Below are 141832 nucleotides of genomic sequence, written 5' to 3' on the forward strand. Positions count from 1 at the left end.
AAAAAAAAAAAAGGAACATCTTGGCTGTGGTAGGTCAGTGGTAAAAGCTGCGGTCTTGTGTCTACAGGTTCAAACCCTGAGAGGATCTTGAAAAGTAAATCGTTTATATTTTTTAGTATTACTTCACAGAACTTAACTTTGTCCATCTGGGGTATTATTGTGGCACTATTACTTAAAATCAAAATGATAAATCCAGTTCAGAAAGTCGTGTACCTGCCTGTTTAAATTTACCCAGTTTAAATTACTCCTGTTTCTGGTGAAGGTGGATGTGGGAGGCCGTTTCTCTGATTAAATTATTAGTTTAATTATTAGACCAGACTGTTTTGACAAAATGTAACCTCGACCTGTGGGAGGAAGAGTAAAGGCAACAACTTTGTGCACAAAAAAAGCAATTAAATAAATATTAAGCAACATATAGCCTGTCTTTTTTTTTTTTTTTTTAACAGAACATGTGATCTTGGTAAAAAGACTGATTTAGAGTTTTACAACACTAAGGCCAAGTTCACTCTGCAGGTAATAATGCTCAGTTATTTGCTCAGATCTTTTATTTTTTGGCGTGGTTGTTCACATTATCATTAAAATGCGACCTCCATCAGACTCTATTGTGAACTGTTAGTTCTGAGGCGACCCGCATGCACAGAAGCAAATGTGAGGTCACAGAGCATGCTGTGTTTAAGGAAGTGAATACTGATGCTAGGCATGTTAGCAATGTGTGATCCTGAAGTTGTTGAGCAACCAGAACCGGTTAAATTATCATCCGACAGGATTGTTTGGTCCAGTGTTGACATTTGATTTTGCCTCTTGATGGTCAAGGCAGCGTTGTATTTTTGGAATGGGAGTGACGCACTGAATGGAGAAACAAACTCAAGTATCGGTCCATCACATCATCCAGGACATGACAAAAGAACAACGAAGAAGCAACTGGTCGTTTGTTCTGTAGCTGAAGACATGCAAGATTCAGACTGCACGAGGTTGGTATGCTTGTTTTTAATACTTGGATCAATCTGCTTACCCCTACCTCACTGACATACAAGTCGAATGAAATGAGACATGACCGTTCAGACTGCAGTCGCTTTAAAAAGCATTAGATCTGTATCAGTGCCACATAGGATAAAGATCTGGGTTGGATTTTTTTTTATTTTTTTATTTGTCACGTTCAGACTGTCATTACAAAACATGATATAGGTTGCATAAAAAATGGATTTGGGCCACATTTGCCAGTAGTGTGAACTTAATTTTCTGCCCACATTATCACGATGGGTGTAGTTTAATAGCAACACACAAAAATAAGAACCTAAAATGGACAATCAAAGGCACCAATACCTAGGCCTGTCGCGATAAACAAGAAATCAATTAATCGCATGATAAATGAAAATTATCGACTTCGTTTAAATTTTTTGACTTTATCGTTTCTTCGTCGCTCTCTTTCTACTGAAGACACTGGATGACAAAAGGCTCAGCTCCAGTGATCTTCACTGACCCCTCCCTTTCTCTTTAAAATTCATTTTAACATCCGAAATCGCGTTTTTGGATCTTAAAAGCAGCGACGCTGAGAAGCTACGCTACTGCCATCCGGTGGTCAGAAAAAGGTACTACATGCAAAACAAATTAACCAACGTTTCTTCTTAAATTTGACAAATTTTCAAACATTATTATCGTTTATCGCAATAATTTCTGAGACAATTAATCGCCCAGCAAAATTTGTTATCGTGACAGGCCTACCAATACCACTTCACTGCAAACCAAATTAAAATATACCAGCAAACATTCATTACAGGTTTTTTTTTTTTTTTATTGTGCCAAAAAACAAACTTCTGTACAAACATCACCTAAATGTGGTATTGGTCTCCTTCCTGGTGCAGTAAATAAACGAGAAAAGAAGCCATCTGACCTCAGAACAGAGAGCAGGATTTGGGGGGTCTGAAGGGATTATCACTGGAGGGGACCCCCATCAGCAGAGGGTCCTTAGAGGCGTTTTGGACACAGAAGTTTCTGAGCTCAGCAGCGGCCTGGGACACCTGCAGAGACAAACATATGGCGGCCTGTCAGGGAACATGAGGAGCATAAACACAACGTTTGTCTTCCTGCTGGAAACTCTGGCTCCTATAACGTTTGCATAACATTTGCAAGCAACGGAACAACACGGAAGTGGTTGTATCTTTGCTGCTTTTCCCATGAATACATTTCGGATAACTAAACAAACGAGTGTGACGTTAAGAAAACGTTTTCTCCACCTCGAAGCAGTGACTCCTTCTAAAAACAGACGGAGCAGAAACTCCTGCGTAACTTTACATGACGCTTTGATGGATCTACGTCAGACAAAGTCCACTTTATGTCATTTCAACAGTCCGCTTCCGCCATTCAGCGGCGATCTTCCGTGTTTTTGTGTCAGATCGGGGCTCGTACCTTGATCCTCCGGATACTGGCCTCTAACCGGAGCTGCTTCACGGCCCTTTGAGCGATGATAAGGTTGCTGCTTGCGTTGTTGTTGGACATGGCGACGGCAGTCGAGGTTTAAAACGGTAAATGTCGTTTTAAATAAACTTCCACAACCTCAGCGGAAATGACTCCGAACTGCTCCGAAACTCCGTGCTAAACTGGGAAACTACGTTTGCACATGTCCCCGCCCACTTTACCCCCACGCGCTGCAATATATTGGCTTCTGGGTCCGTCAATCAAAGAAGAACGTTGAAGCCACGCCCCCTAAAAGCACAAGCCATTATTATGAGTTTCCTAGAGAGCAAAGGAGGTCAAAACTTGACCTTTAGTGGTGGCACACAACCACTTCATTTACCTTACACCAGTATAGCTCTTTACTGCATTTACTATTCATGCAATATTCTGTGGGAAATACCATACAAATCAACCAGACAGTCCTGAAAATAAAACTTTCAAATACCCTGTTGCGTCATATTTTATTGGTAATAAACCGAGGTTATTGCTGTTCCTATGTAAACAAGTGTTAAAAGGCCTTAAAGTTAATTGGCAATGACTATATTCACAAGCTGTTACTCTCAAATTAAATATTGCGAAATTCTGTCACTCTCTTGAACCATTTCTGCAATATATATCAAACGGTGCAGTTTGGACAACTTTACTCTGGTAGTTTTCAAGGTATATTTTTCATTAATTCATTCAACTTTTAGACTTCTTGTTTGAAAACAACATCGCTTTGGTTTTATCAGCAGCATTTAGCACCAGTTTGTGATGGAACAAATCTGACTGGATGATGTTGAACACAGACTGTAAGAGCTGAAAAACCTTAGCAGCTGTTTTAGCTCGACAATAAACAACTGTGTCATCGGCATAGAAATGTAAGGATGCATCAGGAATGATCTGACCTACATTACTTATGAAGATTGGGAAGAGGGTGTGTCCTAAGACTGAGCCTTGTGGTACACCATTGTTGACAGTTAAATAGCTGGAAGAAGTACCATTACGTTGAACACATTGCCTCCAATCTGACAGGTAATTAGAAGAACAACCGATAGGGTTAGGGATATTGAATGCAATTCTAGAATGCGGATTCACACTCAGTGTAAACAACACAGCTAAATCTGCTGAAAACCATGTGTGAGCTTGAGTCAGATGATTGACATTAGGCTGGTCATAGTCTGTGTAGGTGAACAAAAATGGCAGGACTGGACAAGCATAGAATCAAAGAAAAGATGTTTAGACAAATGTAGGAATGAATCTGCTGCTAAATACTAAAGAAAAGAGACATAATGATTTAGTCTACTCTCATGGATAAATATATGGGATGTATTAGGGCGGTGGAGTACCATAAAGTAAGGGCTCCACAGAGTACGAAACGTCTGCTATACAGTACAGGTATGTTTACCTATTTTTATTAACTTTAGCTGTTACTGTAGGTAAACAAACTCACATGGGAGTTAACTGGTCACAAATGTGTAATTTAAGAGCACATTACATTAGTTTGATATTTCTTGTTCAGTCTTCATGGCATTGCAATGAGTATTTTTAACCAAATCTATCAAGAAAACTGTTTTTCCATTGTCCCAACTCACAGTTCACTTCCACTCTGCAGTGGTTTTCAATATAACTTGAAAGCTGCCTTGATGTGGGTAGAATCGTCAAAGCACAGCCGCCTGAAACGTCTGTGATGCTATTTTTTAATCATGGCAAACACAACACAGCAGTAGGCAAATAAGTGAAATAAAGTCACAAAACACCATCTTTTGCCATGTTTCCATAGATGCCTTGACTGAATTGAGGCCACCTCCCATTCGCATGTCGGAGCCCATAAATCAAGTCCATTTGTTCTAGCTCCCTTTGCATTCTGTCGTCAGTCAACATGCTCGGAAATGTCTGCATGTCCTCATAAAATTACAGTGTTGGTTTATGTGTTGCCATTTTAATGGATTCAAAGCTGCTGAACCCATCACTAATTAAAAGTTCCCGAGTTCTTACAAAATCCTACATAGCTGCTGGTGTTTTTCATTCTATTTTTAATTTGAATCAATCACCCAGACTAATTTCTATCTCCACAAATATGTTTGGGTTTTTCCACTATAAAACAATGACTCAGAAAAGATAGTTTGTTTTATGCACAAGTTTGAGAATTCTTGATAAAAATTCTTGTGCAAACTTTAAACCTCTCAAACAATCAGTTTACTTGCACACTTGATCTTGTGTTATTTAGGAGGTCTAGAAGGCCCAGAAGTGGAAACTTGAAGAATGCGCCTATTTTTATAGCAGACCATAACCATGTGACACAGTTATCAGATCAAGAGATGGAAAAACAGGCAAGCCTTCAGCTGATCACACTATCAGCTAGGAACTAATCACTAATCCTCTGGAAGAGACTGGTCATGAGAGTGTGCAGCATCAGAGGTCAGCCCCAGATCAACCTGCTCCTGCTGGCCATGAAGCTGGACTGCCAGGCCCAGACCCCAAGATGGGCCCACTGTATCCCTACGGGGGTCAACTGTACATGTTATCAGATCCTCCCTTACACAGCTGTGACCAGCCTGGAAGGAGTGAAGCTATATGTTTTGGTAACCAGTTTCGGCTAATGTGAGAAGGCATATACTGAAGATAAGTTGGACCATAGAGACTGATGGGAAGTGAATCAACGTGCTTTTGTGTGTGCTTTAAGTGTACTTTTTTCTTTATTCCATAACCAGAGAAAGGTGTCCCTATATATATATATATATACATGTCACTCTATCTCTGTGGCATTGTTTTGATAAGCTTCTGCCATGTTACAAGATCTATTTCCATCCACTGTTGCAATATTTTAATTTTTCACCAAGATCTTGCACTGATGACTAGGCACTGGGCATGATGGGTGCATCACTTCACCTGCCTCTCTTCTTACCTTGATGCGCCCATCACTCTGGAACAGGGTAAATCTGTACTCATCAGACCACATGACCTTCTTCCATTGCTCCAGAGTCCAATCTTCATGCTCCCTAGCAAACTGAAGCCTTTGTTTCCGGTTAGCCTCACTGATTACAGCTGTTCAGTCCCAATCCCTTGAGTTCCATTCACACTGTGTGTGTGGAAATACTCTTGCTTTCACTATTAAACATAGCCCTGAGTGCTACTGTTGTTTTTCTTCAATTTGATTTTACCAAACGTTTAAGTGGTCACCGATCACGATCATTCAGGATTTTTTTCTGTCACATTTCTTCCTTGAAGACGATGGGTCCACTATCCTTCCAGTTTTTAACAATGCGTTGGACAGTTCTTAACCCAATTTTGGTAGTTTCTGCAATCTCCTTAGATGTTTTCTCTGCTTGATGTTTACCAGTGATTTGACCCTTCTCAAACAGACTGCCATCTTTTCCATGACCACGCGATGTGCCTTTCGACACGGTTGTTTAAGAAATGAAAAGCAACCATTGCACCAGCTGGGGTTAAATAACTTGCTTCCAGCCCATGCAGTAATTATTCTATAGGAGGCTCGTACCTCTTTGCTTAGTTAAGCCCAAGTGGCAACTTTTTTTTTGGCCAGGCAGTGTGTGTATATATCACCATTTTCATATAGATACCTTTAACATTGATATCTAAAAAAGTTAAGTTTGGTCCTCTGGATATTCAAAAAAACAAAACAAAGCAAAACAAAAAAGATGTAGAAAGAAACGTTTCGTCTTTCATCCGAAAGACTTCTTCAGTTTGAGGTGCTGTATTCAGCTCAGTCTTATAAATAGCACCTTCTCATAGTGGATCAACCAGTTTGCTGCTGACAGCTGAATACAGCACCTCAGACTGAATAAGTCTTTCGGATGAAAGAAGAAACGTTTCTACATTTTTTTTTTTGTTTGTTTTGCTTTGTTTTGTTTTTTTGAATGTGCAGAGGACCAGACTTAACTTTTTTAGATTTTTCTACCTGGATTATTGAGCATGCATCAAGATATTTAACACTGATAGTTACCTTGCTGGAATGAGCATAGACAGAGAACAAGGATTTTAACTGAAATAAGTTCCATCCATCCATCCATCCATCCATCCATCCATACATTATCATCCTCTTGTTCCAAAGTCGGGTCGCGGGGGCAGCAGCTTGAGCATTGATGCCCAAACATCTCTTTCCACAGCCATCTCTTCCAGCTCTTCTGGGAGGACTCCAAGGCATTCCCAGGCCAACCAAGAGTCAAAGTTTCTCCAGCGTGTCCCCCCCCCCGCCCTGCCCCCCGAGGTCTTCTCCCAGTTGGACATACCCAAAGCACCTACCAAGGGAGGTGCCCAGGGGGCATCCATACCTGATGCCTAAATCACCTCAACTGGCTCCTCTCAATATGGAGGAGCAGCGGTTCCATTCCGAGTTTCTCCCAGATAACTGAACTTCTCATCCTATCTCTAACAAAGAGTCCAGAAACCTTGGAGAGGAAACTCATTTCAACCACCTGTATCCACAATCTCATTCTCTCTGTCACTACCCAGATCTTGTGAACATAGGTGAAGGTAGGAACGTAGACCGACCAGTAAACAGAGAGCTTTGCCTTACAGCTCAGCTCCCTCTTCACCACAACTGATGGGTACAGAGTCCGTAATACTGCAGATGCTGCACCAATCTGTCTGTCAAACTTACGCTCCATTCTTCCTTCACTCATGAGCAAAACCCCAATATACTTGAACTCCTCCTCTTGAGGCACTCGCCCTCGACCTGGAGAGAGCAATCCACCCTTATCCTGTTGAGGATCATGGCCTCAGAATTGGAGGTGATGATTCTTATCCCAGCCACTTCACACTCAGCTGCAAATTGCTCCAATGACAGCTGAAGATCATGGCACAACGATGCCAACAGGACCACATCATCTGCAAAGAGCAGAGATGGAATCCTGAGACCACCAAACCGGAATCCCTCCACCCCCTGGCTGCACCAAGAAATTCTGTCTATAAAAGTTATGAACAGAATCAGTGACAACAAGCAGCACTGGCGGAGTCCAACTCCTACCCTGAAGGGGTCCAACTTACTACTGGCAATGGGGACCAAACTCTCGCACTGCTTGTACAAACATCCTGCAACAACGGGCCCCCAATCCCATACTTACAGAGTACCTCCCACAGTGTACCCTCAGGAACACATTCAAATGCATTTTCCAAGTCCACAAAACACAGACTGTATATGAAAACTCCCATGACCCCTTGAGGACCCCAATGAGGGTAAATAGTTGGTCCAGTGTTCTACGGCCAGGACAGAACCCACATTGTTCCTCCTGGGTCTGAGGTTCAACCAAATATCGGACTCACTTCTCCAGTAACTCTGAATAGACCTTTTCAGGGAGGCTAAGGAGAGTGATGCTCCTGTAATTAGAGCACACCCTCTGGTCCCCCTTTTTGAAAAGGGGAACCACCACCCTAGTCTGCCAATCCAGTGGCACTGCCCCCGATGTCCGCACCATGTTGGAAAGGCGTTTCAACCAAGCCCCACAACATCCAGAACATTAAGGAAATCAGGGCAAATCTCATCCACCCCCGGAGCCTTGCCACTGCAGAGTTTTATAACTAACTAGGCAACCTCAGCCAGAGTTATGGACAGACCAACCTCGAAGTCCCCCCAACTCCACTTCCTCCATGGAAGATGTGCCAGTGGGATTGAGAATGTCCAAAAAATATTCTTTCCACCTCCCAAAAACATCTCTGTTGAGGTCAACAGCACTCCACCTTCACTGAACACAGTGTTAGCAAAGAGCTGCTTGCCCCTCTTCAGCCGCCTGATGGTTTGCCATATTCTCCTAGGAGCTGACAGAGTCGTTATCTAGGGCCTCACTGAACTCCTCCCACAACCGAGCTTTTGCCTCAGCAACAGCCAAGGTTGCTGACAGCTTGGCCCTCTGGTACTCAACTGCCTCTGGAGTCCCACCAGCCAACATGGACAGATAGGACTCTTTCTTCAGATTGACAGCCTCCTTAAACCGGGGTGTCCACCACGAGAAGCACAGACAACCTTGCAGCCACAGCTCAAAGCAGCCACTTCCAACAATTGAATCTTAAAACATGGCCCACTCAGACTCGACATCCCCTACCTCAGCTGGGATGCAGTTAAAGCTCTCCCGGAGGTGTGAATTGAAGATCTTTCTGATGGGTTATTCTACCAGGTGTTCCCAGCAAACACTCAGTACACGTTTAGGTCTACCGGGTCTGTTTGGCATCTTCCCCCTCGAACTGATCCAACTCACTAACAGGTAATCACTTGACATCAGCTCCTCTTTTCACTGAGGGTCCTAAACAAACGGCCCCACACAGATGACATGACTACAAAAGTCAATCACTACACAGTCTTAACTTTCCCCACCAGGTCACATTGCATGTCCCAAGAGCCAGTTTTAGTAAGCCAGGTTCAGACTGCTAAGGTCCACACCTATAGCCATCGCCCATGGATTCGTGCACCCTCCAGCAGGTGGTGGGCTAACAGGAAGGCAAACCTATGTTGTGCATTCAGGCAGAGTCTGAGCCGGTCACTAGGCACTTGCTGATAAGCCCCACCCCCAGGTCTGACTACAGGGTAGGACTCCTAACCCACATCAAGACAAAAGGACACCGAATTCCTTAGTATTCATACAAGTCTTCTGGAAAAGGAGACCCGTCATTTGCAGTGACAATTACAACTGGCTCAACCAGGAAAATTTCTATTGGGACCATCCAAAATATTCTCTAAGGCATCCCCACATCAAATGACCAGAGTTCCATGCCACCCACCACTGGAACTAAGGAAAATACCATAGCAGCTGAGCAAGGACATTGTTCAGTTACAATCATGTTGCAAGTTAGTCGTCAGGTATTGAATCTAAGGTTCCTTGTTTGACAGATTTTTTGGAAAAGGGTGTCCACCACATCTATAAAACAGCCTTGCTTGTAAAAATTTGTGTTCCACCTATAACCCGTCTTTACAATTAACACAAGGAGAATATTTGGTCATTTTACACAGTAGTTTAGTTTTATTAAAAACCAGTCACGTTGTGGGCTTCGTCGCCTGCAGTCACGTTGTGGGCTTCGTCGCCTGCAGTCACGTTGTGGGCTTCGTCGCCTGCAGTCACCTCCACTTCATTGGTTTCCAGGTACACTAAAAGCATTTTACAGAGTTTCAGTTTTGTCTAGAATTTTACACTCATCTTTAGACCCTGATCATTTAAGAGTTTTTTTTCTCCAGCACCTTAGCCAATTTTCTTTTCTTTACCTTCTTTAGCATGTTGCTTCAGCCTGGCATCCTTTGACTGGAAAAATGCTATGACATTTTTTAGGGCAATATCATTCGGGGACAGATCTGAAGAAAAAAAACAAAAAAACAAAAAAAAAAAACACCTTTAGAAACACTCCTTTTATGAACATTTATCTACCCCCACCACCTTCTTACCATCTTCCATCTTTTGTTCCTCATGATCTGCCCTGTCATTTGGCACATCAATTGGTAAACATGAACCTGTGAACACAGGTAAAATTTTAGTTAATGTCAAAAATTCACCAACTCCAAAAAAGGACGGCATTTTAGTCAAACCCTACAGCTGTGTTGAAAGCACAGACACTTCTTAGTTTACAATTATCAAAGTGGCCTGATTCTCAATCAAGATGAAATTCTCTAAAAATTTGGGATTCTGCTAGTTAAGAGTCCTGTTGCCTTTGATTAATCAGCATCACCATTATTGAGGATCTTGCTTAAGATTTCCTGTAAGAGCCACCTACACAAGACCTCAAGCAAGTTTTTTGGTTCTCAGACAGGCAGAGATAAAGAGCAAGTTAGAAGCTGAAATTAAAGCTGCTGCTGCTGCTGCTGCTCATCCACATTTTCATACACAGCTCCCATTCACAACAAATTCATCAACTTTAAAATAACAAAAATAAAACATAACATTGCACAAACCTTTTCTGAGCCACACAGCCACCAAACAAATAATCAGACCACGAACAACCCCCATGATTCCTGTCTCTGACTGAAGGTGCAACCAACATCTGAGCTTTAAATCCCTCAAGCTGCAGGATTCACAGCTGTGTGTAATCTGTGGTGATTGGTTCACTCCAAAAAATGTTAAGTCAATGCATAGTACAACTCAAGGTATTATTCTGTTGGTAAATAAAGTATTTCATATATGGCCAGAGAGTGAATTTTTTAGTGCAAGTAGTGAAGATTGTAACTAAGGGCAGCTGAAACAAATAAAATTTGATTTTGACAATTTGTTGAAAGTCTCAAACACTTTCATCAAAAACAGCTACTGATCTACTGATTCAAATTAAAGAGACTTAAATTTTAGATGTGGTTATATATATATATACATATATATATATATAGAAGAATCATTTTTGAATCATGTTATATTTATTTTTTATACTTATTGTGTGTCTATGTCAAGTTTCTTGTCTGGCAATAAAGCTGACTCACCTCACTGTAACCAAATCTCCGTCAATCTCCATAAAGTTGACGGATCCTTTGGCATACCTAAGAATTAAATTTGGTTCCATCCGTATTAAAGGACGATACGAGTTGCATATTAATTGTAGAACTTTGGGATTTCTATATCTAAAAGACTTTGTAAAAAATATGATAAAATAAATAAATCTGAATCGTGTGAGTGAATTATTGTAAAGTTTATAACCCAGTTCAGCATATCACCTTTTATCTTTAGTATGAGGATGTTGCTATTAAAATGCAAGTTTCTTTCATAAAAAAAATTAATGTAAGTTGTTTTTACAGCATATTGTGGTAGAAGATGTATTTGTGTTCCTGTGGCAAGGTCTGTATTGTTGGAAAAAAAACAAAAAACTTTTTGTGAATTTTCAGAAGAACTTTTGATCACAGGTATCTTTATGCAAAATGTTCTCAACTGCAGGGAAGTCCAGATTATTATTATTATTTTTTTTGTATCTGGTTTTTAATGTTATTTTTCATTTTCATTGTCATGGTAAACTTTTAAAATCTGCTTTTTGTCTTTAATGAATGGTTTTATTAAGCTAATCCAGTGATTTTCACAACAATTTTTTTTTTGCCATGAAGTCGAAGTGAAAACTTTAACTCCTAAATTTTGAAACAAGTAAACATTCTGATATAAATAAAACACACATGCATTTAAGATAAATATGTTTTTTATTCAGTAGAAATCCCTTTGTACACATATAGCAATGCCCACATCATTTTTTTTTTACTATTTATATTTACTATATATTTTACTTGGAAGAAGCACTTTACCAATATAAAAACAAGAAACAAGTTTCAAGCGAATAAATAACAAAACTAGATGTATTAAAAGTTATCATTTGTTGAAGTTTAATGTTCATTTACATGATCATCTTAGCAAAAATCTGATTTGGTCCTTACAATAACAGCGAGTAATCTTTTACAACACATGTAAAAAAATAAAAAACACCCTAATGTACATTAAAGTAAACTTCTTTTGGTGTTGTGCAACAGGAATGTATTGTAAAATGTTATGTGCAAGTTGCTGTTTTAAAATCAGACAGAAAGACTTGTTTCCTGTCAGTAAAAGTGGCCACTTAAGGTCAAAGTCCTAAAAATCCAAGTGAAAACACACCACGGATCAGCTTCAGACATCTCCTCACAGATGGTGGTGCCGCAGTTTGTACTTTATTCACTGAGAAGAATTACTGTCTCCATCTGCAGGGCCTCTTCCACACTGTCTGTAAACATGAAGCCCTGCAGATCAGCTGCAAGAAGAACCTTCAGGACGGAGGACTGAACAGCAAGGGAGACAGAGAAACAAATACAAGTTAACATGAACTCCATTAGTACAACAAGCTGTAAAGACTGGGATGTACCTGCAATCCTGCAAACGTTAAACTGACTTTCCGCAGTTTGAACTGCTTCAGCAGGTCCCTCAGCTCATTGATCACCGTGTAATCTATGATGCTCATATGATGGCAGTCGAGTACCACTGACCGTGGAGGAAACACTGAGAGAGATGAACGGGTGAGTAACTGACGGAGGGAAAGAAACCTCACCAATCAAAGAACTCCTTACCCTGCAGGGCCTGAGTGTGAACGATGTGACTGAGATACTCCACTGCAGGAAAACTGAGGCCACTGCTCAGCTCCATCACCACCACACCATGATCAGTCACCTGCACACAGCAGCAACACGTTAACACAAAAAGCTGCAGACACAATACGCTACACACTCGTGGCAGGGAGGAGTTACTGCTGCTTCTGATGTCAGCTTCGATTCAAGACAAATAAAAATGTTTGAGGAACCAAACTCTGTATCAAGTTTAACTAAATATTAAAGACAAAAATTATATGATAATTCCTACTTGTTGTAATTTGGTATCTGTGCAGAGTTGTTTAAGAGATTATCTGATTGTGATTTAGGTGGCAACCTACATCACCCCTTGCAATCTGTCAGCACTGAGGATGTGTTTTGGATGACTCTCAGCTAATTCCACACCATATTTTAGTTCAATATTTGAAAAACTGACTGATTTATAGTTACATTTCTAGTAGCTAAAGTCAGTCGGCTGTGGCGGCCATCTTAAATTTCGTTGACAACAAAAATTAATCAGTTGTAGACGTATATCCAATAATTGCTTTCTGAGAGTTTTTATTAAAGTCTGACCACTGAATTGTGACATATTTTGCTAACAGACAGAGAGGGTTGACTTCAACAGTTAAAGCCAACACTTTGCATATGTGTTGTTGATGATTTTCAGCAACTACCACACCAAATGTGAGCTCAGTGTCTGTAAAACCGACCGAGTTGTCGTCATTTTTGTGTCGACTAAGGTCAGTTAGCTGTGGCAGCCATCTTGAATTGGGCTGGCTTCACCGTTTTACGATATGTTGCTAACAGACATGCAAGCAAACACACCAGACAGTGGGGCACAAACCCTACTGCAGATATGGACAGCCTTATATAATGACTGTAGTACCTTTATTTTGGGTCTGGCCATGCTGTACAGCAGCAAGACTCCAGAAATGGCCACACCTGCCATGATGCCGTACTGCACCTCCCAGAAACTCAGCAGGAACGTCACACCGAAAGGCAGAAGGTCCAGCTCTGCGGAAGACACGTCCAAATTCCATTAAACTAACAAACACATGCGAGACACGTTTAAACAATGGACTACACGGATACAGATACTTACTATGTATCCTCCAGATCTTTGCCACGACTCGGTAATCCACCATTGGAGCTACGGCACAGACGATGACGGCTGCGAGGGAAGCCTTGGGGATGTAGTAAAACGCTGGCATGAGGAATGCTAAGGACAGCAACACAATCACACCTGCAGCGATGCAGAAAGAAGATAAACTATGACCAAATTCAGAAACTCAGATAAAATAAGAAAACTAAACCATGCATGAGATGGTTTAGAATTTAAATAATATTACTGTAAATGAAAGCATGCTGTTTAACTTAGTAAAGAAAGTTATCTGTGATAATTTGTTTGAAACCAGAGGAATATTTTTACCTCTTTCTGTTAAAAGTAAAAAGTCTTGTTTAATGGCTTTATGTGGTAAAATAAAGTTCCTTGTTATGAGTTCATTTCAGTGATAACACTTTATTTCCTGCAGAATGATCAGATGAACAAAGAGCATAGTTCTTTCATTGTAAAGAAAAGTTCTTTACATCAATAAAAGTCCTGTTGGGTGGCACTGAATTTTGGGTTTTGAGTCCTAAAACTAGAAAAATACTTCAAGAGTGGTTCCCACACCTCGTAGAAGTTACCATTAGAGTCAATAATGACCTAACGTTTTTTCTAAGACTTAAACAGGCCATGAGAACATGACACTGTTAAAGCAGCGACGTCATTCAGGCATAAAAAGGTTTCTGAACCAAAGGATGAACCAGTTTTACATCCGAATGGTCCCCAATTCATAAACGTTCAGGTGTCGTTCATCTGCTGTAAACAGCTTTTCAGGCTGAACACTTTTATTTTAGTTTTCAGCTTGTTCACTTTCACCATGAATGATCCTCACACCGCATAATGGGTTGTCACGGTCAGAGACAAAGACTGGACTGAAAAAAGCAACAAACAGCCAAATACAAACTGTAAAACATCTGGAGAACCACTGTTCCAGATCACTTCAAAATGGTTTCAGGAAAGTCTATCTCGATGAACGATGAAGTAAAAAGATGAAAACTCACTGGTGACAATTCCACCAGCCGGAGTGCAAACCCCTGTCTGAGAGTTCACAGCTGTCCTGTTGTCAAGAAAAAAAGGCCATAATATTAATATTTCACTCCCCGTTTGATCTTTTAATAAAATTAAACAGACAAACCTTCCAAAACTACCGGTGACGGGGTACGCCGACACAAAGGAGCCCATGATGTTCGTCACGCCGATGGCCAGCAGCTCCTGGTTAGCGTCAATCCTATAGTTGTTCTGACTGGCTGAGCAAAAGAAGAAGTTCAAATCAGCCGTTAGTCAGAAGACGTCCATTCAGTTTGTCCATGAGAATATTTTATGAAACATGTTGCAAAAGCTGTTTGATCAAATATCTGCTAAAAAAAAAAATCAAAGTTCCTGCTCAGTAATCCAGGTAAAAAAAAAAATCCATCAAAGTTCAGTCAGGTCCTCTGGAAGGTTTCTTTGTGTTGAAACTTTTCGTCCTTCATCCAAAGGACTTCATCAGTCACAACAAACTCAGTCCCACACGCAGCACACTCCCATAGTGGACCAACCAGTTTAATGGTGATAAGGGGAGAAACCATCTTATCACCATCAAACTGGTTGGCCCATCATGTGAGTGTGCTGCTTGTGGGACTGAGTTTGTTGTGGCCTCTCCGACTGATGAAGTCGTTTGGATGAAGGACGAAACCTTTCAACACAAAGAAACCGGCAGCACGACGGCTCAGTGGTTAGCACTGTTGCCTCACAACAAGAAGGTCCTGGGTTCAATCCCCGGTTGGACCTGGGGTCTTCTTGTGTGGAGTTTGCATGTTCTTCTCGTGCATGCGTGGGTTTTCTCCAGGTACTCGTTTCCTCCCACAGACCAAAAACATGCATGTTAAGATGCCTTCAGGCCCAGGCCTCCCTTGCAAAAGAGACCTGTGACCTCAATGGGATTTGCCTGGTTAAATAAAGGTTAATAATAAATAAATAAATAAAACCTTCCAGAGGACCAGACTTAACTTTGTTGGATCTGCTCAAAAAGTAGTGATTATCTGACAGAAGACTGTTGTCAGTAGAGTTATGTGGATCGTATAAGATTAAACAACTTACCAAAAGCTTTGGCAATAGCGATGCTCTCCAGCAGACCCATGAGAGGAATCACAGCCAGTCCTCCTCCAAAGCCCTGATGAAATAAAAAGAGAAGAAGAAGACCGGTCAGCTGCACCTCCAGGACAAAGTCAGAGAAGTGGATGTTGCTGATCCGTTCTTCCGTCTGCTTCTTACCTTTACAATCTCGCCAAAGGAGATGACGGTTCCATTAGATGTTGTGTCTGAGGTGGGCGGGGGGCTGAACGGTGGGAGTCCCTGGGAAGTGTGCCCGGTGATTGTGAACACATGATAACCGTAAGCATCCCAGGAATACGCAACAAGCGACGCAGCGATGACCACCAAAGCATTACGCACTGAGCAGAACGAACAGGAAATGGAGTAAACGTCAACAACAACACGTGATGCGTTTTATGCTGTTTCTACGAGATGAGTACTGACTGGTCGCAACGGCCCACACTAGTTTCGTGGCAAAGCCTGAGCAGGTGGAGGCATCGGCAGAGGCCAGGTGGGACTTCATAAGCATCAACATGATCAACAGGGCGAGACAAAGCAGACCCAGGACCACATCGCCCACTCTGGCTTCAGGGATCTTGTAGAAAGTGTAATAAACCTCCAGGAAGAACTGCTGAGGAACACCACGGATCCCCAGAATATTCTACGGACACAAAAAGTGACAACAGAAACTCAACAGGTAAATGAGGAGCCTAAAAAGTTAAACAACATTTAAAGTTACTGAGTTTGAAAAAATAAAAAAAACTACTTGGCAGGATTGACCTACAGCTGACCGTAATCCATCAGGAAACTAATCCGGCGTTATCGGGCAAGAGTAAAATCTCTTTAACAAAACTTTTAAAATGTGAGTTTACTGCTAAATGTGAAAGAAGAAAGGTTGAATAAGACGACTGTAAAGAATAAATATCAGGGATCAAGCAGGGTGGTGGAGCGCCATGAAGACATAAACAGCTTTTGTGAAACTCCCAACAAAGTTCAGTCAGGTCCTCTGGATGGTTGCTTTATTTGTTGAAACATTTCGTTCTTCATCCAAAGGACTTCATCAGTCCGAGGAGCCACAACAAACTAAGTCCCACAAGCAGCACACTCACATAGTGAGCCAACCAGTTTGATGGTGACAAGATGGTTTCTGGAGTCCACCTTCTCCCCCGTCAACTCCTCTGAGGCAGCCATGGCCAAACTGGTTCAAAACAGCAAAATTCATGCTCAATAATCCATCCATCCATTATCTTTTACCTGTTTCTTCCATTTTGGGTCACGGGGGTCACCGGTGCCCATGTCCAGCAATCACTGTGCGAGGGACAGGATACACCCTGGACAGGTCTCCAGTCCATCACATGGACACATAAAGACAAACAACCATTCACTCTCTCACTCACACCTAGGGACAATTTAGAGTTACCAATCAGCCTAACATGCATGTTTTGGTCTGCGGGAGGAAACCGGAGTACCTGGAGAAAACCCACGCATGCACGGAGAGAACATGCAAACTCCATTCAGAAAGACCCCCAGACCGGGATTTGAACCAGGGACCTGCTCACTGAGAGGCAGCAGCTCTACCAGTTGCACCACCGTGCTGCCTGCTCAATAATCTAGGTAGAAAATCCAACAAAGTTCAGTCAGGTCCTCTAGATGGTTTCTATTTTTGTTTTGTCTTTCATCCAAAGGACTTCATCAGTAGTACAGCTTTTGTGAACTTCTGCTAAACCGACAGGTTTATCATTTAACTTTTTACAACTCTAGACTAACATCAAAAGACTTTACTCAACAAATCTGAGCCAGCAGATCAAAACTTCTTGTTTACATTTGGCTCTTCCAGCGTTCCCAGTTTTTCATGAAAAAAATGTCCCCCGAGTTTTCCCTGATTCTTCCCTGAGTAATTTCTGAAAATCCAGGAGATATTTCAGCCACACAAAACACTCAGAACTTAGCGTTTTGGGTTGATTGCATAAGGCAATCATTCCTATTAATTATTTAATCATGTTGTATAAAATCAGAAAATAAAATGTCATCATAGCCACTCAGTAAGGATACTGTACACTGTAGAAGCAGAACACGGACTCAATGATAACAGAATACTGGCATTAATACATGAAGACGTCAAAATCTCATAAAGATCTTCTTTTAATTAGCAGATCAGTGTTTAAATTCCCTGAATTTTCCTTGTCTGGAAAATGTGAAAGCCACTTCTCAGGTTTTCTGTGATTTCCAGTTGCTGGGAAACTGTCTCCCATGTATGTTTCCACAGGTTAAAAACATGTAGTAGTTGGCATCCAGTCACAAACTCTGCTTGCATTTTTGTATTTATTTTATTTTAAGGACTTTTAGTCTTCATGTTTTTGCAGTGAATACCTTTAAGTCCTATTTATAAAGTTTTATTATTCTGGTTATTTTTTTTTCTTTCAGTTTCTGTGCTTGGCACCAACACACAGGCCTCAGGTCCTTCATCAGAAAGTTTCTCGCTTAAATGTGATCAGATGCAGACCAGGAATAGAAAACCGTTTGGCTCACACGTCTCACTTTGAGACTTCTGTATCATTCAGTTCAGCGCATGTGCAAAACATGAAATGATGCAACCTATATACTTTTTCACACTTTACAATGAAGAGAAGATCGCTGAGTCTGCTCATGTGTGGAGCATGTTACAGAGAGCTGAGGCACAGAGGCACAGCCCAAGCTTCATCCACCAACTATGGATTTTAGCAGATAAAATGTGTATGATTCAGGGCAACAATTTTTCATTAGTTTTTGTCTCCACATGATTGAATGTGACGACCTGACCAATTCAAACAGAGAGCGAGCCTCACGTCAGCAAACACTTCACAAGAAAACACATGGTGAGAAACGAGGCGTTTGCTTAGTAAAGAGTCTGCAGCTTTCTGAGTGGAGTTAGACATGCTGCTGTAAAAAAATAAAGCTACAGCTGTGAAGTACTTATAATCAACTCCAGTCTAAGCCATCGACATGTAAGGAGATACTGGACCAAAGGTTAAGTCTCACCTAATCCCCACACACAATCCTGGTGAACTTAAAACTTGAACGGAGACCAGACTGTATATATATGTCCCCTCTCTGTCTTCATCTTCAGGGTTCTTGTACGGTGTTCAGTATTTTCCTACATGTCGATGGGCTAAGTCTTATGAAATCTCGTTGAAGCAGCATAATGAAGGCTAAAATAGCTCTAGTGATTGCCAACGAAACAACAGGCACAATACCAAAACACTCATCATCATCAGTGAGTCAAATAAGATATTAGACCAATTTGACATATTATTGTAACTGTTGTGTGTTTGTGTTTAACCTCACTTTGACCTGGCCAAAGCCAATGGTTACTGCAGCAGCACAAGTGAAACCTTTTATTACAGGGTAAGAGATGAAGTCCAGCAGGAATCCTGCAGAAAACAAGCAGAGAAATCCCAAATTTTGTTAAGATTTACACATAACAGTTTCTGTAAAGTCAGTTTAAAAGAATGAATTATGTAACATTAACAGTTCTTACTCTTAAATTATACAGAAGTGATGCGAAACTATTCAATCAGGTGTGCTTAGTTTTATTTTGTAAACCTGCTTCTCGAGATTTGATTAATTTCGGAAAAGAAATCTCCAACACTGGATTATTTTGTCTTTTAGCAGCAGTTTTCTCACCTAATCTGAGTAACGCCATCACAGCCTGGATGAGTCCACAGAGGAGGCTGAGCAGGACGGCTCGGTGGGGCTGCCCCCCCACCACAGAGAAACACAAGAGGGACATGATGGCCGTTGGACCCAGGGTCACATCCTTAGATGTACCCAGGAAGGTGTAAATGAACCCCCCCATAAAGGCAGAATAGAGGCCGAACTGTGGATAAAAATATTTAAACAAAGCTGTGAAGAATTATGATTTTTCTTTTTTTTTTTTTTTATTCACTGTATAACAACTAGCTTTTATTTTTATCCACGTTGTTGTATTTTATGGAGCTAAAATCTCCTAAACTTTAGGAGAAGTTGATGTGAGTTGTTTTTTTTATTTCAGTGGGGTTTACGTTTTCAAAAACACTCGTCCAAATGTCCTAAAACTCAGATACAACTCAGATATAAACTTAATTTAAAATATTAGAAAAATTGTAAAACACAAGTGAAAACATATTTTTTAATTGCACCGACACTGTAAACTTAAACTCATGTAAAGTATAAAAAGCTTAAGGGGTTAATGATATGTTAATAAATACAAAGTAACACAATATTCTACGTAACAAATATAATAACAGATCTAACAGAAAGCATGATTATAATGTAATAAATATTTGCAATTAACAAGTTATAAAAGCTGTAAAAAAAGTTTGTGTTGGGCCTGACCTGCACAGGAAGGCCTGCTACTTCAGCATAAGCCAGCGCCTGTGGGACAGTGGTCAGCCCCACAGTGAGGCCTGCCAGGAGGTCCATCTTCAGGTACTTCAGCTTGTATTTAGGCAACCAGGAGAGGATGGGCAGCCAGGCCTGCAGGGTGCTGAAGGAGCAGCAGCCCCGCGACGACTCCATTCTGTCAAGAGGCTGATCCATCATGCAATCCTCTGGAGAGGAAGAATGGCACAAATACATTTTAGACACAATGCTGAATTCACATGGATTTTATTCTGCATGGAGGAGCAAAACTGCAAAATATAAAGACACAAACTTACACAAAGTGATGAAGCTGGCTTCTGTTCATTAAACAGCTCTGAGGACCTGCTGAGATGACCAGAAATGATGATCAGAAAAAAATGTGAGCGTGAGTGAACTCTTTTGTTTTAAGGTTTTCAGAGCATAAAAATAAAATAAACAACTTTCTGTCTGCAGCCTGCTCAGACTGTGTGCATCAGGATTGTTAGGTGTATTACAGATGATAGTCATATGATGTGACAGGTTGGTGATTTACACACCTGTACCTGAGATCTTTGTCTACAGGTAACTATAAACAAAACCGCACGTTTTATAATAATACAAATTCATTAATGTTACAGGAAACAAAAACACATCATTTAATCGTCTGTCTGCATGTCCTATGATAAACTATATCTAGTCATCTCAATGGCAAACTGGAAAAAAAAAGAATAACAACACCAAAAAGAATTAAATATGGAACAAAATAATTAGAATAGAGTTCATTCTTCGAGCCTCTTCTTGCACATTGTTTATTGTCTTACTTGTGTTTGTTCAGATCCGCTTCTTTCAATTCATTTCTGTGACAAAACACTTCCCAGAGCTTATGACATCTCTGTTTTTGGTACGAAGACTTTCTGTTTTTTGCCGTCACGTGACCAGAGTCATGTGACAACCGACAGGGAGCTTCTATATTTTCAGGAGAAAAAAAACAAACAATTCCGTCTTTGTTTTCAGGAAGCAAACAGCAATACATACATTAATGAATTAATCAATTAAGTGAACAACACCTTCATTTATGCATTCATTCTATTTTAGCTCGTTGTTATGTGAGTGGCTCCACATAATTTAAACGCCGAAAGAAAGCTGAAAAGGTGGCGCGCCGGGTAGGCGGAGTTTGCGCTTGTTGTCTTACGTCAGCCGGATGCCCCGCCCAGATATGAATAACTTTAGTCAGACTTGAACATAAACCGGTGTACATACAGTGAGCTGAACTTTACCCTGCAGGTGGCTTTGTGTTTGGTTGTTTTTCTTTGTTGCACATTAGTGACCCGTTCTGGCAAAATGAATCAGCTGCCGTGCTAAAACCGTGAAAACACTGATGTTTGCTGTAATTGCGATTTTCAAGTCATTTCAATTCAGTTTAATTCAATTCAATTCACTTAATTTATCCCAAAGGGGCATTTAAAAAAAAAAATGCAGCATTTAATTATTATTATTTTACTTTCTCATTTTGCATAATAATCTAGCAATCACTAAATGAGCATATTATTTTCCTACTTTTAATTTGAAGTTTTCTGACAGGTATGTTTTCAGAAATAATCTTTAGTCTTATAACCCTTAGTTTCTATGAAAATGACCACTTTTCTCTATCAGCTGCTGTGCCACTGGTAAATCAAATGTATATCATAACTTATTATTTTATATATCTAAACAGATTAAATATGTATTTTATGTTAATTTCTTTATGTGGTCTCTGTTGGCCTTGTGAGAATTGTTTCGAAGCAGCCAAAGAGAGAAAAAAATGGACTTCACTGTTGTCTTGAGAGCCTGAGCAACAATTAGTCTTCTAAAGAGAGAGAAGCAATCAGGGCAGATGAACTACAGCTGTGATTCTTGCAGGTTTTTAAACCTCAGATGTTGCTCCAGTCTTTAGCTGGTGACTGGAACTTGGAACAATGAAAGGTGTTTGTGTCGTGGTTGTTTGTGCGGTGGCTGTGTGGCTCAACAAAGGTGTGGATGTTACTTGACTTTTTGAGACTTTGTAAATTCTTGAGTTGATTTAGAGCTCCATTATTACAAAAAAAACGTAAAAAAAAAAAGAAACTTCTGAACAACTGAAAATGTGTTGTCTGTAGGGTCATGTTTACCTGTTGACGAGCCAAGTGACAACACTGCCTTTAATCAAGTGAAGATGCGGAGCCGTAAGTTTGTTTGCTTTATATTTTAAAGCTGATACTTGGCATTAAAATGTGGGTGTGGTTTTTATTTTATTTTTCCTTTTCAGTTTTTCCTCAAAAGGAGTTTTCTCTAAGGAACTCTGCTGCATTTATCCAGTCAATGGACTCCTTGTTGAAGGAACACAGTGAAGAAGGTGAGCACGTGCCCGAAGTCTTAACATTTATATAAGCATTTCATAATCCACTAAAGTTGCATTTTAAAAGTATCGGCATAATTTGAGTTTTTAAAACTGAGTCTCTTTTTTTTGTCTAGTTCATTTGGAATCTGAAGAGCCATTCTGGGGGCTCCAACCTGACATGAATTCAACTTTACTCCAGACTGGATGTTGGTTCTTTATCGTTTGTGCTGAGAACCTGAATGGAACCAGCAACACCAACATGACTATCACGTTTGGAATGAAACCTTGATTCTAAAATTGTTCCAAGTCGTGTGTTTTTTTTTTTTTTTTTTTTTTTTTTTCTTTCTCTCAGATGTACAACAAGACTGATTTGAAATAAACCTGTTTAAAAGTCCAGTTCTATTGACTAATCTTTAGACAAGGTAATTTAAGCATCATTGTATGTAAAACCAGAACGTTCCTGGAGAAACTTTGATGGGGACTGCCACACTAATTACCCCCCCCCCCCCCCCCCGCACAACCTGTCTTGCACAAAGGCTGCAGATGTACACACACTCGTATAAAGGTGATATGAAACAAACTGACACTGATACATTTTGACAATGTATAGCAATAATTAAACTTTTTTTTATATAAATGTGTCCCTGAATCACGAGGACTCCTTTTCAAGAGACCGGTTTTAGATGCAAAGTTCCGACGATTCACAATATTTAAAATCGGTTATAAATTTAGAAAAGGTTTATGTAGCAACTAATCTCTTACTAATAAAAGCTATGTGTGTGTGTGTGTGTGTATAAACTGGCTTATTTAAAAGTGTAAAATGACAAGTGCACTACAAAATAAAGTTTTAGCTGCAGCAATTCAAAAATACTTAATCCCAGAAGGAAATTAAATGTAACTCATCCTGGTTGCATGAATTCTAGATGCTGTGGGCAGGAAGGATCTCTTGTAGCTGTCTCTTACAGTGGATATGAAGAAGCCTCTGAAGATGCTGAGGGTTGTCTAATAATTTTATGAAGAATCCTTCATAGCTCTTTTTTAAGCTACTTTTCAGCTGTTTTCTTGAAATTCTTAAGCAAGAAGCATTCACACTGCATTTTTGCAGAAAATGCAAATTCTCTGTTTAACACCTTCGATTTCTCTTGGTGCAGTAGTATCAAACTTTTAATTTTGTTGATCGGAGCATGTAAGCGCCGCCGTCCAGCAGAGGCCTAGAGCATTTAGTCCCGAGGAGTCGTCGTGGTGTCCAGTTCCAATGCTCAACATTTGTTGAAGTGGTGGACTGTTTTTGCCCTCTCCCCTGAACATTTGTTTAAAAGAAATATTTAAAAATATACTGCATCAAATTAGTGTGATCTTTTATAATTTGATCACAGCATCCCTCAATATCAATTGAAATTATTGCATTATGTTCAGCTTGTGGGCAGACCCCTTCAGACATTTCAGCAAAAATGTGAGGCAGGCAGATGTTGACACCCTGTTTTGATCTTAGTTCTTTTGATTCTGCTGTGATTTATTTTAGAAAAGAGCCCCATAAGTATTGAAAAGGTCACCTTAGCTGAACTGAGTGGAAAGTGTAAGTGGTGGAAGGCACATCGCTTGAAATAACCATAACTTTCAAAACGCATTGTCCACAACCTTCTCAATGGACCAAATTTCAAAATTAGTGCTGGATGGTGCTGCAAGATGTTTTGAGATAAAACATCCTAATTAATCTAAAAAACGAACCCCAAAAACCTTAAAGCCTCGAACAAAAGAAGCACTTCCCAAGTTTCACATTGTAACTTCTGTTCTCCAGTCACAGTCATGTGACAACTCGAAGGCGGGGCTTAAATATGTTTCCGGAAGTTTCGACCTCTGATTTCCCACAATGCTGCTGAGTATTTTATAAAGTTTTCCTGGTTTCTTTTAACTTCTGAAGCAACATAGGAGCAATATTAAGATTCATAATGCTTGCTCAGCTGATTCTTCTTTCAGTTTGTTTCATCGGCGAGTCAAAGAGAAATGTTCTTCTGATAATTGGTGAGTAAGAGGAAAATTAATACACTCGGCTGTTATTTAAATGTACATTAACGCCTCTGTATTCAATAGTCTTCAAATCCCACTTTTAAAAATACATGTATAAATGTATTTCATTTATGCCACTTGTGTTTCTAACAATCCATAACTATCGGTGAGTTTTTACTAACAGGTTTCTGAAAAGCTCCCACTCTTCAGTTATGTTGCTTCCAAGGAGCAAAGACTTGCAATGATTTCAGTGGTCTTTCTTGATAATCATCCATTCAAACATCTTGATAATAATATCATAAATAATAGTTTCTAGGGTTTGAAAGATATTTTCATATTTTTTATGTTGGTTTGTTTTTAACTAATTTTCAGTCCAGTTTTTGTCCCTGATCATGGCATTGTATTGTAAAACGTTTACTTTAAACGGGAGCTGGAAAGTTGGGTAGAAATAAAATATCAGGTCTTAAACTTGTAGCTGAAAAATATTTGATAATTCTGAAACAGGAAAATACCATCAGAAGCCTGAACCAGGACATGATGCATAATTCTTCAGCTGATTTTACACTACATGCCAACTTTTCAGCTAGTTCTTTAAAATAATTTTATTTAGTACTAAAATACTATTTATGGTCTGTTAAAATGTGTGTGTGTCATAGATTCAGCTATAAAAATAGAATGAATGGATTGTGTTTGTAACAGATTGCTTGTTACAAAGAGTCTAAAAATGAACAGTAAAGTTGTTTTTTGTAGAGTTTTGTGTCGACACAACTTGTTCTGTTTAGGAGCATTTTTATGCCTGATTGGATCTTAAGTCAAAATTAAGTGATTCAATCAACAAAAAACATTACTCTGAAAAATGGCCAGGGACTGAATTGCAAATGTGAGAAAAAAGGAGCAACAACAAACAAACATAAAACTCAGAAAACCTGTAGAACTATTAATCAAGACCACTTTAAAATAAATCACAATAAATTCTGGCTCTTTGTAAACAAAATATAAAATAAAAAAGAGGAATGACTGCAGTTCTGTATATCATAAATGCGTACTTACACGTTGTATTTCACAATTCGGAGACAAACGCTCCAACAGTGTGAACTAACCGGTCTGTGAGGAGCGAGTTACATTTCTGTTGTGATGAACGTCGTCTCAGGGCCGAGCTTTAAGCTTTTCTTTGTTGTGTTTGTTTGCAAAAGTAGAACCGAGTTTTTGTCATTTTAATTTTCCAGCTGATGACGCAGGTTTTGAAACCGAAGTTTATAACAACTCAGTGGTCCGCACCCCCCACCTGCGCTCTCTGGCTCAGCGCAGCGTTGTGTTCAGCAATGCCTTCACATCTGTCAGCAGCTGCTCCCCGAGTCGCTCCGCCGTCCTCACCGGCCTGCCGCAGGTAAGACTCTCACTAACAATAACTTTTGTTTAGATGGAAAGGAGTTCAGGTGTGTTTGTTCCACGTTTCCAGCATCAAAACGGCATGTATGGACTTCATCAGGGGGTTCACAACTTTAACTCGTTTGATGGAGTTCAAAGTTTACCGCTGCTTCTCAGCCAGGCTAATGTACACACAGGTAACAAAGGGCATTTTTATCTCGAGCTTTGTGTTGTGTTCTCTTTATTTACGTTTTTCTGTCTGAATTTTACAGGTATAATCGGGAAGAAGCACGTCGGTCCAGGATCTGTTTACCCTTTTGACTTTGCCTACACAGAGGAAAATAACTCTGTCCTCCAAGTGGGGAGGAATATCACTCGGATCAAACTCCTGGTTCGTAAGTTTTTCCAGACTCATAAGGAGGAAGTTGGTAAACAGAGGCAACATGAAGAGAAAAAAGGCAACAATGAAGAAGCTGAAGAGGATGAAAGGCCATTTTTTCTTTATGTGGCCTTCCACGACACGCATCGATGTGGACATTCGCAGCCCCAGTATGGAGCTTTCTGTGAGAAGTTTGGGAACGGAGAAACTGGAATGGGTAGGATTCCTGACTGGACACCAGTATATTACACACCAGATCAAGTAAAGGTGGGTGATGAAGGATTCTGAAGATTGTAATGTAAAATCCAGTCTCTGACACGCGTTCCTCTTCAGGTTCCTCCTTTTGTTCCTGACACTCCTGTATCACGAGCTGACCTGGCCGCACAGTACACCACAGTGAGCAGGCTGGATCAGGGTGTGTAAAAGATCCTGCACATAAACAAACAAACAAGAAACAGACGAATAAAGAAGATAAACTATAATGGTGCAATCTTCTCCGCAGGTATCGGACTAGTCCTTCAGGAGCTCAGAGACGCCGGTTATGAGAATGATACTTTGATCATCTACAGCTCAGATAACGGCATCCCCTTCCCGAATGGCAGAACCAACTTGTACGACTCTGGAACAGCCGAGCCCATGTTGGTTTCATCTCCAGAACACAGGGAGAGGTGGGGAGACACCAGCCGGGCCTACGTCAGCCTGCTGGGTAAGAAAAACACGATGGAGACATACTGAATAGGACGCAGTTGTTAAAATGTTAATAAAAACATAAAGCATCATTCCAAAACAGTATTTTATTTAATTATAAGCAAAACAAACAGACAGTACATCAGTCTATATTCTCTCCTTTCTGTTATTCAAGTGAGATGAATGGAAGAAAAAACTATGTACTCTATTTCTCTATTTTTTTTAATTATGCCAGCAACATATGAGGACCTGAGTTTGGCATCACAGAGCTCAAGTCATTTTATTTATCTGATGCTCTTAAACTGCCACAAGGGGGAGACTGAACAACAATTTAACATCAGCATGGTTAAATAACAAATTCCTACATAAAATATAGGAATCTCAAACACTCCTAATACATTTTGACTTAAGGTATTTACACCATGATAAATAATCCCATTTCGGGATTAGGGGATTAAATTATATGTGATGTAAAAAAAACCAACCTTTCATTAGTGACCAAAACTGCTGTGATTACACTTTGCCTTCATTTTTTTTAATATGCAGTGTTCTTGATGTATTTAAATGTAAAGTTTTACCTCTTAATTCAAAAACACTTCATTCTTCGGTGGCGGCTGTGGCTCAGTGCTTAGAGCAGTCGTCTTCCTACAAGACAGTCGGAGGTTTGATTCCACCAGTATGCAGCCACATGTACCCCTGTGTAAGACACTGAACCCCTCATTACATCCGCTGTGTGTCCCCCTGAATGTGATCTACAGCTCGATTAGTCTCTACAGAATCAGATTGGTTTTGTAGAGATGTAGTAGAGTGCTGTATGAATGTGTGTGTGGAGGGATGAATGAACGAGGGCACAGATTGTGTTGAAAAGCGTTTTAGGTCTGGTCCTATATCAGTACAGTCCATTTGCCATTTTTACCATCTTCTGAAATATCAAAAGTAAAAACAAGTACGTCAAGATAAAGCATTATAGAGTGTGACCAAAAGATGTCCCTCGGTTTAAAATAACAGAAACATCAGTCAAAGTGTGTGTACAGTGATCAAGTTAATATTGCCATAAATTAAATTACTTAAAATTTGATTTAAAGTCTCTGCCTTTCTTTCTGTGAATTCACTTTTTTCCTTGTTTCTGTTCCTGCAGACATCACTCCTACCATCCTGGACTGGTTTTCTATTCCCTATCCATCTTACAGCCTCCCCGGCAGTCCCACCATGCAGGTCCACCTTACAGGTCGCTCCCTACTCCCAGCTCTGATCACTGAGCCCAGCAGCTGGCACACGGTCTTCTCCAGCCAGTCGCTGCACGAGGTCAGGTCACCACCACCGCTCACAGATGAAGACAAACCTCTGGGCTCTGACGGCTGCGCTCTGTTCCTTTCAGGTAACCATGTACTACCCAACTCGCTCCGTCCACCGGGGGGCGTATCACCTTCTCCAAAACCTGCACTACAGGATGCCGTTCCCCATCGACCAGGATCTGTACGTGTCGCCCACCTTTCAGGATCTGCTGAACCGCACGAGGCTGCAGCAGCCGACACACTGGTTCAAAACCCTGGATCAGTATTATTACAGAGAGCGCTGGGAGCTGTTTGACACCAGGTCTGTGAGAGCTGCACACGCTGAGCACAAACTCACATCGAAATGCAAGCTGAAACAACTTTTGGTAATAAAATGAACAAAACTATTCCCCCACTAAAAAAAAAACCCTTAAACAGACATGTTTTTTAAGAAAAGGTAATCTGAACTTTAAAAGACATGACTTTTATTTTGAGTTTTGCAAGACTTCTCTACAAGTCATAAATATCAGTTTTGTCAGGTGAATTTTATAAACCAGTAAACTAACAGGTTTAATAGATTTGCACATTTTGTTACTTTTATTTAAGAAGACAGTGACTCGTCTTAAGTTAAATAAGGTAGGAGTTCTGGAGGTTAGGACAGTGGTTCTCAAACTAGTACAAGTACCACTGGTGGTACTCAGAAACCTTCTAGTGGTATAACCCTTAGAAGACGTGCCTCTCTTGTATGAACTGAACTGGATTTACGATTGAATTATTAAATGTGCTTGTGGCTTCATACAGGCAGCGCCAGTGATATCTGCTAGACACTAAAGATGGAAATCTGATTCAAGTTATGTCAAATTAATATTTACCTGTTATGGAGGGGGGAAGAGCCTTTACTGCAGTGCATGCAGGTGGCTGTTCTCAGCCGCCAAGGCATGGAATGTCACGTTAAACCACACTGTCTGACCAGCGTTGGCCTGTTTACAGAGCCTGGTGTTTTCTCAGTTGGTATTTGTTACATGAAGCTGGAGAATCACTGATCTCGTCCCTCATCTGTAGACTCATGGTTCATGGTCAGGTCCGGCTGAATTTCCCATCCCATATCTCCCCACTGAATGTCTCCACAATCTCCTCAACCAAACAATAACTGAGTTCAGATAAGAGGATTCTGTGTTTTCTCTTGGATTTTGTCTTTTTTAATTTTTATTTATTTTTTGTTGGTCATCTCAGGTGAGTGAGAGAATCATTTTTCATCATTTAGATGATTAACTTGTGCTTCAAAATATTATGACAGATAAATTAATATTGTAAATGATGGCTAATTGTAGCTTTATTTGCTTGACAGTGACTGAACATATACCTAATGAGATTTGTCTTTCCTCTATTTTAAACTATAACAATTATAATTATTATTCCAAAGGGTTAAAACTGATGGCAAATGTTCTTTTCAAACTATCAGTAAACCGAGAAGTTTATCTGTATTGAAATAAATACATTTATCCTATAATTTTGTGTTATGTGAAGAACATTTTAGGAGCACCAACAGTGCTCCAACAGACACTGTAACAGTGTAAGAGTTTAATTCTGTGCTTTATTTGGTGGAAAAAATACAAACAAGACATTTTTGCGAAAAGATAAAATGAGAAAATATGTAATAAAAATTTGCAAAACGGTATTTACAAGCAAAAATGTTATAAATGATAACTAAAATTTCAAATAAGCAAAACAGTAGTTAAAAGCTGAAATTATTAAATTCATAGCTTTCATCCATCAATCCGTCAGTCAGTATATCAATCAATCAACCCGTCAATCAATCGATCAGTCAATCAGTCAGTTAATCTATCAATCAATCATTTTCTGCTTGTTCTGAAGTCGGGTCGTGGGGGCAGCAGCTTGAGCAGGGACATCTCTTTCCACAGCCACCTCTTCCAGCTCTTCTGGGAGGACTCCAAGGTGTTCCCAGGCCAAATGAGAGATATAGTCCCGCCAGCGTGTCCTGGGTCTTCCCCGGGGTCTCCTCCCAGTTGGACATGCCCAAAGTACCTCCCTAGGGAGGCGCCCAGGGAACATCCTTACCAGATGCCTGACCCACCTCAACTGGCTCCTCTCAATGTAGAGGAGCAGCGGTTCTACTCCGAGTCTCTCCCAGAAAACTGAACTTCTCACCCTATCTCTAAGGGAGATTCCAGCTACCCTGCAGAGGAAACTCATTTTGACCGCCTGGATCCACGATCTCATTCTTTCGGTCACTATTCAGCGTTTGTGACCATAGGTGAGGGTAGGAAAGTCAACTGACCCGTAAACAGAGCTTTGCCTTACAGCTTGGCTCTCTCTTCACCACAACGGACCAGCACAGAGACCACAATGCTACACCAATTTGTCTTGTCAATCTCACGCTCCATTCTTCCCTCACTTGTGAACAAAACTACGAGGTACTTGAACTCCTCCACTTGAGGCAGAACCTCACTCTCGACCTAAAGAGAGCAATCCACACTTTTCTGGTTGAGGACCTTGGCCTCAGATTTGGAGGTGCTGATTCTCATGCCAACCGCTTCACACTCGGCTGCGAACCTCTCCAGTGAGAGGTGGAGATCACGGCGTGATGACGCCAACAGGATCACATCATCTGCAAACAGCAGTTACGGAATCCTGAGGCCACCGAACTATAATCCCTCCACCCCCTGGCTGCACTGAGAAGTTCTGTCCATAAAAGTTATGAACAGAATCTGTGACAATGGGCAGCCCTAACTCCCACCCCACAGGGGTCCGACTTAATGCCAGCAACGCAAACCAAACTCTCGCACCTAACAGCCCATAGCAATTGGCCTCCAATCCCCTACTTGTAGAGCACCTCCCACAGTGTACCCCGAGGAACACGGTCCACCGCCTTCTCCAAGTCCACAAAGCACATGTAGACTGGATGGGCAAACTCCCATGACCCCTGAAGGACTCTAGTCAGGATAAAGAGGCAGTGTTCCATGGCCAGGATGGAACCCGCATTGTTCCTCCTGGATCTGAGGTTTGACCAGTGATTGGACTCGCTTCTCCAGTACCCCTGAATAGACTTAACCAGGGAGGATAAGGAGGGTGATGCCCCTATAATTGGAACACAACCCTACTGTCCCTCTTTTTGAAGACGGGAACCACCACCCCCAGTTTGCTAATCCAGTGGCACTGCCCCCGATGTCTATGTGATGTTGCAAAGACGTGTCAACCAAGACAGCCCCACAACATCCAGAGCCTTGAGGAACTCAGGACTGATCTCATCCATCCCCTGAGCCCGGTCGTCGTGGAGTTTTTTAACTACCTCAGCGACCTCGGCTCCGGTTATGGACAGACCAACCCCAACCCCTCCATGAATCACCGCCTTATTGCGTTGGAGGAGTTTAAGCTCCTGAATGATCCATTTGAGCTATGCTGTTGGAGGCAGCATATCTGCCTGGGAGACCTGGTAGGGTCTCCCAAGGCAGATTGGTCCTTGGTGACAGGCCAGACAAAAAACAACTCCAAAGATTCATACAGACAACATCAAGGAGCTCAGTGTCCCTTGCCCATACATGGGTTACTGGGGCCTCACCCTGGAGCCAGGCCTGGGGGTGGGGCTTGTCAGTGAGTGCCTGATGACAAAGTCTCTACCTATGGGGCCCAGTCGATCTCAACCCGAATGAGCAACATAGAGGGGGAGCAACACAGGAGGGGGCATACGTTTTGAGTACGAAGTATCATGGGTTGTAGCCGAAGGCGGGGGGCTTCCAAAGCTGTCTCTAAAATCATAGCAGATAAAATTAGAAAAGAGAAAAAAAACAGTAGCTATAAGCTAAACATAGCAAAACACTAGCTAAAAGTTGCAAAACTGTCACTAACATCAAGAATGATTAAATTAGTAAGCCTAAGCTAAAATGAGAAACTGTAGTTAAAAGCAAAATTTGCAATACTGTAGCTAAACATTAAAGTTACCAAAACTGTAGCAACAAGGTAACATTAAGAAATATGTAGGAAAACCATCCATCCGTTATCTTTTAACCGCTTCTTCCATTTTGGGTCACGGGGGTTGCCGGTGCCCATGTCCAGCAATCACTGTGCGAGGGGCGGGGGACACCCTGGACGGGTCTCAAGTCCATCACAGGGACACATAGAGACAAACAACCATTCACTCTCTCACTCACACCTAGAGACAATTTAGAGTTACCAATCAGCCTAACATGCATGTTTTTGGTTTGTGGGAGGAAACTGGAGTACCTGGAGAAAACCCACGCGTGCACGGAGAGAACATGCAAACTCCACCCAGAAAGGCCCCCAGACCGGGATTTGAGCCAGGGACCTGCTCGCTGAGAGGCAGCAGCTCTATCAGTTGCACCACCGTGCTGCCCGTAGGAAAACCAATAAAAACTAAATGTAGCTAAAAAAGTAGAGCAAGTATGCTGAGGTGGATTTCAAAGAATGGTTTTAAAGGACTCAGATGTCGTATTTTTATGTGGAATTTTTTTGTAAATATTGTAAATTAAATATAAAAAAAAACAAGAGTTACAAATATGAAAAGTCATATTCTCTATTGAGCTGACAGTTTGAAATATAAATATATAAAAAAGCACAAAGTATGTACACTACAAAAATGAACTGAAGAAACTAAACCAGGAAAAAGTAAATGCTGACTCAGCAAAATGAAATTGTATGGAACGATCATTTCCTTTAACTGTAAAGTCTATAAATGTCAAGTGCTGGTGAATAAAATTATATTATTTATTTGTGCATTTTTAAAGTTTGTATTTTTGAAGTTGTCTGACAAAATTAACTTTACTGAGACCTCGTGGAGAAAGTAAAAATATTTTACTCTTTGTGAGCAAATTTAGGACTTTGCTTTCTGTTAAAAATATCTAATGATGCTTTAATTTGAACAAACGCAGAGCTGACCCACTGGAAACCAGGAACCTGGTCTCAGATCCGGTCTACAGCTCCATCCTGGAGAACCTGAAGCAGCTTTTGCAGAAGTGGCAGTGGGACACTGGAGATCCCTGGGTCTGTGGACCAGACTATGTCTTGGAGGACAAACTGGAGCCACGCTGCAGACCTCTCTTCAACGGACTCTGATGGTACTTTCACTCATCTTGGAAGTACAGGAAATGAAATTTTATATGTATTTTTGTAAATATGTGTTGCTTTTAATGATGTGAAATAAACTATTTGAGTTTCCTTGTTTCAGTGCATCCTTTGTTACTGTAGACCCATCATTCAAGTCAGTTATTTCTGAATCCGTTTTACACTTTTAAGGACGACTTTCCATCATCATGACCCCCTCATGAAGCTGCATCATGGAAAGCCAACATGATGACACACCACTGAACAGTTTTTATTGTTCAGCTGAACAGATGAAGACTGATCAGCTAATTACACACAGGCAGAGGAGTTCATGATGCTTAGCCTCTGCGGACCAATAATCAATCTTCAAAAGGGTTTTCTTTGGTTTGTTTTAACTCAACACAGAAAGAAAACCCTTTTAAAACATTTTCTGCCTAAAGTGAACAATTTGAATCCACTGTAACGTTTTGTGAGGATCATTTCATTGTTCATTAGATGAGAACTTGTAATGTGTATACTTTGATTCACACTTTTTAAATGTGCTTATTTGACTGCTCTCCAAGAGTCACAGAAGATCTGACCTTCTTATAGCTCCCCCCCCCCCCCCCCCCACACACACACACACTTCCATCACACACACACACCTTCTCACTGGCTCCAGACTATCCATAACAAATCAATCAGGACTTTCACCTCCACCCCACATATTCTATAGACAGATCATCATCCGCCTACCTCAGCTCTGATTTGATGAAAGTCTTGTGTCACGATATCTCTCACCAGCCAGCCTTTATAAGAGCAAGAAAGTTTTCCAAGTCAAACGAAACCAAAAGACTCAGACCTGAGGAGCTGCGTTTCCTTCCCGTGCGTAAAAAAAAAGAAGTGCCAAGCCGATCCCAAACATGGAGAGGTCTGTGAGGTTCGCCGTGGTGTGTGTCGGAGTGTCTCTACTCATGTCCTGTCAGTCAGTCGAAGCCTGGTACAAGCAGTCCACCGGGCCCAGTTACTACTCGGTGGGTCGCGCCTCCGGTCTGCTGTCCGGGATCAGGAGGTCTCCGTACGTCCGGAGCGCAGAGACGGTGACCGACAGCGGGGAGGTGGCAGGTAACACCGTGATCCCAGAGACTAACAGACAAATCTCCATCCTTAAAAACATGGTAAGTACAGATCAGGTACGAACCGTTTTTATTCAAAGGAATTTATTTATTTATAGTAGCTAATGATAAGCGCGAAAAAAAAATGCGTAAAATCATGTTCCACTCCGCACCAGACTGTTCTGTCCACACTAATATACGAATATATGTAGACTTCTATGTTTGACAGACTTTATTCAAGAAAATACACAGTTCTTGTTTGATTTTGTGCTTTGCATGCAAAAATAAAACTGAAAAGACTCGTGCGTAAAAGCGCAAAACTTATTTTAGATAACGGCCAAAGCGCAAAGAAAAAAACTATTTCCAAAGGTAAAAATAAAGATTTGAATTATTGATCCATCACTACTGGGAGAAATCTTTTTTTCCCCACACATAATTTGTTTCAAAAATTTCCAGTAGCAGAAACTAATATTTGATCCCGGTCTCCTGCAGGCCATCTGCCTGAAGGACATCTCTCCGAACCTGAAGAGCTGCGAGCTGCTGCAGGACGGATCCGGAACCTTCCAGTGTCAGGCTGACGTCTTCCTCACCCTGGACTCCCTGGACTGCCTGTCCGCGTGAAGACCATCCTCCAAAACCGCAGAGAGCTTTTCTGAAACGACGAGAAATGAAACCAAACAAAAGAAGTCATGGAAGAGGAGGTTGGGAGGAAAACCTGCTGCAGATCCTGAATGTTTTCTCTTTATTAAAACAAATAAATGTTCCCTTTTGTTTTGGTTGAGTGGAGTTACAAAAGAAAAGTAGATTAAAAAATGTTAGTTGATTCTGTCTCCAGGAGCTGTGTCATCCTTTCTGTTCATTTATCTGTCACCAACATTGTATTTAATGTCCAGAAGGCTCTCTGTTGTCCAGATTTTCTGAAAATTATTTAATTTATTAAACTGAACAAACAACGTGTAAGGTGGGTGGTCTTGTGAATTTTCTACCTTCAGTCGTTTAAAACATACATAAATCAGTGGACACAACATGTTAAAAGCTGTTTTCACATTTATTATACTGCAGGTTCAGTGCACTTATACAACTTCGAACAGTGTGATAATTTACAAATAGAGGAACAGTCTGAAAGCAGGTGAAATTTTCACAAATTAAGTATTTAAATCACAACGCTTCATTCTAAGGCACTTGGGGGCATCTTTCCCTCGTTTACCAGCATCTCACTTCAAACTGCATCAGTCATTTCCATAACATAATTATTATGACCCTTCAAAACAAAGATAATGCTACAAATCAGACAGGAGGCAGCAGTCTGACATTCATGTGGAACAATGACCCTCGCAGGTAAAAGGAGGGAAATGAAAGCTGAGTCAAGGCTCCTCAGGGAAGTTTCTAGTGTAAGCGTCTGTAAATGAGTTTCTCAGCATCACTGCAGACAGATTAAAACTCCTGCTGTGAGAGGGATGTGAAGCAGAACAAATAGGTGTTTCACCAGCGATAACCGCCTCATTAGACGGATGTGATGCTCAGCAGAGACACAGGGGTGGAAAACAACGGTACACATGAGTGACTTCTGCTGGGAGGCTTTTAAACAGTAAACCTCCTCCTCTCTGCACACACAGATAAAATCCTGTTGAGTTTGGTTGTACAGAGAATAAAATATTTTAACACATTCTTGGCAAAGATTCAAAGGCTCAAGATCAAGAGAAACATCTTCCAAGAGTTTTTGTCTTCATTTTTTTCAAATATGAACACAGATCAGGGACAAATAGAGTTTTATGTTCCGTTTATCAAAATGTTTTAAGTTTCAGTCATAAGATAAAAACATGATTTAACATCCAAAGAGGTCCTGGCTGGCGGCTACAGGAGCGACACGGCTTCCAGGTTTTCTTTAATTATTGTGTCCATAACCACCTGGAAGACGACCTGGATGTTGGACGTGTCCGTTGCCGTGGTGAAGTGGTGATAGATGAGCTTGCTGGGCGTTTTGTTGAACGAGACGAAGGTGGCGGCGATGAAGCGGGCGGCAGAATCCACATCGCAGTCCGCTCCTGAAGAAACAGAGACGCAGGGCTGACGAGAGCTTGGCCAATCGCATGCTTCATGAGCTCCAAGTTGATGTTATGATTTGCATTTTTTGTGTTTATAATAAAATTAAAACACACAGAAATATAAAATAAAATGGGGCCAATCAACTGCAGCAACCAGAAAAGCAACACCTCGTTTTAAAATGAGGTCAATGTAAGTCAAATGATTCAAATTCAAATAAAGGATTTTCAGTAAATTACAAGAATCAACACTAAATTATTTAATCTTATTAGTAATTTAAACGTATTAGTAATGTAACAGAGAAAATACAGGCCTGGCATCCTTTAAATGCATATCGCCCGCTGCACTTCATGTCAGATTACACCAAGATCATTCTGGTGAGAAATGACAGAGTTATCCTTATTTTCCTCTAAATTTGAAAATAATGACGTGTAATCTCATACATCAGCAGAAGTGATGATCAGAGTCCATGTTGAGGATGACTCTCAGCTACTACACCAAGCTGTAGCTGATATTTGTAAAACAGACTGAATTATAGACATTTTTGTCTTAATTTTATTATTTATTAACATTTATTTAACCAGGCAAATCCCACTGAGATCATAGATCTCTTTTGCAAGAGAGGACTGGGCCTGAAGCCTAACATGCATGTTTTTGGTCTGTGGGTGGAAAGTGGAGTACCTGGAGAAAACCCACGCATGCACAGAGAGAACATGCAAACTCCACACAAAGACCCCAGGTCCAATCGGGGATTGAAACCAGGACCTTCTTACAGTGAGGCAACAATGCTAACCACTGATCCATCATGCTGCCAACATCTTTGCTAACAACAGCGGGCTGTGGCGGCCATCTTAAATTGGGTTGATAATCAGTTGTAGATCCAGATAACTGAGATAGTTTTATCCATCTGTTCACTGGTTCATGAGACGTTTTGCTCGCCATTAAAAATGTGGCACGGTCAAAACATATTTAAATAAAATAATAATGATCAAAAGTAAAATTCTTCTCCAAGATGGAGTGGTGTAAGGGTAAGAACCTGTCAGCATCAATGCCTCTGGGCGACAACAAGCCCAGAAGAAATGGACCAGCCACGTTTTTCCTACAACAGAGTCTTAAACAGAACGTCTCAACGGGCTCAGCTGCAAATATGAACAACACAAAGCTCTACTGAACTCATCACCATAGCTGCTGTCCGGGTTAAACGGACACTGACCCCAATCCCACGTCTGTTAGCATTTTATTGACATTTGCATGAGAGCAGAGGTGACGGCCCCCGTTGAGCCCACAAAGAGGTGAAATCCAGAGCAGCTGGAGTAATAAAGCTCAGAACCAGCAGCACATGGAGAGCTTCTGATCAGCCCGAGATGTACGCTTCCAACCTGCAGTCAGGTTTGTGTCTTTAAAGAAGATTTCAAAGGTTCGTTTCATTTTTTTTAGCTTTTACGGACGTTTAAAATGCCGTCGCGTTTTTAAGCAACGTTTCATGTTTTTGGTTCCACGATCGACGCTCACCGAGTCGTACCTTTGAACTGTGGCAGAAACAAGCGCAGGTGCCGGCCCGTGTGTAAAATCTTGTCTTGAAAAAGATCTATCTTGTTCATGAATAAAATCTGAAACGACAGGAAAACAAAACACAAAATTAAAACCATCTGATCAGAAAAGTAGGGAAATAATGACTTAGTTTATGACATCTGTAGCTTTGAAATAACTCATAAATTTAATGTTACTTGAAGGGAAAAAAAAATCAATAGTTGTATTGATGAATACATCAGGGGACGATTTACACACATCAGCTTCACATGTAGTTCAGAGCTCCACGAGCTCAGACACCTGTCACAAATCTGTCTTTCTGTGGTGCCTTTTTTTTAACTCATCTTCTGTTCAGCTTCCACCTCAGTCTCAGGTAATACAGCCTTACTGAGAAATTAAAACTACGACTACGAGAACAAAAACGGACCCGGATAGTAACGAGGGAGGGACAGAGCGGATCCAGAGCAACACCTTGGTGTGTAATTACCACTGCCCAGCCACAGAGCAGAGCTAATTGAGGTGGAGGTTACACATTTTCCTCCCACATGAAAAAAAGAAAGGTATCATTAAACACTTTTGTTTAACGAGCCTGTTAGACGTGTTAATGTGCAGGCCCACACACAACCCTGCACATAAAGACGTCACACGCAGGCTTTTTAATTATCTTTTGTGGTTTTATGCTTTAAGTTTTTATGGTTATAAAAACCAAAACGCTTCAACAAAATAAACCGAATCTGTGAAACTGTAACAGTGACTAAACACCGTTAAAGTTTAATTCATAAACTCTACATTTGTTTTAATTTGGAAGAAGTCGTGTTCTCCTTTTCTCCGCAGGTTAAATCGCATTTATCCTGAACGGCGTTCGCTGTCGAAGGTTACAGGAAAACACAGACGAGTTCACAGCAGCCGACACGACAACCTGCAGAGACGAGTGTCTTAAGCTTCAGTTAGAAGCAAATCAAACAAACTCATTACACGGTAATTTTAATGTGATCGTTTAGCAGAAACAGGATTGGAAAATAAAGAGAGCGGAAAACGTCACCACGCTGAAGGTTAACGTCTTCACAACCTGCTGTTTCACTGAAAGTGACAGGTGAGGATGTGATTTGTGTGGAAACAGAATTTATCAAATACATCACAGGCTTCATTTCTCCCATTTGTGCCTCAGAGAGCAAATTTCTAACTTCTTTTCAACTAATCCTGGTTTACTGCCCATCTGAACTTCAGAAAAGTGTTTTGATCTCATTGTTTTATAAAAATTATAGCTTTAATCTGAACAAATGCATTAAATGCCCCAATAACACAAAAAAATGGTTAAAGTAGTGTTAAACCTGAGCCCTTTGTATTTTCACAGTGAGTGGACTGTGGTCAAAAATCAGCTTTTTATTTTTCCATTTAATTTCTAGAAATGTTTTTCCATTTTAACACAATCCCACAGTGGCTGTAGTAACTATGCCAGGCCTGTAGGGGGAACAGTGACACAAAAACAATTAAAACAGGAAACATACATATAAAGCTCAAACACCGGGTGCAAAATGTAAATAACTACAAAAAACAAACAAACAAAACAAAAAAAAGAGGGCATCCCTGAGTCAATGGAGATAAGAGAAGTTAAACACTATTTTCTAAAAATTGCATTTTGGCTGTCCACATAAAAATGCTACAGTGGCAAATACTGTAGTTTGTTCAGGAACCCGTTTTCAAACATTACAATTTTTGAGCTTTCAAAATGTCATTTTCATGTAGGTGCAGGCCTGAAACAATGAAATCTGTTGCACATTCACAAAAGACATATCCACAAGTCCCTAAAAAATAAAATCAATGTCAGTTTATTTATCAAACACATTTAAAATCCACCAAAGTTGGACCAAAGGGCTGAACAATAACTCCAACAAAACAAAATAATAAAAACACTGAATTTCAGAGAAAGATAATGTTAACAATAATTCTATTAAAAAAATTCAAAAGGCAAAGAGATAAAATGCTACACTAACAAGGTTACATTTAAGAAATAATCTCTTGCTTTACGAGGTTTTGAAAACTGGGCTGTTGATTTGTTTCTTCAAATTTGTACCAAAACCCAATTTTGGAGACTAACAGGGTAAAAAAAGGTGAAAGTTTTGAACATCGAGCCTTCTTCACACACCACAGGCTCAAACACAGCAGCCCGAAAGAATCAGGGAGTGGAGAAGATGATGATAAAAACCTCCACATTTAATTTTTCCATTTCTAACTCATCAAAACTGATTTACATTCTGCCTAACAGATGTCCCACTGCCTGCCAAGTGTTGATGTAATCAGTTGAATTAAATTCATTGATTTATTAGTTTCAATGCATCTGTGTCCTGCACCAAGTGAATGGGCTGCTGAAGAGCCTCTGCCACTCACATGAAACTTTTAGTTTGCAACAATGCTAAGCTTTATTTGAAAAGGTAACAGCACGAATGAGTCTTATAAGATCCAGGTAGAGATTTGCACTTTGTAGGCAAACATAAACACAATTTAGCAGTTAACAGGTATCTCCTTTTAAAAAAGCATGACAAAAACATTAGAACATCTCTTTCAGGATGACGCCCTTGTGACTTTGAAGACTTTTTTCCTGAGAGATGACATCTTAAATCTACAAGACCCGTTCAATTCTTAGTTTTACTTTGTGTGTATGTCCTCCAGAGGTTGAGTGATGAATTTCTCACCATGGACGTGCTGCGGAAGAAGACGTTATTGCAGATGGAGGAGAAAAGTCTCATGCTCTCCTGGAGACGATTCTGCAGGGACAAATGAAAAAGCCACTGAAGACAGAGAACAGAAACTTTTTCACTTTACACCTCTGCTGTTGACACCTGAAAACATTTAGGCTCCAACACTGTTGTATTGAGTGCAAACCGTTAAAAAATGGTTTTACTATAAAAAAATGGTTTTACTATAAAAAAATCTAAATCCCCTTGGTGTAACATTTGTAAAGAGGTGATTCAGTGCGACTCGTACCACGGAGGGGTCTTCCACCAGCGTCATGTCGTACCCGCTCAGCGACACCACAAACAGAACCGCTCGGACGTCTTCGAAACAACTGATCCACTTCCTCCGCTCGGTCCTCTGACCTCCAACGTCGTACATCCTAAAACAAGAGGACCGCGCACGGCACATTATTCACCCGGCGACAAACTATCATACAGCTATTTGTAGCAAAAGCTCGGACAAGCAGAAGCCTTGTACAGTAGTCCCTCGCTACTTCACGGTTTGTTTTTCGCGTACTCGCTCTCACGGTTTTTCAAAGTAAGATTGGACATGACACATAATTCGCTGATTGATGGATGAGCCGCACGATCGGCATGAAATTTTTATTTAAAATGAATTATTTAAAATTATTTAGCACCTGCTGCACCTGTGTGCAGCCCAGAGTTGCAGGAGAAGCTTCCTCCTGCAGCGTGTCATATCTAGGCTCTGCAGTGGAGAAGTGGGCGTGGCCTAGAGCAGTGGAGGCAGAGAGCAGTGGAGGCAGAGAGCAGAGGAGGCAGAGAGCAGAGGAGGCAGAGAGCTGAGATCTGAGATCATGACATTCTGTGCACTTTTGGTGTTTAGAGTTTAGAAGAATTGTTTAGAATATTGTACGAGTATATATATATATATATATATATATATATATATATATATATATATATATATATATACAGTACATATACATGTACACACAGGTTTGTTTTGCTATCTTTATGGGGCCTTTGCATTGACTTCCATTCATTTTTCATTCATTTCTATAGCCTAACCATGACCTTTATCCATAACCTAACCATTACCAGTACGTACCTAACCCTAAACCTAACACATCCTCAATTCACACCTTAGTCCTAAACCTAGCCCCTATCCCACCAACGGGACTTCTTCTTATGGGGCCCGGGCTTTGGGCCCCATAAGGAGCAGTTGGTCCTCACAATGCAGTATAAGTTGGAAAAATGGGCCTCACAAAGCAGCATAAACAAGGACACACACACACGCACACACACACACTAAAATGAACTACTTACTACTTGTATTGACATCATCCAGTCAGATTTGTTCCACCTCAAACTTGTCCTAAACACAGACGAAACCAAAGGGATTTTTTTCAAACAGGAAGTCGGTCCCAGCAGTTCTTCCTCTGATTTTATCCTCAAATGGTGTCCCTATTGAGTTTGTCAATCCCTATAAATATTTGGATATCTTGGTCGACTCGCATCTCTCTTTTAAGCTTCACGTGGAAAATTTAGTAAGGAAACTGAAAGTTAAACTGGGTTTCTTTTTCAGAAATAGATCTTGTTTAACTCTGAATGCTAGGAAACGCCTTGTAACTGCGACTTTTTTATTAACTGAAAGGGACAAATATTCATTGTTCATCAGGAGCTCAGGGCTGTGTTTATGTGAAATAACATCTCGCCGTTACAGATGAGTGCTGCATCAGTCTGCAGCTGCCAGGAGAAATGGAGTCCTGATCAAGAACAGATTGGTTTGTGTTTGAAAAGATCAGATACTTCTGAAGACGTGTGGTTTCCACACGTGAATAGGAGTGCGCCTCCACCCACCACCCTTTTCAATTTCGATCAAGACGATCACATTTTCAACAGGACGATCACGACTCGGCGGCAGAGAGCGCGTAAAGGTCACCGTTCTTCAGAGGGATGGGACAGAAGCGCGACAGCAGACCGTCCCTCTTCAGCCATTTTCAGAAGCCAGATGTGTCATCACCCGCCTTCCTGTCGAGTTAATGTTACTTTAACTGAGAGGGGAAATACACCGGTGGAAAAACAGACGTGCAGCCGGGGAACGGCACAGTCACAAATGTCAGATTTACAACGGAAATTTTCCACAGAGACTGAAGCCGCGGGAAAGGCTGGAGTTCATTACACAAACCCAGCGACAACTCGGTCACAGCGGAGCCCTAAAACACAAAAGTCATAAGTGTGTCCCTGCTGTGAGTCCACACACGCTGAGCTCACGGGTTTCTGTCGTCTCTACATTAGACAAAGACAACATCAAGGTCTGGAATGAGCAGAAACCTGTCGGAAGAAAATATTCTTAAAGCCTAAAATCTACACAAGTAGCACATGTCAAGAGCTCAGAGTGTATGTGGAGGGTGACTCTCAGCTACTACCTGCAAACTTTAGCTCATTATCTGTAAGTCTGACTGCGTTAAGCCACCTTTGTCGCTGCAAAGGTTGATTAGCTGGGGCGGCCATCTTGAATTGAGCTGTAGATGTACTGTGAAGGAAATAATTATTTGATTCCTTGATGATTTTGTAAGGGGCAGCACGGTGGCGCAACTGAGCTGCTGCCTCTCAGTGAGAAGGTTGCTGGTTCAAATCCCGGTCGGGGGGCCTTTCTGGGTGGAGTTTGCATGTTCTCTCTGTGCATGCGTGGGTTTTCTCCAGGTACTCTGATTTGCTCCAAATGACCAAAAACATGCATGTTAGACTGATCAGTAACTCTAAATTGTCCCTAGATGTGAGTAAGAGAGTGAATGGTTGTTTGTCTCGTTTGTCTCTATGTGTCCCTGTGATGGACTGGAGACCTGTCCAGGGTGTACCCCGCCCCTCGCACAGTGATTGCTGGACATGGACCCCGGCGACCCTCATGACCCAAAATGGAAGAAGCGGGTAAAAGATAATGGATGGATGGATGATTTTGTAAGTTTGCCCACTGACAAAGACATGAGCAGTCTATCATTTTAAGGGGATTTTAATTTTAACAGTGAGAGATAGAATATCAAAAATAAAATCCAGAAAATCACATTGTATAAATTATATACATTTATTTGCATTTTGCAGAGAGAAATAAGTATTTGATTCCATATCAACCATTAAGAGTTCTGGCTCCTTCAGACCAGTTAGATGCTCCTAATCAACTCGTTACCTGTATTAAAGACAGCTGTCTTAGATTGTCACCTGTATAAAAGACTCCTCCACAGACTCAATTATTCAGTCAGACTCTAACCTCTACAACATGGGCAAGACCAAAGAGCTGTCTAAGGATGTCAGGGACAAGATCATAGATCTGCTCAAGGCTGGAATGGACTCCAAACCCGTAAGTAAGATGCTGGGTGAGAAGTAGACAACTGTTGGTGCAATAGTAAGAAAATGGAAGAAATACAAAATGACTGTCAGTCGACATCGATCTGGGGCTCCATGCAAAATCTCACCTCGTGGGGTATCCTTGATCATGAGGAAGGTGAGAGATCAGCCTAGAACTACACGGGGGGGACTTGCTAATGATCTCAAGGCAGCTGGGACCACAGTCACCAAGAAAACCATTGGTAACGCATTACGCCGTAATGGATTAAAATCCTGCAGTGCTGGCAAGGTCCCCTTGCTCAAGAAGGCACGTCTGAAGTTTGCCATTGAACACCTGGATGATTCTGAGAGTGATTGGGAGATGGTGCTGTGGTCAGATGAGACAAAAATTGAGCTCTTTGACCCAAAGAACACCGTACCCACTGTCAAGCATGGAGGTGGAAACATTATTTTAGGGGTGTTTCTCTGTTAAGAGCACAGGACTACTTCACCACATCAATGGGAGAATGGATGGAGCCATGCACCGTAAAATCCTGAGTGACAACCTCCTTCCCTCTGCCAGGACATTGAAAATGGGTTGTGGTGGGGTCTTCTAGCACGACGATGACCCTAAACATACAGTCAAGGCAACAAAGGAAGCACATTAAGGTCATGGAGTGGCCTAGCCAGTCTCCAGACCTTAATCCAATTGAAAACCTGGAGGGAGCTGAAGCTCCGAGTTGCAAAGCGACACCCTCAAAATCTTAATGATTTAGAGATGATCTGCAAAGAGAAGTGGACCAAAATTCCTCCTGACATGTGTGCAAACATCATCAGCTACAAAAAAACGTCTGACTGCTTTGCTTGCCAACAAGGGTGTTGCCATCAAGTATTAAGTCTTGCTTGCCAGAGGGATCAAATACTTACTTCTCTCTGCAAAATGCAAATAAATGTATATAATTTTATACAATGTGATTTTCTGGATTTTATTTTTGATATTCTATCTCTCACTGTTAAAATTAACCTCCCCTTAAAATTATAGACTGCTCATGTCTTTGTCAGTGGGCAAACTTGCAAAATCAGCAAGGGATTAAATAATTATTTCCTTTACTGTACATCCATTGATCACTTCCTGGGAGAAAATCTGTCCAATGGTTGAGGAGATAATTTGCTAACAGACAGTGTTAAGAGTCAACACAAAAATGTCTCAATGCGTAGCACTCAGGGTTTCTTTTGGGAATGACTCCCAGCTACTACCACACCAAATTTTAGCTTTGTGTCTATGTGATCTAAGGATTGGGAGCGGTGGCGTAGAGGTTAGAGAAGGTGGGCCTGTGATCAAAGATCGCTGGTTCAACTCTTGGGACAGTCAACAGCAAAATGTGGGTGGGATTGGTGAAGCACCCACACCTGTCTCCACCCTCATTTGCCCCACTCTGGGCCCTTGAGCAAGGCTCTTAACCCCCAACATCTGCTCCCCCAGGTGCCATAGAAAGCAGCTCTCTGCTCCACACAGAGGGCTGTGGTAGCTCGGTGGTCTGTGGTTGTGTCAGGAAGGGCATCTGGTGTAAAAATAATAATTGCCAAGTCTTTGTTCACCATAGTGACCCCTGAAGGGAGCAGCTGAAAGAAGAACATTTTTTATGTGATCTAAAGAGGAACTGTGGCGTAGAGGCTAGCAAAGGTGAGCCTGTGACTGGTAGGTTGCCAGTTCGAACACCCAGACTGACGACAATAAATGTGGGTTAAAGGCTTAAAGGCTGCATCTTGAGTGAAAGCTATAACATTCAATTTTTTTTTTCACATTTGTTATTTTTATTAAAAAACTTAAACAAGAAAAATGTGGGTGTCATTTACCCCACAATGCTTTTTGTGCTGTTAGCTGTAGCAGCCATCTTGAATTAAAATCAAGACATATATCAGTGGCAGATTTACTTTAAACAACAATGTTATTGCCCGTCTTGGCCTTTTGGCAGCAGCTTGTAAATAAATCAGTGAATCTCTCTTGGATCTAGCAGATGACATCATTTCATGTAATACTAGCAGATGACATCATTTCATCAAATAAGGAACTAGAATGTGCAACAACTCCTCCACCAGAAGGCTGAAACTCGTTTCTCAGTCGACCCAATCCAAACTCCACTTTGCATTTTTGGCCACATCCATCAGCATGTGCATGCAGAGTATCTGATTGACCTCTGACCTCTGTGTAAAACCCATTTTTAGTCTTTTCCTTGCATCGTTAACAATGAGAGCTCTGATAATTACAATCACAACCGTGCAGGTGGGGCAGGTGCAGAAAAGAAGACGAGTCGTTGATCGAAGCAGAACATTCAAATTTAGAACTGACCCGGAAGGAACGAGTCGACCAGATGAGTTAAAACTCGACCGAGTCAAGGCTTCATCTTGAGTGAAAGCTGTAAAGCTGTCGTTTTCCACGTTTTGTTTATTCTCATTCAAAAGCATTAAATGTCTGCCAGAACCAGCTAAATCATCTCAATTAACGATCATTAATCATTAATGTGCACGACTCGGTCCATTTCACAGACACTGAGCTAACATCTGGTGTGGTAGTAGCTGAGAGTCATCAACAGCACAACAGCTCTGAGTGCTAACAGATAGCTCAAGAGCTTTCTTTTAAATTTTACCATCAACTATTTGGAGTCAGTCTTGTTTGTCTGTTAGCAAAATATCTCAGAAACTATTAGATTTCAATGAAACTCAGAAAGTAATAATTGGATGTACGTCTACTGATTTACTATTTGCATTCAATCCAATTCAAGATGGCCGTCACAGCTAATCAACATTAGCCAACACATAAATGGCTATAGCTCTATCAGTTTAACAGATTTTGAGCTGAAATTTGAGGTGGTAGTAGCTGAGAGTCATTCTCAACACATACTCTGAGCATAACATTTTGTGATATTGCTTAAACCATTTTTAATCTCAAGCTTCACCAAAACATCTACAACGCCATCATTTCTCAGCATAGTTAAAACTCTGGTATGAAAGGTGGCAGGAGATTTGCATTATTTACAGAACGTTAGGTCGTTATCGCTCCATGGTGGCGAGGACAGGATAAACTCCTCCCCTCGCCCACGGTAATCTTGATCAGGATAAATTAGGATTATAAACCTGCGCTGGATTCCCAGCAGCATCAGCTTCAGCATTCAGACCACTCTCATTTACGACCTTCATATAGGCTTTCAAGAAATGCCAATTTAAAATTCACAGTAATGAACCCATTGACCCCGCACCCCTGATTCATTTTACTCACTAATTCTGGGTCAAATTGTTTGCACTTTCTGAATTTAACCCAGTTATAATTTGAGCTGCACAGCTGTGACGGTTCTTGAACATTTTCATCATTTCTCATCATTTAAACATCAATAGTTCTCATTTATCTACCAAAATAATAAAAACTTTACTGCAGGGTGACTCAGGCTACATTTTTTTTACATTTAAAACATAAAAAGGCTTAAATACAGAGAAAATATTAATAAAACCTTTAGGACATGCTATTAGATTAAAATAAACAAACTGCTGAAAATATTAAATAATTTATTATTCTTTAAAAATGTAAAGGAACAAAAACCACTAATCTCCTGCATGCAATTAATCCTGAAATAAGCTCTCGTCTTTTATTAATCAGGCTTTCATCAGAAAAAAAAATTTGCCTCCTATTGTTTCATCAAACCTCTTTAGACGTTACGCTCTCCTCCGAGCCGTTTCCTGAGCAACAACAAAACTCTGCATACATTAAAATTAAAACAATTCATTTTTCTGTTCTTAATAAAACCTGAAGTATTTTAAACTGATGTGAAGGTTTGAACCATCTGACTGCAGAAATGGTCCATCCATCTGACCCGCAGGAGCGGATTTATCTCTAAACATTATTTTGCACATGAAGTCCAAGGAATGCATATCGCCCGCTGCCGTTCATGGCTGAGTTTTCAATAAAATCACGCTGCGCTGAAAACGAATGAGGTTTTGGTTAATCCTTGTAAATGACAGTAAAGAAGATCTCGTGTGACTGCGAGGTCTTGCAGGATCACTCTCGGCTACTACTGCGTTCATTTTAGCTCAATATCTGTAGAACTGACGGAGCTAGTTTCCTGTTTGCTGTGGAGACAATGTTGAACTGGGTTGCCTCCAAAAGTTAAAGAGTTTTAGATAAATATCTGATGATTACTCTGAGCTTTAATAAAATCCATCCAGTGGTTCATGAGATATTTTGCTAACAGACAGGCCAAACAGACAGAAACTTGATCATGTTTTGCCTTCAGCAGCAGGTGAAAATTAAGGAACTAATGTCCAATTTTTTTTCACCCCCAAAACTTGACTTTTTTTTTTTTTTACGATTTGGAAAAATTAAAATAAGATTAAATGGGAACACTTGTTATTTGGGAATATTCCGAATGAAAGATTCCTCGTTTGAAGCCGATTTATGAACGTGTAGGTCTCGCCATCATCAGCTTCACAGTTCAGAGACACTCAGGTGGACTAAACCAGAAGAGCAGGAAGCAGATGTTTACTCCGACGAGAAACCAAAATAAAACAAACAAATAAATAAATTGAAACCATTTCATTTAAGGCTCGATATCTTCAGCGTTTACTAAATGAAACCAGAACCGAGGATGAAATTCTGAATTCTGCAGACACAGTTAAAATCTAACTAACCATAAAACTCAAATATGTTTACTCAAAATGACCAACTAATATTTATCACGTCTAAATGAAAAAACAAAAGCTTCACTTTCCTCATTGTCAAACACAAACCAGCTCTCCAAATCTCTTTTTGTGCTAAACTTGATTAGAATGACATTAATTTATGTTAAGCTCCTCATCAAGCCCAAGGCCTAATCTTTTCAAGACGAACACACAAACCTGGAATGCTCAAACTCTCAGACTAATTATGTAAACAGATTATTTATCTTCAAGGATCCTGACAGAGGAGAGGTGTGAGAGAGCGATTTGTCCTGAGACGCCGTCGCCCGATGACGTCCACAAATATTTCAAATCGTCAGTTTGTATCCGAGTGACATCACGGCAAGCCTGCAAGAAATATCTGCACAGGCTGATCTAAAATAAAACTGTTTTGATCTTTATAAGGATAGGTTTGTCAGATCAGACCAGATGTGTGTCCGGAGACGTAAAATAAGCTTTTAGATGTCACAAATAAACATGGCCATGGTTGGCTGCCCGACTGGATTCAACATTTTAACTCCACATCAGACTGGGAAGAGAGACTGGTTCATTTTGTGTCCGGATGAGAGAAGAAAAGTTAATCAAAAGCTCTGGGACGTAAACTCATCTTCCTCAGTATGACGACAAATACATCCACACCGTGGTAATAAAAACACGCTGAATCACTAAAACCAAAACAATATTATTTATGTAAGAACATTATAGAACTAGCGTACCTTGAATTAAAGCACGTTGCCCACCACCTTTAACACCAGAGTTTTGAACTGAGATCATCTTTTATTAATTAGTAATGGACAGAGACCTTCCTGTTAAACCTTGTAAACGATAAAATGTGTTATTTAATGTGAACTCTCACACCATGTGTTAGCTCTCAGAGTATGTGCTGAGGACGACTCTCGGCTACTACCACACCACATTTGACCTCAATAGCTGTAAAACTGACCAAGTTACAGCCATTTCAGAGCTTGCTAAAGCCAAATAGCTGTGGCAGCCATTTTGAATTGGACGGACTCCAAACGTTAAACAGTTGTAAACATACACAAAGTGGTTGTCCACACAAATGTGGCTGTTTGGAATCACCAGTGAGACATACCAGCAGAACTATGAAGGCAGACATGGAAATTTAAACAGAAGCTGCCTGACCCAAAACAATCGTATCTGAATTTGGCGTCCCCACTCGGCCTTGAATTGACCGACTGTCTTAACTTCTCCTGGTTGTCGATGTGAACGAGAAGCTCCGCTCCTGAGCACATCTGTGGATCTGTGTCAGAGCTGAGCTGGCTGATAGACACTGCATCATCTTTATCAGGACTATGGAACTTTCTGGCAGGGTCCACGAACAACTCACTGCCCTCGTCTGCTTCCTCATGCATAAATTATGAGGTCATCAGTATGTTGCTGCTTCATGTGCTGAGGTCATCTTTTGCAACTTTCACACAGTGTCCCATCTAGGACACCGTGCAAGATTAAAAAAAAAATTTTTTTTTACACCTCCGCTCCCCCTCGTGTTTCTTTTTCCTTATATGAAAGAAATGCAGTGCCTCTCGAGGACGACGGCCTCAGTCACCGCCGTCTCCCCATGCCTGTTAGGTTTCTCTCAGACGGGCTGTACTGAAATGTAATTTTGTTGTGTTTCGGTGCAATGACAAAGCTGATTCTGTTTATTGAAAATTTCATCCAAATCCATCGGATGGTTAAAGAGATATTTTGCTAATAGAGAGACAGAGTTGACTCAGTTAACTCAATTCAGTCTTTGTATGTTCTCTGCCATAATAGCACCGTTATATTTACTTTATTTATTTTTTTAAACAGAACATTTTTACACATTTCCCTCCAGAGCTCAGTATTTCCTTGACATTACTGACAGAATAAACAAATCAGTGCCTGCAGTTGTTGAACCGCTACCTAACCCGAAGCACACATTTTCTTTTTATTTCCACACTGGGCACTTTCTGGGCTCCATACCCAGAAGTTTATTGGTATCACGGTGACCCTTTGAGGCTTTAGGAAGTGAGTGAAGCCTGTAAAAGTGATGAAGGTGGAGTTATGAGACAGCAGCTCACTCATGAATACGATCATCCTCCATGAACCTCTGCTGCCCTCCTGATAAAACCAAAATGGACACCTTCAGAAATATTGGCATATTGAACGAAGCCGCCCATCTCAGGTTAATCACATGGCTGTAGACGGCGATAAGTGAGCATCAGATGGCGTTAGGAAAGCTGAGATAGAAAGGAGCTGAATAGATCTGTGGTTCTTCTGTGAAGGAGCGGAGGCCACGAGGAGTCTACCTGAAAACAAGGCGGTTGACTTTAAACTGGGTCTCTATCACGCCGGTCGTCCTCAGTCGCACTCGCAACACGTCTGTCTCCGTGGGCACGTACTCCGGAGAAGTGATGCGGCTCATGCTCTCAAAGAAACTGGGAGAGGAAGAGGAGAGAAGGTTCAGAACAAAAAAGGTGGAAGAAACAGGAAAAAAACCCTGCGGTCAAGATTCAGATTTTTCAAAAAGGCCGGTGTGTGAGCTCGCTGTGTTTGTCGTGGTTGTGTCGACTGCCAGCTTGTGGGTTGGGAGCGCAGAGATTGAGCGGGAGCTCCTCGGGGGGGATGAGCGGGGAGCGCAGCAGTTCATCACGATGAATTTTAACGCCACTGTTTCATTTAATGAACAAACTGAGGCTAAGCTTCCAAACACTGATGAGCTTTGAACACAGGAGGCGTGATGGAGCGTATGAGTGCACACACTCATAGACGTGATCTTTAAAACACACACACTCTGTGACATTCTCAGCTCGTCACCCTGAATCAGTTTCCTGGACACAGACACACGACCTGCTGCTTTAGAAAATAAAAATGAAAAAGAATCTTGAAGCACAGAAAAAAAGCATTTTCCTGAAAAGCATTTAACATTTTTAGACATTTTTATTTTCCAAAAGTAAAATTTTTTTAATGTAAAGTGGTCTTGATCACAAGACCTTTGGGGTTTCTGAAGATCTTTTAAAAAGGTTTTCTTCGGACGCTTTATTTAAAAAATTGTTTACTCATTTTCAGCCCAGTTCTTGTACAGAACCCGCTCCTGACAACATTTCAGCCGAGTGAGCATAAAAAACAGGAAAGTAGACAACAGAAGGCGTCAGACCTAAAAACTATCTACAGCTGATGACCAGAATCTAAAAACCATGTCTTGAAGAAACTAGAAATTAAAGACTGATCATCCTTCAGCTGATCATCGGCTGTGTGCCAAATTTTCAGCTGATAGCTCATTGGGAATCGCCAAGTTGAGACTAAAATACTATTTTATGTGTAGAACTGGTTTATTTTTGGTATTTCTTAATAGAAACAGGTGAATAAATATGAACACATGCTGCTTCAATGACAGGCTGCTGGAAGTTAATTTCATTAATTTATTTAGTTTTTGCTAAATTTAGTTTTTAGAGTTGAAACGACTCTGGTTCGTCTTGAGTTTAGGAGCCGTTTTATGTCCAAATAAATCACTGTTTTAAATTAAGTGCTTTAACAAACCCCATAAAATAAACATTAAGAAATTCCTCTGAATATAGTAAAGTTCTGGACAGAAAACGAGCAAAAAATAAGCCAAAGTTTAAATAAAAGCTTTAAAAAAAACCTCCAGAAAGCTCAAAGAACATTTGGTCAAGACCACTTTAATAGATAAAAACGACTGGCTCATGACTGAATGAATGAATGAATGAATGAAACGAGGGATGAGTCCTGTAAATCTGTTCAGTCCCTTCCCAGTTCACATGTTAACTAAATCCCAACATCAACAACCAGATTTAACAGCAGAGGAGCTGATGAAGGTGGTCCTCACAGGTATGGTAACACTCTGCAGCGTGTAAAGTGACGATGACGAGCGGTGCTTCTCAGTGGGAACCACGGGACCTGTCGGTGTGGATAACACCAGAACCAGAGCCTCTCACTGGAGGCCAGGATGAGAAGAGACGGCCTCCTGGAGCTTCTGAGCTTTTTCTTCCTCCACCATAAACAGACACACACCCTTCCCTCCATACTCCTGTCAGATCTTCATCATCCTCACATCGTTGTTTTCACTGTGGTGCCACAAAAATGTACATTCTTTCTAAACCAAATATTCCAAAGTCCCAATAGTTCTTTGCGCACACACAAATTCATTAACCCGTCTGTGTTTAACGCATTTGTGTATTTACAGGAGATGTTCTGTGTCCTTGCCTCTTCCCTCTCTGCTCTCCAGACGTTGACTCCAAGTGACAGCGAGCACACGGCTGAGAACCTGCCGCTAACTGCTGCTAATTAGACCCCGCGCCCCCTCTGCTCAGCGTGAATACTCACTACAGCGCCGAGTCGTTGAGCTCGTACTCAAAGCCCCGGGCGGCCGCGGCCCTCACTCCCTGGTCGGCCCAGAGACAGGACAAGGCGTGGCTCAAGAAGGGAAACAATACCTGATCTTCATCAAAACACCGCCCGCATGACAGCACTGAATGGGCGTGGACCTGAGAGACGAAGACAAGAGGACACAGATGAGGATAGACGAACAGGAAGGCGCACGGATGGGACTCGGTAATCACTAAAGACGCACAAACGGATGGAGAAACGCATCAACAAAGACGTGAAAACGCTCAAACGATCACACCCTTGGTGACATTTAATAGAGGAAATACGTTTCTGTCTTCATCTCGCAGCAGGAAGTGCACGGTGGGTGGAGAGCTCTCGGAACTGAAGCAACAAAGTTCAAATCAAATTAAACCTCACCATCTGCCCACCCACCCATCACCAACTTTCTGCTCATCATCCAGCAGACTCGGTGTTGAGATGCTGCCCCCTAGTGGTGATCAGGGTGATGAGCAAGCTGCGATAACCTGCTGAGCTGGAGCTGAGTGAGGAGAACATGGAAACAGTTTGAACCATACCTTGTTCTTGCTGTTAGCCAGGTTGATGCGGAGGACGCCCATTCCATGCAGGACGAACTTCATGGAGGTCAGCAGGTTATCCAACACCGCAGGCTGACAGAGATCAGGGTTCAAAGGTCAATGAATGACAGTCAGTATTCTCATGATTCACTTTGTTAAAACTGTTCGTTTCAGCTCATTTTTACTGAATGCATGAAACGTCTAGGAAAGAGCTACTAGCTGAATCAAATCGAGTGTTTCTGAGTTTCATTTGGTTTTTGTTAGAAAATTAATTTCTAATAAAAACAATTTGATTCGTTGTTTTTTTTGTATTTTTTTGTAACTTTTTTAACTTTCTAAAAGCCATTCTCTGGACGAGTGTTGCAAATTGTTACTGCAATGATTGAATTAGACGACCGCTTTTATCGCCCACCACCACAGACAAAAGGGGGATAATGAAGCTGCGTCTGCGTTTGTCTGTAGTTTTAGCAAAATCACTCATTATTATTTTTTTCATTTAGCCTTTATTTATACAGGTAGTCTCATTGAGCCACGATAACTCATTTTCAAGAGAGACCTGTTTAGGGAGCAGATGGGGGTTAAGGGCCTTGCTCATGGGCCCAGAGTGGGGCGAATGAGTGTGGGGGCAGGTGTGGGTGCTTCACCTACCCCACCCACATTTTTGATCTTGTCGGTGCCGGGGCTTGAACCGGCGATCTTCCGATCACAGGCCCACCTTCTCTAGCCTCTGCGCCACCACTCCCCCATTTACTTGTGGACAGCATTTAATGAATGATCATTAAGTGTAACGCTACAACCAACTCATGAACTTTGGTAGTAAACAGAATTCAAGATGGCTGCCACAGCTTAGCTTTAACTAAAGTGGCCACAATTTAATCAAATTTACAGACATTGTGCCACATTTGGTTCAGTTGTAGCAAACAGACCTCTCTGCCTTGTACTAGCAGGCAATACGCATCAAATAAGGAATGCTAGGCCCTAAACTAAAAACATTGTTTTAGTTTTATCCATGCATATGTTTATTCATTAATTATAATTAAATATATAGGACAGGGGCAGGTCCTTGGTTCAAACCCCGGTCCAGGGGTCTTCTGGGTGGAGTTTGCATGTTCTCTCCGTGCATGCGTGGGTTTTCTCCGGGTGCTCCGGTTTCCTCCCACAGACCAAAAACATGCATGTTAGGCTGATTGGTAACTCTAAATTGTCCCTAGGTGTGAGTGAGAGAGTGAATGGTTGTTTGTCTCGTTTGTCTCTATGTGTCCCTGTGATGGACTTGCGACCCGTCCAGGGTGTACCCCGCCCCTCGCACAGTGATTGCTGGACATGGGCACCAGCGACCCCCGTGACCCAAAATGGAATAAATGGGTAAAGATAATGGATGGATGGATGGATATAGGACAGGGGTGTGCAATCTTTGCGATAAAGAGAGACATTTTTGCCACTTTACTTCCTAATTATGATGTCCGGAGCTGCTAAACCTGCTACAACTGTGTGCCGTCAACTGGTGGCTCATGGACCACAAGTTTGTTGGACATGGCTTTTCTGGCCAGTGAGAGTGATGATATAAAATGAAAAATGTCTAACTTGTTAACATCTGTCTGTACAGCACTTTGGTTGGCCTCGTCGCTGTTTTAAGTGCTCTATAAATAAAATGGTATGGTAAAATTTACTGATGTTTTTTTTTTTTACATTTTAATACCAAAAAAAAAAAAAAAACAAAGACCAGATTCATGTAAATAAAGAAAAAATATAATTTTTCAAATAACAATTAAAACTGAACTCTGCAGGCTGATGTGAGTTTTCTTAATTGCTGAAGAATTAAGGATCCTAAGCACAAAGTTAACAACAGTATAAAATTAGGCCAATTTGTTGGATATCCAGTTACATTTTTAAAGAAAAATAAAGACTTTAATTTACTTTGACTTTTTTGTGTGTTTTATCAAAGTTACTAACCATATTCCTTCTCAGCAGCTTGTCTTAAAGATATTCCAAAACATTCTGGTAGTTTTGAGAGAAAGATCACGCTAAGCGACTGGAAGTCAACGTAAAGTGGCTAACAAACTGCTAGCACGATGCAGTCCACATGTTTTACGCCTTGTATTTGAACCATCCTTCACATATTTGAAAATGACAGGAAATCTGCTAAAACTAGCCAACTAAATATTTAATTCACAATTTTAATATTTAGTTTACAAACTAAATACTTAACTTGCAAGTTAAATATTTAGTGAACAAAATATTTAGGTGTAAATTAAGCATGTAATTTCTAAGCTAAACATTTAATTCCTAAACTAAATATTTAATTTGCTAACTAAATATTTAGCTCAAACCTAAATATTTATTTTCCAAGCTAAACATTTAATTTCCAAAATAATTTTTTTTAATTTGCCAACTATATATTTAACTTGCAAGTTAAATATTTAGTTTATCTTGCCAACTAAATATTTAGCTTACAAGTTAAGTAGTTTGTAAACTAAATATTTAGTTAGGAACTATGACATTTATAAATGTACAAATGACATTGTGAAAATATGACTGATAAAAAAAAAAAAAGTTTTTTTCTTATGAAAGGCTAAATAAACCAAAATATTGATGTTCAATTTTGACTGTGTAACTTTACAAACGGCACCCACATTAAACAATTGTCTTTGCGTCTTCATTTGGATGTTGGCACTTGTAAATTTGCAAATAGCCTCCACATAACTGTAACAAGTCAGTTGAGTTTTGCAGCGTTTAGGATGAATGAGCATGCAAGCCTTTTGTTCATTCTCTGAAGAGACTAAAAAGATCAGGATGCCCCAGGTCAATCAAATAAACTTGAATTATGACCTCAGTGTGACCCTCACTAAGCTGCTTTCACTGATTTCAGCAGTGCTCAACTGTTCCTCATAATCTCACCATTTTTTCAGCAGCCTGAGGCCCACAGGTGTCACTGTGCTCATCTCAATCCATTATTATCTATACGTCACCTGTCTGAGGAAGTCTGGAGGAAAATCACCCTCAGTTTTGAACTATGTGCATGTGTGTCAGTGAACATGGAAGTTATTTCCACAGAAATCCAGAGAATGCGTTACACATTTCCAGCTTCCACTTCCTGCTGGCTGCTGCAGGTTTAAAGTATTGTGGGAACGTTGTGCGTCAGCAGAGATGCTCAGCGTCTCATTACAACAGGGTGATCTGTAAATCCACCCAAATCCTCTGAGCTATTGTTCTGGTCCAGAGAGCCGCTGGGATCGGCTCCCTGAACGCAGAACACTAGCAGCCATTAGCAGTTATCTTCTGTCTGATCGATTGCAAAGAAAACGCAGAAGAATGTGGCTGAACAGGCAGCGAAATACTTAATCATTAACCACAGACTGTGCAACACAGAATGAATCACTGAAAACCCAAATGTGTTTGAGAAATCATTAAATCCCACAAATGTATTCTTCTTTTTTTCATATTTATGACAACCACTTGAATCACCAGATGAGCCAGACTAAGTGGAACTAGCACTCTTTGTTAAGGTGGCAGAATCAGTTGGCACTCCGTGTACAAGTTGTGAATGACTCTCAGCTACTGCCACACTAAATTTCAGTTCAAAATCTTACATATCAAAATTACTTACAGGCGTTAGGCCTGTGACGATAACAAATATTGCTTGGCGATTAATTGTCTCAGAAATGATTGCGATAAACGATAATGTTGTTTGAAAATTGACAATAATTAGTAATTATTGTCAAATTTAAGAAGAAATGTTGGTTAATTTGTTTTGGTTGTAGTACCTTTTTTTGACCATCGGATGGCAGTATAAGACTGTTTGAACCGAAGGATGGATAGCGAGGGAGCGAGCAGCGTGTCTCTTTAAGAAAAATGGGAGGGAGGCCCCTTGACGTGACATGGGCTGTCGCTCCTTCCTTTTTTTCTGTTCTCAAAATGGCGAACGCTCGGTGTGGTTTGAGCTCTTTATCGTAACATTTTTCACACAAAGCTTTTATTTACAATAACAATAATAAAGTAAATCAGTAAACAAGTTCTCAGCTTCTTTTTGCAGAGAAAAACAACTTTTTACACGAAGGCACAAGTTTCAACCGTGAATTTTGGAGCTTCGACAAGACGGAGGTTTTTTCTCCCAAGGTCGGCCTGTTATCTTAGCTCGTAGCTTAGCTGCTTTTAACGATCCAAAAATGTGATTTTATACGATTAAAATGGATTTTAAAGAGAAAGGGAGAGGTCATTGAAGAGCACCGGAGTTGAGTCTTTTGTCATCCAGTGTCTTCAGAGAGATACCAAGAAACGATAAATGAAAATGAGGTTGATAAATTTTCATTTATCATGCGATTAATTGATTTATTATTTATCGCGACAGGCCTAACGGGTATTTTTGTGCTTGCTAAGGTTGACTTAATTGTTGTGGTCTGCTTTACTCAGGTTGAACTCAAAACTCAGTAGAAACACACCCAGCATGTACTTTCTGAGAGTTTTATTAAAATCTGTCCAAGGGTTCATTAAATATTTTGCCAACAGACAAACAGGGTTGAGTTCTTCCGTTATTGCCAAAGATTTAAAACATATTTCTAATACAATCAGTTAGTGTTCAGAGTAGGAGGTGTGGATGACTCTCAGCTACTACCACACCAGATTTTAACTCTTTTAAAAATGAACAATTAATAGCCATTTTATATATTTGCTAAGTTTGATGAGCTATAGCGGACTTGTTAGATCAAGTCAACTCCAAATTTAATCATTTGTAGATGTACATCAAATGGTTACTCTCTGAAAGTTTTATTAACATTTGTGCTCTTATTCACAAGATATTTTGCTAACAGAAAGACACACGAACACAGGTAAAAATAGCACGATTGCTCATCTTTCATGGCAGCTGGTAAAATGAAACTATTAACTTACACAGACACAAAGACCAAAGTTTTGGTTTCTGGAAGAACAGTCTATAATACAGAACACCATGGCCTCAGGCTGCAAATACAAGGAGGAGATCAAGAAGAACCTCATTTACCATCAACCCCCTCACCATGCTGATTTTTTTCACTCAACCTTTATTGAGACAGGTTAATCCCATTGAGCCTCAGGGACTCATTTTCAAGAGAGACCTGAAAAATACCAATGAGACACCACTACTACTACTAATTTTATAAAGCACTTTAAAGACAACCACAGCAGAAACAAAGTGCTTCTGGTGTAAAATCAAAGAACATTTAAAGCACAAAATAAAGAATAAAAACTGTTCAAACAACAACTACACAATAAAATCTACAAAAACTATAAAAGAGAATGAAAATAAAGTTCAAGTCAATTTTATTGTCATTCTCATCACATGTGGCACATGAGGTGGAACAAAATTATGTACACAGGGTCCCAATTACACCCAAAAATCATAAAAATATTAAGTGTAAAAAAGAAACAGTAAGGATCTAAAATATGCACCAAGATAAACGCTAAAAGATCTAAGATATACACTAAACACTAATAATGTAAAACAATATGGCGTAACAACAGCAGCCCGAACATGAGTCTGTGGTGAGCAGACTGGTATGAATGAATCAATAAATACAGCAGCATGAGATAATCAGCAGCATGAGATCAGCAGCACAGATAAGTCATAAACAAGAGCAAGTCAAAGCCAAGGAATACACCGGTGTTTTCAGAAGGATTTTTAAAGTGAACAGTGACGGAGCTCTTCTGATTTCAAACAGAAGCTGGGTCCATGGTCTTGGAGCAGCAACACAGAACGTTCTGCTCCCTCAGAGCCTCCGTTTGGACCTCGGCACTTCCAGGGGCAGCTGTTCATCTGACCTGAGGCTCCGAGCAGGAGAGCACGGGTGAAGAAGCTCAGAGAGGAAGAATGGGCAAGACCATTTAAACTCACGAGCACGTGGAACAACGCGAGTTCGGTGAAGCTGCAAGATGTTTTCTATAAGGCTAACTGAGATCAACAAACACAGAAAGGTCAAATAAAGAGCTGGAAGCTTGTGCAGCCGTGTGTGTGCGTCTCTGGTTGTGTGGAGAAGAAGGCGTGTTCGTGTTTGCTGTGGGAGGACTGGGACGGTCCGGGAAGGGAGAGGCAGACCTGTGGGTTAGTGCTGTTCTTCCATTTAATAATAAGGGCGTCGGCAGCGAACAAAGGCACAACTAACTGACAGCAGAGAGGACAAAAGAGACATGTTACTGGAATTCAAACTGTGCTGCTGTGTGTGTGCAGGCTCGCACATGAGAAATATCCGCTCAACAAAAGAAAATATCTTTAAAAGATACAATAAGATATTAAATCTATTCTGCATGAATAAAGCTGCAGAGTCCCAGGTGCGTTTCTGACAGAAAACCACAGAACTCTCATCCTAAACAGCCAAAAGGAAAACACGTATACAAAATAACTCATTAATTTATAAAGGAAGTTTAATAAAATCAGAACTTATTTCCTGCAGAATTTCCTTCCGTTTCATTTCAAGTTACAAAATGCAATATTAAAAAAAAAGATTATTCTTAATAATTGCTGAATTATGTTTTTATTTCATTAGAATGAATAAATGAAATATCCTTCCACATCAAAGGATATTATAAAAAAAGAAATGGGATTGGTGTCTGTTGCTACCAGCCTGTCAGAGTTTGGTTCTCATTGCCGGCAGTATGTCGGACCCCCTTGGATGAATAAATATCCTTTCATCATCTCTCGTTTACTCAAATAAGCCGCTCTGAGGACACGAGAAGATTTTTAACCGGTCTTTACTTGCAAGGGCAGATCGGTCATGAAAAGTCTTTCACAGATGCTTCGAGCCTTGTCAGTGAGCGAGTATCTGCACCGGACAGTGAGGCAGGAAGTGTTTTTTAGAGTGCTTATCAGACAGTCACTGGTGACCTCGGTCTGCCAGCTGTATATGCAAACTCCAATCAGCTCCTCCCTGAGCAGACAAACACTCTGACGTCACATGGTTCAACATTAATTTAACATTGGTTAGTGTAAACATCCATAACCTTTACCTAAATCCCCTTGACAGCCTTCATGGTGGGAGTTGGACTCTGCCAGGGCCGCCCGTTGTCACTGTTCTTCTGATTCTTTTATGGACAGAAGTTCTTGGTGCAGCCAGTGGGCAGAAGTAGTTAGGTTCGGTGGTCTCAGGATTCCGTCTCTGCTCTTTGCAGATGATGTGGTCCTGTTGGCGTCATCGTGCCGTGATCTCCAACTCTCACTGGAGCGGTTGGGATAAAGATCAGCACCTCCAAATCTGAGGCCATGGTCCTCAGTCGGAAAAGGGTGGACCGCTCTCTCCGGGTTGGGAGTGAAGTTCTGCCTCAAGTGGAGGAGTTCAGGTATCTTGGGGTTTTGTTCACGAGATAGGGTGGGAAGTTCATTTATCCAAGAGATACTCAGGATGGAGTTGCTGCTCCTCCATATTGATAGGAACCAGTTCAGGTACCTGTTAAGGAATGGATGCCCCCTTGATGTCTCCCTAGGAAGGTTTTCCAGGCATGTCCAACTGGGAGGAGCTCCCGGGGGAAAACCCAGAACACACTGGAGAGACCATGTCTCTCAGCAGACCCGGGAACATCTTCCATCCAGAAGAGGTGGAAGCGGTGACTGAGGAAACAGACGTCGGGGCCTCCCTGCTCAAGCTGATGGATGGAGTGGTGAATGTTTTGCTGTTGATATTGTACTTGAAGAAGTTCGATGGTAAACATTTAAATACTAAAGCATCATACCCATTACTTGTGCAAGCAACAGCAACCAGTCAGTAAATCGTCATTAAAGATGCAAAAAATGAACAGAACTCTACAGTACGCAGAAACAGGAAACCAGAATAAATGCTGGTTTAACTTTTCACTGATGGAAAAAAAAAAAACTGAACATTGACATGAGGTCAAAAGGTAATTATTATTTCAACAGCCAACCAAAACAGTTGTGGACAGAGTTTCAGTCTTCAACTTGACCAGTAATGAAGAAGTCAGTACTTGTTGGACCAACAATTAACTGTAAAAGTGAATGTTAGAAACACTGAATTCTGCTTTGAAAACAAAAATGGACAACTTTCCCAACTGATAAGAGCTGGACTCTTTATCTTTTGTTATTTAGAGTGTGTTGAATTTGCAGCAGGGGAAGGAAACAAAAGACCGAGCGGTTTGTAGAAAGGATCAGAGCGTTATCGCACACAGCAGCAGATGGAGGCGTGTGAGGGAGCATGGAAACATTGAGACGTTATAAAGGAATGCGTTCAGATACTTCTGAAGGTTGTCTGTACAAACAGCTGGGACGTCCATGTGTCGCACAGCATCAGCGTGTTCCAATAATCCTGACCAATGAGCCACAGCTAAAGGTTTTAAAGACATTAACACACGTCTGAGAAATACTTTTCCACTCAGTGTACACACCGAAATATCATTTGTGTAACAGTTCTATAGTTGTTAAACTCATTACAGATTAAATTCAACATCCTTAAGAGATATTTCAGTCATTTTGAGATGGGAATATTCAACTAGTTGTAGATTTTTCAGTTGCCTCACTTTGGAGAAATGGAGTTTAAATCTGATATTTTCAAGCGTAAATAGCATCAACAGTTGGAACTATTGTAGCAAAGGAATTTCAAAATATTTCTGTCAAAACCAACATGTAATGCTAATTACGGCTATGTCAAAAGTTAAATAATAGTGGGAATAGAAGAAGGTGCTATTTATAAGACAGAGTTTGTTGTGGCTCCTCGGATTTTGGATGAAAGACGAAATGTTTCAACACAAAGAAACCGTCCAGAAGACCTGACTTAACTTTGTTAGATTAAATAATAGTAATTTTATTAAAATGCTGTGAAAAAAAATTGAAGTTGGAGTCGTTTTAAGATGGCAGTGATCCCCTTTAAGAATAGAGACAAGCTAACGACGGCTAATTCAAGCTGACGCACTTTAAAAGTGAATTCTGCCATTTTTTAAAACTCCAATCTTGAAAACGTCAGTGATTTAAGCAAAAACTATTATTTAAACTTTTTCATAGCCATCAACTTGGCATTCATGGTTGTTTCAGCAGAAAAACAATGTTTTTTTTTTACTGGAGAGCCTCTTGGCTGCACAGGAAGTGCTACAGCCAGTGCCACGGTAAGTGCTTGTAAATAATTAAAGAATTTCATATAAACCTATGTATTGTAAAATTCATGACAAAGTGAGTGTTTATAAAATTAATCTTTTCATGATCCACTGAAAAATGTTTGAAAACTGGAGTTATTTTTGGATACTTTGACTCTGTTGGCAGCTAATAATGGCTAGTCTGAGACAACCCATCTTTAAAGCCAAATTTTCTATTTTTAGTTTATCTTTAATCTTCAAATGTTACAATAACTAACAGTACTCTAGAAACCTTTACATTACCATTAATTTCATATTACACGGTTTCTTTTAGCAGAAATACTACAAAGTTCTTCCCAAAGAGCCCCAAGGCTGCACCAAAAGTGCAGCTAACGCCGTAAGTAGCGCTCGCAACTTCTTTAAAATGACTTAGAAATAAAAATCACCGTCATGTAAAGGTTTCTAGAATAGAATTAAAGCTCACTTCTCAAAATGAGGCTTTTCAAAACGCCATCTGTAACTTGATATTAATATTTTAGAACTTTTCTGCAGATCCAACTTCAAAAAAGGCTGAAATATATTACCAATCATACCCATCTGCTCTCAGCAGACTCATGTTCAGGCTGCTGTTTAATACACTGTATTATATTACAATACTGTTGTTTAGCATACATCTTAGAGCCTTGTATACTGTTTCTTTGTTTATACTTCATATTTTTGCTATTTTGGGTGTAACTGGGACGCTGTGTACACAATTTTGTTCCACCTCATGTACCACATGTGATGTGAATGACAAAGAAACTTGAATCGCTTCAGGTTTTGAGGCAATTTCAAAACGTTTATTGTTCATTTTATCCAATTTTTATTTTATTTGGTTTTAGGCAAGATAAATATTAAAGTAAGTGTTTTCTGAAGCATGATGAAAAAGCACCATTGTCCTTTTTTAAAATCAGAGCAGCAGCATTCAAAAGTACTCAGAAGAGAAGATGAAACAAAGCAAAAGAAGATGTGGGAGTGAATTAGACTTTGAATAAAATATAAAAAGTGAAACGTCAGTGTTTGTTGAATCATTCCGACAACAAGGAATTTGGCTTTTATTCACTCCGTCTCTCACGGAGAGAAGGAAAAACCGAAGGGAACCAAACCAACACAGCAACAGCAGCAATCTGGGCATGAGCACAAATCTCAATTCTCAAATCAAAAACTTTTATTTTGAATTCATCTTTGGGACATCATACAGTGAAGAACCTCCCCTACTGCTTCTGGAACCACTGATGCCTCCTGCCATGAAGGCAAGCGATGAAGTTTTCCACAGTGTCCATTACCAAAATACCCAATGAACTACTGGACCAGTTTTAATTTAATTAGACTGGACAAACAGCTGATTAAACTTTGGAGTCAATCTCATCCAAGATATCCATCACAGTTAGCCGACTTAAAAAAATGTTTCTATATAAAACTCAGTTAAATTTACTGATATGAACCTAACATTTGATGTGGCAGTAGCTGAGAGTAATCCCCAACACATATGATGACCACTAACAGATTTTGCAAGATTATTTTAATAGTATTTGGAGTGAACTTTGTCTGTCTGTCTGTTAGCAAAATATCACCTGAACCAATGGTTGGATTTCACTGAAACTTCCAGGAAACAATCACTGGATGCACTTTTACAACTGATTAACATTTGGAGCATATCCCATTCAAGATGGCCGCCACAGCCAACTAATCTGCTTGTTTCTCACCTTGAAGCTGCTTAACTCTTGCTTGGTGAAGCCATTGCTGTGGATAATTTTCATCTGTTTGACCAAAGTGCTTTTCCCACTTTCTGCTGCACCTGTAGGAATGGACGTCATCGTTATCCCACCTGGTCAGGTTTGATCAAGATGTTCCAGGAATGATTCATGATCAGGATGAAAAGTTATTTCAAGGGAAGAGTCTCACCTAACAGGAGGATTTTAACCACATTCATCTCCTGCTTTGCGCATTCGTACAGGTCTCTGTCTATCTTGGAGCTGCGTATTCTGGCCTTCTTCTCCTCCTCTGTGTCTTCGGTTCCGAGGCACAGTCCCATCCCGAGCACTCATCTCCTCCCAGAACCCGCTCACACAGGAAAACAAACCCAAAACCCAGGACCAGTCCACAGAAAAGCGTCCTCAAACACGGACTTCAGGTCACCTGGTCGTCGTTCGTCAAACGCTGCAGCCAAACGGACTTTACGCATCGCTCCCGGAGCTGTCTCCGCCTCTCTGTCAGGAAAAAATCCTGACCTCAAGGCTCGTTTCCCTCCGAAAAACAGCTCAGTTAATCCCGAATCTGCTGCCTCCCTCTGCAGCCCAGATGGAAACCTTTTTTAACTTCCCTGGGAAGTGACGTGCTGCTGTCCGCTCCGCGCGCTTCACCTGAACCAGCTGCGCGTTTTAAAGGTGAATTATCACCACCAGCTTCAGACAACCTGAACAATAATAATAATCATAACGCACAGCTCTTAGAAATTAATGTTTTCCACATTAGGACAAAACTTCTTAAAGAAACTTTGAAAGGTGTCGGCTGCTGCTCATTGCAAGCGACATCTGGCATAAAATAAAGATAATCCTGATTATTAATGCTGCAGTTTGAAAGAGTTTATCTCCGGTTGTTTTCCACATGTACTGACATTCAGCTCTGAAATGCAGGTACGCACTCCATGTAAACAAAGCACTTTTATCTGCATGTGTTTCTCACCAAACCTCAGTGCAAACATGTTCTACACGAATTACTGGTGTGAGAAAGAAATTGTGCAGATTTTGTCTCTTCATGAACGTTTAACCATCTTGACGTCGCGACAGTCTCTTTAATCTAAACTAAGAAAAGAACGATGACATTTTAATGTCGAAATGTAAAAAGATCAAAAGAAACGTTAATAGTTGCTGTCTGTGGCTCACGGTCGCCGTGGTAACAACACAAATGTGTCTGTCGCTCCCTGATTGCAAAGTTTTTAAGAGACAGACAGAAACGGACTGAAAAGTAAGCCTCAAACAAACAGTCGCTGTGTGAAAACTGCAAGTTGGATTTTACAAATTCTTGAATCGTGAGCGTCAGAAGAGTCATAAATGTGATTTTTTTTTTTATGTTTCTACATTATTTTATGTAGGAGATATGATAGCTTTGTAGAGAACTTTGTTATACTAAAACACATTTAAACTTTGCGTGTGCACTCTGCATGGGGGATTTAAAAGAAAACCACAAATGAGACACGCAGGATAAAAAACAGACAAAGATTACTTATGGTTTAATGTATCATTTGTGTACCAAGGAGAGGGAATGAAAAAGGTGAGCAATTTTTCAAACAGTTAAGAAGTTAGAGTGACACTATCAACTGTCAGCTGAACAGTGTGCAGAAAAACTGTTAAAATCAGAAAATTTAAACTGTGAATGTATAAAATTTACAAGACATCAAAATGCCCGTTCAGATTTCTAAAGTTCGACTTTCTATGAGCTGTTTAAGCTCTGACTGATGTTTCAGCTGTGAAGAGCTGCAGAGCTCCATGTCAGCGTTTTATTTTTAGTTTTCTGCTAATTATGATTTATTGGCACTTTCCCCAACCGAGCCTCATGTTTAGTTGTATAATTTTATTGTTGCACCAAAAAACACAGAAGATTTTCTAACAGAATGCGGGTGCTATATTTAGGCAATATAAAGCCACCTCTAACAGCAAGAACTGGATCTGTCAACTTCTCAGTGTCCCTCATCGCTGTAGAGGAATGTTGGCTCGCTCTTTTTAACCGCTTCTCTTCGGTTCATTGACAGTCGTGGGTTACGTGTTTAAGCTCAGTTGTTTTTGAAGCTTTGACAGGTTTGAGATCTGAACTTAGATTGACCAAACGGAAACATCTTGATTTGCCTTTTCAGCTGTCCCGTCATAAATCCTGCACCGTAATCAGGTTTATTGTCCTTGTAAACGGCCCAGCTGGGGACACGTTTCAGCTGTTGGACAAATGGCCTCACGTTATTTCAAAGCATGAGGTCCTTGTGGATCACAGAAGAGCTCGTGCTCAGCTGAAGGACTGCTGCTGTCTGGGTCCTGTGGCTAGAAAACAAGCCTGGATCATCATTCCTCCACTGCCGTGCTCAACAGTTGGTGTGATGTAATTATGCTGGTCTTGTCGTTCCAAAGGACATTGTTCCAGAAGTTCTGAGGTGCCAGTCTTTCTGCTGGAAACCACCAGGAACTAGTCGTACTTTTTCATAGTTTTCCTTGTGATTCAGCCGAGAACGTTAACGTTTTACATGCTAAGTGAGGTCTGCACTCCGATCTTAGATATTTTTATTCTGGGTTTTAATGAGACGACACTCCCTCCTGAGAAGATAAACTGCCTTGAATGTTTTCAATGTGTTTATAACTTTTCTCATTGCAGAAATATGTTTTTATGGAAATTGTCTCAAAACTCTGCCCAGATTGATTGGAGAGGCAAAACCAGATTCTCTGAGATCAATATGTTTTTGTTTCTTTCTTGGTAATGTATTAAGGGTGACACTGTGGTGCTGCTGGTAGAGCTATCGCCTATCAGCACAAAGGTTGCCAGCTCAAATCCCGGCTGGGGGCCACTCTAGATGGTTTGCATGTTCTCTCTGTGCATGTGTGGGTTTTCTCCAGATACTCCGGTTTCCTCCCACAGACAAAAACATACATGTTAGATGGATTGGTGACTAGAAATTGTCCCTTGATGTGAGTGAGAGAGTGAATGGTTGTTTGTCTCTATCCCTGTGATGGACGGTGGAAGTGGTCTCCAGCTACAAGTACTTGGGTGTACACATGAATTGTACACATGAATGACAACCACAGCTGGAGCAACAACACCACCGGCCTGATCAAGAAAGCTCATCAGAGACTCTACTTCATCAGGCGGCTGAGACGAGCTGGTCTGGGAAGCTCAGTCCTCACCTCCTTCTACAGGTGTGCAGTGGAGAGCATCCTGTGCTCCAGCATCAACGTGTGGCATGGAGGCTGCACAGCTGCAGAAAGAAAAGCTTTGAAGAGAGTGGTGAAGGCTGCACAGAAGACTGTTGGAGTCAGTCTCCCCACCATCACAGACATTTACACCTCTAGATGCAGGAAGAGGGCCACCTGCATCATGAAGGACCACACTCACCCAGCACACACACTTTTTGCCCCACTCCCCTCAGGAAGGAGGTTGAGGATCATTAAATGTAGAACCACTAGACTGAGGAATAGCTTATACCCTGAGGCTGTTAGACTCATGAATCTCTAACCAGAGTAATCACTGTGAAAAATCACATCATGTTGCTGCTGATCTGTTTCATGTTGCTGCTGATCTGTTTCATGTTGCTGCTGATCTGTTTCATGTTGCTGTGTTCATTCGTACTCATCCGCTCACACAGACTCATGTTCATGCTGCTGTTCGGCATACTGTTTTTATGCTAGTGCTTAGTGTATATTTAGTTGATGTTTTTCTTAGTTCATATCTTAGACCATATTATTGTTTTTCTTTTACATTTTATTGTTGGATGTAACTGGGACCCTGTGTACATAATTTCGTTCCACCACATGTACCACATGTGATGCGAATGACAACTAAAGAACCTTGAATCCTTGAACATGTGACCTGTCCAGGGTGTTCCCTGCCTCTCACACAGCTCCAGGATCTGCCACAGATCCAATCATTTAGACACGACAGTTTTCTAATTTTTTTAATTTGTGCACAAATTAAGTAATTAATCAAAATGTGGTTTAGATGTAGATTTTTAGTTGCAGCTTTAGAGGTTCAACTAAAAAAAGCTTTAACGGTTCAGGAATTTCAGCTGATTTCCTCTCTTGGCTTTAGTTGTTTCTGAGCGGCTGTGGCCTAATTTTTCTGCCTCGGTGAACCGTAACTATGTGCTGATCAAACAGCTGAACCTGCAGGAAAACACAACCGTTTCAACAGACCACCGTTTAATTCATAAAGTGGAATATACTCACAGATATAGTTATGGAAATGCTGAGAATATTCTCCACATCTATAAACTTTATGTAAATTTTCAGTCCACCACTTTATCTTCATTTAACCTTACAAATGTTAAACGTAAAACAAGAAAACAACAATTAGACGTCGGAGTTTGACAGATTAATGTCCTTGGATTGTCTTGAGAAACAGAGTTTAAGAACCGGAGACACATTTGTTTCTTGTTGAACAAATTTCTTGGAAAATAAACTGAATAAAGAAGGATTTAATTTTTTCACACAGACTGTTTCCTCTGAGGCTGAAACAGTTTACAGCCCTTAAATTAATTTATAGCTTCAGGAACGAGGCACTATGTTCTTTAAAACACACACACATACATACACACACGCACACACACGGTGCAAACTGGTAGCTAAACTCCACTGATTTCTTAACAAATGATTTAACAACATTATGTTTTTCTTTAGAGGAAGGGAAAAACTGACATCAAGAAATGAAATGTGTTTAAAAAACAAGTACATTCAACTTTACTGATGACAAGTTTTAAGACTGATCTTTAAAAATTGTTTAAAATCGAACACGCTAACCGACACAGATAGTAACACTTTGTCAATAAGTTATGAAAAGTTAAAAAATTAACCTCTACATGTAGTGTGAGACTAAAACAACACAAAGATCAGTATGGAGCTCTCGGTGAGGGACAAACCTCGTAGATAAAACAAGGTCTGAAGCCGGTTTGAACCCACTGGACGGGTCCAGATGTGGCTGAGGACAATGTGGACTCTCCGTCTGGCTCTGCAGGGTCCTTGTTTTTAAAGCTGGGTGTACCTGAAGGAGTAAAACAGACTTAAAACGATCAGAGTTCATGAGTGGACAGGCTGAGCTGCAGCTTCATCCTGCTGCTCCTTCTCTCTCCTCTTCATCGCTTCGATCGCCGCCATCTCCTTGGCCTCTTTTTTCTGGTTCCTGGCTTCGAACTGCAGCCTGGGAACAAAATAAAGATGTGAATAAACACAAACATGATCAGTACACAGAGTTTAAGACGGATCAAACCCTCGCCTGTTTGCAATGATCCTCTGGACGATGTCGTCAGTGGTGAGATTATTTCCACTGTCTACACTCCTAAAGATCCCCCTCTTCTTAGGTTCCTGAGGGAAAAACACCACTTGTTACAAACAACTGAATCGGTCGGCTCCTGTATGAACCATGAAGTTTAACACTAACATTAAAGATTTAAAAGGCAGGAGGAGGAAGTCGCTAAAATATGACCCCACAGTGCCACCTGGAGATCAGACCTGGTAATGACGTCAGTCTAAGGTGAAGCAAATAATTTATTCCTCTAAAATATAAAAGCAGCAGGTATTTCATCGTATGCTCATTCTCAGATTGGTTAGTAACAGGAATGGGGATTTTTTTTTAGCAAAAGTACCCCTCAAATATGATCATGAATTATTTGATTTGCTTTGAATACTCAGCTGTCCCATCTGATCGTGCTCCCTCAGTCCTCTCCTCCCCGTCCACCTACTGGCTACCGCTCCAAACATAAGACCAGTTTGTGGCTCCTCACAGCGTTTTTCATCATTTACTCACACAGGGCTAATTAATACAGCACAACCAGAGTCAGCACAAACTGTTTAAAAGCAGAGAAAGCAGTCTTAATAAAAGCCAATCTCAGCTTCTGGTTTATGATTCAAGACCGTTGCCCTTTTCATGTTTTTGCTTAATAAATAATTGTGTCCACACGGCTGAGACTTGAATTAAACGTTTCTCACTCAAAGTCCTGCAGCTGAAAAAACCCTCAAATGAAAGGGCTGGTTACAGAGACATGTGCTGCTCTAATTCTTCTTTATATTCCTTTGTTTCCATCAGTCCAATGGATCACCGTAGAGTGGTGACGCACGCATCCTGACGGTAAAGCTGAGCTCACCTGTGACCATAGTTTCCACTTCATAATCCTTTCAAAATAAACTACGATGGCAGAAAGATGCTGGGACGTTCAAAGCTGTTTTTGTTTTCTGTTTTACAGAAGGTGTTGCACAGTAGTCCCTCCCTACTTCACGTTTTTTTTCGCGGACTCGCTCTTTTGCGGCTTTTCAAAGTAGGAGTGGACATGACACGCAGTTGGCTGATTGATGGATGAGCCACAAGAGCGGCATGGATTGTTTATTTAAAATGTTACAGTATTAAAATGTAAATTGTTTATTTACATATAAGGAGAGAGATGGGGAGTGAAACTTGAACTTGGACTGCTGTATCCCTACTTCGTGGTTTTTCACTTATCGTGAGGGCGTGGTTCCTAAACCCCGTGATAAACGAGGGACTGCTGTATTGTAAAAAGCTCCCTGACTGGAAAAGTACTGTTCGGAAACATATTGGTGTGTTGGTGTAAATAAAATAAAATAAGACTGTTGTGACTCACAGCATAGGGGTCTGACCCATCCTTGTCTGGAAATACTTCCGTCTTGCCGTGGCACACCAAATCCACCTGAACAGGAAAACATAGCTGGTTAAAACCACCATCCCTCAAGTAGAAAAACACCAGTTTGTTATTATTCCACAGATGTTCTGATTGCTTAAATTTGACTTTCAAGCTTGTCATCTTTGCTAACCTTCATTCGTCAGTTATGTATAACTTAACGCATTGGTTAGCAGGTGAATGCTAAAAACAGCAAACAGCACTGCAGGACACTCTCCTAATTTATCTGAGAAATCAAGAATGTAACCAGAAATAAACCTACGGTATATTCATGTCAAATTTTGTTTTACTAAAATGTTTTTTTTCCTCTTTGTTCACTGGGACTGCATCACAGTTTTACACTTAAACATTTCAAAAGCATCATCTGGAAGTCACACTTCATATAAATGCTTATGTTCTTTAAAGTTTATATTGTAAACAAATGCCAGTCACTTCAGGAGTTGCATGAGTAGGATTTATGTTGTTAGGTTAAAGGAAGAAAATGTTTGTCATCGAGGCTTTCTTAGAAATAGGTAGGTCTTATGTTGTAGTCACTTCCTTCCTTGTTCCTAAAGCTACAGCTGAAACCCTGCTCGTAAAAATACGTACTTGTAAAAGATGTGATAAATAGTCAGCTACAAAAAGGTTTAAAGTCACAAACATCTGTCATTATAAAATAACAATCTAAAGAAGGTTAACAAACTGATTGTTTCAGTATATTTTTAAAGTTCAGGTAATAATGGCTCTTGTCACGACTCCAGTGAATGCTAAAGCTGAAGCATTTCTAACTAAACTACGAGTGACTTAAAACAAATTGAAGGAAACTCACTTTAAAATGATCCAGCAGGTCTTTGCCCACTGCGTATGGTGCACCAATCACCACCTCTGACACATACTACAGACACAGAGCAATAAAAATAAAATCAATTTGAAAGTGCGAAACCTTTAACAACATTCTCCCCCAGACAGATTCCTGCGTTTCTGACAGAGTTGAACCACAAAGCTTAGTTCCTAACGTGTTAGTTTTTAGCTTCAGTACCTCGTCATCAGGCGCTGAAAGCATCACTTTCCAGGCTTTACAGTAAGTCTGCATAACAGTCTCACTAACACACAACACAGATGAGCAACAAAGATTTATTGTTCTTGGCCGACAGCAAGAATGAAGAGCGCAGAGCCAAGCTGCGCCTGCAGCGGGCAGACGCGCGTCCCCCTCTGTGCTGAACGGTCAACAATAAACAATGTGTGAGCTCACCCGACAGGCAAGAACACTCAGAGTTCTCTCATGGATGTTCATGATTGGGTAGTTCTTCCCTTTGTAGCGATTCACTTCCTGAAAACAGTAAAAAAACAATAAAATTGTGAGCGCGTTTACAGCTCTTTTGATTAGACGTTAAGCTCTAACTGCTGAGTGAATGTGATAGAAAACAACAAAATGACAATCCTTGACTCTGAACAGTCAAAGCAACAAGTTCTCCTAATAGTAATGTAAGGCCAAGCTAGCTCCTTTCACAGCAGGAAGAGCTGAATCTGCTCTTTTGGTTGGATGAGATTAACTGGTAATTGGGTGTACCTGGTCAAAGTGCAGACCCACGATGACGTAAGCCCTCTCTGCTTGTTTATAAACCATTTCCAAGAAGTCAACATGACCAATGTCTGCAGAAAATTTGTAGTCAAGGCAGCAAAAACAAAAACATAACAATCAGCGTTTTTTTTAACTCGGGCTTCCTCGCAGGTAAAAAAAGGATGCGGAAAAGATCAAACGCTCCGGCCACATAGATGATGGTGTCTCCGGGCTGCGGCTCCTTTCCTGAGGCGAACTGAATGATCTTCTGAGATGTTTGCAGGAACTGAGAAACTCCCGTCCAAGGACTGTGAACTGTGGCACCCTTAGAGACAAAACACCAAACTGAACAACGATCTGTAAGTGTTCATAGGAAGGACGCAGCATAAACATTATTATTACCTTTCCAAAGTTGTCTGTGTGCTGCTGGTAATCAGTGTTATCCTGCAAAAACAACAACAACAAAAACATGAACAGCAAGAAAAAACAACAACACAATAAAGACAGGAATGTAAACTCACCAAGTTGCTGTGATGGGCTTTGGTCATGAGCAACATGCGTCCCACCAGGTCAGTGGTCGAGACACCCTGCGTGCGTTTACACTCCCGGTAACGACCCGCCCGCTTCACCTCTGCATATGTGTCTTTGCCATCTACCGTCAGCGTGATGTCATCTGGTAAACATAAATAATATCAACCACATATGATCAAAAGCATAACGACAAAATAAGCAGAACTCCTGGACAATAACAAAGTCGTGAAAGGTGATTCAAAAATCAGAGTGAAAGCGGCTCACCTCCATGCACGCAGAAATCACAGCTGTATTTGTCCAGAGTCTCCAGCGTCGTCACATACGGAGCTCCTTCTACGATCTCATCCACCCACTTGATTGCACGCACCATCTTGTACCGTTCTTCCTGAGTAAAGACTGGGGGGCCCTTGTGTTTGGAAATCTCCGCTTTGAAAAGAGATTTGGACGTTAGTTGTTTATTACCAACATGTCAAGCTGAAGAAACTTTCACTAAAACTTTATAAGAAAGTTTCACAAAATGATTCTTATTTTGCTGTCATGTGACATGGAGGACCCTAAATGATTTAAAAAAAAAATCTGTTAAGTAGGGGTTGAATAGACTAGTCGACTAGTCAATTTATGTCATATTTCACATTGACTAGTCGCCCCCCCCCCCCCCCTGCTGTTCCCAACTCTTTTCCACCCAATCCACGTGGTGGATTAAATAAAATAAAACTAAAAACAGCAGCATTTTTGCAGCTTGATAATAGTTTTGCTTTTCCTTTGACTTATTTGCTGTATGATAAATGGTAGGAGCATAAATATATGCCCAACATTCTGTTGTTCTTTTTTGTTGTTGTAAATAATAGACTTTTTTGTCTAAATTTTTATTTGTTTTTGTAAATATGATATAGCGTCGAGTTCCTATGACGTCATCGACTAGTCGAAGGCGACTCGACTTTTATCGTGTTAAATTCGACTTTTTAAAATATGTAGTCGTTTAACCCTTAGTGTTAAAGAGACGCAGTAAAGTAGCTGCAGTTCGTCCTATGGAGAGTTACTGCAGCTTCATGTAGCTGAAACTTGTTGCAGTAAAGCTTTGTTGTTTCACGCCTTTTTATCTTTAAAAAAAAATTTTTTACTGGACCTTGAAAAATATTTCTGTCAGTAATAAACACGATGCAAATGAAGTTAGTGTTTTTACTGTTTTCAATGTAAAGTTAGCATCTGTTAACTGTTGGTCAGCAGCCTGTGAATAATAAGTTGTCTATGTTATTGTGTACTCTTTATTAGGCACACAAATATACAGATCTATAATTATGTATGTGAACTAAGCAATAGTCATTTAAGTTTTAAGCTTAATGCATTTTGTTTTATAATCATATCACAAATATACGGTGACTTTTGATTTCCATCCATTGTTTATTCCAAAATTGTTTTGTTTTTTTTTGGTATGTAGCTGCTGTAACCAAGGCATACAACCTTAACAAACTTTAACAAAGTGTAAATAAACAACTACTCGGCTGTGCAATAACAGAAGTGTGAATTCAGTCACCTTTGCATCACACGTCAACCTTACCGTCTGTATGCACGCCCACAATCAGGTAATCTCCCAGAGCTTTGGCCTGTCGCAGTTGGTTGGAGTGACCGTAGTGCACCATGTCGTAGCTGTGTGGAGAAAACAATTAAAAAACAATAGCTGCTGTCAGTGTCTGACAACACTACTCGGGTCAAAAGAGCTGAAAAATTCACAACAATGCAGAATAAATCTGAAACTGGTGCCCCACAGCCACATGGTGGATCGTGGTCGAGATCTAAACCCAGAAGAAATCCTATCTGGGCCCAGACTGATTAGTAAATATATATTTTAAGTGGCGCAGCTTTTTCATCCTATTTTAGTCTTTTCCATAGATTGAAACAGTTCTTTTGTTTTGTTTGGTTTTACCACGGTTTGTGTTACGCTGTATAATTTCCTGGTCTAGAACTTTGCTTAAGAAAGATATTTTGAGCGGACCTTGGTGAATTTTAATTGAAAATCACTGCTCTGCAGGTTCACATCAAATACTTTATTATAACAATAATAAGGGTTGATTTAATGGTCAGTTTTGTATTTTTCTTTGTATCGTAGGGCCCATCGTATGTGCTATGTAGCTTCTCAAACAGGTAGTGGACTGCAATGCAGAGTTAAAGATCAATGGGGGAAAGGTGGTGGCCACTGAGATGATCGACAACGTGTCCATGTTTATTTGCTTTTTGTCATTTGGTTACGCAATCAATCAATATTCTGCAAGATTATTTAGCAGAATTGAACTACAGTTTTAATAGTAAAATTAAATATAAGAGATGACTACTTCTACTGGGCCATGGTGGTGCAGTTGGTAGAGCTCAGGTCTCTCTTGTAAATGAGTCCTCGAGGCTCAATGGGATTTACCTGTCTAAATAAAGGTTGAATGAATGAAAAAGAGCTGCTGCCTCTCAGCGAGCAGGTTACCCCAGTTCAAATCCCAGCCAGGGGCCCTTCTGGGTGGAGTTTACATTTTCTCTCCGTGCATGCGTGGGTTTCCTCCAGGTACTTCCGTTTCCTCCCACATACCAAAACATGCATGTTAGGCTGATTGGTAACTCTAAATTGTCCCTAGGTGTGAGTGAGAGAGTGGTTGTTTTTCTCGTTTGTCTCTATGTGTCCCTGTGATGGACTGGAGACCTGTCCCCCCCGCCTCCCGCACAGTGATGGCTGGACATGGGCACCAGTGACCTCTGCAACCCGAAAAGGAAGAAGCGGGTAAAGATAATGGATGGATGGATGAATGAATGGATGGATGGATGAATAGATGGACGGATGGATGGACAACTTTTATTACTAGTTTTTTACTGAAAGTTTGGTAGAGCCCCAAATTCACAAATAAAGCTGAAGTTTAACAATTATTGGTGGTTTGGTCATAATGATGCAGTAGTAAAACACTGATATACCATAAAAATACAAAAAACAAAAAACACTATTGGTAACTGATGGGAAAACTTGACATGAAGGGTTAATAAAGGCGCTATTAACACACGACATCGAAACATTAGCTTTGTTTAAATCCATGATAAGGACAGATTTGGTGTTTAGACAGGTGTAGCTCTCACACATAACTCCTGTTAATAAATGCTAAGTAGCAAGCTAGCGTTAGCATGCTAACAAGTCAAGTGTTCTAACACGAGGACAGCGTTTAGGTAAACACATTAAAATACTTAAAACAAGTTCAAACATAAGTAGACGGACACGCGGACTCACCAGCCGTCACACCACAACCGCACCACCCGCTTCCTCTTCTCCGGGCTACACATCGAGTCCACCGTCTTACCGGACCCGGCTTCTTCACTCCGGTTACTGGCTGCGTGGTGACCGTTTTTGATCATTTTGACGACTGACCAGAGAAATTTGAATAGAATTTTAAGAGTTAAAATAAGATTTTGGAATAATTAAAATAACTACAGGTGGTTCTACAGAGCCCGATTCCGACAGGATCACTGAACTGGCCAACGCCTCCAACGACGTCACATCGAACGAATGTTCTCCGTGTGACGTACTGGTTGCATAATCCTCTGGTAACACGATAGCTTTAAACCATTGATTCGTTCCTTTTTATTTCGCCGAGGTAGGACCCGGCTAGTGCCCGTTGAAATAGAGTGCAAGCTCCGCCTACCCAGCCACTACTTTGTCAGCCGACTAAAAATAGCATATAGCCACACTGAAGCAGCTCTACACTTGTTTTATGAACAAGTACATTTGTTGTGCATGTAATAGGTGCATCTAAACAAATTAATAAAAATAATTTTGAAAGCTTACTTTAAAATATTGTATGACCTTACTCAACGTTTGTTGGCATTCAAGCTCCACTCAGACAAGCCAGTCATTCTGAGGAACAAGTACTTTTACTTGGAGGTATGTTTTGCTTTGGAGTAAATTTACTCAAAGGTAATCTAATTCAGCTATAGAAAGTTTTTACACTTCAGTTTTTATTAAACAGTTGCGCACTTACCTTAGCCGCACAAAAATGTACCTGTTTAAATCTTTGAGAGAACTGCAACAAAACATCTACTGACTCTACTCAACTTAAAGGATAGATGCAGTGAAATAAACTTGTAAGACTATAAAAAATAAAAATATTACAACTACAAACTGTAAATGAAGTGCATTATTAATCTAGCAATTCAAGCAAAAATAAAATTCGTAATTCAAATCATGATTTATTTTCTCACAAATACACAAGATTTACAAAAGAAGTCTTCAATGGTTCTAGGAGTGCTTAAATTATGACACTGGATGGTAAATAATGTGATATTAATATCACAGGATGTACCTGAGACAAATTACTTTTTTTTTCTTAATAACAGTAACAAGTTACTTGACATAAGATAAACTAAGAAAATAATCCATAACTTTTACTCAGTTGTAAACAAATGAAGGAAAATCTGCAACCACTAAACCAAAAGGCTACACTGGCAACACTGCAGGCTAACCTGAGGATGGCTCGCACTCCGAATTTACAAATTCATTTACTCTAGATAAATCAAAATACCTTCAAAATAAACATTAAAAAATGTGAACAGAGAAAAAAAAATACAAAAATATACTTTAAGCAAAACATAGAAAATTCATACAAATGCATTTATAAACCACGACTCAAAAACTGGCTAACGGTTTACTTCTACTGCTTTGCAGCACTGACAATCAGAAAGCTGCTCATTTTCACTGAAAAGTCCCGACTCTCAAAAACTCGGATGTTAATAAACACAAACGCATCTTTCGGACACATTTGAATCAGCTAAAGCTCAAACCAGCCGAACGTAGCACAGTTCGACAGAAGCTTCCAAAAAGGCTGTAAAACACTGAAGTGATCCGAGTATACGAGCAGATAAAAAATATCTGTAACATTGTTTTGAAAACTATCCGTTCAAACTATAGCAAAGCTTTCAAGACGACCCGGAAAGCTGTCACTATTTTAGGATCTGTTGAGTCAGTTTTCAGTAACATTATCTGATAGTAACCTCATGTTGTAGCACGTTATCAGCTGAACTCACAGTTTAGCTTCGAGTATCCCAGCTGGTTTAGCTGCCGTAATGAATGGAGCATAATAAACCAGTTACACAATACACTTTTAAATCCTGCCACAGAACGTATGCAGGAAGACATGATGGTGCACATCTCCCTCCTTAAACACAAATACTGCATGTGACTCTTTAATATCAATGAAGGCAAACAGACATCAGCTGTGTCCTATAGACGAGGTTTGTCCTCATCACGGGACAGGAATTTAAATCCATCACAGATAGATCATTAGTAGCACCTGACCACAAGTCATGGAGTCAATAACGTTTCCTCAGGTATGCAGCTTCTTTCTTTTTTTCCCCCTTCCTTTGCTGTAGCCTCGACCGAACCAGCCACCCTGCACAGATGGGGCTTCCTCCAGCTGCTCCGCTGCTTCGACGTCGTCCTGCCCCTCAGGGGAAGCCAGGACCTCCCGAGAGTGACTTTTGACCTCTTCTGGACGAAGAGGAGTTTCTAGAGAGAAGATTGGGTCCTGGGCCCTGAGAAAACAGAATGTGGGAACCCAAGCATATATGTAAGTGAAGTTGTGTAAATGTGTTTGTATATTTAACTGATTTCATTTAAGTTTGTGATTGTTATATGATTTTAGCCTTTTTTTTTTTTGTTAGAATTGTTTATGCTTCACTAGTAAATTTAAATTTTTGGCAGCAAGATTTTTTTATTTTTTTTTACTTTCTTTGTCTCATCACATTTTGTCTGTGTTACCAAAATAACTAAAGAAGCACTGGATGAATTTTAATGATGCAGAAAGCATCCACAGGATGTAAATCTACAACGGATTAACTTTGATTTTACATTTTATTTCTGCCACAGCTGACATTAAAAACAAACAAAAAAAGTTCACAACTTTGTCTGTTTTACAGATACTGACTTGGAATTTGGTGTGGTTGTAGCCGAGACTGATCCCAAACGTATTCTAAGCAGACTGCAAAATTAGGCCTGTCACGATAACAAATATTGCTGGGCGATTAATTGTCTCAGAAATTATTATGATAAACGATAACATTGTTTGAAATTGGACAAAAATGAATAATTATTGTCAAATTTAAGAAGAAATGTTGATTAATTGGGCAGCAAGGTGACGCAACTGGTAGAGCTGCTGCCTCTCAGCAAGCAGATCCCGGGTTCAAATCCCAGTCCGGGGGCCTTTATGGGTGGAGTTTGCATGTTCTCTCCGTGCATGCGTGGGTTTTCTCCGGGTACTCCGGTTTCCTCCCACAGACCAAAAACATGCATGTTAGGCTGATTGGCAACTCTAAATTGTCCTTAGGTGTGAGTGAGAGAGTGAATGTTTGTTTGTCTCGTTTGTCTCTATGTGGCCCTGTGATGGACTTGCGACCCGTCCAGGGTGTACCCTGCCCCTTGCACAGTGATTGCTGGACATGGGCACCGGCGACCCCCGTGACCCAAAATGGAAGAAGCGGGTAAAAAGATAATGGATGGATGGATGTTAGTTAATTTGTTTTGAGTGTAGTACCTTTTTTTGACCACTGGATGGCAGAATAAGACTGTTTGAACCAAAGGATGGATAGTGAGGGAGCGAGCAGCGTCTCAAAATGGCGGACGCTCGGAGTGATTTGAGCTCTTTAGCATAGCATTTTTCACACAAAGCTTTTAATTGTAAAAAATCAGTAAAAAATTATCAGCTTCTTTTTGCAGAGAAAAACAACTTTTTACACGAAGGCGCAAGTTTCAACCGTGAATTTTGAAGCTTCGACAAGACAGAGTTTTTTTCCAGAGGTCGGCCTGTTAGCTTAGCTCGTAGCTTAGCTTCTCAGCTTAGCTGCTTTTAACGATCCAAAAACGTGATTTTGGACAGTCAAAATGAATTTTAAAGAGAAAAGAGAAAGGGAGGGGTCAGTGAAGAGCACCAGAGTTGAGTATTTTGTCATCCAGTGTCTTCAGTAGAAAGCGAGAGACACGAAGAAACGATAGTCGATAAATGAAAATGAGGTTGATAATTTTAATTTATCATGCGATTAACTGATTTATTGTTTATTGCGACAGGCTTATGCAAACTCTTATTAATATTGTTAGACACGATCCTTACCGGTCATAATCAGGAATCTGAATGTTCAGCTCCTCCATTAGAAGACTCATGACATCATCACATTTGCCATGGATTTTCAGCACAGCTAGATCATCTTTTGGGGTCCACTAAATAATGACAAAACCATGAAGCCAAGCACAGAGCCTGAAAAATTAAAAAAGTTCTCTTCTTGCTAAAAAAAAAAAAAGACCAAAAGAAGCCCACCTGGAGGTTAACGATGTAGAGTTTTGGCCTTTTGTTCACAGGTCTGTTCATGGACCACAGACAAGCGTATTTCTTCAGCACCTAGCAGAAGAAGAGAACATGTCAGATGTTTGCTTCCATAACATAAAAATAAATAAATAAGTAAATTTTATCACCAAAGATAATTGGACATCTTGAATTTATAAATGTAATCACAAATCTAAAAGCAGCTGCAGTAATTAGAGCAATTTCTGAATTATGTCTAGACAATTTAAACCGAGATGGGTTTTAACTTCTTTAAGAACAAGCCTGTTCTATAAGCAGTTCTTACAAATTAACTTAAAAATAAGTGTAAACATTACGACTGCCACCACGTCGATTCAACACAGACTTGTGTGATGAAACCTGCCTTCAGACTGGAGCCCAAGCAGAGAATAACATCTGCCTTCTTAGCAGCCTCTGCTGCTCCCTTCCAGTTCAGAGGTTGCTCCAAAGTCCCACGTTCCCCAAAGTGCACTATCGTGTCCCTCAGTTCAGCACCACAGTGGCTGCATCTGCGGCCTGTCGCGTGGCGGTGCAGCGACGTCCGCTCCGTCACGTCAAATAAACGCACATGTTCCCTGACTGGCGAACAAGTCGTGCACACCTGTAAATTTATAACAAAAGAGGGGGTTTTGCAGAAACAGTGTACGTAATGATTTTAGTAATGTTTTTAAGAATATCAAACTGCAGAGTAACATATGTCTGCGTAACAACTAAACGCCATAAAACCTGTTCAGTTCATTAAAAATGGCTCACACCAGCCCCTAAACATGTGTGACTACCACTAAAAACATGTATGCACCAAATATTTTGAATGAAACAACAGTTTAAGATATTTACTGATAGCTGTTTTTTGGGAGGGAGGTAAAATAAATATCCTAATTTCTTAGAAAGCAGGAATATTTCTAATAATGAGCACATGTAGAAGACATAAAAACAAAACAAACATAAAATCAGGAATTACGATGCGTTTGTTGTACCTCAATGAACATGTTCCCATGGAGCTCAGACAGAGCATGTCTAGGTAGACCACTTCGCAGGTGAAGTCCATCGCAGTTTTGCGACACAACATGCTTCACCTTGATTAAGAAAGACAAACAGAACACGTTTAAACGTTGATTTAAAATGATAAAACGACCCATACAAGTGGTCTGACGTACCAGCTTCTCCTTATGCAACATCCTGATGCTCATGTGCGTGAGTGTTGGCTCAGCTTTACTCAAGTCTGATGAGCTGAATGTAAAAACAAGAACAAAGAACACAAGAAGTCAGAAATTCAGATTCAGGACTCAAGATTTATTTAATCACATTATGATAAAGACCACATCTCACCTTATGGTCCGACCCTTCTGCAGCTGCGTCCACACCCCATTAGGACCTCTGTAATCTGGGATAGAAGCTGCCTAAAAGAAGAGACTCCATCAGTGCTGAGAGGGGTTGTGATGGACAGAAACAGTGAACAGGTGGGGTTACAAGTACCGTGCTGATACCAGCTCCCGTGTAAACCACCAGGTGCTTTGCTTCCCTGAATGCCTCAGCGAGGTGCTTGACTTTATGTTTGATCTCATCAGCATCATCAAACACCTGAAAGCAGCACAAGAACACAAATATATAGCTGTAAACATACAACAACAAACACTTCTGGTATCGAAGAGCAAAAAAAAAAACAATGGGTAATTAAAAAATAAACGGGTTTTTATAAATGACTCGATTCACACAGGTACAAAAACACACCTAAAAAGAATGCAACATAACTCAGTCACCAACAGAAAACATATTTAAGGAATTTTCTTAAACTAGGATTCATTTTAACTGTTTTAAACTGTTTATCATGACATCATAATAGTCAAAAGCAGAAAAAAAATTTAACCACTCATGTCAAGACTAATTTTTCCACAAAGGGAAGCAAGCCAGCTGAGTACTGTAATTATTGCCTTTTTATGAAACGTGGTGGATAAAAACCAGGTGCCTCATGTATGAAACAGTGCACAGTTATACTGAAAGTTGAAATGTGAAAATTGAATGTGCACAAAAATATTCTGATTCATCAAACTATGCATGCACGTATGTACCCCAGATAAACGTGGAAATGTGCGCACAGAAAAGTCCTCCCCTGACAAGCTTCCATATGTAAATGGATGTAAATAAGGCCTGCGTGTGTGATTCTTCTCTCTGCACAGACTGAAGTGATGTCTAGATACATGTAGAAGAATTTAATGAAATGTGAGTCAGAGACGCTTCTGAAAAAGTAGAGGGGCATAAAAATATGTTTGCCACACATGCACAGAGTGGAGTGATTGTGTGTGAAGCTGCGGCTGTCACTGAATTAACTGAACTTGGGGAAGCAGAACTGCCGGTGGTGCACTCTCGAGATTGAGGCATTTTGAATTTTATCCTTGTGTTTAATGACATAATTACTCTAAACACAGAGGCACCCAGGAGCTTAGTAGAATTTAGACACTTATTTATGAAATAGTTGATACGAAGAAACAAGTTGTGCAACAGCGGAGTGTTTCAGCCACGGAATAGGGGAATTTAATATATCTGGGATTCATATGGATTAGGCCATCTCATACAGCTGGCATGGCATGACTGTGCAATACCCAATCTGTATTTGATTTGTGCGGTCCCAGAAAACACGCTGATTTGTATGGCAAGCCAAATGTCTCTATAATAGCCATTTTTACCTATTAATGAGACACTTTGCTTGCCATACAGATGTACCGCCCTCTAGCGGCTGAAAATGGTAGGCTTCAATATTTTCCATGTCAGCATTAATGAAATCAGATCTCAGCCAAAAATTTGGTTATAAATATGGGGGGGGGATAAATAAGTTGCTTCGCCGTATAAGTCACAGGGCATGTTAATTTATGCCAAAAGTGCCACTTATACATAGAAAAATACAGTAATTTGCTGATCCAACAGTTTTCTTTTCAGCTAGAATGGAAGTCCCCTTTAAATGCCTCATACATTTTAAGCGCTTCATCCGTCTGTGCTTCTTGCAGTCGTGCGGTCACTGACATATGTTTACTGACACGTGGCAAAAATACAGGAAAGCTTACATTTTAGATCGGAGAAAAGTTGTTTAGATAATTTGAGGCGTGTTATGTTGTATGAGATTAAACATTCAGTTTCATTGGTTGGCTTTAAGCCATACAAGTTCAAACTCATGAAAAAATATTTAGTTTAAATACCCTTTAAGTTCAGAAGGCCAAATGAAGTCATATTTCGGTGAATTTCAGCACTTTGTAGTTTGACGCTGTCGACTAGTCTATGTCCAAGTCTATGTGGAAGTACACATTCTCACAAAAGTCAAAAGGTCAAAAGTCTGTGCATATTTACGCACACGATGACACACTGTTCGTTTTGATACATCCCAAAATGTACATGGAACCTGGCACATGCAACCTTTTAGTGCGTATGCATTTATACACGAGTCCTCTGGCGAAGATGAGGATCCTTTTCATTTATTTAGCCTTGGTGAAGAAGAGCATGCCTTTAACGGATTTGAATGTGTCATAAATGTGAAAGTCATATTTATATTTCCATGTTGATGGTTTACATTCGTCTACCTCCTGCGAAGATAAATTGTTCTGTCCATCTGTACACAGTTTTTAAGTGAACTGTACTTAATAGGAAGATAAGATTTTACTTGCTGTAAGCAAAGTATAATTAAATGAAACCTTTTGCACTGCTGTATTTAAAAGTAACAGTATATATAAGATGAACTGCCAGTATAAATAGTCCTGTCACATTTTAGATTTGTAATGTGTACTTTAGTATGTTTCTGATGTAAACATTTGATGAGACTGCACAGGCAGAAGTCTGTATTTACTCTGTTACAGAAAGTGATTTATTTATCCTCACTGGTCTGACTGTAGCCTCTGCAGGTGCAGGTCCACAGTGATGGTGAGTTGTGGAGTCTCACCTCCTCCTGCTTCCTCTTCAGAACATTCCTGCGGATTTGTCTCTTGCTGACTTCATCCACGGTTTCTCGGTGCTGCAGCAGCGCAGCGGCCTCCTCCTTTGACCGCTCAGCTTCCGGCTTCTTCAGCACTCGACCGACCTGCAGAACCAGAAAGAAGCGGCCGTTTTTATTTATTTATTTAATTTTCTACCGGCTAAGAAGAAGCCATTCATTTACACCACCGATGACGCCTGCTAATGTTAGCATGCTAACGTAGTCGCTCTGAATGCGGCTTACCAGCCTGAAAATAGTCCGGTCTCGTTCCCGTTGAACAATTTTAGCTTTTTCCAAAGCTTTTCTCTTCGCCCGCGGAGAAATGTTTCTGTCCGGCAACCCTTCCATCCCGTTTCCACCAGAGAAGCAGCTCTTTATTCAAAACAAAGCTCATCTCATCATTAAAGAGCGACAGTGGCGGCGGATGTTGGCAGAGGAGGCAACGATGAAGAGAACAGCGCCCCCTGCTGCTCGGAGTCTGTAAATGTCTTCAGGCAAAAGGGGTTTATAACCTTTGTATTGCTGTGCATTTTATTGAACCATTGCTTATGTACATTTATATATATATATACAAGAATGTAAACATGCATAGATATTAGACTGACTGCATTATTTCTATGGCTGATACCAATCTTTAGACATCCGGGCAATGTCTGATGACCAATTTGTGTTCTTCCTTTAACAAAATAATACAACTGCTTTAAATGAAGCAAACACCCATGTAACACATTAAAATATTTAAATATTTAAAAAGTATGCTTAGAAGTAGTAATGCTTGAAACACTAATGGCAGCTTCATATTCCACATACATACATGTATATATGCACATACATATATAATCTGGGAGTGGTAATGGACCCTTCCTTGAAACTTAACAGTCATGTGAACATGATTGTTTTTTTTTCCAGCTGAGGCGTCTAAGCTGAAGCCCATATTGTCCAAAAATAACCTGGAGACAGTAATACATGCATCCATTACATCCAGACTCGATTACTGCAACTCACTCCTGTTTGGTATCAGTCAGACCTCCATTGCACGACTACAACTGGTCCAGAATGCTGCAGCCCGATTTTTAACCAGTACAGGCAAAAGAGAGAACATTACACCAGTTTTGGCCTCACTGCACTGGTTACCAGTTCACCTTCGAATCCAGTTTAAAATCCTTCTGTATGTTTTTAAATCACTGAACAGTTCTGCACCCTCCAATCTCACTGATCTGCTGCAGCCGTATGCCCCACCGCGTTCTCTGAGGTCCGTGAACCAGTTGCTTCTCTCAGTCCCAGTAACCCGTCTGAAGTGCAGAGGTGACAGGGCCTTTTTTCTGTTGCAGGCCCTAGACTATGGAATGAGTTACCTCTACTTGTTAGACAGGCCCCTTCCCTCAAAGTTTTTAAATCCCGCTTAAAAACCTACTACTATTCCCTGGCTTTCAACACTATGATTTGTGCTGAACCTGTATGCATCACACCGTTAGTCATTATGTTGTTACCTGCTATTATTTTGTTTCTATATTTTGATTTTACATTATGTTATGTGTTGCTGTGTACTTTACCTGTTTGTACAGCACTTTGGTTGGCCTTCTCGCTGTTTTAACGTGCTCTATAAATAAAATGGTATGGTATATGCATACATATATACATATAGATAGATAAGATATACAGATAGATATTAACTTTTTATGACGTCAACAGATACAAATAAATGAAACCTCTGGTAAAGCTGTGTAGTGTACAAGCCTTTTTCTGGTTTTGCAATAAGAAAGTTTATTACCAAACACAAATAAATAAATGACGAAGATTAAGTCCTTCATAAGAGATAAAAGAATGTAAAAAATACAACAGTGTACATATATTTTGGCTTAAATGCAATTCCAAAAAAGCACATTTTAAGGCAGCAATAAAAAACACTTTTCAAGTATTAAATATCTGCAACAAGATGGTAAAATTTGGGTTCGTTTCAGAACATCAGTTTGAGGATTGCCTGTTTTTGGTTAAAGGCACATAAATGTAATTCCTGTAAACCTGAGTGCACTTCAGTTAGGTGATTTATTTAATTCTTGAGTTCTCCTAAGGATACGTGGATTCAGCACAGCAGGAAAAGCAAAGATGAGACAAATTATCCTTAAAGACACAGTAACGAGCCAAACTGCCTAAAAAGGGCTTTTCTACAATGAAACAGTTTTACCTTCATCTCCTACATTTGTGCTTATTCTGCAGTAACAAACCAAGACTGCTGTAAAAAAAAACTATTTTAACTCAGCTATCTCCCGTCTAATGTTTTCAACATGAAAATAATAAGAGTAAAAAAATGCAAAAGCAGACTTTAAATAAAAGGAATAATTGAAAGAGTAGCTTCGTGACTGTGGAGCTGAACTCATCAGCAACAGGATCCTTTTGTGTCCATTTAAATTTAAGATTTATTAGATGATTCACACGATTCATTCAGTTCACTGGAGGCCTTGTTAGGAGTCCTCACTGGAGCCAATTAGGGACGCGTCATCGGGGTCTGGAGGAGCAGGAGCTCTTTGGGACTCTCTGAGGATTTGCTTTGAACTGTCCTCGTTTTGTCTCCTGTGGTTTCTTAACTGTGGATCCAGACTTTTGTCCAGTTTTTGTTGCAACTCCCTTGTGTAGTTCTGCAGCTTTTTTCTGAATCCTGGAAGGAAGAGAAAAATGTGGTTTTTAGTAGCTGACAATTTTACTTTCTATAACTTTTGGTAATCTGTGGTGAAATATGTTCATTCAGATTTTTTTAACTGATGCTACTGAAAGACGTTAACCATTCTTCTTCTGTGCACACTGTAAGTGGATACCACTTGTAAGAAGCAGGCTGTACATGTTTACTGTTACCATCTGTACAGACGAATGCGTTAAGGACTCACATCACTTCTCTCTTCCTATCCAGGGATTTTTGCGTTGCTGCTGACAGAGAACTCTTTCTTCTGGGATAACCTGAATGTCCATTCTAACAAAAAGCACACACATAAACACACTTAAAACACATTATTCTGCAGAATTAAAACAACTCAAAGGCTGAAATTACACAAATGATACAAAGTCCTCACTTGAAAATGGTCTTAGTAGAAGAAATAAAATAACCAGAGCTAATGCTATGCTAAAGAGCTCAAACCACACAGAGTGTCTGCCATTTTGAGAACCGAAAAAAGGAAGGAGAGACAGCCCATGTCACGTCAAGGGGCCTCCCTCCCATTTTTTTTAGAGACCCGCAGCTCACTCCCTCACTATCCATCCTTTGGTTCAAACTGTCTTACACTACCATCTAGTGGTAAAAAAAAATACTACACACAAAAATTAACCAACATTTCTTCTTAAATTTGACAATTACTAATTATTGTCAAATTTCAAATAATATTATCGTTAATCGCAATAATTTCTGAGATAATTAATCGCCCAGCAAAATTAGTTATAACAGGCCTACGTCTTCTGTGTAAACACGACACTCATCCTTCTCTTGTGTTTACAGAGCCGTACAAAAGAATCCATCCCTCTCTGCAATCTTTCTAGTTTATTTTAGCCAGTGATATACTGAAACATTCAGCTGATTCAGGAAATGGGTGCTTTGACTTCTGGTTTTAATAACTTTTACACTTTTTAAAATATTTAACTTTATTCACAAGTATTTTCTACATAAACACACACTGAGGTTTCTTCTTTTCCTTTAAAAACATTGTTCCCTTTGAAATCTGCTTCAAGATACTTGCTCTATAGTTGTCTTTGTATGCTATTTTAGCTTACAACAAGCATTTTGCTAGGTTAGCTTTTAGCTAGGCTTTTGTTTTCAGCTCTTTGATAGTGTTTTGTTATTTTAGCTTCCTGTTAGCCTTCTGCTAAAGCAATTTTTTAAACTGATAGCTAGCCTTTTGCTGCTTTAGCATATAGCTAGCCTTTGATACTTTAGATTACAATTAGCCTTTTACTACTTTTAACTTTAAGCTAGTCTGCTGTGGTCAGCTTTTTGTTATTTAGGCTTTCAGTTAACCTGTTGCTACTTTTATATTTAAGCTCGTCTTTTACTATTTCAGTTTATAGCTAGCCTTTTGTTACTTTTAGCTTGCCTTATTGCCTCATTGAAAAAAAATGTAACTCGGTTGTAATCTGATATTTTGTCTGGCAAAATTCTTGATTCATAAACAGAGAGTGCTAAAATCATCCCCAGTTTTTAACTTTTTTTAATCTGAATTCCAATTATATTTGAAATCTGAAATATTTTGAAACAGATAAAAACCTGTATGAAATGTTAATGGAATTGCCCACTAATCCATGTTAATCCTAACCCTAAAACATATGCCCCCTTGTTGTAGTTTATTTTATTTTATTCCTTCTTTTTTTTCATATCGAAGTCTGCCTCTACTATGCCCTTTTTAGTTACACTATTGTGAATTGCCATATTTGTTTGTACTTGTTTTTGTTAAATAAAGTTTTCTTTAAAAAAAACTTTTAGCTAGCCTTTTAGCTACTTTTCACTACTTTTACATTTAGCTACTTGTAAACACACAATAACTACGATCTGGGTAAGGTCTGATACTGACCCAGATGGTGCTGAATCTCACTGTTCTGCACCTGGAACACCTAATAATATTCTCACGCCAGGATTCAGAGCGCAGCGAGAAGTCAGTGTGTAGTGAGGTTACCTGTCGTCTGAGTTCTCTGTCTTTGATTAGCTCTCTGTCCCAGCTGATCAGCTGCATCCGCTCTCTGGCTGAAAGGCTGAAGAATATGTCGTAAACTTCATAACGTGCAGCGCGCAGCTGGAGAGGGAGACGATACGGAGCAGACGACGGTTTTAATGAACACGCGTGTAGTGACAGAAGTTAACAGCTGTGTTTATGACATGTGTTTGCTTTCTCACCTGCAGAGCGACTCTCTCCTGCAGTAAGTCGTCTTGTCGGCTGCAGAACTCTCCTCCCTGCGTCTGGAGCGCCCGCAGGAACTGCTGCGTGTCCTACATGAGCAAACACACACACAGCTGTAATCTGCATGTAGACAATGAGAACAACAAATAAAGGCAGCCGTTGAACAGAAGCCAGAGTTTTAGACTAAGATCATTTCTGTAGCCATCAGGTCAAACCTCGAAAATAATGTCATGCACGATCTCGTGTGAGACGTCACGCTCACAGATGACTCTCACGAACACACATCGATAATAAAACTGTTGTTTTTACTCACCCTGATGGTGCGGACCAGCTGTGTGACTCTGTCAGTCCTCAGCAGCCGACGAGTCAGAAAACCCTTCACAGCTGCTGCCAGCAGGGGGTGGTAGCGCTCCAGGAGTTGGCTGAGGGGCTGATGGAGACAAGAGAGAGGGGTGAATAATGATAACCAGAGGGGAAGAGAGAGGAGAATGCTAATTCCATCAATGACAACCAATTAATTTCACACACAGCTTCTCAAGGTCCTTTGGTTGGCATCTGTTTAGAGAATTACCACAAGTGGACCCGCAGCTCGTCATTATAACAGAGAATAATAAACGAAATAATAAGCAGCTGATGTTCCGTCACTCACTTGTTGATTCAAGAGCTGCTACAATAAATGGACATGTTTGTTAAACAAACGAAGTCTAACGGGAGCTAAAAATATCACAATAACACATGATTGATACTGATTAGGACTGCAAAATAAAATGATAAAAATGGGATGATTCGATCGTGATTAAAAACGGAGCTGACAAAAGGGCGAGCGGGACAAGATTTTTGTTTCACTGATTGGTGAGCAAATATGATAATACCTGGGAGAGGGTAGAGAAGGTCATCGTGTTCCCAGGACAAGAGCTTGACGTGGAGCGAGGAGACACATTCTGCAGGAGACGGTAACGTGCCGCCAAAACCTGAGACAGAGAGACAGACGGGAGAAAGGAGGGAAACATGAGGAGAAGTGTGTGTGTAGACACAGGTGTGTACATTTGGGAGAAGACGAGTAGAAAATATTGAATTGGAAAGGACAGCAAATGAGGCAGGAGGAAGAAATTAATTGAGGGTAGGGAGGAAAATACAGAAGGGAAGCGATGGGGCACAGAGGCAAGAAGGAGGAGACGAGGGACGAGTGAGATGATGAGACAGGAAATTAATACGCACAGTCAGAAAAAAAGATGTTGGTTTAAAATAAAACAAAGCCAGGAATGAGGAGAGCGAGAAAGGGAAAAAGAAAGGAGGAATCATTAGTGGTGGCACTCAGCGGGACGATCTGGCACTTAACCACAGACGCTCATGAATTAAACAAATTATCCTTTCCTTTTCTGTGTCAATTCCCTCGTCCCCCTCCTCCCTCTGCTGGAGAGTCCAGCCAGCTCGCTCTCATCACATCACAAATGATGGAAGGACAAAGGGGAGTCAAAAAGGAGTCTTCTTATTAAACAGCTTATGTTAATTATATTGTTGTTAAGGATACATAAATTAAACAGAGACCATAATTAACAGGGCAAGGACGCCGGCCAAGAACAAATGCAGACAGGAGCTGAAGAATCAGGAACAGGTTGCCAGAGAACAGCGGGCGTCCTTGAAGCCTTGCATGGTCACACACACACGCGCGCACACACACACACACATTCTCATACAAACACACACACAAAGAAACAGGCAACCATCCCAGCTCTTTTTTTTAGGGAAGTAATGAAACATTTATGGTAGAATCCCTCTTTTTTCTTAACGTGGGGAGAGTCTGAAGGTCCCCGTTAATGAGCAGATGTCTGTAGTCTGCCCACAACGCAGGAGCACAGTCCAACAGGTAGGGAGACAAATCGTTTGCAAATGCCAGTCTGCTGCTTTTGGAGTCAAACGAAACATTTGGAGTCAGTTTTGTATCAGAGTTCAGTGAATTTTATTGAAACTCTTACAGCCCGACACAAACGGTGCAGCGGACGCTCATTGTAAATCCTCAAAGGTGACTTTGGGTGGAGAGAAAAAGCTTGGGCAGTGTGAATTATGGCTGCCCTTCTGAAATTACGTAGTGGGAGATCTGCACGGCAATAAGTGATGCAATCTAATGCAAGCAGCAGGCCAATGAGTAGAAGGAAGCTTGTGTTTTTATGATATCTGGCCTCAGGGAAAATATTTGGCTGTTTTAGTTTCAAAAGCATGAAAATAATTTGAACTGTTATTTGCAATTAAAAACTGAGCATGACAAGTAATTCTAGGCAAGTTCTTTGTACTGAACTGTTTAGAGTGAAATTAACCCAATCGTCTAAATTATTCTTCCTGTCAATTGTTTTAAACCACCACTAATTTTAAAATACTTTGTTTCCAAGGAGCAACATTTTATTGTAACGTTTCATAGTATCTGTCAAAAGTTCTTCAAGTTTTCTGAAGGCCTTTAAAGTTTTTCTTCAGACTTTAGTTGATTTTTCACTCGTTCTCTGCTCAGTCCTTGCACCTGACCATGACAGCACGTTGTGCAGTGTGCGCTTAAAAATGAGAAAAGTTGACAAGTGGGAAACAAATGAAGAAAAATAAAATCAACAGCAGACATGAACCTGAAAGTCAGGTCTTTGAGAAATGGGAAAAATAATCTAATAAAGACCTGACTCAGGACCTGAGAGATGCATCATCCTTCAGCTGATCACCTGCACAGCAAGTTTTCAGCTGAAAGCTCTTTGGGAATCACCTTGTTGGTAAAATATCATTTTATCTTTTTAGACAGTACTGCTTGAGTTCATTTTCACAGAAATTTGAACAAATTGTCTTTTTGGGGCAGGTTGATAGTCAAGTGTCTGAGGATCCAATTGTCTATTTGTTAAATCCAGTATCTCACTGCGCTGCGACTGTTGGCAACCAGTCGATAAACAGCGTCTCCAAAACGTCTCGAAACGCTCACGGGGGTTCTCTAATCCCTCGTTATTGTGGGAGGATGTAGGCAACAAAATAATGTGCACAGCATAGAGTAGAGTTTTAAAAGCCGTGCCACGATTGTCACAAACCGGCAGCTGAACACTCCGCCACACGACTTGCTGGATGAAAACAGAATTTAGCGAGAATGCAACAGAAAATTTGTCAATTTTCTCACAATTTGGCAATTTAGTCACCAAATCAGCCATAGCCCAGTGAGATAATACCTTAAGAAGCCTGTTATACAACACTGGTTTATATCATGAGTTATGTAAACATTCCTATAAATTTAGTCAGGTACAAGAAAAAAAGCCACAGTAGAAAATAAAAATGCTAACTTTTCAACAAAATGTCACTTCTTTAAAGACAAATATAAAGAAATGAGACGTGCTCATTGCTGAACTTTAATACACACAAAAATATTGATAACTGGGTCAGACACGGGAGCTTTTAGAACCTTTAAGGTAAGATTTCTGATCGGTCAGATTCATATCAGTGGTTAAAAAAAGCTACATACAAAAGGCTAATTTTCTGCCATGTAGGCATACGATTGTGTTGCAACACGAGCAGTGACTTGCAGCAGTTTGAGGATAAAAAGCAGTCTTTATTGAGCTTATCTGTGTAAGTGTTGCAAAAGTGACACAGTGTAAAATGAGATCACATCGTGTTCACTCAGACTGGTATACTTTTTAGGTTTGTGGGTCAATGACAAAAAAATCTACTTTCCTTGCGGCTCTATTCTGCTCACATGTTCGATTAATTTAACAACGACCACTGTCTGCTGCAGGTAAGACACTAACTGCTTATAAATACTTTTTAAAAAGCATCTAATTTTTAAAAAGAATATCACTTTAATGAAAGTGCCTCAAAGCACCACACAAACCACTTAAGGAACAAAGGACCGCCCGACTTCCCAAAAATATTCACAGACTGTTTGCATCCAGCCTACAGAGATTAGGATCAAAGCAGTTTTCTAAAATAAACACAACTGCTTGTTCTGTCATCTTAATAAGATTTACCCACCTGCAGAAGTTCTTCCTGCTGCTTCCTGTGTTTGTCCTGCAGAGCTCGGACCTGAGCTGCATGGGCCAGTTTGAGTTGCTCTTGCTTGTTCCTCTGAATGCCTTCGTGCAAACGCACTGCAGCTGGACAACAACAAACAAGACGAAACAGTCAAAAGCATCGTTATTTGAAATGAACAAATCATTTTCTCTCTGACGGGACAAAAATCTTATCCATCTAATGAAGAATGGCGACACGTGTAGTAGAACCATCAAACAGCTACTAACTCCCAAAAGCAGAGGGAACAAATAAATCAGTTAATTTGTTTTAATCACTACTAGAATTAAAGGTAAATGATTTAACCAAACAGTCCCATGTTAAAGACAATGTGGAACGAATAATGTCAACCATAGTCATATTTTGGACATGTTCCGTAATAAATAATAAGCACTATGTGTTGTCATCATTGTATGTTCTCATGCAATGGAGAAATTAGTTCTCTGCATTTAAACCAATGCACCTGAGATACACCCAGGTGGAGCAGTGGGCAGCTATGTAAGCGCTCGGGGAGCAATTAGGGTTTAGGTGTCTTGTCCTTTTGGGAATGAAATGAGAAGCAAATTAGAAAATATTCTGGGATGTGATGCGCTACAAAATGTCTGAATTGCATCTTGGTGATCTTTCAGGGGACTATGTTCAGAACAATAGATAAATATATGGTTCAGATTTTTACAGTGGCTTTAAAAACAGCAACAATGAGAAAATGGAATCATGCAGATGCATCAACTCTGAACAAACGGATTCAAACTTAAATGGAGACATTAACACAGACCACAGAGAACTCAAAAAATAAAAAATAAACCACTAATAACAGCCTTGAACTTCTGTGCTCTTACCTCTTGGGGTGCTGGAGTTGGGCCTGACTACAGAACTTGCTGCTCCGCTTCCATCTGCGCTGATTTCCTGGGTCCCCTCTGCCACGTGCATGAGCAGCCTACGTTTGACCTTAGAAACCCCTCCTTGTCCTTCACCCCCACTCTCCGGAGTTAGATTTTTCTCCTGACCAAGATGACTTTGCGAGCCCAGGTCGTATCCTGATCCTTCCAGGAGCCAAAGGCCAGATGGCCTCTCCACATCATATGACTGATTGAGAGACGGGGAGCAAACAGAACCCTGACCTTCAGCAGTCACCTCACATCTCATTAACTCAGGATGGTTACTCTGATCGGAAAGTCCCGAAGTGTCGCAGGAAAGAACGTCTTCGGTGGGAACGCTACGGAACATGTCAGGGACGAGCATCCGCTGTGCTGCAGATGTTAGACATTTAGCAGGGTCTTGCTGCTTTGAGGAGGCATCGCTCCGAACAAATCCTTTTGCACATTTGTCTCTACCTTTATCTCTTCCTGTAGCTGCCGTTATGCTCAATTCGTCTCGGTTTAATTTCACCATCTCAGGTGCTCTCTCCTGAACTGTGAGACAAACATCATCTATACCAATAAAACTTACAGACTCTGAATCTTCATGAACATTTTTGAAATCAATAAAAGGCTGTCTCTGTAACCCCCTGCCATCTGCATTGTTGTCACCATCATCACCACAAGCCTGCTCGTCCTCCAAACAACCAAAACCGTCTCTCTGCCCGAGCTCAGATTGCTTTATGCCTTTCAAACCCGACTCGCTTAGCACGTTGCTCTCAGTTTGATTGTCCAAGTTTTCCTTCACCGTGAACTCCAGATCTGAGATCAGTACCTTCAGACTGGACAGATTGGACTCGAGCTGATCTATGTGCAGGGAACTTCTGGCAAAGACACTTGTGACGTCATCTCCAACCGTGATATTCACAGATGAAGGAACGGCTTTCTCTTGGTTTAAGTCTGAGTTTTCAGTCGATGTCTTCTTCTCTGCAACAGTCAGCTCACCTTTGGGACCATCTTTGCTCTTGCAGCGAACGGGACTTCGACAGAAGGTAGGGACTGGAACAGGGTGATTTTTACTAACTCCTTTATGGGAACCTCGGAGACATGGGATGGTGTTAAAGGTTTCTTGGTATTTCTCTGCTGATGAGGGTTGTTGCTGGATTAAACTCCTGCTTTGTTTAGACTGTGTTATAAACTCCTGCAAACTGTTCAGCTTGTTTTTTAAGGTTGTTTCTTCTTCAACACTCATCAGTTCTGTGATATTTCCATCTTGTGTTACACATTCTTTTCTAACGTGTGCCGTTTCTCCAGAGGCTTCGCGCTCAGTCGTGTTTTTTTCCACTGGCGGGATGGAATTGCCTCTTTGTTCTTTAGTTTTCTTGTCCTCTGCAGTACGGGTGCCCTTGTCCTCATTCTCCTTATCAGAGAGGCTCTGCTCCTCTGTCTGGGCTTTTGGCTGCTCTTGGGTCTTCTCCTGGATTTTAGTGTTTTTGGCTTGGTTCCTAAGCAGCCGCTGGCGCCGACGATACTCCTGAGATTTCTTAAGTAAGACCTGGAGGCTCAATGGATGAAGCTCCTCAGATTGCTTTGTGCTGGACGTGTTGATCTGGTCGTCTACTGGTTCTGGTTTACTGGAGCTTTTCTGTGGTTCTGGCGTCAGACAGTGAGGGTTAATTAATGTCTGTGATAAATCCAGATTGTCTGAAAAGCCAGTTTTATCTGGCAAAGTAAGTAATCCTTCATTTCTTTCCGTATTGACATGGTCAGAATGATCAGGTTTGAGAGCAAAGGGAATATATTCTTCAAGCTCTACACTCTCCAGGAGACTAAGTTCAATTTGTTCTGTGTTTCGGAGGTCGCACGTCAGTGAATCGTTTTGAAACGAGATGTCACAAATATCTTTAACTTGTAAAAATACAGACTCCAGCTCGCCCCTTTCTAATTCCTCTCCATCTATGGGAGGGTGGTTAATAATATCAGGCATCTTGGAAATTGTTTTTGAGGTGTTGTGAAGGAAAAAGCCACACTCGTTACCAATTTCCTCAGAGGAGCTGAAATCACATCTCTCTGGTCTTGATTCAGTCCATTCAGACATGGAGATGTTTTCAGGATTTTCATAGGTCACATAACCCGAGGACGGTGACGGGCGGCTTTCACCATTGAAGGAACATGGCTGTGATTCCTGTTGGCTGTCATGTTGGTCATTAAGAGATCCTTCATGAGGTGATCCTTTACAAGAATAAAAGGCACTGTACGTTGTGGAAGTCTTTGGAGGAGGAAAAACAGCAGATGCTGGTGAAAGACTATCCATGGTTCCAACGAAAATATCACTGTGGGAAACCTTGTTGGAATTTTGGGGATGTAAAAATTCTTTCCTGATCTCTGACTCTTCAAGTAACTCCTCGAGTGTTGGCGTCTTTCTGATCTGCACAGACACAAGAAAGGTTTGAGATTAGGCAAAATCTTATTCTGATTTATTCTAAATTATGTGACGCATCATACGTATGCACCACATATTTATTTCCATTACAGTCTCTTTCATCAAATATGGTCTGTTGTATCCCAAAAGGTTCCTCTTCAAAAAGACTTTGGTTTTAAAGTTTTTGTAACATCGGAGGTTTAACATACGAGAAATATGTTTGAAGATGGGAATTACGCCGTTATTCTGAACATGAAACTGAAACATTCTGAAAAAATATTGACAAGTATTAACCTAAATCCTTACAGTTTAGATTTTCTTATAGCTGTGAAAGACTGTTTATTGATTATAAGTTGGTGTAACCTTACATTAATTCTTCCACTATATGAACTTCTCTAAAACAAATGGTGCATCTTCTTAGAGAGGGACCTTGTGACATATCTTGAAATCAACTAAAAATCTTGTTATTTTTATGTTTAATTTCCTTAAGGTTCCAGATTCAAATGTATAATTTTTTTTTAATGTGACTTTAAAAACATTTTGTAAGTCTGGGTGCCTTTCAAATCTATGCATAATTATTTAACTGAGGTCATGGTCACTTTATGTTATAAATTTTACTTTAAATAGTCACCATAAAACTGAAAATGTGCTTTTCTCCATTATTGAGACTTAAAATCCACAAAAACCATGAGTTTGTGATTCTTTAAAATTTGTGACATTAGTTTTGAACACTAAAAGGAAGTGATAGTCACAAAAAAGCTTTAAACCACAAAACAACAAAGTTCATAACTTTTATGGACAGAATTTCTAGGCGCAGCCAAGGTGTTGAGGGGATCCGTTTTGGTGGCCTCAGGATTGCATCTCTGCTTTTTGCAGATCATGTGGTCCTGTTGGCTTCATCAGATTGTGATCTACAGCTTTCACTGGAGCGGTTCGCAGCCGAGTGAGACGCGGCCGGGATGAAGATCATTTCCTCCAAATCCGAGGCCATGGTCTTGAGCTGGAAAAGGGTAGAGTGCCCTCTCCGGGTCAGGGAGAAGGTCCTGTCCCAAGTGGAGGAGTTTAAGTATCTTGGGGGTCCTGTTCACAAATGAGGGAAAAATGGAACGTGAGATCGATAGGCGGATAGGTGCAGCGTCTGCAGTGAAGCAGGTGCTGTACAGGTCTGTCGTGGTGAAGAGAGAGCTGAGTCAAAAGGCGAAGCTCTCAATTTACCAATCGATCTACATTCTTACCCTCATCTATGGTCATGAGCTTCGGGTTGTGACTGAAAGAACGAGATCTCGGATACAAGCGGCCGAAATGAGTTTTCTCCGCAGGGTGTCTGGGCTCTCCTCTCCCTTAGAGATAGGGTGAGAAGCTCGATCATCCGGGAGGGACTCAAGAGTAGAGCCGCTGCTTCTCCACGTCGAGAGGAGCCAGTTGAGGTGGCTCGGGCATCTGGTTAGGATGCCTCCTGGACGCCTCCCTGGTGAGGTTTTCCAGACATGTCCCACCGGGAGGAGGCCCAGAGGAAGACCCAGGACACGCTGGAGGGACTATGTTTCTCGGCTGGCCTGGGAACGCCTCGGGATTCCCCCGGAGGAGCTGAATCAAGTGGCTGGGGAGAGGGAAGTCTGGGCCTCCCTACTTAGGCTGCTACCCCCGCGACCCGACCCCGGATAAGCGGAAGAAAATGGATGGATGGATAACAAAGTTGCTAAACCCTTTGAATAATATTGACATGAGTACAATATTTTTTTCTTTTTTTGTACAGCATGAAGGATTCCTTATTATTGTTTTTGGCACATGCCATGCAATAAGGCTTCCCGCTTACTTTATAAAGGTTGTTTAGCATCTTAAGATTGAAAAAAAGTTACATTGTTTTATTCATTCTAATCAACAACTCAAGAGAATGAACAATAAGTGGGATGTTTTTTTAAACTCATAGTCAAAGACAATCACAGAAACCAAACGAATTAGATTAAATTTCAGTCTGACTGGAGGGTTTAACAGGATAACTCAGAACTTTACCTGAACGCTGTGCAGAAGAGTTTGCACGTAGGCCATTCTGGGATCATCTTTGAGTTTTTTATGGACTGTACATTTCTGCATTTCATCTCTGTGTCGTCTCATCTCCTCTCTTTGCTTCTCTGAGAGCTGTCATCAACAATAACAAAACTGGTTAAAGCTTCATAATCCCCAATGCTTCCATTATTTCAGCTCTTAACAATGTTCTAGTAACACACCAGACATGACTGATGAAACACAGTTCAACTGAGAAACTCAACGATCACCTTGTGGAAAAATCTATGAATTGTTTACTTCATAAACAGGATCAGTTTATCTATCTACACAAAGAGGACCTCAGAAAATGTTTCAGTACTTCTGCTAGGATGATCAAACCTTATTCCAGTTATAAAACCTTAATCATACCAGAGGAGGAAGGATGGGTCGCCCATAGAAGCGGATAGATGATGCAGATAAAGGTTTGCCGTCTTTCTGCTCCTCTTCTTCGTGTTTTCTCAATTGAGAGAAACAAAGCTGCACAAACTTGTCATAATCCTCCATTACGCTGCATTAGATAAGCTGTAAATGTGGGTATTTACAGGGCGAATAATTAACGTTAAGGTTTTCTAATGTTAGCAGTCGTGGTACACTAGTTAGCAGTAGCTAACTTAGCTAGCTAACTTGGTTAGCAAAACATCTGTTGTTTGTGGGCTAGCTCGTCTTTATTACAAACTGCTGACGCCAAAATAGTAAAAAAAAAAAGAGGCTCAGCACAAATTAAAGCGGCTGTGCAAAGTTCCTTATTTACAGAAACAACAGAAGGAGGTCTAGCGACGAGCTACAAGACAGAGACTCCATCGTGCCGGATCAATGTTTACATTTTACCCGCCTCTCCCAGAGCAACGCACCGTGACAGTTGGAGAGACCCTTAAAACATCCAAACAACCCGGACTGGATTTACCAGTAAAACCTGAACCGGACTCAGTAATAGATCGTTTAAAAGTTACTAATGCGCATGCGTACAATCAGAGCACCACGCCAATACTTTTATGGCTTTTTCCGGTCTTCAAAGTCTGCCTTCATTTCTGTTGTTTTGGTCCTTTTGGCTTTATTGCCTTTCATGTACACACGTATTTATAAATTAGTTTAAGTGATATTATATTATTATTGATAGCTAAGTGTCCTCATTAGAATAACTGCAGAGATCAACACTGAACTATTTCAAGAAACCGGAAGTAGGCATGAATATATATAGATCATAAAATTCTGACTTTGAACATGCACAAACATTAGTAACTAAAGATGAATGGAAGTCATGAAGTGCCCCCCCCCCTCCCCCACCAAAAACAAACAAACAAACAAAAAAAAAACTAGAAAACAGGAATGGAATATCTGAAATATTGAAATATATAAATAAATAAATGAATAAATAAAACATACAGTAACTATTGAAACTCAGGAATACACACAAACACAAGTATGTATTTGTACTTTTATTAGGGCATTATTTTGACTTGCATTCATTTCTGTAGACCAACCCAGATTTTAACCCTAAACAAGTACCTGTACAGTAACCTGAATTCAATTCACACTTTAGACCCAATGTTAATTCTGACCCAGAAGATAATGTATTAGCACTGAGTTCTGGTCCTTACCACTGGACCTGTCAAGGTAAGAGATTACAACCAAAAAAGATTTTAGTTAAAAAACCACACACACATGCATACACAAATAAACACAATAATAAAAACTTTATGAACATAGCAAAACCTAAAAAACCCAAATACAATATTAGATCTAGTTAAGCCCTAAAATACACATTGCAAAACAAACAAACAAACAAAAAATCATAAAAAAAATTGTTTCTCTTGCACCTCAAGGCCTCTGTACTCTTCAACAAATGCAAAGTTTAACTTTCAAAACCCCGTTTTATATTTTAAACATCATTGTGAAACAAGCTTTCAATTGTTTAAATACAGAAAACAATGTTTTTTGTTTTATTTTGTATAAAGAGAATAGCTCATGATGATAATTTAACAGCCTCCATCAATGGTGGATACATAAGAAAAGTCAAAATGATAAAAGTACAGAATCTGATTCCCAAATATAAACAGTAACCAATAACCATTGGTATCATACAACTAAGTAAAAAAAACATACATATATTTTTAATTGATTTATGTAATTTTGCACTTGTGCAATTTTTTTTTACTTGATTTGAAATTATTATTTTTAATTAAGCAAACAATTTAAATATGTAATTTAAAAGCTTCTAAGTGAGTATCAAAGGAAGTGAGATAATTATGATGTTAACTTTGTTTAATTGGAGACAATTGGACGCTAGTTTCTTTAGATAAAGCAGTTTTGTTTCCAGTTATTGAAAGTTAAGTAAATAAATCTCACTTTAGAAACGTGACAGAAAGTCCAAAATGCAAACAGACTAATATTCCTTCAGCAAACTGTTCCTGATAAATGCTTTACAAAAAATTTTTTTAAATTTTTTTCTTTTCTTTTCTAAAACATAATCCCTGTGTAAAGTAAAAAGATAACTCATAATCAAAATATATTTCAAAACAATCAAAAAATGCTTCTTAAATGATAAATTCTATACATGAAATGCACAATAAACACAGGTTATTGCTTTTTAAAACATGTTTATTGGTCATATACAAAATAAAGTAAGCTGTTTATCAACAAACCTACACTATATACATCAATAAATTAAAAAGATGCATTGGACAGATGATGAAACTGTTCGTTTCAGGATTACCGTCACCTCGTCATCATCACTATCTACAAACTGCAACAAAAGGACAATAATTTAGATGAAGATAAATACCTACAAAGACTGTTACATTTCAAGGTTTTTCTCCCGTTGACAGTATCTGTATTGTATTATTTAATACACCCCATATAGAAATATTACAAAACACAGAATTTACACTTCTGTATAGCTTTAACCCGACCACTGTACTTTTAGAAACATATACCAGCTTGTAGATGATTAAAACAATTGATCAAGGGTAAATAAAATTAGGCTTTTTGGTACAACAACAACCAAAATACCTGAAATCTGAGTGAAAATACTTGTTTGATGTGTGGCAGCGAGAGAGGAAGACACAGTGGCAGATGAGGTAACTTAGGAGGCCAAACCCACATTATTATTGATGAAAACACGGAGCAGACGATCAAAGGAATCCTTGGTTCATTTACTTTCATCGATCTGGATCTGCGGTGGGTGAAAGGGCTTTTAGAGTCCAATGGCGTGATTCACTGGACAGGAAAAACAACTGAATGACTACATACTGATTGGCCAAGCAGCAAGATAAGAAGTTAATGATTTGCGTCTTCAAGAAGAAATGGATGCTTTGAGGAAGAGCTTGGTAGGCCGCCGAGTTTAACCCTTTTATGAAAGAGCACGGAGTGAGTGGGGTGGTTAAGAGTTTTATCAGATGTGTCTCACCACCTCTTTCTGAGCCTCTGTAAATTATTTATAGCTCCTGAGTATGAGCGGTTGCTCTGGTTTGTGATGAAATGCCTTATCGTAAGGAGGTCATGACCCCGGAACATGCTGTGGAAAATAAGGTCAGCGTGTCTTACAGCTCATAAACGCTGTTATGAAAAGCCCGCGCGCTGCCCCGTCTGATTATCACTGAAGGTCGGTGCTGTCAGCTGATTGTGTCTGCTGAGTGAAAACCAGGATTACAACTTCAGTAATATTTAACCTCACTTGTCTGAAGAGCCCACGCGTTGGGTAACGCCACGAAAAATAAAAAGAAAATGTCTGGAAGACAGAAATTCTCAGCTTCCCTGGAGGCGTTGTGCGACAGTTATATTTTCATTGTGTCTTCCTCTCAGTTGGGAACGAATAACAATAAATTCAATGGTTTATTTTGTCACAGTAAAGTTGTTAAGTGAAACTGAGTAAAAGCCACAACACAGGCCAAATTTAAACAGAGGCAAACTGACTGTGAATCTATATTTACGTCTAAAATGCTCTTTAACCTCGTCACATTACGTCACACCTGCATTTAAAAACAGGCAACGTGACAGAACACTACATCTCCTGTGAGGCCGTTTTTTTTCCGTTTACCCTATGCAGTTTGCATCAATAAATCTGTCCATTGAAACAGCAGCCATATTGACACTTATTTACCTTTTTCAAACTGGAGAAGCACAAAAAACACAAAACAGTCTGATCGAGGCACAAACAGTTTGTACGGTTTGACAGTCTGGTGCTGTTCCTTTCTCTTTTATCAAAAACGCCAGAAAAACAGAAAAATAAACATTGAACAAACATTAATACACAGATAAAATGCAAAAGATAATTAAATAATGGGATCTCTTTCAAAGCAGGAAACACGAGGTCTGTGTGCGACGTTGAAATCTGCCTGTGGCTGACGGCAGATTACTGAGATGCATTAGTTCCTCTCGGATCACGCTTGCCTGAACATGCGAGTGGTTACCTATTTAAAGATCGTGGAGAAATTCCTCAGTCTGTGTTCAATGTTTAAACTTGGTTTTATATTAATGTTTTGTATGGGTCACAACAAAGTTGCTCACCTTGACAACTGCTCAGCCAGTGTTTGAGAAAGTGGAGTTCGGGTAAAAGAGTGAGTTTCAAGGCCGTGGGAAGTAGGGCTGCGGAGGGTGCTGCAGCCCTGTGGTGTTTAAAACAGCTTTCTTTAGTGTTGCATGTGTTTAAATGGTAACAATGAGTTTTGTAACACAAACCTGTTGTTAATCTGTGTGCAAAATTTAACAATTGCAAAGTGGGCAAATTAAGTCTCAATTAAAATTTTTACACGTTTTCTAATTTTCATAATCAAATATAACATGCACCGAGTGTGCATTTCATTGCTTAGATTTGGTATCACATATCATTCATATGGATGTTGAGGGTCATAATGTTAAACATATTCACAGCATCCTCCCAGCTAAAACCTGTTCCCACAGCTATGATGAGTTTGTAATGTTTTATTACTGATATTTCATTAAAACATCTGGTTTAAATCAGGCTTAAAATTATGTTTGAGCCAATCGTACTCAAAAAGATGGGCTCTCTGACAGACGGGTCATTAAATAGCTGAATACACGTCTTCACTTTATAAAACACTACACAGATTTACAAAAAGTTATTTCACTTCCCTGACACTTCTAAAAACAGCTCAAAAAACAAACACAAGAACAACATTAAATACACATAAAATGTGCACAGCAAAAACAACGCATCTTTGTCGCACACTACAAAAAGAACTTGAAGGAGTGGAGGTGAGGCAGCCGTAAAGCCCTATCACAGTTTAACTTTTTTTTAAAAAAAACTGAAACAAATGCCTTGAATACATAAAATCAATGAGTCGGTGAGGGAAACCAAACATGTTCTCACCTCAGAGATTTAATCTGCAGCAGGCCCCAAACCGACCAAATGCAAAATATGTCAAACAGCTGATCAAAGTGAACTTTGAACTTATACCTCGTAAGTGCAGTTGAGCAAAACATCTGACAGGTCTGACGTGAGGGAGCTACATGACGGGGCCGTGGGGACAAAGATTAGATGATTAGAGAAAAGAGTGCAGTTACCCATTATGTCATCATCCTCTTCAGCCCCAAATCAAACACATATCAAAGCCATAGCCATAAAATAGTTAACGTTATATCACCTGGTCACATACCTACACAGCACACCACGCGCTACTCCACCGTTACACACACTGCCTAGAGTCACTAAAGAAAAAACAAAGCTATTCAGTAGTTAAGCCACTTTTGGTACAATTGCAAAATAGAGAGAGATGCTGTATATCAAACAGATTTTGTAATACCTTTTTTATATATTACAAACGATGTAAAGATATTTGTTTTTATAAAATTACAGACTCCACTATAGACTCTGAGTATAGAACACCACAAAGGACTGCTTTATGGCAAGCCAGGGTGAAGTTACAGCTCATTTGTGTGACTGGAAATTCTTTGAGTTGGCTGATTTCTCTGTCGGGCACCAGATCTGAACGTGAACTGTGAGCTTTGGTTTACACTGCATTCTTTTTGCTTTTAACCACAATCTGATTTTAGACCAAAAGATCCCCCAACATAACCTCAGAGTCTCATCTCTTCTTCTTTGCAGATGATGTGGTTCTGTTGGCAGCTTTAGGTTGTGACCTTCAGCGTGAGCTGGGGCGGTTCGTAGCGGAGCGTGAAGCAGCTGGGATCACATTCAGCTCCGTTAAAGCCCAAGGCCGAGGTTCTCAGACAAAAAAGGTGGGCACTTCCTCCGTGTTGAGGGTGAGTCTTTTCCTGAAGCGGAAGAGTTCAAGTGTTTAATTCATGAATGATGGTAGGATGGAGTGAGAAATGGTTCGACCGGTTTGGGCTTCGTTCACCATACTGAGGGGACTGCTGTGGTCCACGATGGTGAAAGAAAGAGTAAAGCCAAAACGGAAAGCTCTCAATTTACTGCTCTTACTACGTTTAACCTTTCATTCATTCATTCAACCTTCATTTATACAGGCTAGTCTCATTGAGCCACGAGGATTTACAAGAGGAACTTGTTCCAGATAGAGCCATTTCACCTATGGTCCTGAGATATGGATGGTAACTGAAAGAACAGGCTCTGGATGTAAGTGGCCGATATGAGCCTCCTTCGTAGGGTGGCCGGGTTCAGCCTTTGAGATAAGATGAGATGTTGTCATACGAAAGAAGCTCCGAATAGAGCCGTTGCTCCTCCGATCGAAAGACCCAGAATTCACGGGAGGGATCCTATAAATCTCTGGCCTGGGAAGACCTTGGGATCTCCCAGTAGGAGCTGGGGAGAGGGATGTCTGGGTTGCCTCGCAACCTACCCATGGATAAACGGAAAAAAACTGATCGATGGTTCGAAGATTCCCATTAGCTGTAGCCTCCATTTTGTTAGCAACCAATTAAAATTTGCACAAAGTGAATTGAGTAAAGACTAAACAGATATACTGTACTTCTCAAATAAATCTTATTTGATTCACAGCGAGGATAAATAAGAGTTCCTTGTTTTTAGAGTAAATTGAATTTCAGTCACATAAATGAGTGATGTTAGTATTCAATCCTGATGGCTACTGCACAGCTCAAACAATGACGCACAGCGAGTTAACTGCTGCTACAACCTGATTTACATCTGCACTGAACATCCACCATCCTTCCTCGGTTCGTTTTGACCTCCTTCTTGATGCATATGATTAAAAGACCAAGGCACTTCCCTATCCAAATTTCTTATTTGGTGAAACTTAGAAAACAACTTCCAGATCAAGCGATCATAAGCCAATTTCCAATCATTTGTCCCACAATTAATTTTTTTTTTAGAAATTGTGCGTTTGTCATTCCACTTTTAGTTAAACTTATTTGCTTCGTACACTTCTTTCTGATAAATCCAGGAAGTACTGCATGCCATATTGGAAGCCAGTTGGAATTAGGGGTGGGGGGTGTGGGGGGGGGGAGGACAGAGAAACAATAGTTGAGCGATAAAGATAGAGTCACACATTAAAAGTGAGGGGACTTTAGAAAAAAGTACAGCTAACTATAGCGATACCAGAACAAACACGCGGCACAGAATTTCACAGAATTCCTGATATATAACAATTCACACACAGAGAATACACTTTGGACCTCATGTGAATGACAACACAGTACAAAACAGTAGAAATACAGTTACCGACATTGTATAATATATATTTTTCTATAGTACTTTTCTCAGAAAGTTCTTGTGCAAGGTGGAACAAGATGGAACTGCAGTGCAGCCACTGTAACCAGCAGGTTACATAAATGGTAAATTTCTGCCAGTAATCTGTAAGAAAGTCTTGTTGATTCTGATACATACCAAATGTATTATGTAAGCTTTTTAGCTAAGGTGCCTAATTTGCCTCATGTGCAAAAGTTAATCATAGAAAAACTTGACATTTCTTGTTTTAAGTTCAGCGTTTTGGACATTTAGAGTAATTAAATATAACCTCATGACAAGATCACCAATTGTTTTGCGTTGATTCATTGGCTGTAGGAACCCTGTGTATTTGTTCTGTACTCAAGGATCACATCCTGACCAGAAGCTTCTTGATAGACCGAATAATCCTCCTCTACTTCCTTCCTCACTTCATCTGCACTGATCTGAGACTGGTGATGAAAACACGCTGATGCGACACAACCCAGCTGTTTGAAGCCGGTGCAGGTGGAGGAGAGGGAGGATTACTCTGATGCAGCTGAACTCCATCCTGTTCCACCTTCATCGCTCGCTCTTCGCCTCAAGACCGTGCATCCGTCTTCGACTTGACTATTGTAATCACGCTCGTCGCCGTCGCTACCTTTCCCGGTATAAGTGGACCGATGACAGAAGACGCCACCCCTCCTCCTCCCCCTCCAGCCCTCACCCCGACCCCGACAGTAGGGCTCCGTGCCACAGTCCTGGCGAAGGTCTGCAACGCCTCGTACTTGGACCTCAGAGCGTCCAGCTCGATGCGCATTGATGCATTCTCATTGGCCAGTTTGTCCACCTCCTGCTGCAGCTGAGCCTTCTGCTTCTCCAGCTCCTCTTTCTGGGTGACTCGCTTCACCCGGCAGCTGGCAGCGTAGCCCCGGTTCTTCAGGGTGCGCCTCCTCTGCTTTAGTTGGAGGATCTCTTCTTTGGAGAGCCCTCGGAGGTGCTGGTTCAGCTCGCGTACCGACATGGTCACCAGCTCCTCATCCGTGAGGCTGGTGCCATTTTCTCCTGGCTCCCGCTTCACCTGGTGGAAATGGGAAGAGGGAGGGCAGTGAATCAGGGTAAACCATCAAACTAAAATCCAGAAATTTCTACTGCTTTTACCTTTAAGGCTTTATTTACTTTGTTAGGCGTCGTCATGCCACAAGAGCTTTGCTCTTCTGCACAAACCTACAGACACAGGAGAGGATAAAACGTAAAACACCACACAGAGGAAACTACAATCAATGAAACCAATGTGTTGAGAAACAGTTATGGTTTATTAGTATGATCACACTTATTACAAAGTAATACCTACCAAAGCAAACGGAGCAATATTAAATCTAAATCTAGGATTGTGGCAATGTTGAGGGAGCATTGTTGTAGACTTGCATCTAAGATTGCATGAGTGAAAGTGACAAACGTTTCTTAGAATTTCCCTGACTTCCTGTTTCCTTGTGGTTTCACTCACAGTGCCCACTACCTTCGTGCTCTTGAACTCTCATTGGCTGGCTTCAGGCCAATAGGAATAAAGTAAAGCGCAATAGAAAAGGAAGTGGTCAAATTTGTGGGAAGGACTCCAGAGGGAAACTAACCGTTACAACCCTTTTGAAACACGCCTTATCGAAGAGAAGTAATAAAACTGGTGCAACCCACACACCTATGGTGGATAAAATAAATAAATAAATAAAGTAGAAACAAGAAACAAAAGGATGAAGTCAGATGTGTGAATCCGAGGTCAACGAAGAGCACATGTGGAAGTGCAAAAGATGAGATCAGTCCTTAGAGCGCGCTGCTCCACCGATGAGCATCTCCACAAGCTCAATGACATGCTTTGTGTGTGTGTGTGTGTGTTGGCCTTGCTTTATCTCTAGATCTCTGTGTGTGTGTGTGTGTGTGTGTGTGTGTGTGTGTGTGTGATAGAGGCTATTGTTGCTGCTGATGCTGAGCGATCATCAAGAGACCTGTCATGATGACTCAGTAGATTACTTCTCTCCTGTCACACGAATTTCTGTTCTCTCACTTATTGTTCACCCTCCCCTTTATTTCAACACCTTCCTAAAATCTGAGGTCAACAAACTGTAGAAAGCCATCCATCCATCCATCCATCCATCCATCCATCCATCCATCCATCCATCCATCCATCCATAATCTTTACCCGCTTCTTCCTTTTCAGGTCACGGGGGTCACTGGTACCCAGCCATCACTGTGTGAGAGGCAGGGGACACCCTGGACAGGTCTCCGGTCCATCACAGGCACATTATAGAGACAAACGAGATAAACAACCATTCACTCTCTCATGCACACCTAAGGACAATATAGAGTTGACAATCACCCTAACATGCATGTTTTTGGTCTGTGGAAGGAAACCAGAATACTCGAATAAATTTCACGCATGCACGGAGAGAACATGCAAACTCCACCCAGAAAGGCCCTGGGCTGGGATTTGAACCAGCGACCTTCTCGGTGAGAGGCAGCAGTTAAAAGGGGAAAAAAAAAAAAAGGGTCAGAGACAACAAAACTGCATCTGTTTGGCTGTTTGGAAATAATAAAATGTCAATTTCAAGCATATTGGTGCACCTGGTATAGCAGTTTTTTTTTTTCTAATTTAACAATTAGACATCTCGTTTCTTTCCAAAAATATTCCTTTTTTTTTTCCACACCAAGGAAATTTTGCATATTTTTTTAAAAGTAATTAAAAATTTTAAAATGCTTCTTCTTCTGAGAAAGTGATGACTTTCACATGACAACAGTAGATAAGTCTCGTTTCATCTTTATTCATTGCTATTAAAAGAGGAACGGTGCTCATCATGCCAGAGCGCCTCCCCCACAATGCACCTCTGTCTGTCTGCAGGGGTGCGCGCGTGCCACAAATCCTACATTTATAAATAGCTGTAGATCAAAGAACATTGTGGCGGCAAACACATAGAACTCATTATGCATGTGCACAGAACCTGTCAATACACAGCAACTTAAAAATTCTGTTTAAGACTCTATATCGTGTTTAAGAATAAAAAACAACAACATACCATCTAATCCAGTGGAACTGCTTCTTTCAGAAGTATATGACTCAGATACATCCTGCTCTCTTTAATAAGTCAGAATAACTAAGTTACACGTGTTCTTCTTTTAGAGTGTAGAAAAAATACACTTCTCTCGTGTAACACTGAACTCGAGCATTTCGTTGGGATGCAGCCTCCCACAGCTAGAGGTGCATCTTCGCACAATAGATGCATCAAAGAGATGGTGAGGGTGGATGCTGGGGGCTGGGGGCGGCAAGTGAAAACAGAGGGGGCAAAGAAGGGGGCTGATTTCCTGGCAAGCATCGGCTTATTTCCCCTGTGCCGAACCCCCACAACCTCCATCGACACAGAGACAAAAAGCGAGATCACAGACTGCCACTATGCCAGTGGGGTCCAATAAAAACACAAAAATTATTTGCTGCCGGCATAAATATGAACATTTTCACTGTTTACAGAACTAATAGTTGTCAAAACGCACCATTTTACTATGTTGTTGACTAGAATTACGTGTATCATTTATGATTATAAAAACCCCACTAAATATATATATTCAAGGATTCAAGGTTCTTTATTTGTTATTCGAAACGAAATTGTGTTTACAGGGGCTACATTCAACAAAAGTATTAAAATGTAAAAGAAAAACAGTAATAAGACCTAAGATATGAACTAAGAAAAATGTTACTAAAAATACACTAAGCACTGGTAGCATAAAAAAAGCATAAAAACAATACACTGAATAGCAGCACGAGCATAAGTCTGAGTGAGCAGCTGAGTACAAATGAACACAAGAAACAGATCAGCAGCAACATGAAACAGATCAGCAGCAACATGATGTGATTTTTCAGTGATTATTCTGGTTAGAGATTCATAAGTCTAACAGCCTCAGGGTAGAAGCTGTTCCTCAGTCTAGTGGTTCTACACTTGCTCCTTAACCTCCTGCCTGAGGGGAGCGGGGCAAAAAGTGTGTGTGCTGGGTGAGTGAGGTCCTTCATGATGCAGGTGGCCCTCTTAAATGCATCTGGAGGTGTAAATGTCTGTGATAGTGGGGAGGCTGACTCCAACAGACTTCTGTGCAGCCTTCACCACTCTCTGCAAAGCTTTTCTTTCTGCAGTTTTGCAGCCACACGTTGATGCTGGAGCACAGGATTCTGGGGGCAGTGAGTGAAAACATGATTCACTACCAAAAATCTACCACATGATTTGTACTAAATCAGCAAAATCAGCTAAGTCACGTTTTGTTGACAACAATTACAAGCTGTTTGTTTACATTTGAACATTGATGAGTACACTTCAGACAGTCGCGAGCCGGTAAAATAATCCTGGATGTAAACGGAGTCAGAACAAGGGAATAGGAGACACCAGGACGAAAGGAAAAAGTTCAAGTTCTTTCTTCTTCTGAAAAGAAACAATGACTAAAATCTGAAAGGATGAGAATCGACAGATGTTTATGGGAGAGGAAAAAAGCAGTGGAGAGTGCTAAATGAAAAGTTGAAGTTAAGATTGTAATTAAAAGAGCTGTGTCAAGATATTCTGAACTCTAACGGGAGAATTTACTGATAATCCTCCAGATTAACAACAGATGCAGAAGTAGGGGCACCAGCGCCTGTTTTTATTTATGCAAATAGAAGCAATTATAATGATAAATGGTTCTCAGTACTAACGATCTCTGAGGTTTGTAACTTATTAAGGAGAACATCGGGGATTTCAAAATAAGTCAAATTTGAATAAAATGGTAAAATTAAAAAAACTATGGTTATCAGCTAAAGAAAGAACATATTTTTGCTGTTATTTATTTTTTATTTGTGTCAGACGTGCATTTAATTTTATCTAACACCCTGCTCCTTTTCTAATGTTTTTTAAGAGACATCTGGAGGTAAAAGTACCAAATCTGGTCATAAACATAGGCGTAGCCAGGATTTTATGAGGGGCGGTTCGTTTGAAGAAAAAGTGGACCTGTAGGACTACTCTGATTGGTTCATTGGCGGTGGTACACATAACTTCAAATGTGTAAACAAGCTAATTAGCTAGCTAGTTAAAACACTGCTGTGTGAGGTAAATCTGTGTTACCAAATAGGCGGTTGTGAGTGGAGAAAGAGCAACACACTGAGAGGGGAATAGCGTGTGTGTCCAGTCTTCTATTCAGAACTCATCCCAGACACGAACGAACACTTCGGTACTCCCGAGTCCCGCCCGAACATACACAAAAAAAAAAAAAAAACACCGAAGAAGAATGAAAGACGTCATCCTCTTAAAGGCACAGTACCACTCCTTAACTCTAACAACATAAATGCAAACTAAGCCCGCAAATAATAACATTACTTCAATTGCAAAAATAACTCATCTTTTTACTTTGCTTTGTTAGACATTGTTTTTTATGAATGAAATTAATGAATTGAAAAATACAATACAATCCACATCTACACATAAAAAAATGACACTATAGAGTAAGATTAAAATTTCTCAAGACAAATGTAGTTTTGCAAAACCTTTTTTTTTTACAATGCATAAGACAGTTTTGTCCAACATCTTATATCTCTGGATAGACAAGTGAGTCCAGCTCCATCCTCCTCGAGTGTTTGTTTGCAAACACATCAACAACTCTGTCAAGGTCAATGTGTTTGCTGTAGTGAATGAATCCACCGTGTTGCCTTCCAAGCCAGGACAGAGTGAACGTCGTCTTCACCTCGCAGTTCTATATCTCGCGGGAGTTGTAGGTGGGACTTCATTGGCAAAGTGGGCGGTTCGTTCGAACCCCCCGAACCCCCCCTGGCTACGCGCATGATAAAGGTCAACAACATACAATCCAACATGATAATTTTATTATTTTATTGATAGACACGTGTCTCTAACATGGACAGAGAGCGAGAAAGATAGGAGAAAGGCAAGAAGCAAGTAAAATACATTTTTATCGCCCGCTGCTGAGCATGATAATGTTAATTAATAATGTTTTGGTGTTTGTTTGTAGCATTACCTAATATATCTTAGATCTCATAAACCAGTGGATTGATTTTAATAAAGTTCTCAAAACACAATTCAAGATGGTCCCCACATTAATGGATATTAACCAATACAGAGTGGCTTTAAAATGTCATTTTTATAGGTATTGCGTGAAATCTGGTGAGAGAGTAGCTGAGAATCCTCCGCAGCACACTTACTGAGTGCTGTCACATATGAGCTCAACAATATGACAAGAAATTGTTAATAACGCCATTTAAAATGTTTTTGATCAAGCAGCCACAACTCTGATTCTTAGAACAAGATGATTTTAGTTCAAATCTTTGGCTTGAAAGGTGGTGGGTGATGTGCATTACTTCAAGAAATACAAGGTCTTTAAATGACAAATTATACATTTGTAGCCTAAAGCAGTAATGAAAGTGTCCATTAAGAACTTTGGAGTCATTTCAACAACAACAAACTTTGATGAGTGTTAAGAGAACAAAAAAACTAGTGTGACTTTGTGGAATGGAGTCCAGGTTAAGGATCATCTGCTGTGTAAAAGCACTGCTATTTATCTTAGGAGCACACACACACACACACACACAAGGTCCAGGGGTGTCCTTCCTATAATGGTTGGGGGTGAGCGTTGCGGCGCGGTCAATGCCACAGCCACTGTTGCTACAACAGACAGCTTTTTTGCTGTGGCAGGCTGTATTTTTATGGAGCAACTTAAAGAACGCTGACGACTCAAGAGTAGAGCTGCTTACAGTTACAGTGGAGACAACACACAGAACGGGACATGGGGGGTGGGGGGGTGGAAGGAAAGGTTAAAACTGGTGAAGACGAATAAAATATGCCTCAAAGACAAGAAAAGATAAAGTTGGAAGGGGAGCAATGGGGAAAGATACGTAGCAAGGTGAGGACAAAGTAAAAAAGAAAAGAGAAATGGGGGGTGGGGGGGTGGGGGCTGGTGGTGGAGGACTGAAAGAATGCTGACGTCTCCAGAGCTGATTAGCGTTACACAGAGACATCACACCCACAGCCAGGAAAAATGCTGAGTATGGAGGGAAGACAGGGGTGGAGGGTGGAGGGGTGCAAATGACAAGGGAGAAAGAAGAGAAGAAAAAGAGAGATGAGTGAGTGGGGAGGAGGAGGAGGACAGAGGTGGAGAGAGGAACAGAGATGAGGAGTGGGACGATGGGGAGGGCAGACAGAAGTGGGGGTTAGTGTTTGGGTGAAAATGCATCCTCAACACATTTGTAAGAGCTTAGCTGCTGTGCTGAGCACGAGGAGGCAGAGGAGGATGGGGGGTGGTGGTGGGGGGATCAGGGTCGACGATATTAGGAGGAAAAACTGAACTCAGCAACGAGCGCAGCTAAAACCTTCAGAAAAGTTCTGAAGCAGAGCAATGAAGCCATCTCCCCCTCCAACCTGCAGGAAGGCTTCATGTCCACCTTGTTGGCTGAGTGCGTCTCAGTGAACATGAGCCTCATATTAGCCTTGTGCTGTTTCATGTACATTTTATTTTATTATTTTTTTTTAGCCTTTATTTATCCAGGTAGTCTCATGTACAATACATTTTGCCATATAAGTCGCACCTTTTTGCATAAATTTGCATGCTCTGTGACACGGCAAAGCAACTTTTTTTTTTCTTCCATATTTATAACTCAATTTTTGACTGACATCTGACGACTTCATTCATTCTGACAGGGAAAATATTGAACACTACCATTTTCAGCCGCTAGAGGGCGCTCATCACGCGAGCCTCATTAATAGGAAAAAGTGGCTATTAATGAGACACTTGGCTTGCCATACCCAGCCACCTTCGTCTCGCTCCAGAACTTGTGGAGCAAACATCAAATCAGCTGCATTTTGCTGCACAGCCCAAGCGAAATGCAGCTGATATGACTGTTAAAGTGCATTTATTAAGGAAAAGTTCAACTGAGACACACCTTTACTATAATTTCGAGCAAACAAATAATTGTTTTTAAGCATTTTTAAGTGTTAATCTTATTAAATTTTTGCTAAAGTCCTCCTGTGCATGCTCCTGCAGCCGCCATTTGGCAGCCAATTGATTTTTGGCACAACACCGGCCCACATTTCCGGTGGTCAGCGGTGATGCATAACAAACGCGACGCATCAGCGGTGACGCATAATAGATGCGACTTATACAGCAGTGCGACATGTACGGCGGAAAATACGGTACTCTTTAATCTATTGATTATTGATTATACGGTACTCTTTAATCTATTGATTATTGATTAAAGAGTACAAAGTACATGAAATGGTACAATACTCCTTTCTCTTCATGTAACGCAGACCAACAGGATAATGAACTCTCTGCATGCTTATAAATGTGTGTTGCTGGCTTCAGACACAGCTCTAATTAATCTTGTTGCAGTGAACCCCCTGCTCCGGTCACTCCCGCCACACACAGACAAACTTCTTAGAAAGAGATCTTCTGCTTAGCATCCTACACAGACAGTGGAGAATAAATGACAAGATTAGACGCTCCAAAACCCACGGGACAGTGTGTGTGTGTGTGTGTGTGTGTGTGTGTGTGTGCACATTTAAACAAAACAGCGTGATCAAGAATAGATTGGAAGTGTCACAAGTCATTTGTGATGCAGTGTTTATTGAATTATCCTCCCATAACAGCTGCCTTTAACTGCACCTTCTCCCTCAGGCAACTCTCTGAGCAATAACTGAGAGCGCAAAGGACGGCATCCAAGTGAGGGAGCGGAGACATGCAGCAGGACACAGAAGGGACATGATGGAAAGACATGAAGGCAGCTTAATGTGGAGAGAGTGAGTGAAAACCTCAGAGAACTACAAAACACGGCTCCTGGCTGCCGTCCACCTCGCCTTTGTTAAAACACAAAGCAAGCAGCGTTCACTGATCTGGAGCGGGCCGAGGGTGTTGAGGGAGTCTGTAAATAATTAACGACGGGCGCTGTGTGGAGGCTAATTGAGAATTAGGAATCAGATCAGAGATAATGGCAACCTGTGAACGGAGGAGACGCTCGATGGAGATGCAGGACCACGGAGAGAGATCGAGGAGCTGTGGAGGACAGACCGGGAGGAAAGACTCCAGAGCTGTGTGTGTGAGCATAAAGGCAGCGATGGAAGTTATTAACAGGGAGGCATGCAGAGCGTGAAATAAGCATGATAACAGACAGAGAAGGATGAAGAGGGGAATAAACACTGAGTCTAACCCCTCAGTCATTTTACACTACAGCAGTCCCTCACTACTTCGCAGTTCGACTTTCGCGGGCTCGCTCTTACGTGGTTTTTCAAACTAAGATTGTGCATGAGAAAAAAAATGTACACGACACATGACTGTCGACTTTAATATTACTCACGTGATTGGGACAGTACAGGATACTGAACAGTAAAAAGTTAACAAAAAATAAAAGACTTTGGACAGGTGCTGCCACTTTGTAGTTTTCTCTCAATGTACCCGCTCATAACGACTACATTTCCCAGAACCCAACAGTGCCCCACCCAGAAGCTCTGTTGCCCTCTGCTGAACTACGTACAGGGAAAGTTTTGATCTGATCTGAAAAAGTTTGGTCATTTTACAATGACTTAGGCGCCCAGGGTTCAGAGAGCCGCACGGAACCGGACCAGAACCGGACCAGAACCGGACCAGAACCGAAGCAGAATTGGACCTCCAGACACATCGGCAAACCCAAGAGCTGGTAACTGGCCCACGAAGACTTCTGAGCAGGGACACGCAGGTTCGGCCTCCCTCTGCAGAGAGCTGACCAGAACCGCAGGAAATCAAGTTGGAGCAGAACTGAGCCAGAGCTGCTGCTGTTCTGCCAGCTTGGAGTCAGTCTCCCCACCAGCACAGACATCTACATCTCCAGATGCAGGAAGAGGGCCATCTGCGTCATGAAGGACCCCACTCACCCAGCACACACACTTTTTGCCCCACTCCCCTCAGAAAGGAGGTTGAGGAGCATTAAGTGTAGAACCACTAGACTGAGGAACAGCTTCTACCTTGAAGCTGTTAGACTCATGAATCTCTAATCAGGATAATCACTGTGAAAAATCACATCATGCTGCTGCTGATCTGTTTCATGTTGCTGCTGATCTGTTTCATGTTGCTGCTGATCCGTTTCATGTTGCTGCTGATCTGTTTTATGTTGCTGCTGATCTGTTTCATGTTGCTGCTGATCCATTTCATGTTGCTGCTGATCCGTTTCATGTTGCTGCTGATCTGTTTTATGTTGCTGCTGATCTGTTTCATGTTGCTGCTGATCCGTTTCATGTTGCTGCTGATCTGTTTCATGTTGCTGCTGATCTGTTTTATGTTGCTGCTGATCTGTTTCATGTTGCTGTGTTCATTTGTACTCGTCTGCTCACAAAGACTCATATTCATGGTGCTGTTCAGCGTATTGTTTTTATGCTATTAGTGCTTAGCATATTTTTAGTTGTTGCTTTTCTTAGTTCATATCTTAGATCTTATTACCGTTTTTCTTTTATATTTTATTGTTGGATGTAACTGGGACCCTGTGTACACAATTTCATTCCACCACATGTACCGCATGTGATGTGAATGACAATAAAGAAACTCTGACTCTGACTCTGACTCTGGTGAGTAAAATTTAGTAGCTACATATATGTATGTTGTTAAAATGACGTAGGTTCAAGAGTTTAGAACATTGCAAGAATGTGGGAAGGGTTTCTAAAGCCTTAAAATATACATAAATACTCAAATAACTTTAACATTGCTACTTCGTGGCTTTTCACTTAGTCCGGAACGTAACCCCCGCAATAAACGAGGGATTACTACTCTATATCAAGAGAAAGAATAATCATTTTCACACTTTTACTAAAGTCAGAAAAAAGAGTGTGTATTTGTGTGCGTTTGTGAAACAAGTGTGTTATTAAAGGCAAGAAAAACTCCTGGCGTCGACACGTTTTTCCCATTCCAGGTAGTAAGTCGGAGTGTGATGACAAATTTCCCAACACAAGCAAAAAAAAAACTGCACTGTCAGGCAATTGAGCTCTGGCTCCTTTTTTTCATAAGCACTTTTTCCTTTTTTAATAGAGAAAGATTGTACGCACCGTGGGTTAACTTAGTTCCCTCTTTGTGTGTGTTTGAAGAACAAACAGAGCAGCGAGGGAAGACAGCGACAAGTCAAACGACTCGGTAACTTTATTTCTCCCACATGCTGTTCACTCCGGTCAGCAACTCTAACAATGTAAGCATACCTGTGCTCTGAATGTTATGTTAAAAAGCACAAATAGAAACGTTAAATACATGTTAGGAGACGTGTTTGGTGGGATCAGTGACCTTCAGGTTCAGGACATTCCTGGTCACCATTTTAAAGGTCTTCATCAGCTGTCAATCACTTGAGAGGGGTGGACAGGCGTGTTCTGTTGTTGATCTTACACAGCTGTTCAACACAAAACACTATCTGCAGACAGAAGGTGCATCCCACATCCAGCCCAGCTCTTTGTTTTGACAAAATCATCCTGACGGGCACCAAAATTCAAAGGTTTCATCTCAGCAGCACAGATGTCACATATCACCAATTAAAGTGTCATTACAGTGATTTTTAAATTTACTTGTTTATTTTATTGAAGTTAATCTAATATTTACAACAAGATCAGCAGCTTTAATTTAATTTAATATCGCATTTGTGTTAAAACCAACAGTAATAATTAGTTTTGAACAGTCTACAATCGTCAGACAGAAAATCAACAAAGATCTCTCTAGATTGTTGTTTTGTGAATGTGGGACAAAAGATTTGTAGATAAAAAAACAACCGTAATGGTTAAAAACACTTAAAAAGTGCTGTTTATTATTCTTAAAAGAAAAAAAAGAAGAAGCTAGATTTAAATTAGACGTTTTTAAACCAGGTTTCAAGCTAAAAAGTGAAAATAAAGAAATCTTCAGTCGCTCAGAAATAATTTAATGTCACGGGTGACAGCACCGTGTTCGAGGTTCAGATAAAACTTTGTTTCCTCTCGTTGCTCCTTGGCATCCACCCAGCGTGTGTTGCTTTTCTTTTTCTTTTTTTTGTGTGTGTGTGTTTTTTTTTTGTTTGTTTAAGGTTTAGAAATTCACACCACAATCCGAGAATCGTCACACTGCAGTTAAAAAATGCGGCAAGTTGGCGCATTGAGATGATGCAACTAGTAGACAACCGGTAGTGCGGATTTTAGTTACTGGGGCCTTCGACGCTCCACACCAATCACAGAATGTCAACACGACACGGTCACGCTTTAACTGCATTTAAAATCCGCCCTGTTGGCTCCAGAGGGCAACTTTTAAACTTTTAAAGAAGATGCTGATCTGAGGAGTTAACCTGAAGTTTAGATCAGAACAGAAAGTTGGATTTTAAATGGAGCAATCTGAACTGAACTAAAAACTTCTTTTCCATTTTCTAATCCTCTCTGACTTCTGGCACATGTTATAATGTGATTTGTTTTGATTCCATCGTATGATTTTCTTATGTAAATGAGGAGTTGAGGCACTTGTGGAGTGTAAAACACACAAACAAGTGAAAGTAACGAGGGCATGCAGCGCGCTCACACAGAAGCAGATGAGGAGAAAAGACAGAAGAGCACAGCAATGATTATGCACCAGATCTGCTTACACCATATTTCATCATTACAGTGTAGAAAAAAAAAAATGAAACACTCAAATATTGATCTGCCCCACTGCTTTCCTTTTCCCCTCCCTCACCCCCAATCCCGTCTTTTATTCCTGCATTTAACATCTCTCATTTCACTTCTCAACATTCTGAAATTTGCACACATAACACTCTTGTGAGAAGGATGCCGGCAGTAAACGAGCTCATAAACATGCAGAAGACACTCGCAGACGATGTTTGAAAAACACCGAACACAAGGAGGAGGTGGACAGAATGCAGCGAACACCTGTGCAATCGATCGCAATCCGGGGCTTTAACTGTGCAAGCGCTGCCTTTGTGCAGTTTTCTGAAAAACGCAAGCTTAGAATATGAACGGAGGTGTAAAGAAAGCGTAAAACGCAACAACTTAAGGGCAAACATCAAGACCAAACCACCTCTTTATTACATCTATCCTCATTCAGATATGTTCTTCATATTCAACAACTTTTGAGTCCAATGCAAAACAACAAAGATGCTTTTATATATAAATAAACACTCTTATTTTTAAGCTTTATGCCACAAAAAGGATGCTTCTTAGATGCATTTATAACTATAACTGGCACAAGTTACATTTCATCAGTCATTCTAAACTAAAACACTAATAAACTGTCAAACATAATGAGTAAATGTGTGTTTGTGGATGTGATCATCCTCTGAAAACCTGAAATAAGTGTAACATTTAAAGCACTGATTAACTCCAATAAAACGGAAGTTTACTGTCATTGATAAATTTGTATTTTTTATTATTATTACTATTAAAGCAGGCACTTTAACAAGAAGTTTAACCAGTAATTTCAGTATTCTAGAAGGTGTAAATGTAAATTATCTGAGGTTTACATCCCATTATTTCTTCAACAGGGAGGTTTTGCAATGTGTTTCGTCATCTTGACCCCTGCACATTCAGAGAATTGAACAATGCTGTTCACACACACACACTCTTCTGTTGTGGTCAAACTGAGCCACGTTAAAACCAAATTCAGTTCTTTGGACTTTGCTCAGAAAAGAGAAAGAAGGCCGAGTTCAGACAAGGTGAAGGGACTGAAATGAGAGAAGTGCAAACTGTTCAAAGACCAACCGGTAGTAAAAATCACTTCCCTTTGCAAAAAGGAACTCACACACACCGTTTTTAACCTTGGTGTTAGTCACACACACACACACACACATAGAAACAGAGCAACACCATCCAGATCTTAGCATCTTGTAGGTGTTTTATATCTCGCTCTTTTTGCGTGCTCTCTCACATGCCGCACAAAACAAGGCTGAGAAACTAGCTGTGGTAAGTAACAAGTGAAAACGCCATCTGTCAAGCGAGAGCGCATTTGCTTCGCCTCAGCATTTTCAGGGGAATGCCTTGAAGACAAAAAGGTCCTTGTTCTCAATCTCTCCGCAAATCCCATCTCTCATTCTTCCTCCCTCTTCCTTCATCCCCCTTGCTCCGTGCGTCTTGCCGCTCCGCCACCATCAGCAAAGTTGCACACATAAGCATTGGTCAGCGTTCAATTACCGTGAACACCAGGGAAGGATGGGAAAGTACTTGACAGAGAAATGCACTTCAAGCACTGATTAAATACTGATACCAAGTATAAAAAGCTAAGCCCCTTAGGTTGTGTGTGTGAACGAGAAAAGGAAATGAGAAAAGTGTGTGTGTGAAGACAGTAAAGGGGGGTGTACTTTTCCCTCCAATACTGATACAACTGTTTCATCATTATGACCCTCTATTACAGTACTTGCCAACTTGCTTACTACATACTTTTGATACACTCTGAAGAGTGCTGACTCTAACTAAAGCTGCTGATATGGAGTCATTAGGGGGTGAAGTTTCTGTTTTTCTTGTGCCCACAGAGCTTCCCTATTACTCTTTAGTGTTTAGGAGTTGCTTTGCTCATAGGTTGCTACCAGGCAGCAGATAATGGCCTATCCACAAGAGATCAATCAGAGGATATTCTGTTGCAGGGCATTATAATTTGGTGTTTTGCTCGCTTTTTTACAGAACAGGGCTGTGTGGGTTCATTAACGATCAAGAGAATCAATCATCTTCCTTTAGTTTTAACGTTTTCGAGAAGGTTTTTGTTTTTAAGCGATAGAAAGCTAATTTATCATACGGTCATCCTATTCCTGCTTAAGCCGAGACTCCCGCTCTCAAGTCCCAAACTCAGCTGCAGGAGTTCTCATCAACTCGTGTGGCCCTCATGTCATCTCTCTGTATTCAGGATTCAATTGAAACACCTCTGCTTGGTCGACATTAAACATTGTGCCTCTCCTCTTACCTCACTGCACGACTTCTACACCCCTAAGATCTTCCCTTCTCATCAAGACCTCCTATTGTTCCTCGTTATGGTCTGAGAACAAGAACTCTGTTCAGCATCCCAGACTGTAGAACAGTCTTCATCTAGTCCTCAGGATAGACAGCTTTAAATTACAGCTGAAAAGCAACACTTAGACATGCTTCTGTGTTTAATACTTTTATTTTAAGCCTTTTTTTTTTTTTTTTTACAAATTTTTTAAGGTATACTCTGCAAAGTACAATAGGTATAAAACAATGAAAATGGTTATCCTGAATGGTGTGGTTTGAAACTGTTTACTCCAGTAGTTTTAAGGATTATTGATATGCAGTTCTGAAATGCAGGTACGCACTGGATGTAAACAAAGGGCCAAAATCCATGAAAAACCACATGGATGCTTTTGGAGATGTTCAGGTGGAAATGTAAGTGAGAACCTGCTGCTGAATTCACACAAAAGGCAAGTAGCTATATGAGACAAGGATAAATCATAAATTTAGCTTTTAATTTAAAAAAAATAAAGACGCATTAAGGTCAATATGATAAATGTATTGCACATATTCTGTTACAGGAAGTGAGCGCCTTGGATTGTTTTGGTTTTCTCTCATTCGTTTTTATTTTATGCTATGATTGTTCACCAAAAAAAAAAAAAGGTTGAACCATATCAGTTTATTTTTTTGTGATTTGTGGATGATTGAGCTTTCAAACCTTTTTTTTTTTCTACTTTTGTTCATTTGTTGTATTGTCCTCGATAGAACGTTTTAGGTTCAGAGATGCTAAACAAACAATCATTTACTCACTTTAATGTATTTTTATTCCAGAGCCGAGCTCCTCCACTGCTGCTCTAGTCTCGCGGCAGACCTTTGTCCGCCGCCTGCCGCCGGTGCCATGTTGCCATGGCTCCCTCGTGCCTCCGCTCGCGCAAACGTTGAGAAACAACGTTGTGATGAATCAGCATCTCTCTCGCTCTCTCACTCTGCCGCGAGCCAACCCCCCACCTCCGAGCCGGTGTACCGCCTGGCTTGGCGGGGGGAACCAACCGAACGTCGGTGCGTTTAAGCGGCGGCTCCCGTCGCTCGCGCCCGGAGCACGAAGCCCCTCCCGGGCGGGAGGCCTGTCGGCGGCGGCCGACACAAAGCGAACGTCAAGCAGCCGGAGCCTCCGCCGCCGGGACGTCTGACAGCTCCCGTCACTTCGGAGTGACAGCCCGCGCGGTGTCGGTGTGGGCTCGGTTCCGTCACGCAGCCAACACGCCACTTTAAGAAACAGTAAAATTAAATAAAAGCGGAGCTCGCCGCCGAACAGAGCTGTCTTCTTACCGTACAAACGTGCCCGGCTCGTGCCGCTTCTCCGAGTGACAGACGACCGAGAAGCTAACGAGGCTGTGCGGTTATAGTTAACGGAGGGTCACCGCAAAGCCGTCACCTCCGACCCCCAGGGTCTTCTTAGTTAACGGAGGGTCTCACCGCTCTAACCGCCTCCACCGAGACCCCCGGGTCTTTTCGGCTTTAAGGGAATCCCCGGCAGAGCAGCGTCCCCACGATCCTCTAATTCCGACACATGGTCCCTTTGTCTGTTATTATCACGCAATCACCGGTTGGTGGCTCGGTTCATCCGCACCGACCGGGTCTCGGTAAAGCTGGGACCGGTGGGTGATGATTCAGCACTACGGGGGGAGGCTGCCCTTTAAACGGCGACCGGACGGGACGGCGCTGCAGCGGCAAGCGGCGCGGCAAGAGGCGACAGTCGCGGCAGCAGCGGCGAACGGCCGCGCACACTCAGCAAAAACATCTCCACATTCAGCACTTTTTTTTTTTCTTTTTTTTTTGCGAGCTTTCAGTTTAGATTTTTTTTTTTTTTTTTTTGACCAAGCTGACTCACCAGAAGAAGTCAAACCGGCGCGGTTCACCCGCCGCTCCCTCGCAGGCTGACACTTCACCGACCGCTCGTCGACGCGGCGCGGCGCGGAAAGAAGACGTCTGCGGAGAAGTGTTTTTCCGCTCACGCCTCTTCACGGAGCTCTACATATATCCTCTCGCTCCTCGCTTGTTTTTAGTCTGTGGTCGGAGGCGCCAGACGTCAAATGATGTTTGGATCACATGGTTTCATTCATGAAGGATCTACGCAACGCGCATTTAAAGAGACACGAGACTCTACTACTGTGTTTCTGACAACAGGCGGCGTGGAAAGTGTGACATGACAGCTGTGCACATTTCTAAACTTAGAGCATTGATCCAGCAAACTGGTGGATTAAAAACAGCCCTGTCATTCTTTAAATCTGCTTTGGAAAATATAACACACTTGCATGTTTTATGAAGTGAAAATCATAAAGTTTCTGAAGACTTGTAGCCAATTAATCATCATACTATAAAGGGAAAAGCCCAAGTTACATAGGAAGTGTAAAGAGAACACAGATTAAAAAAGCACGTTAAAGCGGCGGCCAGTTGTTCATCATGGTCACCATGGTAACAAGAGGCAGACTGAAAAGTAAGCCTAAGCAGGCGGTGTGCTAAAACTTGTATGTTATAAATCTTGAACTGTGAGCAGATGGTCACAGAGGGGAATTCAATCATGTTTCTATATTTTATGACAAGTTAAAAAGACCCTTCACTTCCAGTTTTGCAATAAAATAGTTTGAGTTAAAATGTATCTAAAGTCTATGAAGCCTGAGTGTTCATTCTCTGCATGGATGTGAGAGAAAAGCACAAGACCTACAGCAATTATAGACACACTGGGTGAAAGAAGGCTGTATAATGTATGTGTGCCATAAAAGATGAGGATCTGAGAGAAGGTTTTACAACTTTGGCCAATTCAAAACTTGGAGTGTGGCACAATCAATTCTGTGGATAAAAATTAAAATGGCAACTTTGTATGGAAATCATAAAAGAGCACAATGCGTGATCACACGTGCAACAACTTTCTGTGACACGTTTAAACTTTGAATGAGGCTTGGATTATTCCTGAGCTGCAGACCTCCAAACACATTTCACCAACATCCCATTTTGTGTAGTTTTCCAGTGTCTTTGCAGAATTTGTCTTTCCTGTTCGACGTACTGCTGCTCAAAGTCAAAGCTCAGAACAACCAAGTTGCACTTTTGCGTGCATTTATTGGAATGGGTATTCTCAAAGCTGTGGGGGAAAAAACTGTGATGGACACCCAAGAATAAAAGCCAAACAGGGGCGCTTCCCTGAATTTTAAAAAGTAGTCGGCGTAACAAAAAATGATCATCAACAGTGCTTTCATTTGGTTTTAATCTTCAACCACAAAAATGAAAAGAAAAGAATCGTCTACTATGATTCAACATTTTGTTCGATTAAATCGAGGCATATACGTTTAAGACATACTAGGTCTTATAAGCTTTGAATGTATTTTCATTTTTCAATCGAATATATATATATATTAGCATTATGTTTTTCATAAACCATCAATGAAACATTATATTTATAAGCAAATCATGCATCAAACACCATCAGTCCTCATTTAGAGAAACCAAACAAAACCTATTAGGCTTGAAGTGCACTATCACCGTCCATTTCCATTTCAGAGGAATTAATGACTTTACATACAAGCCCAGGAAGCACTCAGCCATTATTAGCGGCCTATTTCCTGACAATGACACAGAAATAGCCCATTCTTAGTTACTGATGAACAAGTTAGACACAAGTTAAACCTTTGAAGAGTAAATCTCTTCAGGGTTAAAGTTTTTTTTTTTTTTTTTACATTTTTGTTTAAATGAGGACAAAGTGAATGAAATGACAGCGTCAAGAAAATCAGGATAAATTTTCACATGTTTAAACGCAGCTTTGTTTAATTAAAGAAATGGCTCATAAAATAAAATTTCAGAGTATTGAAGTAATCCTTTGTGTGTGATAAACAAACTTGATTCCAAAATTAGTTGAGATTTTTGCCTCCATCACTGGCCGAAGATCCTCACAAGAGCTAAACTTAAAATATTTAACAAGGTGGGTCAGGTCTTCTGGACAGGTTCTTCTTATCTTTTGGATAAAAGACGAAACATTTCAGCAAAGAAGAACCTGTCCAGAGGACCTGACCCACCTTGTTAGATTCATCGACGTGGATTATTGATCAGGACATCATAAAGTATTTATATTTAGTGATCATACAAATATTCATGACTCATTCAGGCTGTGTTCTAAATGATGATTATGAAACTGATTGTTTCCATATTGTATTTATAACATGCATAAAACAAATCTTATCTTAATTCATATTTTAAAAGTTTACTGATAAAAATATGAGCATTACTTATAAAGAATACTTTATTGATATTTGTTTGCTATATCAGGTGAATCACGCTGTGTGTAAATGTGAGGCATATTTTTGTGGAAAAATTATACATGGATGTTTCTACCCCCTCTGTTTTTATTACAGACTTGATCTGAAACTGAACCGATTAAAAAAAAGTCCTAATAGATACAAAAATAAAAAATAGATAGGTGTCTCAAATAGACCTTAAAGATAAGCTCATGATGCAGATTCATCGACGGTGTGGTAACAATTAGAAGTTCCTCTTTCTGCAACCGTTTCATCAAACAGCTGCACACGGCTGATATTTTATCACCTTCAACATCACTGTCACGCACATGTCTCACACATACACAAACAAATGAACACACAGACGTTCAGCAAACCTATGGAAATGGGAAACTAACTCCTCTTTCTGTGCAAATGATTCATGTTGAAAAAAGTTTGGTTTTCAGAAGAAAGCCAGTCCCACTTTTTGTAATTTCCTTCTCAACTGGATCTCTTTCCACCTTGATGTTAATGGTGCAGCTTCTTCTTGCTTACTCTTGCCTGTCTTATTGGAAGTATTCTGTCATTGTTGGTAAGTCTTGTTCTCATCTCTGTTAGCCAGGAGTGCCTCAAGGCCCTATACTGGGACCACTCCATTTTTTATCATTTACTGTACTTGCTTCCTCTTGTTCAGAACATTTCTCATTAAGATCCAAAATTCTATTCATAATCCGAAAATGCACTAATTGACCCTAAATACAATACCGAAAGCCAGGTTGTGTCAGCAGGAATCAGCATACCTAGGGCTCTAGTCTCGCCTGTCACCTGACTTAAATCACACCTGACCTTGACGGCTCTCTCTGTAGCTCTCTGTCCATGGAAAGGCTTCATGTAGTTCTTTCAGGCTTGGCCCAGCTGGGTCCTAGGATCCAAGGTTTGACCACCAGGCCTGGCTTCAGAGGCATGTCTCAGTCTCCTTCTTCTGGACAGAGTCTTCTGACTAATGTGGTGCTCCTCTGTCATCAAAGTCACATAGCCCCCAGGTTCACGGGGTACTCGTCTTCACTACCCTCCCAGGTTCACCTTCACTACCTTAAGATGGTGAGTCTACGGAGGAGAATCCTGGATACGTAGCTGAAATGAGCTTCCTCCTTGGGTGGCAGGACTCAAAGAACCCATTCCTTGAACTTTGAACTGACTCTTTTGTTGTTTGTTCTTATTCTGACTTTTTGTTTAAGAAGCATCCATGGGTCTAATGAAAGGCATTAAATAAATTTAGGTTATGGTTGTTATTATTATTAGTTTCTGGTGCACCTCTGTACACTGGCAAACAGCCATGTTGCTGCAAAGGTCATTGAATTCACTGACTGAATGGAGATGACAGGCAGCATCTGGCCTACCTGTGGATCCAGATCTCATGCAAGGCTGGAGCACACGCAGTCTCTCATATTGTCAAACACATACAATCGAACAAACTTTGAGCTCAGGATTATCCACCACCGAACTGCCTTCTTCGACCCTCAGCTGGTGTCAGGATGATTGACACAGAGCACCTCTTTCTCACCTTCGGAAGGAGAAAGGCACTCAAAGCAGCAAAAGGCGACAGGAATCTAATAAGGAGAGACAAATAAATGTCTCTCACGGAGTGGCTAATCTCAACAGACTGTGGCAGGAGCGAGCGTTGAACAAGAGGGGGATTATCCAGACACTTCAGTGCCAGCAGTAGAGGAAAAACCACTGCATGAACAAATAAACACAAAAAGCATGCAGGGTGCCGTTTAATCAAACGACACTGGTGCGTGCGTATTGGTTTAAGGAAAATAAACTAATCTTACAGCTTCAAATTGTCCAATTATAAAAAGGACATGGCTCTTCACAAACCACCACTCCTCTTCCACATTTTTCCATCATTATGTACCTGTAAATTACCTGAATACAAACCTATCTCACTTCAACACTAAGTTGCACCTGTTAATCCAAAATGTAGTAACTCGGAGCGCAGGAACGGGTCTGAATATTTAAGAAATATTCCACAGACCTGAAGTCTGCTGTAGCTGCTCTCCTAATACACCCTTAAATGAGACATCATTGTCCTCCACTATCACACTAAAATACAAATCTCACTGAAACGTAGTGTCTGAACTTACAGCAACTACTGGTAATAAAGATTTCTGAATTTGTACTTTGTCTGCTTCTGATTTCTTTAAAATAACTTTTTTCTTGTCGTATTGTTCTTCACAAAAATGCAGGTTCTACTTACTGGCAGTTTCTTTAAGAAGAGTCATAAAAAAAAATCATAGAAGTTTGTTCAATTTGAGGACATAAAACAACTCAAGCACAAAGTTTAGAAACAGAAATGTGCTTTGGGAGTTTTACATGTTGAATGTGACTCTGTGTTTTTGTTGACCCATTGAACAGAATTACCCGAATCATTAAATAGTCTCAGTTCATCCTTCCATTTATAACCTGTGTTTAGATTTTTGTCTTTGGCAAATATATAAAATGTATACCGAGTCAATATTTACTGTGAGCTTCGTGTTGAGCTTTTTTCTTGGTAACTTCTGCAATTCATGGTGGATATCAAGCTCTGGGAAAACCCTGACAGACCTGTTGTTTTACTGGTGCTTGGAGTAGATAAAAAATTATATTTGAGAACGCACTTTACTTTGACAAACACAAAGTAGTATTTTAGCACCGACAAGGTGTTTCCCAAAGAGCTATTTGCTGAAAACTTGCCATGCAGCAGATTATTTACAGGAGGATGCTGCATCTCTCAGGAGAAAGAAGCCTCCCCACAGCATGATGCTGCCCCCAATGTATTTCACAGCAGGGATATTGCGTTCAGGGTGATGTGCACTGTTAGTTTGCTGCCACATACGTGTTGCATTTAGGCCAAAAAGTTACATTTTGCTCTCATCTCACCAAAGCACATTGTTCCACGTGTTTACTATGCCCCTACATGGTTTGTATTAACTACAAACTGGACCGTCTTATGGTCTATAAAGGACAGATTTGTGGAGTGCTTGACTAATAGTTGTTACCAGTAGCTCTCTGTAACTTTGCAGCTTCTCCAGAGTTACCATGAGCTGGTTGCTTGACAGATTAATGCTCCCCTTTGCCAGGCCTGTTAGTTTAGGTGGACAGCCATGTCCTGGTTTTTAGATGAATCATTCTCTTTATATGTTCAGATGATGGACTGTCTCTATAAAAAAGAAACTGTCCAGATGACCTAACTGAGAATTATTGGATTTGGTACCTGGATGATTGGGCATGAACTTTGTTGGACTGAACAGTGCTTCATGAGATGTTCAAAGCTTGAGTTATTGTTTCATAACCTAACCCAGCTTTAAACGTTTATACAACTTTATCTTTGAGCTGTCTAGTGGGTTCCTTGGGCTTCATGATGCTGTTTGATTTCTAATGTTCTGTAACAAACCTCCAAAGTCTTAACAGAACAGCAGAATTTACACACACTATTTACTGATCGGGTGACTTCTGAAGGAAAATGGTTGCACTAGTTGTGGGTATCAGAGTAAAGGGGGCTAAACACAAAAGCACACCCCTTAATTTTTTTCATTTGTAAATATCCATCCATCCATTATCTTTACCCCCTTCTTCCTTTTTGGGTCACGGGGATCACTGTATATCAAGCTATTACTGTGCGAGAGTCAGGGGACACCCTGGACAGGTCACAAGTCCATCACAGGGACACATAGAGACAAACGAGACAAACAACCATTCTCTCTCACTCACACCTAGGGACAATTTAGAGTTACCAATCAGCCTAACATGCAGGTTTTTGGTCTGTGGGAGGAAACTGGAGTACCCGGAGAAAACCCACGCATGCACGGAGAGAACATGCAAACTCCCCCCAGAAAGGCCTCGATCCAGCGACCTTCTCTCTGAGAGGCAACAGCTCTACCAACTGATCCACCGTGCTACAATTGTGACGAGATGAAATGTGTAAATGTTCTAGAGGTGGGAATACTTAAAAAAAAAAAGAATAAAAACATTCTTTATTTTGTCCTCCACTTGTCCACTTTCATTATCTTTAAGCTTACACTTCAACTACATGTTGTCATGTTCAGGTACAACGTATGAGCAAAAAGTGAGATGAAAAGCAGCTAAAAGTTCACAGCAAAGGTCTGAAGAACGATCGATCAAGACCACTTTTAAAAATACAAGAAGTTCTGGCTTCTTGGAGGTAAGGTTTAAAGAAATAAGAGGGTGGTATAATGTTTGTTTAGTACACCAAATCCATATCAAAGTAGTAGAGCTAAAGTGTGAAAAGTGGGGGATTTAACTGCAATGACGTATTCTTGCACTATGATGAAAAGGTCCGTCACTTGTCACAGCCTGTAACTGTGGAGAGAAGCCTCACCAGTCAAACGGCCCACAGACAGACTTTCTAAAACTGGACTGCGTGTCCTCTTAGAACAGCCAATCACAATGCACCTCATGGCGGGTGAGGAAAAACGTTTACCTCTTTTTATTTAAGGCACAGCCTAATTTTAGCTGAAGAGGGATTTGATTGGGGAAAGAATTCAGGAGGCAGTGGCACACCAGAGAAGACAAAAAATAAAGACACGAGATGTGAGCGACGAGTGGGTGAAACGGCAACGCAGCTCAAGCTGTAACAACCAAGGAAGTGTGGATATATTTAAAGCAAGGTTAGGGTCAAGTTTAAGTCACTGTGAACTGGCTGCAACATGAAGAGGGTAATTTGATCTTCAGGCAGTCACACTGAACAAACAGCACCATCTGGTGGCCGGGGAGCAAACTCACAGGTGAAAGGTAAAAACTACAGAAAAACCCAAAGACTAACATTCATTGAAAGACCTATAATGCTAAAAGATGACTGAGCTGTAGCTGCTCTGGTCAAACCTTGAAAATACTGTTTTGAACAATCTCACACTCAGAGTATGTTTTGTAAATCACTCTCAGCGACTACCACATCAAATTATAACTACGTTAAACAGAGTAAAGAGTTGTTTTTGCCAGCTCAGATCGATTAGCTACGGCAGCCATCTCAAATTTGATTCAGTCCAAAAGCTTTCCAGCTGTAGATATATTCCCAGTGATGACTTTATGAAAGTCTCATTAAAACCTATCCTGTGTAAAATGAGATATTTTGCTGACAAAAAGGGTTGATCCCAACAGTTAATGCTAAAGTTTTAAGCCAAAAGCTCGCAGAACAAGTATGTGCTGTGAATGCCTCTCAGCTACTACACCAAATTTTAGTTCAATAACTTGAAAACTGACTGAATTACAGCCAATTTTGTGTTCTCTAAGGTCAGTTAGTTGTGGCGGCCATCTTTAATTTGGTTATTGCAGGTGCTTTCAGTGGCAGGTGATATAAAGCAGAGCTTCAGAGAAACATATACAAAGAAAATGAAAAAAATCCCATAAAATAGCTTTTCCTATTTAAATAATACTAATTGGATTAATGTAACTCTTTTTTTAGCTGACATGTGATGTCAATTAGATTATTTTCAGATTGAAGCAGGACACTGATGGTTCACAGATTCTGCTTCATTGTTTAAATTATTTTATTGTGGCGCTTAAAGATAAATACACTTTCACTGCTGAGAGAATGGTAAAAAGTTCCTTTGGCTCTTACAACAAAAAATGAAACTAATAAATTTATTCCAAATGGTTTTTAATGGAATAACAAATAAAAATGATACTTTAAAAAAAGGCGAAGTACATACTGATTCACGGGGCGTCTGCCCTTTAAAGACAAACATTCGAAGAAACAAACATTACAGCTTTATATCCCATCAGCCATCTGTTGGCTGGTGTATACCAGAACCCCATGATGGCCCACTGGGTCGTTACCGTTTAACAGCCCCAATGCTTCTGGATTTGTGTTCCATGTAGACGGCAACCCTGTAGCCGTGCACAGTCTGTGTGTAACATGTCATTTGTTTTTCAAGTAAACTGAATAGATTAATTTAGATGCAACTTCAACACGGTCCAGAGTCTGATTTAATTTTAGAGTCGATCGGCTGTTTGGAGACGTGTGCACATTGGCACACCTAAACCTGTGACCTGTTTGTCTGCGTGGCTGGTTTTTTTGTTCTCAGTTCTTCTTTTTGAGGCCAGAGCTGCGATTGTTGAACAGGTTGAGTCCTGATCTGCCGTTCCCATTCCCGACGCCGCTGACTGAGACTCCGGGCTGCTGCAGCACTTTGTCCAGCGTGGTTTTCTTAATGGCTGCAGGGGAGATGCGCTCCTGGTCTGCGAGAAACTGCAGCTCTCTGAAGCGAGGGGACACAAAACCATTAGGTGCACGATAAAACTAGAGAAACAGCATCTTATGCAAAAATGCAGTTTGAATTATTGGTAACTTAATTGTTAAGTAGCGGTACGGTGGCACAGATGGTAGAGTTGTCGCCTCTTAGAGAAGGTTGCTAGACCAAATCCTGGCCAGAGACCTTTCTGGGTTGAGTTTGCAACTTCTCTCCGTGCTGTGTGGGTTTTCTCCAGGTAATTCAGTTTCCTCCCACAGACCAAAAACATGATGTTAGGCTTATTGGTAACTACATGTGAGTGAGATGAGTTGTTTGTCTCATTGGTCTCTATATGTGTCCCTGTGATGGACTTGTGACCTGTCCAAGGTGTCCCCGCCTCTCACACAGTAATATGGGCAGCAGTGACCCCACGACCCAGAAAAGAAGAAGCAGGTAAGGCTAATTAATGGATGGATGAACTGTTAGGTAAAACAATCAGAACATTAGCTAAAAATCAACAAAACCATTGTTAAAACCTTAACTGTAGCTAAATGGTACCAAAACGCTAAAATTATCGGTAACAAAACTGCTATTAAATCCTCAACTTGGCAAAATTGTTGCAAAACCATAACTAGAAGCTAAAGGTATTCAAAAGCTAAAATTAACAAAATCATGTCAAAATAAATAAATAAAGCACAATATGAGAAAAAAAAGGGGAAACGTATACACACACACACACACACTCTATCCATTTTCTTTATTTGCAGGGGACTCCCAGTCCATAACAGGGACAAAGAGACTAACAGTCACTCACTTTCACCTAGTGACAGTTATTCAGTTAACCTAACGTACTCATTTTGTGTCTGTGGGAGGAAACTGGAGTACCCGGAGAAAACCCAAGTGTGCAGAGGGAGAACATGTAAACTCCACACAGAACGGTCCCAGGCCGGGAGACAATTCTGCAACGTTTAAGCTGAGAGGTGACAGCTCTGATAACCGCACCGCTGTGCGGCTACAAATATGTGATGAAATGGGCTGATGTAATTTTCAGAGAACTACGTCAATAACTAACAAAATCGCTGTTTCTCTGAGGGAAAATTTGTTAATCTTCTTTCAGCTGTTCCCTCTTCAGAGGTCGCCACATCAATTCATCCTCCTCCATGTGAGATGGTGAATTCATTATTGTTACTTATTTATTTGATTATCCTTTAATTGTTCTTAATTCTTGTAAATGCATAGCTGTTTATGTCTTTTAATCTGATTTTTGTATTTTATTCCTTTTGTGTGTGTTTTTCTTTTACTTGTCTGTACAGCACTTTGGTCCTCTCTGTTTGTTTAAGAGCTTTATAAATAAAGTTGGATGGGATGTCACTCTGTCCTCTGCATCCTCTGTCCTCACTCCAACTACCTCCATGTCCTCTCTAACTGCATCCATGTATCTCCTCTGTCTTTCTCCTGGCATCTGCATTTCTAACATCCTTCTGCCAATAAACTTACTGTCCCTCCTCTGGACATGTCCACACCATCTCAGTCTGGCCTCTCTAACTTTAGTAAATAAAGTTAAATAAGTCAAAAAGTATAAGACGTTGCAAATATTAAGTCAAAGCACAAATGACCATTTGGTATCATTTTGGTACTTGAATAGCTAAAATAGCACAAAGTATGCAAAAGCAGTTTAATTACAAATAATGTGGAAGAAACTATAAACAGGAAGTAAGTCTGAATGCTGACTCAGCATTCTCTGTTACGTTTGTAAAAAATAAAACAAGAGCATAAGAACAGCTTCATAATTGTTGTGTGATGGAAACACCAAATACTTACTGGGACAGCTAAGATTTGAGTACGGTATTTTTTTAACATTTCTTACGTTTAACGTCTTTACAGTTTATTATCCTTTAACAATCTGTAAAAAAAGACATAAACTCTGGTAACCTGACTTCAACTTTTGATCAACTGTAGGTTTGTTAAATTTGTCTGAAATAAAAAGAACATTAATAAAGTAAAGACTTGAATGTCATGAGCTCAGACTCACAATGTCTCAACGAACATTGGGGCAGACAAATTTAAATTTAGACGTGTAGTTTGACATTTTTAAACAGTCTTACCCAGTGGTGTAGTCTACATTTTTGTAATACTGTAATAGTGTGTTTCTTACCTCGTCCTGATGCATGAAGCCTCAACTGCGTTGATCAGGAGGCTCCGGAAGCCGCCGCTCTCCAGGAAGTGTAGGGCGTGGATGGTGGCGCCCCCTGGTGAGCACACGTTATCCTTCAGCTGTCCCGGATGCTGCTCCGAGTCCAGCAGCATCTTAGCTGCTCCCTGGGGGGGACAAGCCAGAAAGAAAATGTATTGAATGCTGAACTTAGACGCAAGAGTCGTTTGTTTCCACTTGTTAGATTCTCTGCAAATAAAAAATTTAAAAAATTGAGGTCGATTTAATTTTTAATTTTTTTATTTTGTTTGTCCTGAAGCTGCAATGTGATTGAAATAAATAAGAACATCATTGGCGTGCTTCACCACAGACGAGGGTAAACAAAAGACAATTCTTTACTTCATTTAACACAGGACTATCTGAACAGACTTTTGCAGAAAGAAATTAGAACCAATACTATTTTTACTGACAGTTGTTTAAAAGTTTAATAGTGTGATAGAACTATTTATAAGACTGAGCTGAATACAGCACCTCAGACTGAGGAAGTCTTTCGGATGAAAGACGAAACATTTCTACTGTTGTTGTTTTGTATTTTGAATGTCCAGAGGACCAGATTTAACTTTTTTGATTTTTTAACCTGGATTATTGAGCATGCATCAGGATGTGACAGAACTAAATTAAAAATCTGTTGATGCAGAACCACTTATTCCCCTGCGCTTCCATTTTAGTAAATCACTCAACACAAGTCGCCCATTATTAAACTTAATAATTACTGTTCTTTAAAGTTACCAGCAGCTGATTTCTGATGATTTTTGTTGTTGTCTCATGCATAAAGCAGCAGATTAATGAGAACGAATACAACACAAGACCCACGGACATCAGATAAACTAAAAATATACCAGCTACTCACCAACATGGCCTGGGCTCCTAGCCTGACAGCGAGTCTCCTGGGCAGACCCATTTTCACGCCTCCATCTGCAAGAGCATCCAGGGCTGTGAACGCCTGTTCAGAACATACAGACACGCCCCCATCAGCTTAAAGCAGGACGGACTGAGGTTTGGAAATATAGACATGGGAATACAAGTTCTTACAGCTAGGCTCTCTCGTGTTTTTTAACAGGAACTTTTAATTGGAAAAAATTATAATTATCTTATCTCCTTTCCTATTAACTATCTTCAAGCTAAAATCATGATGTGCAACACTTTGGTCAGTTTTTTGGTCATTCTTGACCAACAGAGCAAACTAAGGGTTTGCGTTCTTACCATTTTAGCAACAAAGACTGAAAAACAACAACTTGCACTCGTGCAATGAACGCTGAAATTAATATTTTTGGAATCTGCCGTCCTTTAAAGTTCTTCATTATGGTTGAAAGCAACAGTCCTGGTTTTGTAAGCAAAGCTTACAACCGTTTTCATTCATCAGTACGTGCTTGAGATATTCCAAAGATTGTTCAAGCAGTTTGGTCAAGACTTTTTTCCACAGTTCAGAAATTCAAAGCAGGAAACTGACATAACGTGTTCTTGCAGCATGAATTATAAAGGAGAGGCTGCAGCAAGCATCTGGTTAGAGCTCACATTAAGAAAAACAAGGTGGAAAAGCACCTCAAGACTGGTTCTTCATCCCCATCACTCCACAAATACATAAATGTAGCCTTCTCTCTACCATATCAGACCCCTTTTGAAATAATTAAAAGTCTCAGCCACTTACAGTGTGCAGTTTAAAATAATAAATTATTTACAGGTTCTGTGATAGGTTTATGCTACAAGACTTGCCAGATTTTAACAGCAATGTTGCATTCATCAGCTCTGCGACAAACTCCAGTCAGTCTACAGAATATTTTGCTCATTCCAGGCCTTGATGTGAGGATAAAAGCCTGGATCCCCCACGTCTTACACACACAGACAGCATTACAGAAGAAAACAAAAGCTGTAACTCACATAGGCGGGTCCGCTGCCACTCAGTCCGGTGACAGCATCAATTAGGTCCTCCTCCACCTCCGTGCAGAAACCAACACTGGCCATCAGCTGCTCAAGCAACTTACCATCTTCCACCTAAAATAAGCACAAAAATCGGATTTATAATTATTTATAAAGCAGAACTTTCCTGCTCAACTTGTCTTAACATTATTTTAATGCTTCCTTCTATTTAAACAGAAGACTCTTTACCTCTGCATGTGTCCCTGTTGCATACACAGTAGCGCCTTCTCGCACCACCACCGGAGTATTTGTCATACACCTCATGACTCTAGGAGCGGAACGGTGCTGAAGCAGCTTCTGCTCAGTTACAAAGAAAATGTGAGAAAAGTATGCAAGAGATAAGAAGCAACAGTTTTATTTTACATGTTAAAAAAAACACAACAAAGGCTTGAACACTACGGTCATCAAACGTCTGTAAAGTATAGAGTGCCAGTATTTCAGAGTGACAGTGAGCGATTTTTACCTTCTCTATAGAGCTGATGGTAACACCTGCAGCACAAGAGACTATAAGATGACGGTCTTCAATGTCTGGGCCGATCTCATCCAGAACGAAGGGGATAATGTGGGGCTTCACAGCCAGAAAGAGCACATCACTCTTGTTGACAGTCTCTTTGTTGCTGCTTGTCAAGTTCACCCCCATTTTCTACAAGAAAAGAAAAAAATCAGGGCTAGTTAGTAGTTTAGAAAGTTTTTTTTTTTTTACAGCAGCAATCAGTCATTCTCAACTACTGAACAGGCTCATTCCTTTCCTAAAAGCTCTCATCGTTACCATGTCCAGAAAACATTAAAAACTACGGTGCTCACCCTCAGCCCCGTCACTGTGGGCAGGTCTGCGTCTGGAGAGCTGGCTGTAATCCCGTGTGCTGCAATAACACCTGCAGACAAAGACAAGAAGAAGTGACATCTAAGTGAGCGAAATGGATTTTAAACAACAAGACAGAAAGGAAGCAGGAAGAGGAAATTCACATTACAGCAGCTGAAGAAGAAGCAAAGAATGCTCCAACACACCCTCCAAAGACATTGGCCAAATTACACAACTGTGAACAATAAACTAGTCATTTTTAAATGTACGTAGTCCTCTTAATGCTACCTAATCTGAGATAATGATTCTCTGAATTTGTTTAACATTAAACCCTTAAGCCCTAAAAATAAAATAAATAAAGCACTTCTTAACAAAAAATAAGATAAAAAAAATACCGTTAAGTTTGAAGACACTGATTGAAGACACACCTGATGGCAGGTAAATTAACACTGAAAACCTTAATTTCAAACATGAGACAGAAAGACAATGACTATTTTAACAAATCAAGTTGAAGGTTTAAAAAAAATAAACCAAAAACTGATTAGTTGTAGATGCCTTCAGTTTAGATTATTCCAACCTGTGTAGCTGAGAATTAGCTTATTTTATAAAATGTTGCCCAAAATAAAACCTTTCTTTATGAATTGTTTATCAAACGTGTTGGCATGTGCTTCAAGTTCTTTAGTATTCATGTTTTAAAAAACAAACTCCAGACTTGTTTATTCAGTCTGGCTTTTAGATTCATTTTTATTTATTCATTTTCAAATGTCCGCAAGTCTTATATTCTTTGCAAACTGGTAGTTCTGTCATATTTATAGCTTGTCTTTAAATGAAATTATAAGAAAGTTAAATAATCATAATTACTTATTGTTACTCAGCATACATTACGGATTAATTTTTAGGGAAACAATAGTAGTTTTTGTTCTATTTTTCCATTCGTTAAAGCATGAATGACTGAAGAGGATCAGTGAGTGTGGATTTGATCCGTTTACAGCTTATATTGCAGTTTAAGTTAATTTCCATGAGTGATTTGTTTGCTTTAAATGTTTAGATTTTTCTGTTGTAAACCACTTTGTGCTACACGCCATTGTATGAAAGGAGCTTAATAAATAAAGTTTGACTGATCTAAAAGAACGTGAATGCAAAAAAAAGCTATTACAACTAAATTTTACAACTTAATTTACATGCATTAATAAAACAAAATCTATACTGGTAAATAGATTTTAGCAGCGATGTACATTTTGTAAAGTATTCAGCAGCAGACTGCTCGTAAGGATCTTGGATTGGTCCTAAAAGGTTCTGATGAAGCAGTTGACAGAGACGTGAAATGACCAAAGAGAATAAAAATAACTTAACGAGGACATAATGTGTCTTTACTGAAGTTCAGCAAATCTCACCTGCAGCAGTGAAACCTTTTACCAGGGCATGAGCCAGCTGGCCTGCTCCAATAAACCCAACACTCATCCTGACAGATGATGTGGCACTTCAGACCTGGCAAAACAAACAAACAAAAGAACAAACAAACAAACAAACAAACAAACAAACAAACAGAAAGCTGCTGCAGACCGTTACTCCTGTCAGTTAACACAAATTATTACTATATAATTAACATTTATAATACAACAATGTTACAGTAAAATTAAGATGGAGTCGCTATAAGATGTGGGAAAATCCTGGAGCTGGTATAGAAATATTTACTGATAAACATGACTTATTCAATTAATATTTCTAGTATTAACAATCTGATTATGAGCCCAGCTGAACACGTTGAACTCTACTTTATTATTAAAGTCTTTAACTTTACAACCTTGCAAGACAATTCAAATTTAACTGTTTAAATGTTTGAGCCACAGAATAATCCCCTCCAGGGAAGCTGCTAATTTAAGATGATACTAGCTCCTTGCTAGCTGCGTAAACCGGCTGCTGCTTTGCTAGTTCGGTTTTCAAAAATGATTGAAGCATTAGGTAAATAAATATGAACAACCAAATATACCTTACCTTTAATAATTTAGTGGAAGTTTCTGCGTTGGTAGAAAGTTGTCGGCGAAACCGTTATCTTCTGAGATCCAAAAGTACCCCATAAATCTTCTTGCGTTGCTTCAACGTGGCTTTTCTTTTGACTCAACCCACATGCGGTTGATGACAGAGATCCTGACCAATCACGAAGAGACTAACTGAGACGCTGACCAATAAAAAAACTAGATGATAAACTAAAGGCGGGGCTTACTGTCCGACACGCCCAGTTGCATCATTCTTCTCACAGACATAATCCAAAGAGGATGGGGGTCAAGTAAAAGAACATAGATGGAAAGTGGGTCATATTTATCATAAACTGTACTGTTTCTACTGAGCCGAACCAAACTCAGGTTTGAACAGTTTAACTTATTCACAAGTTTTACTGTGTGGACACAGGTCTCATTTGGCGTCACAATTTTTCTGTTTCAGATGTGTTTTATAATTGTCACACTTTTTTTAATGACAGCTTATGGGTCAATGGTTTCCAAACTTTTCAGTTTATGATTAATGAAAAAACAGCAGCGAAAACTTGTTAGGGAATTTTTAGTCAAAGGTTATGGATGTTTTTAACTACTATGGCTGAGGATGTTAACTCTGCCCATGAACCATATGTTTGGGTTGGTAGAAAGCTGGATGAGGAGCTGGGTGAGGCTACAGCATGCAGCTGGCTCCAAGGACACCTCCTGCACTCTGTGAACTTCGCTGAAATGATAAGAGTATAAAAACAAGCTGGGGAGACAGCTCACGTACGGCAGATTTTCGTGATTGGTCTTCATGTGTGCACTTTCTATATATTTATGTAACCTGGCCTGAAAATCTGACCTTGTAAGTACATACAGGTTAAAAAAATTTCTCCTGCTGTCAAGTGTGGTTCTTTTTGAGTAAGTAAGATAAAATGAGAATATTTTTCTCCAATGTTTGTGAGCCTTACTTTATTTGGTTAAGGTGGGCAAACATTGTAACTGGGCTTATTAAATAAGGGCATAATGACCACAACCATCCATCCATCCATCCATCCATTTTCTTTACCCGTTTATTCCATTTTGGGTCACAGGGGTCACCGGTGCCCATGTCCAGCAATCACTGTGCGAGGGGCGGGGTACACCCTGGATGGGTCTCAAGTCCATCACAGGGACACATAGAGACAAACGAGACAAACAACCATTCACTCTCTCACTCACACCTAGGGACAATTTAGAGTTACCAATCAGCCTAACATGCATGTTTTTGGTCTGTGGGAGGAAACCGGATCACCCGGAGAAAACCCACACATGCACAGAGAGAACATGCAAACTCCAGGCCCCTGGACCGGGGTTTGAACCAAGGACCTGCTCGCTGAGAGGCAGCAGCTCTACCAGTTGCGCCACCTTGCTGCCGTCCACAACCACCATTAGACTATTTTTATTTACTTATGCATGTTTTATCTCTGATATCAGTAAAGTTAAATCAGAGGTGCTCTAGCAGTCATTTTATTTGTTTCTGAAAATCACCTCAAGACCCCAAACTGGATGTTTTGAGACCAAAGTGTGCTCTCGGTTCCAGCCTTGGGAACCGCAGGCGTATATGCAACTTTTGTTTTGTTGTTGGCAGGTTTGAATAAAAAAAAACATGATCATTCAGGTAAATTTTCACTTTTTTCCCCTTTATAAACATACAGGCATGTCAAACAGTAAATATGAAGTTTTACACAAAAAGTTTAAACAAAAAAAAAAAACAACTGGTTATTTCCAGATCTTGAAATAAGATAAGTGCATGCTCAATTTAGACACAACCTGGACTTGAACCTGCAACCTCAGGATAATTAGACCATGACACTGACCACTGAGCTACCACAATCCCTCACTCAGATGATAATCCACTCATCTGTGTCTTCAGACATCTTGGACTTGGCCTCTAGCTGCCAGTTTGAGGCTATCATCTTTACTGGGCATATTGTTGGGTCTGCTCTTCTCATTAAACTGCCTGCCTCCTTCTTGGATACTGATCATGCCGTACCGTGCCACTCCGGGCTAAAGTTACGCTCCACGGGAGGAAGTGGTATTTCCCCTTTGAGGGACCACGTTTATTCCCTCACAGGAATGCAGACTGAGTGAGCGCCTGTGTCTATATATGAAGCAGAAGTCCGAGGCCGACCTCTGAGAGCACCAGCTGTTTGGAGACGAGCTCAGTCAGATGGACATATATACAAATCAGGAAACTGTTTGGTTCTCCTCAAATCAACTCATTTGATTCAGTTTTAATCTGAAGCTACATTTTACAGATTTTTAAACACAGGTTTTAATTTCACTCATGAGGGAAGTGTCACCTCCACAGTGGAGGTCATCAGGTTCCTCAGTTACGGGAACCAACTTGGACTAATAATAAAAACTAAAGGTTGCATTGGTTTAAAAAAGCTGCAGCAGTCAGTCAGTCACTGCAGAAGTTGAGCTGAATCAGCAAAAAAAAAAAAAAAAAAATGAAAATGGACATCCAAGGAGGAGGATCATGGTGAAGCTTATAAAACTGGAACGTTCTGAGGAGAAATATGTCTTCTGATTAATTTTAAAAGCTTCTGACTGTCTCTCAGATGTGACCAGCTTGAAAAATGTTTTTACTCAAATGACTTGCAAATTAAATTAACAGAATTTATAACATTTGTCCACAAAAAAAAAAACAAGAAATAATCCACAAAAGCTTCTTTTTAGCTTCAGTTTCTGGATAGATTCGGAGGCATTTAGTGTTTCTTCTTTCGCTTGTGGATTAGTCACCGACAAAACTTCACCTCAACACGCCGAACATTTCTGTGAAACGCTCCTGAAAGTCTTCTTCTCAGTCCGACTGACGAGCAGAACTCACCACCGTCTGCGTCTGCTCCATCCATGACTCAGGCTGTGTGTACGTGTGTGTTATATCTTTGTTTCTTGATGAAACCCTGAGAGGTCCATACAAATGCCCCAAAAGAGCAAATGTTTGTCATCCAGCAGAAAACGTCACAGCAGAAGTGTTACTTCCACCCTGAAGCAAATCCAAAAGTAAAATCCTGTGTGTGATTCAATATCACGCACAGACATCAAATCTTTCCCTCAGGTTTTTACATCTTCTTTTTGCAGAATGAGTGCCAAAGACTGGTTATAAAGAAAGAGCAGCAGAGAAGTAAAAACATTGGTTGTAAATGTCAGCTCTTATTTTAACGTCAGGTACAAAACTAATAAAGAATTTCCCATGACACACAACACAGTCACCAAGACAACAAACAAATAAAACAAATAGAAAAGTCTGCATTTATTATAGTTTTTAATCCTGTGTTGTGTGTTTTAATGAAAGTTTTACTTTGTATTTGTCCACATTAACAGTAATTAGACCATCAGAGGGACAGCACAGGTTGAACTG

The 141832-nt window shown here is 40.5% G+C and overlaps 11 protein-coding genes across 12 annotated transcripts in view; 2 read left to right on the forward strand and 9 right to left on the reverse strand.

Annotated features, from left to right (window-relative positions):
- The window catches only part of si:ch211-286b5.5 (uncharacterized protein LOC100003596 homolog), a 6148-nt gene extending 3573 nt beyond the window's left edge, over nt 1–2575 (reverse strand). For both annotated transcript variants that reach the window (XM_037690217.1, XM_037690218.1), the window contains exons 1-2: nt 2407–2575; nt 1892–2018 (exon numbers count right to left, since the gene is read on the reverse strand). In XM_037690217.1, the coding sequence (XP_037546145.1) occupies nt 1893–2018; nt 2407–2496 (216 nt within the window). In that variant the 5' untranslated portion in view covers nt 2497–2575 and the 3' untranslated portion in view covers nt 1892. The remainder of the gene's footprint in view (nt 1–1891; nt 2019–2406) is intronic.
- Nucleotides 2576–9384: 6809 nt separating this feature from the next.
- LOC119422816 (polysialoglycoprotein) lies at nt 9385–10394 on the reverse strand. Its single transcript, XM_037690219.1, has 4 exons — nt 10328–10394; nt 9824–9889; nt 9647–9733; nt 9385–9532 (listed from the first exon to the last, which is right to left on the reverse strand). The coding sequence occupies exons 1-4, from the start codon at nt 10380–10382 to the stop codon at nt 9411–9413; spliced, it is 330 nt and encodes a 109-aa protein (XP_037546147.1). The 5' UTR covers nt 10383–10394; the 3' UTR covers nt 9385–9410.
- Nucleotides 10395–11988: 1594 nt separating this feature from the next.
- Nucleotides 11989–20189, reverse strand: slc26a11 (solute carrier family 26 member 11). Its single transcript, XM_037690220.1, has 13 exons — nt 19986–20189; nt 19296–19488; nt 18957–19042; nt 16077–16293; nt 15813–15991; nt 15639–15711; nt 14695–14806; nt 14561–14616; nt 13557–13697; nt 13341–13468; nt 12437–12536; nt 12235–12368; nt 11989–12151 (listed from the first exon to the last, which is right to left on the reverse strand). Exons 1-13 carry the CDS (start codon nt 20187–20189, stop codon nt 12044–12046), a joined length of 1731 nt encoding a protein of 576 aa, XP_037546148.1. The 3' UTR covers nt 11989–12043.
- A 4101-nt stretch (nt 20190–24290) lies between these two features.
- sgsh (N-sulfoglucosamine sulfohydrolase (sulfamidase)) lies at nt 24291–33153 on the forward strand. The gene is made up of 9 exons (XM_037690221.1): nt 24291–24369; nt 25581–25741; nt 25814–25919; nt 25995–26368; nt 26435–26516; nt 26604–26807; nt 27927–28093; nt 28167–28384; nt 32970–33153. The coding sequence occupies exons 1-9, from the start codon at nt 24297–24299 to the stop codon at nt 33151–33153; spliced, it is 1569 nt and encodes a 522-aa protein (XP_037546149.1). The 5' UTR covers nt 24291–24296.
- Nucleotides 33154–33969: 816 nt separating this feature from the next.
- npb (neuropeptide B) lies at nt 33970–34911 on the forward strand. Its single transcript, XM_037690222.1, has 2 exons — nt 33970–34298; nt 34728–34911. Exons 1-2 carry the CDS (start codon nt 34044–34046, stop codon nt 34854–34856), a joined length of 384 nt encoding a protein of 127 aa, XP_037546150.1. The 5' UTR covers nt 33970–34043; the 3' UTR covers nt 34857–34911.
- A 1107-nt stretch (nt 34912–36018) lies between these two features.
- On the reverse strand, nt 36019–64748 carry gnav1 (guanine nucleotide binding protein (G protein) alpha v1). Its single transcript, XM_037690224.1, has 9 exons — nt 64426–64748; nt 64227–64318; nt 53440–53532; nt 52862–53022; nt 50827–50955; nt 40794–40923; nt 40502–40573; nt 37801–37888; nt 36019–36280 (listed from the first exon to the last, which is right to left on the reverse strand). The coding sequence occupies exons 1-9, from the start codon at nt 64553–64555 to the stop codon at nt 36090–36092; spliced, it is 1086 nt and encodes a 361-aa protein (XP_037546152.1). The 5' UTR covers nt 64556–64748; the 3' UTR covers nt 36019–36089.
- Nucleotides 64749–68404: 3656 nt separating this feature from the next.
- pcyt2 (phosphate cytidylyltransferase 2, ethanolamine) lies at nt 68405–76513 on the reverse strand. The gene is made up of 12 exons (XM_037690225.1): nt 76231–76513; nt 74533–74621; nt 73239–73400; nt 72965–73116; nt 72846–72887; nt 72630–72768; nt 72453–72535; nt 72135–72212; nt 71712–71777; nt 70847–70912; nt 69487–69575; nt 68405–69411 (listed from the first exon to the last, which is right to left on the reverse strand). Exons 1-12 carry the CDS (start codon nt 76353–76355, stop codon nt 69291–69293), a joined length of 1212 nt encoding a protein of 403 aa, XP_037546153.1. The 5' UTR covers nt 76356–76513; the 3' UTR covers nt 68405–69290.
- A 1782-nt stretch (nt 76514–78295) lies between these two features.
- Nucleotides 78296–84643, reverse strand: sirt7 (sirtuin 7). The gene is made up of 10 exons (XM_037690226.1): nt 84528–84643; nt 84252–84389; nt 81803–81907; nt 81656–81726; nt 81484–81556; nt 81304–81402; nt 80691–80927; nt 80303–80383; nt 80099–80205; nt 78296–78527 (listed from the first exon to the last, which is right to left on the reverse strand). The coding sequence occupies exons 1-10, from the start codon at nt 84630–84632 to the stop codon at nt 78320–78322; spliced, it is 1224 nt and encodes a 407-aa protein (XP_037546154.1). The 5' UTR covers nt 84633–84643; the 3' UTR covers nt 78296–78319.
- Nucleotides 84644–86780: 2137 nt separating this feature from the next.
- si:ch73-100l22.3 lies at nt 86781–99010 on the reverse strand. Its single transcript, XM_037690509.1, has 10 exons — nt 98876–99010; nt 98474–98599; nt 94021–96466; nt 93146–93267; nt 90031–90129; nt 89472–89588; nt 89155–89247; nt 88937–89053; nt 87167–87249; nt 86781–86940 (listed from the first exon to the last, which is right to left on the reverse strand). The coding sequence occupies exons 1-10, from the start codon at nt 99008–99010 to the stop codon at nt 86781–86783; spliced, it is 3498 nt and encodes a 1165-aa protein (XP_037546437.1).
- A 7697-nt stretch (nt 99011–106707) lies between these two features.
- Nucleotides 106708–107526, reverse strand: mafgb (v-maf avian musculoaponeurotic fibrosarcoma oncogene homolog Gb). Its single transcript, XM_037690227.1, has 3 exons — nt 107461–107526; nt 107268–107333; nt 106708–107187 (listed from the first exon to the last, which is right to left on the reverse strand). Exons 1-3 carry the CDS (start codon nt 107518–107520, stop codon nt 106708–106710), a joined length of 606 nt encoding a protein of 201 aa, XP_037546155.1. The 5' UTR covers nt 107521–107526.
- Nucleotides 107527–131288: 23762 nt separating this feature from the next.
- pycr1b (pyrroline-5-carboxylate reductase 1b) lies at nt 131289–138564 on the reverse strand. The gene is made up of 9 exons (XM_037690228.1): nt 138446–138564; nt 137845–137938; nt 136453–136523; nt 136112–136291; nt 135838–135945; nt 135610–135723; nt 134582–134674; nt 133675–133838; nt 131289–131546 (listed from the first exon to the last, which is right to left on the reverse strand). The coding sequence occupies exons 2-9, from the start codon at nt 137909–137911 to the stop codon at nt 131369–131371; spliced, it is 975 nt and encodes a 324-aa protein (XP_037546156.1). The 5' UTR covers nt 137912–137938; nt 138446–138564; the 3' UTR covers nt 131289–131368.
- Between the last annotated feature and the right edge of the window lie 3268 nt (nt 138565–141832).

This window comes from Nematolebias whitei, chromosome 16 (genome assembly GCF_014905685.2).
Source record: "Nematolebias whitei isolate Nwh7 chromosome 16, NemWhi1, whole genome shotgun sequence".
Lineage (NCBI taxonomy): Eukaryota > Metazoa > Chordata > Actinopteri > Cyprinodontiformes > Rivulidae > Nematolebias > Nematolebias whitei.

Excerpts from the sequence above, each read along its gene's own strand:
- pycr1b (XM_037690228.1), bottom strand. The coding sequence starts at position 137,911 with ATGAGTGTTGGGTTTATTGGAGCAGGCCAGCTGGCTCATGCCCTGGTA. Across the intron at positions 136,292-136,452 it reads CCACAGTGACGGGGCTGAGG|AAAATGGGGGTGAACTTGAC; the intron begins GTGAGCACCGTA and ends CTTTTCTTGTAG. Across the intron at positions 131,547-133,674 it reads GCTTCATGCATCAGGACGAG|AGAGCTGCAGTTTCTCGCAG; the intron begins GTAAGAAACACA and ends CCCTCGCTTCAG.
- sgsh (XM_037690221.1), top strand. The coding sequence starts at position 24,297 with ATGCTTGCTCAGCTGATTCTTCTTTCAGTTTGTTTCATCGGCGAGTCA. Across the intron at positions 25,742-25,813 it reads TCCTCACCGGCCTGCCGCAG|CATCAAAACGGCATGTATGG; the intron begins GTAAGACTCTCA and ends CCACGTTTCCAG. Across the intron at positions 26,808-27,926 it reads GGCCTACGTCAGCCTGCTGG|ACATCACTCCTACCATCCTG; the intron begins GTAAGAAAAACA and ends CTGTTCCTGCAG.
- sirt7 (XM_037690226.1), bottom strand. The coding sequence starts at position 84,632 with ATGGAAGGGTTGCCGGACAGAAACATTTCTCCGCGGGCGAAGAGAAAA. Across the intron at positions 81,727-81,802 it reads CGGGAGCTGGTATCAGCACG|GCAGCTTCTATCCCAGATTA; the intron begins GTACTTGTAACC and ends CTCTTCTTTTAG. Across the intron at positions 80,384-80,690 it reads GCTTGGGCTCCAGTCTGAAG|GTGCTGAAGAAATACGCTTG; the intron begins GCAGGTTTCATC and ends TTCTTCTGCTAG.
- LOC119422816 (XM_037690219.1), bottom strand. The coding sequence starts at position 10,382 with ATGGGGGTTGTTCGTGGTCTGATTATTTGTTTGGTGGCTGTGTGGCTC. Across the intron at positions 9,890-10,327 it reads GGCTGTGTGGCTCAGAAAAG|GTTCATGTTTACCAATTGAT; the intron begins GTTTGTGCAATG and ends CTGTGTTCACAG. Across the intron at positions 9,734-9,823 it reads GGAACAAAAGATGGAAGATG|ATCTGTCCCCGAATGATATT; the intron begins GTAAGAAGGTGG and ends TTTTTTCTTCAG.
- pcyt2 (XM_037690225.1), bottom strand. The coding sequence starts at position 76,355 with ATGATCAAAAACGGTCACCACGCAGCCAGTAACCGGAGTGAAGAAGCC. Across the intron at positions 74,622-76,230 it reads CGGTTGTGGTGTGACGGCTG|CTACGACATGGTGCACTACG; the intron begins GTGAGTCCGCGT and ends TTCTCCACACAG. Across the intron at positions 73,401-74,532 it reads TGTGGGCGTGCATACAGACG|CGGAGATTTCCAAACACAAG; the intron begins GTAAGGTTGACG and ends CTCTTTTCAAAG.
- mafgb (XM_037690227.1), bottom strand. The coding sequence starts at position 107,520 with ATGCTCCCTCAACATTGCCACAATCCTAGATTTAGATTTAATATTGCT. Across the intron at positions 107,334-107,460 it reads ATATTGCTCCGTTTGCTTTG|GTTTGTGCAGAAGAGCAAAG; the intron begins GTAGGTATTACT and ends CTGTGTCTGTAG. Across the intron at positions 107,188-107,267 it reads AAGTAAATAAAGCCTTAAAG|GTGAAGCGGGAGCCAGGAGA; the intron begins GTAAAAGCAGTA and ends CATTTCCACCAG.
- slc26a11 (XM_037690220.1), bottom strand. The coding sequence starts at position 20,189 with ATGGATCAGCCTCTTGACAGAATGGAGTCGTCGCGGGGCTGCTGCTCC. Across the intron at positions 19,043-19,295 it reads GATGGCGTTACTCAGATTAG|GATTCCTGCTGGACTTCATC; the intron begins GTGAGAAAACTG and ends TGTTTTCTGCAG. Across the intron at positions 16,294-18,956 it reads TTGGCTTTGGCCAGGTCAAA|AATATTCTGGGGATCCGTGG; the intron begins GTGAGGTTAAAC and ends TTGTGTCCGTAG.
- npb (XM_037690222.1), top strand. The coding sequence starts at position 34,044 with ATGGAGAGGTCTGTGAGGTTCGCCGTGGTGTGTGTCGGAGTGTCTCTA. Across the intron at positions 34,299-34,727 it reads TCTCCATCCTTAAAAACATG|GCCATCTGCCTGAAGGACAT; the intron begins GTAAGTACAGAT and ends GGTCTCCTGCAG.
- si:ch73-100l22.3 (XM_037690509.1), bottom strand. The coding sequence starts at position 99,010 with ATGGAGGATTATGACAAGTTTGTGCAGCTTTGTTTCTCTCAATTGAGA. Across the intron at positions 90,130-93,145 it reads AGCAGGAAGAACTTCTGCAG|GTTTTGGCGGCACGTTACCG; the intron begins GTGGGTAAATCT and ends TCTCTGTCTCAG. Across the intron at positions 86,941-87,166 it reads GATAGGAAGAGAGAAGTGAT|GATTCAGAAAAAAGCTGCAG; the intron begins GTGAGTCCTTAA and ends TCTTCCTTCCAG.
- gnav1 (XM_037690224.1), bottom strand. The coding sequence starts at position 64,555 with ATGGGACTGTGCCTCGGAACCGAAGACACAGAGGAGGAGAAGAAGGCC. Across the intron at positions 53,023-53,439 it reads TGGCTAACAGCAAGAACAAG|GTCCACGCCCATTCAGTGCT; the intron begins GTATGGTTCAAA and ends TTCGTCTCTCAG. Across the intron at positions 50,956-52,861 it reads CTCAACGACTCGGCGCTGTA|TTTCTTTGAGAGCATGAGCC; the intron begins GTGAGTATTCAC and ends TTCCTCTCCCAG.